Source organism: Podarcis pityusensis (genome assembly GCF_964106645.2).
Source record: "Podarcis pityusensis genome assembly, chromosome: 5".
Lineage (NCBI taxonomy): Eukaryota > Metazoa > Chordata > Lepidosauria > Squamata > Lacertidae > Podarcis > Podarcis pityusensis.
In genome coordinates, this window is record NC_138032.1 from 21,170,981 (window position 1) to 21,315,159 (window position 144,179).

At 44.3% G+C, this 144,179-nt stretch overlaps 1 protein-coding gene and 2 long non-coding RNA genes across 10 annotated transcripts; 2 read left to right on the forward strand and 1 right to left on the reverse strand.

Annotated features, from left to right (window-relative positions):
- The first annotated feature begins 901 nt into the window (after positions 1-901).
- Positions 902-3,045, forward strand: LOC308478538. The gene is made up of 2 exons (XR_013987120.1): positions 902-1,595; positions 2,123-3,045. It is a non-coding gene; the product is annotated as an uncharacterized lncRNA (long non-coding RNA).
- A 13,873-nt stretch (positions 3,046-16,918) lies between these two features.
- LEKR1 (leucine, glutamate and lysine rich 1) lies at positions 16,919-97,083 on the reverse strand. 8 transcript variants are annotated; one of them, XM_081007957.1, is made up of 15 exons: positions 96,953-97,072; positions 95,200-95,254; positions 94,775-94,868; positions 89,356-89,491; positions 85,049-85,263; positions 74,359-74,478; positions 72,493-72,668; positions 70,510-70,695; positions 58,617-58,698; positions 46,666-46,743; positions 45,988-46,191; positions 39,848-39,941; positions 36,260-36,415; positions 29,282-29,581; positions 16,919-18,021 (listed from the first exon to the last, which is right to left on the reverse strand). In XM_081007957.1, exons 4-15 carry the CDS (start codon positions 89,368-89,370, stop codon positions 17,623-17,625), a joined length of 2,025 nt encoding a protein of 674 aa, XP_080864083.1. In that variant the 5' UTR covers positions 89,371-89,491; positions 94,775-94,868; positions 95,200-95,254; positions 96,953-97,072; the 3' UTR covers positions 16,919-17,622. The 8 variants fall into 8 exon arrangements, with proteins under 8 accessions (XP_080864083.1, XP_080864082.1, XP_080864079.1 ...); XM_081007956.1 differs by lacking the exon at positions 89,356-89,491 and having other exon boundaries at positions 95,204-95,254; XM_081007953.1 differs by lacking the exon at positions 89,356-89,491.
- On the forward strand, positions 49,042-54,278 carry LOC308478582. Its single transcript, XR_013987177.1, has 2 exons — positions 49,042-49,091; positions 52,345-54,278. It is a non-coding gene; the product is annotated as an uncharacterized lncRNA (long non-coding RNA).
- Positions 97,084-144,179: the final 47,096 nt, after the last annotated feature.

Sequence of the window (144,179 nt, forward strand, 5' to 3'; positions counted from 1 at the left end):
ACTTTGGGGGGGGGGAGTTGTTGATGATTGCAAGGAAAAAATAAATATAGATATAAAAGAGAATTCCTGGATGCCAAGAACCAAGTTTGGGGCAAGTAGTCTTTGGTAACAGAACCCTAGCAGAGATTTTAAATCACGAAATATGTAGCAAAGCATGGAAATATAGGCTGCCAGACCTTTAAAATATGCCCTTGTGAGTTCCAAAATTTCCTTCTTCTCCTAGCATAGAAACCCCCCCCCCCACACACATTATGTATTTGCTAGGAGATGCCTGATCAGTTCTGTGTGTTGGCCAGGATATGTATGGCTAAACATCATTGTTGAGACACATCCCTGCAGAGGCAATATTGGGATAACATTAAAGGCCCACCTTACTTGGCCTGTAAATGCTCAAATATGTTAAATGTTTTGAGTGCGTAAGAAAAGCTGCATATCAGTGCGCATGATTGTGAACACAATTCAGCCAAAACTGAAATTAAACACTTTTATAGCAATTGGTGACAAATGTTGAATTATTTACTTTTTTAAACAATTCATGGTGAAAAATTCACGTCTAGATAATAGATTCTTGTTCATACCTCACTTCGCTTAGAGATAAACTGCTGAAAGTTTTTTTAAAAAGTGGGATATAATTTTTTTGAAATAAAAAAGTAGAAATGTTCGTGTATGCAACTTTCAGAACAAAGTAGTGAAATTGCGATGTCCAGTTCTCAAGTAAGTCAGCCAATACTGTTGCTATTGAAATAAATATGGCTCTTAGCAAACTCCTGGAATTTAGAATGCATTCACCATATGCCACCAAACCACATGTAATATAATGAAAAAAGCAGGTGATAATATAAACGTTTCCCTCCTTTGCTTCACTTCAGCCTGCATTCTGCCACTGGGAGGCACCTCTGACTTCTGGAAGAAGAACAGAGCATCACCAGAATTAACAGTTTGTTCCTTGGAAAGTCACAATAAAATGCTTTGACGGGATGGCTGCAGGAGCTTGCCAAGGGTAAGGAAGAAGCTGGTGAATTATGCCTTAGATGACTTTGGGTTTATGACTAGCTGATTCCTACAGTTCCCCGTGTGCTAAGCAGACCTCCCCATGGCTCTGCAAATATTGTTACAAGGTTTAGGTGCCCTTGCTTCCTCCCCAATGGCTTTCTATTCCTACTTCTGTTCATGTTCTCTGAGCTAAGACTGAGCTTGCCATCTATGACCTGGCTTATATAGGCAGCAGAACTAAGGGAGTGGGAAACAACAGGATGCTGTGGACGAGATAGGCTTTTAATCTTCTCCAGCAGGGCTTTTCTTGCTGTACCGCTTTGGACTGCATACAGGAAATCCAGTTCCCAGTTGCTTATTAATGTGAAAATTCCACGCCATTAGAAAAACAGCACACCGGGAAGAAAGGTTCCTAGCCCAGTTCTCTTCCTGCTGTGCTGTCCTCTTCTTACAAGGATTTTCATTTTTCTTTTTCTAATGTCAGGGAACAATGATGGGATTCACGCATCTGCAATCTCAAGTGGTATAGTCAACTCAACTTCTCAGAAATCTTCCAAGCAGTACAGCGAGGTGTGAATGGACTGCAACATTTCTGACTGCAGGTGGGATATACCATTTTTACATGTTTCCTCCACGCTCTTTCTTTAAAATTCCCAATACGCAGAAAATCAGCACAGCAGAAATATAGCTAGGCTAGCCTCTTATCTTCCCTGCTTTGCTGGCTTTACATTTGACTGGAGTTTCACATTAAGGAAGAATTGTGATTTCCTTCTCAGAACCCACTTTGCAACCTCAGCACTCACTTGCCTTGTTCTGCTGCAAGGCCTATGTTTTCTTTATTATCAATGGCATTTATATTAGTTTTAATTTCCACCTTTGCTAGCAGGACTCACCAACTCCCTTCTCCCTGCAGGAGCATCAGGAATCCATCTCAGAATACAAGGCCAACCTTTTGCATAAGCTATTTAAACCCTCCCTGACCCTCCCACCAAGTCTGTGATTTTTTTTTTTTTTAATTAATTTGGCCCGACCCTGAGAGATTTATTACCTCAGCCTTTCGGCAGACAGACATCCATAGAGCTTTGTTTCAGAAGAGCCCCCCAAATCGCGCCCTTTTGGTGTTTTTCAGAATTCCCCCCTCTGAGAAGCTTGACACGGAGGACGAGCCAGCAAGACCCTCTTTGCGCCTCCCGGTGACCCCCTCCATGGAGAAGGTCAACCTTCCTTTCATGAACAAGCACCAGCCACCCACCGAGCTATTTAGAAAAAAGAAGCTTAAAGGGCAGCTTGCTGCCGGCACTCACATCTCTCCAGGTTCCCTTTTGTCACTGAAACAACCCCTTGCCCTCCTTGCTTCTCTCGCCTCCCTTTCTCAGCTGTTTGCAAACTTTGCTAAAACGGCCCCAGATGAGTCAGGGTGATCAAGTTGCACTGGCGTAGATCTCTGGCTGATCCAGGAAGCTCCAGGCTCAGCCAGAGATCCTCTGCACCCTCAGCTGCTCAACCGGGCAGGTCTCACCATAGGATTGAGATTCCTGCATCGGTTGGGAATCCTGCATTGCAGGGGGTTGGACTGGATGACCCTCAGGGCTCCTTCCAACGTTGCGATTCTATGATGACGCCATGAAATCATCAGTGAGTGCATCACAATGCATTCGCTGTGGCCAATTGCAGCTGGGGGGAAGAATGTTACTGAATACATCATACCAACCATCAGAACGAATGCAAGTCGTACTAAAGAGGAAAATAAGCTGTTATCTCCAGAGGTGCTGCTGTTATGTGAACAGAAACGGCCCAAAAGCTCAGCATTTCCTTCGCTCTGCTGAGATTTCATTGTGAAACAAGATGGCTGCCTCCTCCCTGCTTGTGTCCTGGGAGAAATGGAAAACTGGGCAACTGGGCATGGGCAGGACAGCTCCCAGTCAAGGATCTTGTGTATGGGCTTGTGTGGATGGGCCTGGCTTAAAGGAGGAGAAGCCCAATGCCTAGGTTTCCCCCAAGATCTACGGATGAAGGGCGTCATACCAATTTAATAAATAATAACCAATGAGGAACTTGCTTGCTGGCAATGTTGCTGAGTTAATAGCGACTGACTTGACTATAAAGGAGGCAGGCAGGATTTTGTACAAGATTCTGGAGGGGCCCAGAAGTGTGGGGCCCAGGCAGCTGCCCTCCCTCTAAAGCCAGCACTGTAGGACCTTTTGTCAGGTCATCTCACCCCAACTCCATCGCCATTTTCAGAGTTGTTCGCCTTTCCCCCAATGAATGTTTGAAACCCGATATTCTTTCTGAATCAACGAAAGTGTATAATAACTAAACCCACATAGATTTCTTTTCTTTTGTAAGGCCCAAACAAGAGGTCGCCTGATGGGGCCCTAGTCTGCAAATATAACAAGGGTGGTCTCACTTTAACAGCCAGATGAGTGTTCAGGAGAGGGGCCTTTTTTCTCTCCCTCCATTGCTCCAGGCACTTTTCCTCCTTTCACTAGTGGAAAAACAAGCAGAAATCTTTTCTACGTCTTTCACACAGCGGCCCCTTTCACAAAGATTGCAGCTCTTCCACATCTTCCAAATTGTTTGAGAGCTGCAGCCTACTCCGGCCTTTACTTAGGCTGCAATCCTCTCCCTGTTTACCTGGGAGCAAGCCCCATTTCATTTACTGGAATTCACTCCTGAGTAGACATGTATAGAATTGCACCGTGAATGGCCCAGCCCAATACGACATGACTGCGCCTACTTCCAGACTCTGCTAGTGGGGCTCGTCTCGCAAAAGAGTTCTTCAGATCAAATAGTTCTGTGTGTGCATTTGGCATGTTGGCTTAAAACAGAGGTAGGCAGCCTAAGACCCAGGGGCAGATCCGGCCCAATGCCTTCTCAATCCGGCCCGCAGACGGTCCGGGAATCAACGTGTTTTTACATGAGTAGAATGTGTCCTTTTATTTAAAATGCATCTCTGGGTTTTTTGTGGGGCCTGCCTGAGTTGCTGACCCCTGGCTTAAAAACATAGAATCATAGAATTGTACAGTTGGAAGGGACCACAAGGGTCATCTAGTCCAACCCACTGTGATGCAGGAATCTTTTTCCCAGTGTGGTGCTTGAACCCATGACCCTGGGATTAAGAGTCTCATGCTCTACTGACTGAGCTCTCCAGCCTTGTCAGAACATAAGAAAAGCCTTCTGGGCCAAGCCAATAGCTTGCCCTGTCCTCACAGTTGTCAATCGGATGCCTGTGGAAAACTGGCAAGCAGGACCCGTGCAAGACTTGAGCACAAGAGTCCTTTCTCTGCCCTTGTATGGCTTCCAGCAACTGGCATTTAGAAGCATTACTCTCCAGCATAACCATCATGGCTAGGAGCAGTACTTTTTTTCTGGCGGTACTCAATGGTACGCAGTACCATTTCCGTCAACAGGTTGCACTGTTCCTCTTCGGCTGCCCCGCAATGCACACTCTCCCCCTGGACACACTGCTGTGCTGCTGCCTTGCTGCGCCACAAGTCCTCTGCCTCACTCTATGGTGCAATTATAGTGTCTGCAGGGCTGTCTTTACCCAGGGGTGCAAGGGGTGCGGGGCACCCGGGAGCCAAATTCTGGGGGGCGCCAGGCGTCTGCCACTGAAGCCGCCTAAGCTCTTAACTATCTACCTGTTATGAAATAATAAATAATGTTGATCAAGCTAGAAAAACAAAATACATATATACTTAGGTATTACCAAAATGTATACCTACTGTTTCATTAAAGGACTTTCGACTTTGTGCACTCATTTACCAAAGACACGCTGCGCCAGCGGTGGCGCTTGTCATTCACAACAGCGGCGCTTGTCAGACTCAACGGTGCTGTGCACGCGAAATTAACTCTTACATAAAAATATTATGTTACGTATTGTATTGAGCTGCTATGCGGCAGCGGGGTCAGCGGCACCTTTGACACGACTGATGTTTCTCCTAAGTAGGTGCCTAAACAATACTTATAAGTTTAAGTGTGGTGGTGTTGTACACTTAAGTATAAGTGTATTGTAAATAAATGAGCAAATAAAGAAGTTTGTTTCTTTTTCCTTCTTTCTTTCATAAACAAGAGATAATGTGTAAGCGTGGTGTCTGACATAAGCATAATAAAAGTTAATTTGGGGGCTAAATTAAATTTGGGGGCGCTGGGTGGATCTTTGCACTCCAATGGTACATATGCTAAAGACAGCGCTGAGTGTCTCAACTAATCCCCCCCCCCCCACATTGTGTGGAGATCTTGAGGGAACAGAGCTCCTAACTGGGTTGTTGAAATGCAAATATGCCTTCAATGTGGCAGTTGGAGGAATAGGCCTTCTCATATTTTCCTGGAAACAAAATGGCCAACGTTGAGCCCAGCGTTGGACGAACTGCCCTCCCTCACGAAAAGACCTGCGAAGTTTCCACACGACTAGCGACTGCAGACGTATAATAGGTTGTTTTTACTTATCAGATTTTCTGCTGTAAAGAGAACTGTGCATTACGTAACTGCAAAGGAGTGGGGGGGAAGCTTTCACAACAATGGCATTGTGTGGACAAAAAAACTTGTGCGCATAAGCTGCACCGACTCTACAATAAGCTGTTTATCTTGCAGTGATATTTGAGAATGCCTTTAGCAAGCAGCGGAACTGCATGCAAGAACTCAGTTTATCTCTGCAATTATTTTAATATATTTATTCAGCATTGCTTCTGCCTCAAGCTACAGTTTATTTTCATCACCTGAGTCTTGGTTACACTGAATACCACTTCCAGTTTTCATTTCTGTTACTGATCTGCTCAGATATTCACTGTACAGTGGTACCTCAGGTTAAGAACTTAATTCGTTCTGGAGGTCCATTCTTAACCTGAAACTGTTCTTAACCTGAGGTACTACCACTTTAGCTAATGGGGCCTCCAGCTGCCGCCGCACGATTTCTGTTCTCATCCTGAGGTAAAGTTCTTAACTTGAGGTACTATTTCTGGGTTAGTGGAGTCTGTAACCTGAAGCGTCTGTAACCTGAGGTACCACTGTATTGTTTCCTAGATACTTAAAAAAAAGAGGGGTGGTTTTGGTTCAGCTCCCCTCTCCTCTAATATCTTAGGGATCTGTTTGGTGCCTGGTGGGCCTGTTTGATGTCAGTCAGCTGAGTACATATTTGCAGTGGCTACACCTTAAGCACTGAGCAAGGTGCGAATGTTCCCCTGAACATTTTTAATGGGCTGTTAAGACCATAAAACGTGTCACCAAAACAGAGCGCTCCATTTAAGTAATTGAAATGCAGTAACACGGCGCAGCTGTTGGGCTGTATATTCAGCTGACCTAATGAACAGATTGAAAGACAAGGACATGAGGCCATTCTCCCCCTCCCTCTTTCTATAACTCAAAAGAAAAGCAGAGCGAGGCCCTTAAACAAACTTACCCTTTCATGGAATGTGTTCGGTCTGTAGGCATCATTTCAGGGAAGGGAAGACTGAGGTGTAGTTGGTCTTTGTAACAGCTGGGGTACATTGTAGGGTAAGCAGTTGGGTTGAACAAATCTACCAATTTTGGCTTCTCTCCGTTTCTCACTTTTCCAGCATTAAATTCAGTTGTGTACATTTCCACAGAAATTTGCAGTGTTAAAAAAATCCTTCTGAAAATTCATCGGTTTAGTGTGAATTTCCCCCAAACACACCTTTTTATTGTTGTTTTGACTAATCTACATATTTTGCAAGCATTTTTCCACAATACAAGGCGTTTTTGCATGTTATTTTAACAAATATAGGCAATACCCTGCTCCAAGGGCCTTCTGGCAGCTCCCCTCACTGTGAGAAGTAAAGTTACAGGGAACCAGGCAGAGGGCCTTCTCGGTAGTGGCACCCGCCCTGTGGAACGCTCTCCCATCAGATGTCAAGGAGATAAAGAACTACACAACTTTTACAAGGCATCCAAAGGCAGCCCTGTACTGGGAGTTTTAAATGTCTGATGTTTTATTATGTTTTTATATGTGTTGGAAGCCACCCAGAAGGGCTGAGGAAACACAGCCAGATGGGCGTGGTATAAATAATAAAATTATTATATTATTAATGCTTACTTATCCCTAAAAGATGCATTTGTGTCCACATTGTTTGGTTGGAGGCCCTTCTTTTAATCCTGCCACCATCACAGGCACGTTTGATGGCGACGTGGGAAAGGGCCTTCTCAGTGGTTGCTCCCAGACTTGGCACTCCCTTCTTAGAGAAGCTAGACCAGCTCCCTGCTTCTTGTTCTTCTACCGGCAGGTGAAGACTGTTTCATTCCTGCAGGCTTTTCGGAACTGACTGCTCTGAAGCAAAGAATAGTGCTGACAGTCGGGTGCCTGACTTAATAGAGATTGGTTGCCTCTGTATAATGAGCGAGATTACATACAGCCCAATCCACTGCGTTCAAACTCAGCAGTCTCCCTGTGTTTAACAGGTTTGCTCCCTAGTACTGTAAGTGTTTTTAGAACTCTAGCTTTGTGAATATGTTGGGCCCGGAGGTAACCCATGAAACTCAGTCCAGGACTGGTCCAGAATCTGAAGGTTCCGCTAGGAGTCAATCTGACAGGGCCAAGGCAGGACACAAGGCCAGGAAACCAGGCAAGGGCAGGTACAGGATCTCAGGCAGGATCTAGCATACAGCAATGTTGCTCCTGCAACTTGGGATGGGGTCCAACAGCCTTTTATCTTTGTTGGGGTAGCAGCCAGTCCCGATCCCCTGGCGACTCACCTCCCTGTTTTGCCTGAAGACGAGCACTCCTCCTGCAAGTACTCAGGTCTCTCCTTCTCTCAGACCTTAGTCTCTGCAGCTTGGGAGACGTTGGTGGGTTACTAGACCCAGAGGCCGCCTCAGCCTCCCCTGACCAAACCGGTAGTGGAGCAGCTGTAAGTGATGGCCCATCTGAAGGCAACGAGGTAATCCCCGCATCTGGAGCCAGGGCAGGCTCAGGCCCCTGACTCGGCCCAGCTGGTGTTTGTTGCAGGGGAACCTGTGCAGACTGGGACTCTTCAGGATCAGGCCCAGACTTGGTTCAGGTGATGCCTGAGGCAAAGGATCCAGTGCAGACTGAGTCTCCTCTGGTTCCGAGCCCGAGCCCAAGTCCTAGGCCATCACAGTGAAACAACCCTAAGCAAGCTTGCTTCCTTACTCAGAAGCGAGTCTTGCTGATTTTACTCCCATGTTCCATGGGTCTAGGTTCGTAGCCCAAACAAGTTTTGCAAGGATCACTAGTAAATGCACCCACCTAGTGTGAACAGAAACAGCTTTGTTTCAGAAGACAGAGAGTCCTTGGTTGAAGAGCCTCTGAGAAGGTAAGAAATGGCTGTTCAAACTCAATTGCAAAAATAAACACAAGAGCCCTCCTTCCTCTTAGAAGCTGCTCCACTCTACCATGAAAAGAAAAAGTGAGTGGCAAGGAGTGTCCAAGTAGGGCTTGAGAGTCCGTCAGAGCTGCTCCCCAATCTGTCATAACAGCCTGTGGTATTGCTTGGTAATGACTTGTCCAAGTCTCTCCAGCCCAATTCAGAATGGCATTGATCTATAGCGTAATCGCATCAATGCATCCGCCTATGACCCAGGTGGCAGAGATCTTCCAGTTCTGCGGTATGAAGGACGCAGTGCTGGAAACACAATCTCATCACTCCCTTCATACAGTTATGGGGTCTAGTGGGCAGTGGGCTTCTCATACTGTTCATGCATATTTCCCCGTCCCCCACCTTGCTGTAATAAGAAATATGCAAGTACTCAAAATGTTGATTGGGGATGCAACATTGCAAAATTGCATGTGCTGTGAAGTGGAAGGACATACTCTTCAACCTTTCTCCAATGAAAATTGGGAAGTCCTATTCCTTCTTCTTCTTCTTCTTCTTCTTCTTCTTCTTCTTCTTCTTCCACCCATTTATCTGGGTTGCCCCTGCGGCTTCCAGCATATATAAAAACATAATAAAACATTAAACATTAAACAAACTTCCCTATACAGGGCTGCCTTAAGATGCCTTCTAAAGGTTGTATAGTTACTTATCTTCTTGGCTCGGGGGTCACATAACTCCATACCTTCCAACATTTCTCCAATGAAAATAGGGACGTACTCAGGAAATGTGGGACATTCTGGGATCAAATCAGAAACCAGGACAGCTTCTGTAAATCCGGGACTGTCCCTGGAAAATAGGGACACTTGGAGGGTCTGTGAAGATCCAGTCCTGCACTGTGTTGCTTCCGGGGGAAGGAGGAGAGGCCCCAACTTTCTCCCACAAAGATACAGCTGCTTTTCATTGTTTCTCATTCTTCTCACTCACACCCGACTTTCCTTTCTGCCTGACGCCTCGCCCCTGACAGCCCCAGATGGCTCAACGCCATTCAACACGACCAGTTGTGATCAAGAGCTGTCTCAACCCAACTCGGATGAGACCCGGATCCCAAAAAAGGAACAATTTGTTTTAGGATATGGGCTTCAGCCAAATAGTAGCCCTAGTAGTTATCACTTGGACAGCAAACTAAGCAGGCTCCATAGGTCACCTGGTCTCAGTGTCCCCCTGCTCCGGTGACAGGTATTGTACTTATATTTAAATTTCTAAATTTGCATCTAAAAATATAAAGGTAATGCTTTGATTTAAAAGGACATGGCAGAGTGAAGCAGCTTCTAAGAGGAAGGTGGGCTCTTGTGTTTATTTTTGCAATTGGGCTTGAACAGCCATTTCTTCTCAGAGGCTCTCCAGCCAAGGGCTTTCTGTTATATTTACAGTGTAAAGATAAATTAGCATATGCTTTTCTTATGCAATGCTGCATCCTCTTCTTTGGCAATGTGTAAGCAGCCACAAGAGGCACCTTCACATTTTTATTGAGACACGAGCCCAATTTTGTGTTCGCAAGCATGGGTTAGTTTTTCCCCATTTTGCTTCATTACCTTTTAATATTTTAATGCTTTGATTAAAAACAACCACCATTTCCCCCCTGGAAATGTCTCTGTCTCCTTTAGGATGGAGCCTAGTAAATCATATGGAGGAACGCGATCGGTTGCCTTATATACTGAGTCAGACTTTTGGTCCCTTCAGCTCAGCATTGCGTACTCTGACTGGCAACAGCTCTCAAGGGCTTTAGACAAAGACTGTTTCCCAGCCCTACCTAGAGATACTGGGGATTAAAAAAGTACCTTTTGCATGCAAAGCGGATGTTCCACTGCTGAGCGATGGCCAAACTTGAGTGGTATATAAGCAGAGACTATAGAGATTTATGGCTTCCCAGTATGAGTTGTCTGGCAGAACATGGTGTCACTGCTTGCCCCAGGAAATGCTGGCTGATCTGCAATCCTAGACTTTATCTCAATGTTGCTGAGGATTTCCAGTGTCAGGCCTTGGTAATCCTTTGCATACAGATGCTTCTCTTCTTGCAGTTTCAACTCCCCCTTGTAAATGGCTCTGGGATTTTGCACAAGCATCAAGCATTTGTATAGGAGCACACTTGATTTGCACAGTAATGAAAGCAAACAAGATCCTGACCCCCATCTATGGGGTACCATTTGTTGACTGCAAACGGCCGCAGGTGCCAAAACCAGACCTCCAGAATGAGACAGTTGGGGACCTCTTTACAATCAAGGCTTTTATTTCACTCTGACTTTCATACACAATCCTCCTTTTGAAACTTTGTTACAGACACACACACACACACACACACACACACACGCAAAGAATCCGAGGAGAGGTTTAAAGACCTTTTCCTATCATGCTGTTCCCTGCAGCTGGCCTTTTGATTCGGAATGTGTTCAATGTAATCAAATGCCTATTTATGCTAAATTGTTCGTCAACTTTTTGCTGCAATTGAGATATTCAAAAGCTCCGAAATATCTCCAGCTGTAAACACGGACCCTGCCCCACACCTTGATGCCTGGAATCAATATAGGTCCCCCCCCTTTTTTATCGCATCTGCAAGAAATAAACAAGACATTTTGACAAGCATCTCCTACCCAGGTTGCCCAGGAAAATGCAGAGTGCATTGCATGTCCTTCCTTGAGCTACAGCCAATAACGACCTCTAAAGCCTTTCCTTTGACATTTTTATGGTTCCATTATGTCATCTTCATTATGCTCTCAGCAAGCTGATGTTTGGAATGGCCCCCAAGTAACTCATTCCTTTTAATTAGAAGACTTAACAACCTACATTGTCGTTAAAGCATCACACTGAAGGACTGCTTGCGAGGTAATCAAGGAGAACCCAACATACTGGCAGCTGTGCCATAACTTTGAGGGGGGAAATGCTCTTTCTCAAATTCTCTAACAAGAGCTGGACTCTGAATCGTGCACCAAATATAATACCTAGTCCTGTTTTCAAGAAGAGATTGCGAGGTACAAAGACGGACCGGTATATGTTATGCCAGAAAAGGAAAACACGTCAAACCTTCATCTTTCCAAATGAAGCAAGAAAGGTGTACTGGATGCTAAAGGGCCCTTTCAGTTCTTTAAGACATGGGAAACCTTTGGCGCTCCAGATGTTGCTGAACTGTAACTCCCAGCAGCCCCAGCAAGCATGGCTAAGCGCCAAGGATGTTGGGAGTTATAGTTCAGTGACAACTGGAGGGCCAAAGGGTCCTCACACCTGCTCTGAGGTGATCTCTGGGCCATTCCCTCTGCTGGCTTTTGTGGCATGTGTTGCCACAGACATTTTTTCCTCTGTTCAAAAGTCAAAAGCTAATAGGCACCTAACTTCCTCTGCACAAGATACAATCTGTCTATACAGTCATACCTTGTCGAACAGCTTAGTTCCCGAACGTTTTGGCTTCCGAATGCCACAAACCCGGAAGTGTCTGTTCCGGTTTGCAAACTATTTTTGGAAGCCAAATGTCTGACAGGGCTTCTGCAGCCAATCAGAAGCCGCACTTTGGTTTTCAAACGTTTTGGAAGTCGAATGGACTTCCAGAACGGATTCTGTTCGACTTCCAAGGTATGACTGTACTGCCCTTTACCGTACAACATATTGAAACACACTAATGAAAATTTCTAAAATCAATCAAAATAACAATACAAGTAAAACATAGCATTAAGCTAATAGAGGACAACATGGGGTAACGAGTAAGGTAAAAGGTAACAAGTACCAAATACTGAGCTTACTTAATTATATTTCCTCATTTCCTGGTGGAAGGGGTACCTCAGTTATGCAGACTAGGTATAAACATAGTATTGGGAAGCAGCCCAACTCAACACAGATTCAACTTCTCAACAGAGTCAGGGCCAGTCCAAGACATTTTGTTGCTTGAGGCAGAATCGCAAATGCTACCCGCTCCCACCAGCAGAAAGCACCCAAGGCCAGTTTGAGACAGAAAAATCCCACAAGCACCTCTCTCCTTTCCTAGACAATAATAAGAAATTGGGTCGTCCCCCCACCGCCCTTTCACGACACCCAAAATCATCCACCTGAGGTGCCAGCCTCTATCTACCTAATGTACTAGGACCGGCCTGGAGAGGTGATAGAGATTTTCACTTTGATGCAGCCCTGGAAATGCAAGAAGGAACACCTGAGATCAAGAACACTTCTTCATGTACTTAGGAGCCTCAGATGGGGAAAACGAGTTTTGGTAGCCAAGAATATAAGATAAAAAATGGAACACTCCATGCAGTGAATCCTCAAATGCTGGTATTTATTAACTTAAGAAGCAAATGAGGTCCAAGTTAATTGCCCTCCCAACCTCGCCGATGGGAACCCATCATTCAAAGAACACATTCAAGTTTCCAAAATGAGCAGGATTTAGAATGTAAAGGTTATTTAAACAATAATATGATGTGATGAAGGGACACGGGTGGCGCTGTGGGCAGTGGCGTAGCGTGGGTTGTCAGCACCCGGGGCAAGGCAAGTAATTTGTGCCCCCTAACCCGTGGATTTGCGCACCCTAACCCTAACCCCTAGATGTTGCGCCCGGTGTGGCTGGCCCCCCTGCACCCCCCACGCTACGCCACTGGCTGTGGGTTAAACCACAGAGCCTAGGACTTGCCAATCAGAAGGTCGGCGGTTTGAATACCCGCAACGGGGTGAGCTCCCGTTGCTCGGTCCCTGCTCCTGCCAACCTAGCAGTTCAAAAGCACATCAAAGTGCAAGTAGAAGGTAAACGGTGTTTCCGTGTGCTGCTCTAGTTCACCAGAAGCGGCTTAGTCATGCTGGCCACATGACCCGGAAGCTGTACGCCGGCTCCCTCGGCCAATAAAGCGAGATGAGCGCCGCAACCCCAGAGTCGGCCACGACTGGACCTAATGGTCAGGGGTCCCTTTACTTTTATGATGTGATGAACCTCTGGTAACAATATAATTTATGTCTAAGAAGGCAATGCTGTCGGTTCACGCTGTGTCAGTCTCCTGCAGCGTGAGATGGAAGAAGCCATGCAGAGCTGCCCCCCCCAAAAAAATTTTTGCTGCCTGAAGACACAAAATGGCAGCCACCATTCCCCGCCTCACAAGCCAACCAAACTGATGGGTGAATCTTGCTTCAACGCAGAGGGACTGTGTCATGACAGAAGGGTCCTTTGGAGGGCACCGGGCAGGGCACACCCAGCAGTTTTCCTGCAAAGGAAAATGGCTGGGGAGGAGTGAGGGAGAACGGCAGGACGGAAGGCACCACTACTGCTGCTTCTCACAAGCCCCAGCTCCTGCCACCAGAGGCATCTTGCTCATTTGGTCCACTGGTAGGGCTGGCCCTGGCAGAAACACCCCCACCCCTAATCTTTCCTCATTCCGAGCTGGACTTTGCAGCCAACTGCAGCCAGCATTTTTGCATGTGTGAAACCATTTGTGCCAATAACGCAGCACGCTGTGATCTTCGGGCTGATGCAGTCCAGAACTAGGTGTCTTTGGATAGGCTGTGCCGTATTACTAACCCTTTGGGGTCAAGAGTTTTGGGAGCCTATGAAAAAAACATTCTGTCCTGCGATAGGCACAGAGCGTTCACTAGTAACGTTGGGCTTTCATTCTGAGACTTGTGTTAGCGTCAGTCATCGTCCCTTAAGGAATTATGTGAAATATTTTTAACTCCTTGGTCCTGCTTGCTCTGCATTAACTAGAAAACGAACCTTTAACGGATGCTTGCTTACTAGACTTAAAGCAGTGGCAAAACATCAAACAGCATGAGTTCCTGTGCACGTCTCTCTACTTTCTGTTCTAATAATCGGGGAAATTTTGTTTCTCCCCCACTGCATATTCTAGTTTAAATAACGGCGTAACTCTGTAATAACAGGATATTTGCTGCCTTGTGGGTACAAAAAGAACCTCCTTTTATTTATTGAGAACGCAGGTCATTTATTATCCTGGTGCTAGTAGAAATTCATGACAAACACAGGGTTCTGGGAGGCAAGATTGTAATAACTCAATATTTGTAACCCTATGTTTGCTCAGTGGACAGAAGAGTCTCTCTTGAGGGCTGGGCAGAGATAATGTAAAAGGGCAGTGCCTTGTTGGAGAGATTTTGTGTCTTGTGTATTATCGAGTTGTGATTCTGGCATTGCAGGAGGTTAGACTAAATGACCCTGTGGGTGCCTTCCAACTCTACAATTCTATGGCCCAGGGAGGAGTTCACAATATGACATTGGGGGCTCAGGGTGTCCATTGCACAAATTGTACCTCCAGCAGAGAAACCTTTTGCCAAAAAAAGAAAAAGCCCCTTGGCAGAGAGCTGTTGAAACAACCTCTTTAAAAGATGGCGGTGATTATTATAATGTGCTTCAGAAAATGATGGATGCTGTTGAAGACTGAGCATAAATGAATACTCATTATTATTATTTGCTTCTGGAGCGTGTGCAACATACTAGGTACTTATGGGAGGAATAAATACCTTCCAGTTGCTGTAATCAAGAGCACACATTAGCAAAACAACAAGGCTTGTTGAAAGAAAACAGAATTCTGAGTTGGTAGAGTGAACTACACCGCTTCAGACTGTAGGAGGCTGGGGGATTTAAAATAAATAAATTAACATTTCCAGGCCTAGCATGAGCCCAAGGCATCCCCAGTCAGATGCCAGGGCCTCAGGACCCAACTGTTGCCCAAGGCCCGCTGTTGCCCAGCCCAGCCCAAGCCCCCTCTCCACTCCGGCACCAGGCAATCCACCGGCACAAGCCTGGGAGCCACATTTCAGATTTACTACGATGTCCCTGATGTGGGCATTTGGTCAGATCCCTCTTGGAAGGCAGGTGGAAGGAACTGTGCTCATCAGCCTGTCACTGAAGCCACTGATTTCGGAACAGGCCCATCCTCTCACCCCTATAGCCCCCCACATGAAAAGCTCCCTGCAGCTGTATTTATTAAAAAGTACTCTTCCCATCCATTTGCTGCTGCCTTTCCTGTTCCACCACTGCTCTCCTCACTCCTCAGTCACCTTCCACAGAATCCCCATTGTCCTTCCCTCCAAGTTTACCAGGCAGAAGCAGCAGTGGGGGTCCCCCCTCTCCCCCCCTTACATCTAGCCCAGGGCTGGCAAGGCTCCAGGCAGCCACCATTTTATTTTCCTAAGACTGCTTCTGGGCCCACCGGTCTGCCCCAGGACTGGAATTGAAATATTTTTTAAAAAAATTGCAGGAGCGAGGTGCCACTTTAGGGATGGTTGGACTAACATAAAATGGCACCATCCGTGCAACTACCAAAGCAGGAAACGCCTAATTAAAAATCTCAAGAGAGCCTTTTGCTGAATCGGGCTTGCTTCTGAGTAAATATTGTGGAAGGATATTTATTGGCTATGCTAGGGAGACAGGAATTGATGTAAAATATAGCACTGTATTAAGCGCTAATTCCACCTGCTAATTGCAGGAAAGCATCGCCTCAGCCGTAGAAGCAGCTCCATGGAGAATTCTTTCATAAAACATGCACTTAGGATAATATGACATGGCTTCTTTGCCTCCATCATAACTAATTAAATCCACTTAGTCCAGCCTAGCGGGTCCGAAGATCAGACTGATAAAAGGTTCTTATATTTCTGTCTAGTTAGAAGCTAGCGTCTTCCTGCATGCCCTGGAATAAAATATCCATCCTAATATAAAATACCTTGCAATATTTTCTGCCTCCTCCAGACATGCCTTGTTTTTTTTCCTCTCATTCACTGGATCCATTAGCCACGATTCCAGCTTCTTTTAGCTTCGGTCTTCAGGTAAAAGCAGAAAGGAATTTAAAGGTAACAATTCCCGTTTCATTCCGGCCTGAGATGGCACAAACTTGTTAGTGAAATCTAACTGCACCGCTGAGCAGAGCACTTAAAAGATACGATAGTTACAGAGGGAGCCTTTTTATTTTATTTTTAAAATGTGCCTTTACTAAAAGGAACATTCCAGAATAAAACCATGCTCCTTGTAATATGCTATTCTGCTGTCAAACAGTTTGTGCCACAAACAGTACCAAATTTGAAAGTGTCTTTGCTTAGTGAATAATATAACTGGCCACATGAAGAAGAAAACATTGTGATAAAGCTGGTTCTGGCTGATAGGATTCTTCATGTTTAATAGAATCTAGGTTTGATGGGGGCATCTCTGTAGGACACATATGGTTGGTGCAGAGCAGTGGAGGCGTTGAAAATAAACACACACACACACACACACACACACTTATTTGCTTGTAAGATGAACTTTTGAAACTATTGCTTCTGCTGCTTCCTGACACTCACTTAGCAAAAACTTCCAACAATTTTGCTGTTATTATACAACTTATGGCTGTTCAGCTCATCGCTGAGTCACCGCCAACATCTTCAGGTGATTTGGCTTCCGCTCAGTGCGATGTTTTTAAAATTTTGTGGTAGTTTCCTTTGCCCCACAAGCAGTTTGTTTATTCCTCAGGCAAATATTCTGCTACCTCTCTTCATTCTGCAGTGCTTGGCTATTTGCACATCTAACCTCGAAGTCAGAATGAGAAATACTGGTCCTTTACAAATACTATTTGTTTGAACAGAGCAATTCCACCACAGTACAATCATGCAAAGTAGGACAAAACCAGAGGTTGTGAGGTGGGGGAAAATTTTGCATGTTTTTATTAACTTTTTAACAACAGAGGCACGCAGTGTGAAAAATACCACTTCAGGATAGTGTAGGTGTGAAATACTTTAATCAATTTACTATATCCTCTACACCTGTTGTAGAGAGGCCTCATTCTCATCGACGTGCTATATCTGAGTCTGCATCGTACCACTTCAGACTGAATACATATCCTGTACACACACAAATGTTTTAGCCCAGTCTTCTCCTTGCCACACTAGTTTTCTACATGCAGGGACAAGGCTAGGCTTGACACCCCTGACATCTACTTTGCTGTAGGGAAATATTTCCACCCTGCTCTTCAGTTTATCCTTTACGTGAAGCCCCATCTGCAGGCAGAAGCCCATACACAAGATTGCTACTTTAGTCAGAACCAGACCTAAGTCACCAGCATTTACTAAGCAAAATGCCGATTCATGATTTCAGTATACAACATAAACATGTGTGAGATTAAAAACCACTGCTTAGCTTAATTTGATGTTGCTTGTATATAAAACAACACTCAGCGTTAGAAACATGCTAATTGCCCGACAGTAAAATCTGGTATTTTCCCCTGTGGGCCACACTGAGGTGGCCTAATGACCTATGCCACTGTTTTTTTTTCCCTGACTCTTCTCGATAAAAGAGAAAGAGAGAGAGAGAGAGAGCGCGCGCGCAGCCCTTGACTCATCACAGCTCACTCATCTGTCTTTTTAGAACTGCTGTGATTCTCTTCCTGGATTCATCTAGAGATGTTTTTCTACTTGGGGACTGCAGCGCAGGCAGAGCAGGCAAGCTTGCGTTCATGCCGCTTTTGTACCTATTCGAGAGTGGTGCTTTAGTGGCTCTTGAAATCCCACAGTGTCCCGAGAATGTTATTCCTTTCCCACAGTTTGGGCTCCTCTGCCTGTGATTGCTGACCAATGCAGCGGAGGTTAGGCTGCCCTGACTGAGAGAACACTGTGACAATTGGAAGTTTCCACCGAGTTTCTTTAGCTCCACGACTTGTTCTTTGGCTTGAGCCAAGGCTTCGGTGAGCTCATACCGTTCCTCACACTCCCTGCGCACTGTGTCCTGGAGAAGAGCATTCTGCGAGCATAAAGAAAGACATATTTCATAAGGCATTTGTCAGGGAAGACAAAAAGGAAAGGTATAAATATTGCGTGCTTTCTTCTTAAAACGTAGAGGACTCAAGGAACAGAGTGCACAGGCGACTACGCATTATGTGCTGAAACGCTTGAAAACAGATAAGCAACGTATTCATGTCAGTAAAAGTATTGGCTGCCGCGTTCTTCTGCCTTGGGTGTGGTGACAGAACATCTGTGCCTGGGATGCAGAGAGGTACTTTAGAGTTCAGATGCGCTCAGGGCTCTCTAAAACTGTCTTTCCTTTGAACAGTGCAGAGTGCCATGACGCATCACAAACTGCTTTTGAAACTCACCTCAGCTTCAAAAGATGTTTGCTTTTTTGGAAATGCTTGCTCCACTTGGTTCTTTGGCTAGACACAAAACTGTCCCTGGATACAACTTGATTAAAATACTATATACCACTGTTCATTTTTAAAAATACCAAATATACAAAAAAACCACATAGTCAAAAGGTAACTTAGGCAAGAAGAACCTGCTGCACAAATATAAGATTGGGGGGGGGGCGGACCTGGCTTTCCAGTAGTACATGTGGAAAGGATCTAGGGGTCTTAGTAGACCATAAACATAACAGGAGTCAACACTGTGATGCAGTAGCAAAAAAGCTAATGCTATTCTAACCGATGTATAGTGTCCCAATCAAGGGAAAGACAACAATTTTATTTATATGCCACCCATCTGAATGGGTTGCCTCAGCCCCTCTGAGTGGCTCCCAACAAAATACTTAAAATTCAATAAAACATCAAACATTAAAAGCTTCTCTATACAGGGCTGCCTTCAGATGTCTTCTAAAAATCAAATAGTTGTTTATTTCCTTGGCATCTGATGGGAGGGCGTTCCACAGGGTGGATGCCACTACCAAGAAGGCCCTCTGTCTGGTTCCCTGTACCTCCAGAAGGCCCTCAGAGCTAGACATCAGTGTCCGGGGTGAACGGTGGGGTTGGAGGCGGTCCTTCAGGTATACAGGACTGAGGCTGTTTAGGGCTTTAAAGGTTAATACCAACACTTTGAATTGTGCTCAGAAATGTACTGAGAGCAAATGCACCAGTGTTATATGGTCCTTGGCAGAATCCTTTGTATGCGAGTTGTGATATTGTTGAGTGTGAGTAGTTTATGTTTGAGTGGCTGGTCGATAAGACAAAATGTATGAGGCAGTGAAAGGTTCTGGTGGCCGTGTGGACTGCTGAGTGAGATTGGCAAGTTGCATGAATGTGTGCTATATTGCTTGAATAATCTTCATTATGCTGCCTTCTTAATGCTCTCTGGTTTTATCTATATGGATATTCTTTGTACATTTGTTCTCTTGTGTAAATTATTTGACATGGTTTTTATTGTACAGTGGTACCTTGGTTTAAGAACAGCTTAGTTTATGAACAACCTGGATTAAGAATGCTGCAAACCCGAAAGTAGGTGTTTTGATTTGTGAACTTTGCCTTGGAATAAAAACACGTTCCGCTTCCTGTTGAGTGTGTTCCATTTTTAAATTGAGTCCCCCGCTGCTATGGGAAAGCATGCCTTGTTTTAAGAATGCTTTGGTTTAAGAAAGGACTTACGGAATAGATCAAGTTCATAAACCAAGGTACCATTGTACTTATTATGTGTGTGTATATGTTTGTGTGTGTCATTCATACACACTCTCTCTCTAAATTGTCTGTAAATTAAATAAACAAAAAATAAACAAGACAAATTATGTCTATACCATTCATAATTTTATAAATCTGCCTTGAGTTGTCCATTTTATTTTCAACCACTTTTCTCAACAGAATTGCGGTTAAGGTTAAATGAGAAAAGGATGATAATGGTAGAGGAAAATATCCACAATGATACTAGATATTCAAGCTGCATTTAAGTTAATAAATGGAGCAAAACCCTTTTTCCTGAGTTATAGTGCGTAACCCAGCATTAAGAATTATACTGTGCAAGCCAAATTGAACTGAATGTCAGTTGGATGCCTTTTCCAGCAACTGTATAGCACTTAGATTTGCTGACAACAGAACTGCAAAGGCCATATATCCGCGCCCCCCCCCCCCAGGAAGATCACATGGTTCAGAAATTTCTTTGGCGATGTCTATGTGCCTCAAGCCCTTGGAAGGAGTGAGTTGGAATTTTTTTAACACACACGTCTACCTTCACCTTCATTGCAGCAAGACCGCTCATCTTTAAATGGATCCAAGGATGTGGCTTCTGTCCGATGCCTGGACGTGGGCTAGGACCATGCCATGACCCCTATGGGGACCCCTTGGGGTGCCCCCATTTGATGTAAGTTATAGGGCTCCTCTTATTGGTGGTTTACTCTTAGCTGGACTCCCTGCAGACAGGTGGGAGTCGAAATACAGCCTGGCATCACCCAGTGCCTAAGCCAAATCACTCACATCTGTAACCAATAAAATTGTGGCCTATTTGAACCCATAAGCCAAAATACTTGTGTACATGTGTTTATTATCTACTAGGGAAATGTGGGTCATGGGGCCTTGGCATGCAATAACCACTGAGAATTAAGGGCTGGAAAAGTGTTAGATGGTTTTGCATTTTATAAAGAATTAAAAGCAAACAAACCCCAACAGAGTCAAGGACATTGTGAAGGATCTGATTCTAAATTATGAGCTCAGTCTGATTTCATTAGCAGTCCTATTTCAATCTGAATCTGAATGAGGTCTTATTTTAGTATGAATCCAAAATAAGACCTTGTTGAGAGAGACGAAATCACATCAAGCAATTTAAAAATATTTAAAAGCAAAGGTGGTACTAAAATATTTAAAGGTGATATATTCACTCTTTCATCAATACCCCAAAATTGACTGGCTCCCACCCTGCAAGCAAGGTCAAGAAAGTTTGGGGCAAGAAATAAAACTTAACAGCCTCTGGTTACAAATGTCTATTTGAATGGCTCAACTTTTCCACCTTTCAGTGGGAGACGGGGGCATATGGTACAGTCTCAGAGATAAACATATTTATTTTAGTGGCAGAGTTTTATGATGACCTAAAAAACTACCCAAACTCACATGGTTCAGTACCATATGGCCTAGTTGTATCTGTTTATGTTTGCTCTCAATTTGATATTGTATTTAGCAAAATTTTGGTGTGTTTTTTTAAAGAGATGTGAATCAAGGACTTGCTCTCTTATTGACTGCAGAACATCATTAGGATGGTGTGATGGGATGATGAGCTGCTTGTGCGTAAAATCGTATCCCCTCAGAGTTTGTTCAAGTCCACAAACCTCTGTCTGTGACGGAGCCCCTCAGACATGGCTCCTCTAGTCACTAGCAGATTCTGACAGTGGTTGCTTTCGGAATCGCTTCCAACATAAAAGCTCCTTAACGGAAACACGTCTTCTGGACTCTCTGCGTGACAGTTTCCGGCGAGGAGTGGGTGTCCCTACAGGAGGTCCTGAAACCTCCCCACTGTTTTCGCTGGAAGTGTCTCTGAGCCATCCCTCCAGCTCACTTTCCCTCAGCTCACCTCCTCTCCCCCTACTGGTTCCCTCTTCAGCTGCTGAGTCTCTCCCAACCTGTGTGAGCCCTTTCACCTCCCTTCCTTCCGATGGCAGTTCCCTGACATCCACCTCCCCTCCAGGGCCCCCTTCACCCCCTCTCGCCCCCTCCTCTACGGGCGGTGAGGAGGCAAAACCCCGGAATGAACTTCCTTCATCTTCCGATGTCTCGAACACTTCTCTCCACCTGTTGCGGTTCCTGGTCTCGAAGTACTCCTCCTCCTCAGAGTCCATCTCCCCTTCCCCTTCCGAGTCCGGGAATCCTTCCAACTCCTCCTCCTCATCGGTGGTCCCAAAGTATTCCCTCCGGAACCTCTCCACAGGCTGAGGTTTCCTTGGGAACCTTTGATGGAACGTTTCTATCAATACCTCGTCATTGATATCTTCTGCCATTACCCAAGTGTTTTCTGACTCCGGTTCTCCTTCCCACGCTACCAAATACTCCACCTGATCCCCCTTCCACCTGGCGTCGAGGATTTCTGCCACATGGCTGCTGCATTCTCTTTCTTCTATGACCGGTCCCCAAGTGGCCATCCCTTCTCGTCCCCCCTCATACGGTGACAGTAACGACCTGTGAAATACTGGGTGTAGTTTCATGTGGTTGGGTAACCGGAGCCTGAAAGCCACTGGGTTGACCTGTTGAATGACCTCAAAGGGACCCAATCTCCTGGGTCTTAATTTCTTACAACCTCCTTTGAACGGCAACCCTTGGGTTGACAGCCACACCCTATCTCCCACCCTTATGGTTTCACCTTCCCTTCGGTTCTTGTCTGCCTGCCTCTTGTATTCTTCCTTCACCCTTTCTAAGTTGAGTTGGAGCTGACGATGGATTGCTTCCATTTCTTCTACAAAATGCTCGGCTGCCGGGACGCTCCATCTCTCCCCTTCTCCCCCTGGGAAAGCCCTGGGATGACACCCATAATTAGCCAAGAAGGGGCTCATCCCTGTGGACACATTCTCGGCATTGTTGTAGGCAAATTCCGCCAGCGCCAACTTTTCTACCCAGTCATTCTCTCTGTCATTGACATAACACCTCAGGTATTGCTGGAGGACACTGTTTGCTCTTTCCGTCTGCCCGTTGGTTTCAGGGTGCCGGGCAGTCGAAAAGTTGACCTCCACCTGCAGTAAGCTCATGAGCTTCCTCCAGAACCTGGAAGTAAATTGTTTTCCTCGGTCTGAGACCACCCTCAATGGCACCCCGTGCAACCTAAAAATGTGTTCTACAAATAACTTCGCTGTCTCTTCCGCCGTGACTGCATGCGAGCAGGCTACAAAGTGGCACATCTTTGTTAGTAGGTCTACCACCACCATGATGGCTGTTTTCCCCTTGGACTTCGGCAGATCAGTCATAAAATCTATCGACACTGCCTCCCAAGGTCGTTCTGGGGTTGGTAAGGGTTCTAATAGCCCCGCCGGCGCCCGCCTCTCCCCTTTGGCTCGCTGGCATTGCTCGCACCCTCTTACATACTCCCGTACATCTTCCCTCACCTTAGGCCACCAAAATTCCCTGGTGACCAACCACATGGTTTTGTGTTGTCCAAAATGCCCCGCCGTGGGGCTGTCGTGCAACTGCTTGAGTACCCTCCCCCTTAAGTCTCCTTCAGGGATATACAGTGCCCCTTTGTAATACAAAGCTCCATTTCTTTCCTCGAAACCCCCTGGTTCCTCTCCCGCACCCCTAAGACCTCTGAGCTTATTCTGGGCGTATTCATCATTCTCTGTTTCCTCTACCAGTTCTCTTTGTCCCACCAATGCCGCCCCACACACCCAGCGGTCCTCTGGAATGACATGTCTCTCTTTGGGTGCTCCCTCCCCCTCCAAATATTCAGGTTTGCGTGAGAGAGCGTCCGCCCTAATGTTCTCTGGGCCTGGCACGTAACAAATCTCAAAGTTAAATTTGGAGAACTCCTGGGCCCATCTCACTTGCCGTTGGTTGAGCACTCGTGCCGTCCTCCAATACTCTAGGTTCTTGTGGTCAGTGCACACTTGCACCTTATGTTGTGCGCCAATTAGCAGGTGCCTCCATCTCCGGAACGCCTCATGAATGGCTAGTAGTTCTCGGTCATACACCGTGTAGTTCCTCTCGGATTTGTTCAGCTTTCGCGAAAAAAAGGCACACGGTCTCCACTCTGACTCCTCCTTCCCTGGCTGCAGAAGCACCGCCCCAATCGCTCTGTCTGATGCGTCAGTTTCCACTCTCATCGGTTTTTGCAAATCCACATGCAGGAGTTGTTGTTCCGAGGCGAAGGCCCTTTTTAGTTCCTCAAATGCTCGCTCCGCCTCCTCAGTCCAAACGAACTTCTTCTTACTGCTGAGACAGTCCGTAATGGGCGCCGTCAGGTGGGCAAAGTTTCGGATGAACTTACGATAGAAGTTCCCAAATCCTAGGAACCTCTGCACATCCTTCCTTGTTTTGGGTGTTTTCCATTCCAGCACCGCCTGGACCTTGCCGGGATCCATGGCCAATCCCTTGTCTGACAGGCGATACCCCAGGAATTCCACCTCCTTGGTATGAAACTGACACTTCTCCAGTTTCACCCACAGCTGGTTGGCTTGCAGCCTGCTCAACACTTCTCTGACGTCTCTCACATGCTGCTCCTCATTCTCAGAATACACCAACACGTCGTCTAAGAAGGCCACACAATTCTTGTAAAGCAAAGGCCCCAGGACGTGGTTCATAAACGATTGAAAGCACGCGGAGCCTCCTTGTAGGCCGAAGGGCATAACGAGATATTCAAATGCCCCTAAAGGGGTGAACATGGTGGTTTTCCATTCATCCCCCTTCCTTATTCGTATCAGGTTGTACGCCCCCCTTAGGTCCAGCTTTGTGAAAATCTTTCCCTTCCGCACCCTTGTCAAAATGTCGTCAATCCTGGGCATAGGGAAGGCCACTGGTTCAGACACTGCGTTCAAGGCCCTGAAGTCACACACCAGCCTCGGCTTGTCCGTGTTTTTTTTATCCACAAAAAACACTGGGCTGCCCCCCACCGCCCTGGACTCTCTGATGAACCCTCTCTTCAGGTTCTTGTCAATGAACTCCCTTAGCTCCTGCATCTCTCTGTCTGACATGGCGTACAGCTTGCCTACAGGGAGCTGTGCCCCAGGGAGTAAATTGATTTGACAGTCAAAGGGTCTATGCGGGGGTAGTTGGTCAGCTTCCCTTTCGCTGAAGACGTCGCAGAGATCTGCGTATTGTCGTGGTACCTTCACGTTCTCCGTTACTTCAGTCCCTGCTAGGGTGGCTTGGGCCCCTGCCAAACCCTTTCCCTCTTTGCAGTGTTCTAAGCAATGTGCTGAACCAAAAGAAACCACTCTCTGATGCCAGCCCACCAGCGGATCATGTAACGCTAGCCAGCTCATCCCCAATATAATGGGAGCTCCTCCCAAGGTGGCCACATTAAACGCTATCAGTTCGGTGTGCCTTGCCACCTTCATTATCATTGGGACGGTGTGCAAGCTGACTTCTCCTCCCAACAGCTCCCTGCCATCGATCGTGGTCACCTGCAGGGGGTTGCTTAAAGGGATCGTCTGTATCTGGTGTTCAGCTGCAAACTCTTTGCTCATGAAATTGCAGGAGCTGCCTGAGTCCAACAGCGCCTTTATCTTTAGAGGGTGTCCGTTTGGCAGCTCTAGCGCCACTTCTATCACTAGGGCGGGTTTAGGAGGTTCTGGCGTGGGCACTTTCACTGCTCTTTGGCCTGGCTGCTGTGCCCCGACGGTGGCAGCCAGGCGTTGGCTTTTACTTGCTCCGGTATTTCTTTCTCTCTTCCCTCCACAGCTCCCACCATCCCTTGCCATTCCTTCCTCTGGGGGCAGACTCTGGCAAAGTGACCTGGCTGTTGGCAGAGATAGCATTTCCGGGCGCCTTTTCCCTCCTTCTTTCCCCCTTCACTGGGCTTTGAAACTGCGCGCGCGCGCGCTGTTCCGATTTCCATCGGCTCTGCCGGCGGGAAAGTTGGCTCTGGAATGTCTGGAATGCGGAACTCCTTCCAACGTTCCCCCTTCCCTTCCCGCCTCTCCAATGCTCTCGCCTCCTGGCGCGCTCCTATGGTCAGCGCAGATTTGGTCAGCTGGTCCATAGAATCCACCCTGGGGCCCCGGGAAAGTTCGTCTTTCACAGCCGAAGAAAGCCCTTCTTCAAATAGCATTTGAATGGGTTCCGCCGATAAGTCCCACCCCAATCTGTGAACCAGCATGGTGAACTCAGTCCAGTACTCACGGACAGATCGGCTCCCCTGTTTGCAAGCCATTAACTGTCTGCGCACCACTCCCTGTTCAATATCACTGGAAAACATCAGATCCATGGCGCGAAAGAACTTCATCGTGTCCTTTAGGACGTCACTATTCGCTGCCATCAGGGGTCTAACCCAGTCTCTCGCCCCCTTTTCAAGATGCCCAATCACGAAAGCCACTCGTGATTCCTCGTCAGGGAATTCATCAAACTGCAGATTGAGGGCATATTGCATCTCTGTCCGAAAACCATGATAGTCTTTGGGCTCCCCCCCAAACTTCTGCACCAATCCTGGTACCTTTCTGGCGAGCTGGGTGGCTTTCCCCTTTTTGTCTGCATCCTGAGCCCTCCTCTCCTCAAGCCTCGCCGTCTGCAGCGCTAGCTGGACCTCCAACACCCGGTACCTTTCTTCCAGGCTTGGACCCGCTCCAGCTCCTGCTTCTCCGGTTCCGGCTGGGTTGCTCATGATGCCTTCTCCTGCACAAGCTGCTTTCAAAGACTGTCGGAATGCTGTGATGGGATGATGAGCTGCTTGTGCGTAAAATCGTATCCCCTCAGAGTTTGTTCAAGTCCACAAACCTCTGTCTGTGACGGAGCCCCTCAGACATGGCTCCTCTAGTCACTAGCAGATTCCGACAGTGGTTGCTTTCGGAATCGCTTCCAACATAAAAGCTCCTTAACGGAAACACGTCTTCTGGACTCTCTGCGTGACAGTTTCCGGCGAGGAGTGGGTGTCCCTACAGGAGGTCCTGAAACCTCCCCACTGTTTTCGCTGGAAGTGTCTCTGAGCCATCCCTCCAGCTCACTTTCCCTCAGCTCACCTCCTCTCCCCCTACTGGTTCCCTCTTCAGCTGCTGAGTCTCTCCCAACCTGTGTGAGCCCTTTCACCTCCCTTCCTTCCGATGGCAGTTCCCTGACAGATGGTCTACACCATTAACAGTTATACAGAAGAGGAAATTTCAGCAGGTGTAGCTTGCACCTGTCTACCTTCGTTCTAATGCCACACAAAGGGAAATATTTGGACTGTGGAGATTTAGCAAAACATGCCATCATTTTACCAAAACAAAAGGACAAAACCTAACCCTCATGCTTGCATCTCTTTCCCCTAGGACAAGGAGGATGAAACTGTGGTCCTCCAGTTGTTGTTGGACTACAACTCCCATCCTGGCTGGCCATTGGCCATCCTAGCTGGGGCTGATGGGAGTTGGAGTCCAACAACATCTGTAGGGCCACAGGTTTCCCATACCTGATTTTTGTTTCTATCCATTGATCAGTACTGTGGCAGAGGATCTCACTACAGTCCCTATCTGAATTGCCCCTTTGCATCCATGCTGGCTATTCATGTTTTAGAAAAGGGCTTATTCACATAAGGGCTAAAGACATTAATATTGTCTTGTTTGGCCCTTAGGTTGCCTTATCTGCAGTACCCTTTCCAAAATATGGCATGAATTTGTAGAAAGGGATGTAATCACCCTGAGATGGCCTATGTCCCTGCATAGGCTTATCTTGCCTGATCTCAGATGGCTGCCATTTTCTGAACTCTTTTTGATTTTGGTGTTTGGCTTCTCAAATGTTTCATACTCTCAGGAATCTGAGCTATTTAAATCTTTTTTAAAGAAACCTCCCAGTTCTTAGCCTCTTTTTGGGTGTATTAGTGTTTTGATTTTTCCACTGTTTAATTATTTTATTATAAGCTACCTTGGGCATTTTTAAAAACCGAAAACTGGGGTACAAATTACTTTTAATAAGTAATCCAATCAGTTGTCACAAGGAAAATTAGCACGTCCCATTTGGATTGATAATTTTTGACATCTGGCTCGTAATTCCTACACGCAGCTGAGTCTTTGGGGTTTATTCTATTTTGGCATATTCTATTTCGGAATGTCTTGTTCTGGCCTATGTACTACTATTCCTCCTATATTTTGCAAGATTCAAGGTCACTACCACAGTCTGACTGAACTTGACAGCTACATTTCACAGGGCACTTTTATTGTGTCTGGGGCGCTTTGTCTGCTGCTAGCAGAGAACTCCCTGGAGACTTCAAAAGGATATGTGCTCTTTGTTGGAAGAGAAGCGGGAGCAGGGAGAAATGTGGACACAGCTTCTGTTGAGGGTCATGCACAGAGTGGGACAACCTTGGTCAATCTGCGGCCCTGACACTGCTACCACAAAGGATGCCTTCACCCTGGGGCCAGACTACACTCATTCAGGAATGATGTTGCCATGCATTTTCCTGCATCATTGTTGCTGTTTCTACGGGCTGATAAAATTCCATGAATATGTCCCAAGAGAAAGGTTTCCTTAGATCCTCATACTCTTGGGCTTGGTTCAATTCCCTATATTCCTGGTTGTATCTTGCAAACCAGACATGCTCGAGGGATGAGTTCACACACAATGGTTCATCACTTGATGGCAGCAACACTCAAATGTGTGAAAGTCACTGCAGCTCAAATGCTACACAAAGATGTACCTCTTCCAAAAATTTTGTTTCGTCTGACATGACACTTATCAGTGGAGCCAGTTCTGATCAGACAGCTATGGGTGCTTTCAAGTGATGAGCAATGATAACTTTTTGCATGTTGCTCTGAACATATGAAAGTCAGCAGCATTGTGCAGTGTCCCTGCTCTAGACTTCCCTGTGCCTGACTGTCTGCAAAGAACTTGGTTGGCATCCATCTGTCTTGGGAGATAATGGAGGAGTGCGCCTTTGTGGGTGAAAACAAACTGTTGGAAGGTTACAGTGTCTGCTGTGGCTGTAGAGACCAATATGGGAGAGACATGTTTTGTTGTAGCTAGGGCAGATGAAGGCATCCGGTTGTGCTGCTAGAGATGCACCATGGTATTTCTTCTCTCTGCGCTCCTCCCAGCAAATAACTTATGCATGTACTATGGTATACATGTAGGGCTTTCTGGGAAAGCGGGTTTCTTAAGTATTGGAGGACGCGGAGAGAACCCTACTACACTGATGCAGACAGTGAAATGAGCATGTAGAATTTGGGAGCTAGGTCAGTATGTGCAACCCCACAACCCTCTTCCACATGTTCAACATAATGGGCTTAACAATCCTAATGCAACAAACCACTGTTTGTTCAACCAGGAACAAGCTCTGTGCCTGATGATCCCTCCATCTCTTCCATTGTGTCTTAACTGAACACTTCCTTATTTCTTAACACAGTTTCCCATGATGTCCAAACCGGGAAACTGTGTTTTGAAAGATCCCTACATACCAGGACATCAAAACGCAAGTTGATCTTGGTTAGATATTCTAGTTTTTGGCTCTGATGTCATGGATGACCATGTACACATTAAGCAACCAGGAAGGTGCACAAGAGAGGAGGAAAAGGTTGGGAAAGAAAACCTGTGCAGATTCATGGCTTGCTCCCTAGTTTGTTGGACTAGGATGGTTAGGTCTCAACCAAGACAAGGCATGTAAAGGACTTAAGAGATGAGACATTCAATTGTGAACCCTGGTTGAATTCATACCTCCTCTTGAACCTGATTCATTTTCTGAATCAACTGCGTTTGCTCTTGAGTCAGTTTTTCCAGCTCATAAGTTTTCTTCTTTATTTCTTCTCTCATGTCTTCTGTCACTGAATGATGGGCGCTCTGTTCCTCCTGCAGCTGGAGCTCAAGCACGGCAACTTGTTTTTTTAAACTTTGCCATTCCTCCTCTCTCTCTCGGTGCTTCTCTGTAAGCTTGATCTGGGCTTCACAGAGCTTCTTTTCAAGGGTGCCCACTTCCATCTTCAGGCTATTCGTGGCACTTGATATCAATGCAGGTATCTGAAAGACAAATAATGACATTCATTGGTTTGCAAGGCGTGATGGCAAGGCACCCCTTTGGTTAAACACATTTTCAGTAGGGTTAAGTGAGGTTTCAAAAGACGGAGAAAGATGTGAAATCATCACTTCATAAATCAGCAGTGCTAACAATAATTCAGATAAAATGTGTAGCCCTTTTTTCTTTAAAAAGGGGTGGGTTTTTCCAGTTTATTGTGGACTTGATGCTTGCACATTTTACACTGTGGACCCACACAATATTGTCCTCCTTAAAATGCCATTAAGTATTATTTTCCCATTTAATCAGGATTTACCTTTTCAGGGGGGGAAAACTAGATGTTGAAAGGAAAAGCAGAATGGCATATCTGGTTTAAAGTGGGGGCACGGGACAGCATCTTGATGAGGATAATGTTTTGTGGAAGATGCAAAAAATGTGCATTATTATTATTATTATTATTATTATTGCCTCACCTTTTTCCTAATGGGACTCAAGATAAAGATAAAAACAAGAATTGCAAAAAACATAGAAAATAATAATAATTAAAAACAATTAAACCATGACAGAATTAAAACTATATACATATATAATATCTGTTTAAATCCAAGTCCACGATAAACAGCTGTGTGGGCATGCTTGTTCTTTATGTAAGTGTATTACTGCACTAGGACAAGAGAGAGAGCAAACTGCACTAGTTCAAGGACAGATCACAAATGAATGAACAAGGAATATTTATTATGTTGTATATTTTATTCATTAATTTACTTTGCTTTCCAATAAACGAATAAAATAAATGGCGAAGAACTAAAAAGATCCATAAATAATGTAGCAGAAAAGTTTTAAGTATCCAGAAGTCAGCACTGAGATAGAAAGTTTTGCTCATAGAAAGCCTTGCAGAACAAGCAAACAAACAAACAAACAAACAAGCCTTTGTGACATGTCTGAAGACTCTGTATGAAGTGGGGATGTTAGCTGCTGGATTTTCTCAGGGAGGCAATTCCATAACGGAGCCTGTCCAATGAAAAGGCCCTGTTCCCGGTGACTGCCAATCTGATCTTAACAAATGACAAGCTCTGCAAAACCGATACTGCTTCTCAAATCCAGAAATTCTGAGGTGATCCTTGCCAAGTGAGCTGCAGTGCTGCACAAAGGCATGGCGGGGGCTGTGAGAGAAGACAGTGCCTGTTCCCCTCTACAGAGGTGGCTGCCAATGGCTTCTCAACTTCCTTTACTTTTCTGGTCTTACTTGGGGTTGCTGTATTTCAAAAAATGAAAATTCAGACACAAAAGTTGTTGAGGGTTGGGTTTTTGGGGCAAAGTTGCTATATATGCTCAGGTTTCCCTGGACGTTTTTACCAATTTCTGCAAATTCCGCCCAGACGCTATTTCTGATGGGTGAATCCCGGCTATGACCGGGAAATTCTGGACATATGGCAGCCCTAATCCTATCTTCTTCCCAGCCAGCTTCTCTTTCATTGAAGAGGAAATGTCCTTTTTTGAGGGTGGCGGGTGTAGAAGGAAGAAACTCCTAGCCACCTTGCATACAAAAGGTAAGACACACCTCTTTCTCACAAAAATGTGAAGAATTTGCTTTCCCCCACCTCCAGCCAACTGGATTAGGGGGAGAGTTCATTCCCTCTCCAAAACATAAAAATCACTGGGAAGATACTTGGGTCCAGCACTATTGGAGATGGAACCTGGAACTTTCTGCATATTCTCCTCTATTGAACATTGATCACTTCCCCCTTCCCGGCCCCAAATATGATCTTTATGCATTTTCAAAACAGGAGAAGCCAGAGCAATAAAATAAAAATTGGGTTAGGAATTTTGGGCTTATACCAAAATGTAACACTGCATTAGATTGATTGCACATTCTTTTATCATTTGATAATCAGAATTTACTTCAAGCACATAGACATGTGAGAATTACCCTGTTTACATGATCAGTTTTCCTGGGACAGCCACCATAGAAGTCACTTTGGACTCTTCGAAGTATCAGCCTCAAGGGGCAGAGCTCAAGAAGTAAAATGAATGGAAAGAGGGTTCATTTCTTTTCTGAAGTGGGATAAATGTGTTTAGAGACAAGTTTCTGGAAGCACACGGAGAAGATCTTCACAAAGGACTTGGAGCACCAGGGCCCGAACCTTCAGGGGAGCCTGCGCCCTCGGACCCTCAAGGACCGGAGAACAAGGTACCACCCCAGCAAGAATAACCAGATTTATTCAGGATGTCTCTGCAGCTTCTGAGCTGGAATATAAATGGCTGCAACAGTCCGGAGAAAAGGAGAAAAATCTTTCACATTTTAAAAAAGGAACAATTGGACATTATTTGTTTACAAGAAACACATGTGACTAGGCTCCACAGAAAAGTGTTAATAAATAAAAGACTCGGCCAGGAATTTATATCTTCTGACACAGTTAAAAAGAGAGGCGTAGTGATTTATGCAAAAGAGAGCCTTTCACCTAAATTTCTGTTTAAAGATGAAAATGGAAGAATTTTGGCAATAGAAATACAACATCAAGGAGAAAAAATTTTGATATTAGGAATTTATGCCCCAAATGAAGGAAAATCGGATTTTTATAAGAAGTTGCATGAGACTATGCTGGATTATCTGGATTACAACAACATCATCATGATGGGAGACATGAATGGAGTCGTATCAACCAATATGGATAAGTCACAGAATCAAAATGTTACTAAAGAGGGAAGACTACCAAAGACCTTTTTTGAAATGACTGACAATATGGACTGGATTGATATTTGGAGAGTGAGAAACCCTCTGGGAAGAGAAGGAACATTCTTCTCTGAAGCCCAACTGACTTGGACAAGAATCGACCAAATATGGATAACTAGAAGTCTGGCACCTAAGATTAGAAAGGTGGAAATCTGCCCAAAGACATGCTCCGACCACAACGCACTGAGAATGGACATGACACTGATCCCAACCGGCTCCTTTAGATGGAAGATGAATGATGGCCTGTTTAGAGACCAAGAGATTGTAAAGAAGGCCCAAAAAACTCTAAAGGACTATTTTGAGGTTAATATGAACACCAGGGTGGAAAAAAGAACTATATGGGACGCAAGCAAGGCCGTGATGAGAGGGTTCCTGATACAACAGAACACCATAAAGAAAAGATCACAGAATGAAAGGAAGGACAAAATTTTGGAAAGAATTAAAGAGCTAGAGAAGAAGTTAAGATCTAACCCAAAGTCCCAGCCGATTCTACGAGAAATTAAACTTTATCAAGCACAATATTCTAAATTGATAAACCAGGAAATAGAATGGAAGATTAAAATAATGAAGCAAAAAACTTTTGAATCGGCTAACAAATGTGGAAAACTGCTAGCTTGGCAGTTGAAGAAGAGACAAAAACTAAATACGGTAACAAACCTAGAGATTGAAGGAAGAAGCATCCAGAACCCTGGAGAGATCAGAAAGTGTTTTCAGAAATATTTTAAAAAGTTATATACTCAAGGGCCACAAGATGAAATTGAGATTAAACAATTCTTGGAGAAAAATGGATTAGCAAAGCTGTCAGAAGAAAACAAAACAATTTTGAATGGTAAAATAACACGACAAGAGATTGAGCAGGCCATCCAGAACATGAAACAGGGCAAATCGCCAGGGCCAGATGGGCTGACCTCCATCTACTATAAGACATTGAAAGACTACCTGATACAACCATTGTTGGAGGTCAGCAATGAAATTATGGAGGGGAAGAGGGCGCCGGAATCATGGAAAGAAGCTTTTATCACATTGATACCAAAATCGGAAAGTGAAAAGACACAACTAAAGAACTACCGTCCCATTTCCCTTTTAAATGTGGATTACAAAATATTTGCAGATGTCTTGGCACGTAGATTCAAGAAAGTTCTAAATGAAGTAATTCATAAAGACCAGGCAGGCTTTCTCCCAGGTAGACATATGTATGCTAATACAAGGAACATTATAGATATACTGGAACTTTTGCAAACAAACATAAACACTAAAGCAGTTTTAATCTTTATAGACGCGGAGAAGGCCTTTGACAACATATCCTGGAAATTCATGAAAGGGAATTTAAAAGAAATGGGAGTGGGACGGGGGTTTGAGAATGGGATTGAGGCAATATACTCAGAACAAAAGGCTAAACTGATAGTTAATAATGTGGTTACAGAAGAGTTCAAAATTGAAAAAGGTACACGACAAGGCTGCCCGATTTCCCCACTACTATTTATCTCGGTTCTGGAAGTGCTCCTGAATATGATTAGAGGGGATCGGCTGGTGGAAGGGATCCAGGTCGGAGCGAAACAATATAAACTTAAAGCGTTTGCAGATGACCTAGTTCTGACATTACAGGAGCCGGAATCTAGTACGAAAAGAGTATTACAACTGATTCAAAACTTTGGTCGAGTGGCGGGATTTAAATTAAATAAACAAAAAACCAAGGTATTGGGGGAAAATTTGACAGATACTGAGTCGGAACGGTTTCAGAGGGAGACAGAGTTAACGGTGGTCAAGAAAGTGAAATACCTAGGGGTAAACATAACAGCAAAAAATCTGAGTTTATTTAAAGATAACTATGAAAAATGCTGGTTAGAAATTAAGAGAGACTTGGATAGTTGGTCAAGATTAAAACTTTCTTTGTTAGGCCGAATAGCTGCCATCAAGATGAATGTATTGCCAAAAATGTTATTTTTGTTTCAGACACTACAGATTGTAGACAAGACAGAGTGTTTCCGGAAGTGGCAGAAAGATATTTCCAAATTTGTCTGGCAGGGCAAAAAGCCCAGAATTAAGTTTAAGATATTAACGGATGCGAAAGAAAGAGGGGGCTTTGCCCTGCCAGACCTAAAGCTGTATTACGAAGCGGCAGCTTTCTGCTGGCTAAAAGATTGGCTACTTCTTGAAGATACGGATGTATTAGATTTAGAAGGTTTTAATAATGCATTTGGATGGCATGCATATTTATGGTATGACAAGGTTAAGACAAACAAGGCCTTTAAGAACCATATTGTCAGGAAAGCAGTATTTAATGTCTGGATAAGATACAAAGACTTATTGGAGAATAAAACTCCGAGGTGGCTGTCACCCCTAGAGGCTAAGGCCCGAAAAAGAGCCAATATGGAGGCCAATTGGCCAAAATATTGGGAGATATTAGAAAGAGATGGTAACAATTGGAAATTGCAGAGTTTAGAGAAAATGAAAGATAAAGTGCGAGACTGGTTACACTATGCTCAGATTAAAGAAGTATTTAAAAATGACAAAAAGTTAGGATTCCAGGTGGAGAAGTCAAAGTTGGAAACTGAACTGTTAGAACCTAAGACTAAAGTACTTTCAAAGATGTATAATTTGTTGCTGAAATGGAACACACAAGACGAAATGGTCAAATCGGTAATGATAAAATGGGCACAGGATATTGGGCATAATATTATGTTTGAAGACTGGGAAAGGTTATGGACCTCTGGGCTGAACTTCACTGCATGTAATGCTTTGAAGGAAAATGTAATGAAAATGATATATAGATGGTACATGACCCCAGTCAAATTGGCCAAAATATACCATTCGTCTGACAATAAATGTTGGAAATGTAAGGAAAATGAAGGAACTTTTTTTCACCTCTGGTGGACTTGCCCGAGAGTGAAGGCCTTTTGGGAGATGATATATAATGAGTTAAAAAAGGTGTTTAGGTACACCTTTACTAAGAAACCGGAGGCCTTCCTCTTGGGCATTGTCGGCCAGAGTGTGTTAAAGAAGGACAGAACATTTTTCATGTATGCAACAACGGCAGCAAGGATACTGATTGCTAAGAACTGGAAAACTCAAAATCTACCTACGCTGGAAGAATGGCAGATGCAGCTGATGGACTATATGCAATTAGCTGAGATGACCGGCAGAATTCGAGACTTGGGAGAAGAGAGGATGGAAGAAGACTGGAAGAAATTTAAGACTTATCTGCAAAAGTATTGTAATTTGGCCGAATGTTGATTGGGATGTCAGAGTAGAAGTAATTGTCTACCACTAAATTAGACTTAAGTTTAAACTATACGCTAATGATCAAATCCAAGATTATGAACAAAATGATAATTTGTTTGGAAATAATTCTTTAACGATGTAAGTGTGTGCGGGAGGCGTGGGGGAGTCCAAAGTAATGATGAAAAGATGTCAAATAATTAATGTTATTTGTTTAAATATGTTTATGTATTGAAAAACTTGAATAAATATATATTAAAAAAAAAAAAAAAGATAAATGTGTTTAACAGCAGAGCTGCTGCTTCTGATTGATGGATTTCACAGTCACACAGAAGAACATTGTGATCTGTAAAAGTCCGAAGGGAGTCGCAAAAGGGTGTGCCTGAGACTCCCAGGGATTCCTCAAATTTTGTAGACAGGATTACAACTCAGAAATGACAATCTGGGCGTCTTGACTCTATAAACAAGTCCAGTTTGAGCAACATGCTGTAACTAAAACACTCTTTTGCTGCTTGCCCATGTCAACAATAACTATTGATTCTGGGATTGTTTATTGATGTCAGCTCTAAATCTTCAAAACCTAGACTGTGACTCTGTCTGTGTCTAACACCCTGACTGTATCTAACCGCCCCATGGTATCATTTGATCTACATGATGAAATTAAGTGAATTCCCCCCTGCCCAGTGCATTTGTCAAAATCCCAAAGCAGTTTATTTCTAGTTGCTAAAACCTTAAGGTGTAGCTGGTCATCGTGATCTTTCTGATATTTTGCAATCAATTCTTGATGCTTTTGTTTCTCAATTTCTAGTTCCATTCTGGCTTCCTCTTTGAGGCTGAGAATCTCCTCTTTGTGATGAGCTTGTTCCTTTGCTCTATCAGCTTTGATCTAGAAAGCGAAAAACCTGGGTGTCAGTAAGTATCTGTTCAACTCGTGTCTTGTTTTACATTGAATGTACAGGCACCCAATTCAGAAAAAGGGGGTGGTAAAAAATTCTGTTAATCAAGATGAACAGCCTGTATGTATCTATTTATATCTATAACCTTTCATTGGTATGAAATATACAAAGCATGCAAAACCATAATATATATATAATGCTAATCACAGAGAAATATAAAAGCTATCAGCAATATTGTATGAATACACACAGATATAGACAGCTGTCGTTGCCATCTGAAGTGCCTGATGCACCACTGGTCTCTAAACTTCACACAGCCAGCTAATCTTATGCATGTTTACTTGGAAACAAGTACCTCCTTGCTTGATGATGCTCGGTTCCAGTTAGTGTGCAGATGATTGCAGTCTAAGCTCCATTCCAGTTGTTTTCAATAGAACTTAAGTGCATGCCAACATATTGTTTTGATGATCTGAATGTGGGTTGTATTGCTAAGAGTGAATCATTAACACAGTGATTTTGCCTAAAGAGTTGCCTAAATGGGTTCAGGGATTTGTTCCCCGATGACTCTCGCCTCCAAAATGCAACACCCCTCAAAGCTAGAAAGCAATGCACAGAAACAGCTTGAAGCCAGTCTGAAGAACGAATTTGGGGAGAGGGAATGGTGGGACATTTGTCTGTGGAAGGTGAAGTACGGGCTCTTTCTGGAAATCTTAAAAACTGTTAAACACCTCTCGTTGCTTCCATTTGCATAGGTGAAAATAGTCTCCACTATTCTTTCCCCCTCTCTCCCAACAGAATCTAAGCTCTGTAACGTAACCTCAGGAATTTCTCATTGCTCAAGGGAGTGAGAGCACACCCAGAACTTTTGCTTGCTCTGAAAAGCATTATTTCGATTATATCTCAAAGGCAAATTAGCAGAATGACTGGAGCCCACACAAAAGGATGGTCTCGTTATTGCAGCTTTCTAATCAGAGATTCACACCTTGGTGCACTCTCAAGCTCTCATTATGAGAACTTCATGAACATTTACGAGAAATGTCAACATTTTTTGGCACAGACAAGCAGTGGGGGAGCTCCAGCCTTTCAACCTGGCAGCTGTACAGATTTGGCCCACAAGGCAGTTTGGTGCAAGCCATACCCACGTTCCCCACACTTGATATAATGTCAAATGTGGAGCAAGCTGAAGACGCGGGAGAAAAGGAACATGGCGGCAAAGGACTATCAGGAGTCTTTAAATGCACCTTCAATAGTTCCTTGGCAGGCAGGGCTTATACTTGATGCCTTTTAAATGTGCCCTTGCCCTCTGCTATGCTCATTTTGCTGGGCTGATGCCCAACCTAGAAAGAACCCCAACCCCAGTCAAATTGAGTACTGCTGGACATCTCTTTGGGGAAAAAGGGGAGCACAGCCTCAACTCCCAGATCAGGCTTTTTAACCCTGTGAAATGTGTGGGCAGCACCCATTCTGTGTATACTTCTGCTTACAAATCAGGATAATTGTGTTTTTCCTATCAGGACATCACCTCTGTGCTGGTAAAGAAGTGGACCTCATCACTGCTGAAGTGCAGCACAAGGGTTTATTATATGTTGCATGTGCAGGTCAGGGAAGTGGCTGAAGTACACTTAAACATTACCAACGGGGGTCTGAAATGAAAGTTGACTGGCAGTATTGACACATCACTGGAAACTACTCTCAGGATGAAAATGTTTCCCATTTAGCAAACACCTGAAATCAGGGGAACTAATAACCATAATAATGAGGATTCTGAAAGACATTTCTCAATTATCTTGTTCAAGTTGCATAGCAACAATTGATTTCTTCTACTTGCAGAGCATTTTTATAACTCCGTGCATTAAATGCCAAAACACCACTTGAAGCAACTTAATTTTAAAAGAGATTTTTTCCCATTTAACAAAACATGTGGATTGATTTTTTTAAAAAATAAAGGGAACACATTATGCCTATGTAATGGCACAATGACCCAAGAAAAATGCAGCAACATCTCTTTGGTCTGATGAGAGCATTTTCAGAACACTTGACATTCAGCACATTTTAATACTGGTTAGCAAATCTAAGTGCTGTCTCTTATTTCTGTTAGTTCTTTATCCATTTTAAATGTCAAGCTGCACAACAAATTCTGATGGTGCAAACAGAGTGACCTCATGCTAAAATTATATCCTATATGTGAGAAATTAAGTTGTTTAGGACAGCTTGATATATTTATTAATAAAAGCCTGAAATGATGATGAATGTGTATAATCTGTGCCTACTGGGATAAAAGATGTGAACATTAAGAGCCTGGCATTGAAAGCTTGGGGTTTAATGACCAATCATGAGTAAAGAACATAAGTAGACTTTTGAGGAAGTTGTTTGAAACAAAAGATTGCAAATCCCTCAGCCCAGACACCCGAATAGAAGACAGAGAACAGCTGTCTAATATGGAACTTATTCACATTATCAAGTCTGTAGATGAGCCATTATATGTTTGTTATAATCATGAAAACGAGGCACCACAGAAAGAACCTGCAAAAAACCCCGATGGCATTCAGTGGAGTAAGTTCACACATTCAACTGCAAGTAACCAAGTGATGCATGTGTGAACTGCTCAAAGAGGGTTTTAAAAAGCAACATATCAGCATGTCTGAGGTTTATTGCATGAACAAGCAGTGTGGTTTGCAAGAAGTGGAGGAGACCAACAGCAGATTCTTCACTGTGAGAAAGAGTTCAAAAGGAGACTCGCCACTTCGATACTTCAGTAACTAAGCAATATATAAATACCTTAAACAAATAAACAAATTCTCAGGACTTTCCATAGCCAGTCAATAGGTGACACAGTTCTGCTTCTATTAGATTAGGAACTGGAGGAAAGTTGGGCACTAATATTTTCAGGAGGTCCCACGCTAGTGTATAGAGCTGTGTTTGCCTGTTGCCCTGCAGATTTTTTTGACTACAACCCCCACCACACCTGAGGGCACCAGGCTGGCAAAGGCTGATACAGAGGGTCTGAGACATGTTTTGTCTCAGCTGAGGGATCCTAGCTCACCTTCCCAGACAAATGTTGCCTTTTGCTTCAAATATGGTGATGAACACACAAAATGGCAGCTGAATATTTTGAGTCATGCGTTATATAGCATTGGGTCTTTAAGCAGAAATGCTAACCCTGCCTCTCCTGCTTTTACATTCACCATGTTTTTTAAAATGCCATAGGCTGCCCTGTGTTTCTGTGGAGTTGTATGTTGGAATAAACATTTTAAATAAATAAATCAGTATTTTTTTGTACAGTAAACCTTAATTTTGGATGAAAAAATATGAAAGAGTAGCTGAACAGAAGCTGTTAGGAAATGAGTGTCGGGCACATTTGCCTGACAACTGACTGAAGTTGGAGAAAACAAAAAAACGTGACACTGGAAATCCAGTATTACCTTTTCCTGCCAGTTCTTTTCCTTCAGCACCTTCTGCCTCAATGTTTCCTGCAGTTGCTCCATTCTGCTCCAATGGGAAATCAGCAGAGACTCCCTAAATATGACAAATATCCATGAACACCAGAGTTTCTATGGAAAGAGTGGGGGAAGCCAGCTCTAGCTTACGAGATTTACCTTCCCTCTCACCATTCAACTACAACACATGCTCTCTCTTTCTAATTAATTTTGTTTGCTATTACTGCAATGGGCTCAGAAATCTAGTTAGAGCCCATGTATGCTTCACACTATAATTAAAAATATTGATGTAGTTGACTCCAACTCTCTCATGTACTGCACTGTATTTGTAATATTACTGATGTGCAATCTTGTGAATACATTGATGTAAAATACTTCTCTGTGCCTGAAATAATTTTCAGTTCATACGACTGGATAAATATTGACACGTGTGGCATCAGATGTAGGCAAGGTGGGCATGGCTTTACAAAAACAGCCTCGTGGGCCACATGCAAAGGCCTCAGCCCTGATTTCAAGGCTCTCATCATTCTTCATTCCCAGTCCTCCTTGGGCACAGAGGTCAAAGCAAGTACTAACATGCCCAGCCCCAATTAGATGGGAGCTGGTGGTGGTATGGGTACAATTTATATTCCACTCAACTATCTCCCAGAAAAGCAGCTTCTACTATGGGAAGAAGGAAATGATTCTGATAGCCAGCTGATCCCCAGACTTAAAAGTGAGATCACTCTGTGACCTGCAGAGTATTCTGGGTGTGTTGCCCTGGAAAAGATTTTCCTTGATTTAAAGGAAGCTGGCAAGGGCTGGGAACACTTGTTCTAATTAAAATCTCATTGCTTGAAACGATGCCCGATAGATGCTCTGCAGGGTTCCTCTGAGTACACAGAGCTCTGTGCAAGAAGGTCTGTGAATTTTTGCAGTGTTAAGAGAAAGCACCAGCTTCTGCTTACATGAAGAACTGTGAATGTATCAGAGCCCTTGGTTGGTGCCACAGGGCAGAGGTGGGTATGTTGTGATTGCTGATAGATCTGGATTGCAATCTACTCCTATCTGTTCCTGTAAAATGCCTCTTTGTCAGAAGGAGTACTTTCAACATATATAGATGGAAAAATGAACGTTGCAGGGAGAAAGAACACTCCTAGCATTTCTGTCCCAGCCAGTGAAACTTTATTCAATTAACTATACAAATAAATGTTTGCTAGCTTATGAAGGTCTGCCGTGGAGAAGTTTAGCAAGTGCAGCTTCTCCTGTGAAGCAAGAACTTGCACTTGCTGGACTCCTAATTTCCGTTACTACTGCACTGTTCTGAAAGAAGCAAGAGCCCATTCATTCAAAGTTTCACCTGCAACTTTAATTTCTATGCGGTGACATTATTAGTCACCCGGTGGTGGGATTTATACATACATGAAACTTCCACTTGCTCAACTTCAACTGAACTGTGTGAATTAAGTGGGGCTACACGTTCCAACAAACAACAGAATGCAGGCACCATTTGGAAAGGCTACAAAATGACATCTGCTCAGTGACTGATGGGCTATGGAATCCAAAGTTTGTTGGGCCTCTTGACAGACCATGTATTTGGAAGTGAAAGACTAAGGGTCAAACTAGGTGATAAGACATTGTGGTGGTTTTAAAACAGCACGATTGGATTGGGGCCCTGACACTGAGAGAAGGGGTTAATTCTCTTCTCTGCACCATTCTTGTCCCCCCTACCAAAGGTATTTGCCCCACGGGAGAGAAAAAATGCATATCCCACACAAGTACAGTGGTACCTCAGGTTACATACGCTTCAGGTTACAGACTCCACTAACCAAGAAATAGTGCTTCAGGTTAAGAACTTTGCTTCAGGATGAGAACAGAAATCGTGCTCCGGCGGCATGGCTGCAGCAGGAGGCCCCATTAGCGAAAGTGGTGCTTCAGGTTAAGTACAGTTTCAGGTTAAGAACGGACCTCCGGAACGAATTAAGTACTTAACCTGAGGTACCACTGTAGCTGAATATTATCCCTAGGAAGCAAATGGGATGCCCAATATAGATTGGGAACATGACACAGAAGAAGGGTTAAGCCCCACTTCCCCAGCACTGCAGTTCCAGGCTGAAATCCTCCCCTCCTCACTGCTGCTTTTAAACTTTAAGAAACAATGGGAGATAATAATAATAATAATAATAATAATAATAATAATATTTATTATTTATACCCCGCCCATCTGGCTGGGCCTCCCCAGCCACTCTGGGCGGCTTCCATAGAAACCAAAAATACAGTAAAATATCACACGTTAAAAACTTCCCTGAACAGGGCTGCCTTAAGATGTCTTCTGAATGTCAGGTAGTTGTTTATCACTTTGACATCTGCTGGAAGGGCGTTCCACAGCGCGGGCGCCACTACCGAGAAGGCCCTCTGCCTGGTTCCCTGTAGCTTTGCTTCTCGCAATGAGGGAACCGCCAGAAGGCCCTCGGCGCTGGACCTCAGCGTCCGGGCAGAACGATGGGGGTGGAGACGCTCCTTCAGGTATACTGGACCGAGGCCGTTTAGGGCTTTAAAGGTCAGCACCAACACTTTGAATTGTGCTTGGAAACGTACTGAGAGCCAATGTAGGTCTTTCAAGACCGGTGTTATATGGTCTCGGCAGCCGCCCCCAGTCACCAGTCTAGCTGCCGCATTCTGGATTAGTTGTAGTTTCCGAGTCACCTTCAAAGGTAGCTCCACGTAGAGTGCATTGCAGTAGTCCAAGCGGGAGATAACCAGAGCATGCACCACTCTGGCGAGACAGTCCGCAGGCAGATAGGGTCTCAGCCTACGTACCAGATGGAGCTGGTAAACAGCTGCCCTGGATACAGATTTGACCTGTGCCTCCATGGACAGCTGTGAGTCCAAAATGACTCCCAGGCTGCGCACCTGGTCCTTCAGGGGCACAGTTACCCCATTCAGGACCAGGGAATCCTCCACACCTGCCCGCCTCCTGTCCCCCCAAAACAGTACTTCTGTCTTGTCAGGATTCAACCTCAATCTGTTAGCCGCCATCCATCCTCCAACTGCCTCCAGACACTCACACAGGACCTTCACTGGTTCTGATTAAAAGAGAGGTAGAGCTGATCAGCTCACATATCTCCAGACATCTTGTCTTGGCCAAATTTCAACCCTACTCCATGTCTAATGTAATCCACGTTGTGTTTCCACTTAGGGGCCCTTTACAGAGCAGAAACATGGTATTACTGGGGCTACTGTATTGAATAAATTGGTAATGTTACAGTATTTCACTGGGACACGGTTTGAAAATTTTATAAATCATGCAGAAGGTCCCAGGTTCAATCCCCAGCATCTCCAGGTAGAGCTGGGAGAGACTCACTGTCTGAAACCCTAGAGAGCCACTGCCAGTCAGTGTTGGCAGTACTGAGCTAGATGGACCAATGGTCTGACTCAGTATAGGGCGGCTATGGGGGAGCTTGGATTAAAGAACCTTTAAGAGCCTATCCAAAACCCATTGTCAGTAGATGTTGAATCAGTCTGCAGAATTCACATCTTAGGTAATGTAGTCAAATTAAACACCACCACTATGGGCCAATTTCACTGTTAATGGTTTCCCTCTGAAGAATGCATGCAGAGAACTATGTCGAAAGCTCTGCAAAATCCACACAGATGCTCCATGGGTGTTTTTTCATGAAGGAAATGAACCAATCTCAGCTTCAGTGGAAGGGTCTGCCTTAGAAGATGGTGGACTCTTCTTAGCTAGAGATTTTAAGCCAGGGGTGGTAAGCCATTTTAGCTCCAAAGACTACATTTTTTATCAGGATCTGACTTGGGGTCAAATTTGACAAGTGGGTGGCTTCACCTACTTGTCTAAATTCCATTTGCTCACCTCTCAAAAGTGGGAAGTGGTTTGTAAAAGTCTCCATCCTTCTTTTTTAAGCCCCCAACCTTTGATCTTTAATCTCCACTCATCAACTGATAAGAGGTGATTAAATCCTCTTGCCAAGGCTGCACAATCCTGTTCTATGCTGGGAAAAGGGCAGTGCAGCCAATGCATGATTAAATCCTGTCCTTCGACCTATCAGCTGACATTGCCAATGATGTCAGCTGATGGTCAGGTGGCTATTGCTTGGGGGAAACGGCATGGCAAACCAAACTGGACCCACTGGAGAGCCAGGATTGACTTGTGAGCTGGAGATTCTCCACCCCTGTTTTAACCAGAGCATGGATGACCAACGATCATGGATGTCATAGCGGCAGAATTCCTGCATCAGCAGGAGGTTGAAATAGTTGACCTTTGAGGTTGCTTTCAACTCTGTGGTTCAAATTCTACATGCATGTCCCCTGTATCCACACACATCCCATAGTATTGTAGATTGGGAGCAATAACTTGAAAACATGCAGCTCAGGGAGGGGAAAGGTTATCCCACGAGAGTTCGGCAGAAATGAGGTGTTCACTAGACAATTATAATTATTTGCTTGCACTCTTATGAAAATGAAAACACCTGCTGTATAAATGATGCTGCACTACTGAGGTTAATAGATTCAGGATTAGACAAATTAATGGAGGACATGGCTATCCCTAGCTACTAACCCTGGGGTTGTAGCCAATGCTAGCCCTACTCAGAGAAGACCCATTGAAATTAATGAAACTAAAGTCATGCTCATTCATTTCAAAGGGTCTGCTCTGAGTAGGACTAGCATTGACTACAGCTCTTGGTGGTTAAGTTCTTCATCACTTGCTGGGAATCTCAAGTGGAGAAAGTGCTCTTGCCCTCATGATTCACTTCAAACTTCCCATAGGCATCTCATTGGCCAGTGTGAGAAGAGGATGCTAAACTAGGTGGGTTCTTTGGTTTGATCTAGCAGGGCTCTCCTTATGTTCTTATGTCATTTCATTGCAAGCATTATTTGAAGATACCATTATTTGAAGAAGCACCAGAAAGATCGCTCAAAGGATAGCATGCTTAGAGAAACAGGCAGGGAACGATTTTACAAGCTTTTAAATATATATAGAGAGAGAGAGAGAGAGAGAGATGAACATAATTGTTATACGTGAATATCATCACTGAAACAGATATGTCGTAGCTGAGAACTGATCTGATGTGATGCCTGTGTCTGATGTGAACTACTGCATCATTCAAACATCAAGTTTGCCTTGAACTCACTAGGTTGCTTGAGATAAGCTACTAGGTCCCCATCAGCAACATGTGGACAATATTACTGAATCATCTCCCAGAGATGTCAGCAGTGATCATGGAGGGTGGTTGTGGAGGGCAGGAAATAGCCACTGCTGCTGAGCAGCTAGCAAATGAGGTGGTTGGGGCCCCACATCCTTAATTTCAGATGCTGGTGGAAGGCAGGGGGCAGTGCAGGCCTTCCAAGAAACATCCACTTATAGAACAATCGACTAATAGAATTGTAGAGTTGGAAGGGACCACGAGGATCATCTAGTCCAACCTCCTGCGATGCAGGAAACTTTCGGCCAATGCAGGGCTTGAACCCACGGTCCTGAGATTAAGTCTCATGCGCTACCAATTGAGCTATCTCTGAGGACACTTGTAAAGATGTGAATTCCCCCTCCACACAGATTGCTGCTAAGTGGTGGTCGTAGTATGTGGAGCATCTGAGACATTTTAAGTACTATATCTACTGCACCCAATCCAGAGGAAATCAGTCATGATTTGCCACTGGAAACCAATTAATTTATTTATAGTAAATGTGTATGCCGCCCTTCATTGGTAAATCTCAGGGCAGTTCACATCATGGAGATGGGGTTTGTTAGCTGTCACAAAGTTCTCTTGATGACTTAAGTGGGATTTAAACATGATTAATTTCTTTTAGATTGGGGTCAGCATTTCTGTTCTAATCCTATGCAGTTAAGGCTGAAATCCTAAACACACCCACTAGAGATTAAGCCTTACTGCGTTCAATGGGAATAGGCTTGTCCTAAAAATATTTTCCCCCCCCTTATTATTTAAAATATTATTAGTTCCGTGCACAGTTAATATGCTGTGCTCTGCAATGATTTATTTTGGGTGTGGAGGACTGTGAAGAGTCAACTTGTAGGGGACTTTCAGTTCGACGATATTCTCAGAAAGAAAATCTAGGCAGAACATCCTGTCCTGTAACGCTATGCATGGCAAGTCATTTCTGATTACCTTTCTTGCCTAAGCATTACCACTTCTTCCTCTCGCTGCTTGAGAAGACTCTTAATCGTTTCCAGTTCGCTCTCCAAATGGTCGGTGCGTTTTTTTAGCTCTCCTTCTTTCCTCTCTTTCTCAATCACTTCTTCCTGTAAACGTCCAGATGCTTGTTGGCAGGCAAGCAAAGACTCTTCTCGCTCTTTCAGGGTATTAGCAAACCTAAACGCAAAAAAAAGACCGCATGTAATAACCGAAGCAGTCGGTAAGCATATATAAAATGTATTCTGACATGGCCCTTACAGTAAATGCGAACACTATGCAAATAACTCTTCTGCATTATACCAGTGTAGTTAAGTCAGTGTGAACAGACTGTGTACTGATGAAATATATAAAACAGCACAAGAAAGAGAGCATGATACATTACTATTGTCATCATTTGTTATTAATAATTCTGTGCCTTAAAAATGTAAACATTTTACAGAAATTGATGAGGGGAAAGGGAGTTATCATAAAAGGGTTGGGGAAGAAGAGGAGATATGAGAATAAAAAACAGAAAATCAGCACAAAGCAAAAGAGGAGAAAAACTAAGATAAATGAAAAATGTCGGTAAAACCATCATGTGAATAGAATAATTTGATTTTCTATATTTCAGAGCAGCATCTGCATACAGTTGTAATAAATTCTGACTCATACTGAGATGTGGATGCTCCAATTTCAGATGTCAGTTTTTGGAGTTCACTTTGATAGTCTTCAACTTCTTTTGACTTCTTTCTAGAAAATAAAATGTAGTATTATAAATCTACTTGCCTTTAAAAAATCAACAGAATCCTTCTCATACAGTAGCCTTTATTTGTTAATGCTCTCAAGATGTTTTATTTTACCTTTTGGCAAAATACAAACAGGAGAGTGTTTTTGCACCTTTGCCCTGCTTGTGGGGAAAAAATGCTGGACCAAGTAGGTTTTCTGTCTGAGTCAGGCGAGCTCTTCTCGTGTTCTGAAAACAAACCGCAACTGAATTTTGTTTCAGTATATACTTACATTGACTATGTAGCTTTAGATGGGGGATTATTAAAACTGTTTTTAAAAAAATCTGCAACAAGAATGACTTTGAAGGCCATTGTAAACACACGCACACATCCCTTCTGTTTAAGCGGTGACTACATTTCCTTGCTGATGCTCCAAATTATTGGCACCCTGAATGAAATTACGAGCAATACTCTTCCATATCCAAAAATTCAGAAAAAGTATTAGGACAGAGTCAGGAGAGGTACTTATCATAGGAGTTGATGTTTTTTGCGTGGCTGTGGCCTGTTTCTGATAGATACCCTTTTGGCTAAAGGTTAGATGAGCATACAAAGGAAGTGTACTATGTCACTTGGTAGGAGCTGAAAAAAGGATGAGGAAATGAGAATCTGAAATAAAGGGCAAGCAGAAAGTGGGTAAAGATGGGTGGGGTATAAATAATAATGTATTAATTATTATTATCATTATTATTATTATTATTATTATTATTATTATTAAATTCTTGATAACAAATTCTTTATGATGCAGTAGTACAATGCCACACTGTCCATTCCCTATAATTCCAGCAGTTTTTCCAGGTTTTAAAAGACATGTCCCTTTGGATTGTTTTGCTCACAAGTGTTGTCTTTCCTTAAAATATATGGGTAGGCTAGGGAGTGAGGTGAAGGATCTGCATAGAGCTCTTCTTTGCCTGGACTGATTTAAATCAGGATGGCTCAGAATAACTAATACTTGACTTTTGTGACTTGATGTCACAAAAAACTATACCAGACCTGGCATCGTTTCTGACAGGTAAGGCAGAATGAGGACTCAAGGATTAATCCAATCAACCAGAAAGAGAGAGCAGTCACATCGTGGCATCGGAAAACTCTGCATTTGTATAAACATGTGGGGCTTGTACTTTGACTAATTTATTGTTTAGATTTTGTACTTAACAAATGTCTCATTAACTAAAAATCCAGGCGTATTGCAGGAGCATTACATCACTTTCAAACATAAGCCCAGTAGGAAACGCATAACTTGGACAAGGCAAATGCCTGCTGTGTATTGCTATAACCAATATTTGGAAACAGCTCAACTCATGCATAAGGAACCACTGTACACACCACTGACTAAGGCTGACCAAACTGAAACATGTCTGGCATTCCAGGTCCTCAAAGAACTCCACGGAAGAATATTTGGAACCTCTCATGTGTTGTGCTGAGTTTTTCTTTCATACGCATAACCCAGCCAGATGGGCGGGATAATATAAATATAAATATAAATATAAATATCAACAACAACAACAACATGCTGTGGATACATTATTGGGAAGTTTTGAATGCTTGATGTTTTAGTATGTTCTGATATACCGTATTTTTCGCTCTATAGGACGCACTTTTTCTCCTCCAAAAATGAAGGGGAAATGTGTGTGCGTCCTATGGGGCAAATGAAGGCTTTCGCTGAAGCCTGGAGAGCGAGGGGGGTTGGTGCGCACTGACCCCTCTCGCTCTCCAGGCTTCAGGAAGCTATCCGCTAGCCGTGGGAGACGCAGCACACCCCAAGCTTCGGGCTTTGCGCAGCGCTCCACTAGCCGTGGGAGAGTTGCGCGGCTCTCCCACGGCTAGCGGATAGCAGCCTGTTCTGGGGGCTGGGGTCGGGGGAAGCTCGGGCTTCCCCCACCCCAGCCCCGCACCTGGGGGGGAAATAATTTTTTTTTCTTTATTTCTCCCCCAAAAAACTAGGTGCGTCCTATGGGCCAGTGCATCCTATGGGGCGGAAAATACGGTATACTGTGAGCCACCCAGAGTGGCTGGGGGAACCCAGCCATATAGGTGGGGAATAATAATAATAATAATAATAATAATAATAATTAGTCATTTGAAGTCTCTGCATTAGACAGGTTTTGTTTAAAATTTCTATTTCCACGTTTTTTGTTTTTGTACTTTTCCTTTTCCTTTCCACATCCATGACAAAGTTCAACTTTTTTTTCTTATCTACTGTTTGTGATAAATAGTGCTAACACATTCGCTGACCGTTTCCTCATCCTGCTTTGTCAAAATATAGGTTGAAAGTAAGGCACAACAGTACCAGAAGTGTGGCTTCTACAGATTAAGGTAGGGCCTTCGGAGTATAAAGACGTACTCTTCCAACCTCAAACACTTGCTATGACTTCAAACCTTTCCAGTCTCCCACTGTTCTCCCACAGTACTGTCAGAACTCAGGATCTGGAGGCAAACTGGAAGCTCAGCCAAGAAGCAAATGGGGATGGTAGTCTACGAATGGTCAGGGCCAACCCTGCTACTTGGCAACAGGGTAAAAATGACATGCTTCAGGCAGCAACATGAACTGGGTCGGGACAGATAAAGGCAGGAGCTGATGTCTAAATGGTATAGCAATACTTTTCAAAAACTTGGCTCAGCACTGAGAGCAACTCAGACAAGAATCAGATGGAACCTTGCTATCACATTTGTGGCACCTGACCCTTGTCTGAGATGGTATGTGCAACAGCACTCTCTGCCTATCTGCAGGTGTCTGTTGCTTTCTTCTCAATTTTGAATAATTAACAGTACAAAAAAAGGGTTAAGCAGTCATTCTTGCCTACTGGACTCTAATGAAGGTATCAGCTTATTGTAGTTGCAATTTATTGCTGTATGTAAGATACCGGTTGTCAAATTAATTACTTTGGTGCTGATGTAGTGAACATAATTACATATATTCTGTAACTTTGTGTTTCTTTTTTAAAAAATGAAGACAGAATTTTGAACGCCTTTTCATTCATTCCTTTTATTCTACTTTCAGAAGTAAAAAAAGAATTAGCCAACTGTCCAATGATTCATATACCTAATTATTGTCAAATAACTGCTACATGAAAGTAAATACATTTGCTAAAGAATGTCAGAAGACCTTTAAGTCTAAAGAATTTCTTTTGAAATTTGTCAAGTCAATGATTTCCAGAGCAGGCTGTCACAATGATTTATGTAATTGCTGAATTCAAGCATTCAGTTCAAAAGAAAGTTCTACAGCCATTTCATGCGGCATGGAAAAATGATGTCTTGACTTAATATCATTATGTGTTAATGTTGCCAGTAGGTATTCCTTTGAAATGTATAGATATTCTTTGGCAACATGATTCAAATATTCAAAGATTATAGCTGTAAATCCATGACATAGACACCACAGATGCTAATTTAGTCTGAATGCTGCTAATTATATACTAAAAGCACCTAATTCTGAGTACCAAAACTAAAAGGAGGAAGTATAATGCATGATAAACTTTGGAATAAGGTCAAAACAGTGAACTCAGTACTGCTACTGCTGCTGCTACAACACACAAACAGGGAGAGAGAGAGAGAGAGACTTGTTTTTGTAGAATAAATATTTCAGGAACCTTGCTGCTGTTAGCCATGGGCAAGCTGCCATTCTTCCAAGCAACCTGGTTGCTTCAGATGTCACTGAAGTTGCCATTTGTGATATATATGTACAGGTGGGCAGCTGAGAATATAGATTTTGTGGGGGGAATAGAACTTTTTCTGTATGAACCTGCGAAGCTGCACAACTGATCATCCTTGTGCGGAAAGTGAGGAAAGTACGAGAAGGGGCACAAAGGACGTAGGATCCTAGAATCATAGAATTCAAGTTGGAAGAGAACCCCAAGGATCGTCTAGTTCTGTAATGTATCCTACTCAATACTGATCCAGAGTAGAACCTCAACGTATAGTTAGCAGAGTAAAAACTTAAACACGTTGCAGGATTCCTCCAAAATAGACCAGAGGCAATTAATATTTCATCCAGCAGAGCTTGACTGCTACTGAAGGCAAATGAGCATAATGGTCACAAATCCAATACATTCAGGATTGGCACTGTTCATAAGAAATCCAGTTGCAGCAGACTTACACTTACAATAACTTATAATAAGACTAAACCTTAATATTAAACATACTATATAAAAAACACCACACCACTTGGAAAGAGAGATAGAAAAGAGTGAAAACCCAGGCTCCTTCTGGCCTTACTATTATTGTCAGCATGACCTTGACAGAGATAACAGAAACAGTTTAAGCCAGCTGTACTCAGCTTCTCTGAAGGAATAACCCAAACATCACGAACCTTCTGCTTGTTTCTTTCACACAGAGAAGCTTCCAGAACCCTCTTGAATTACCGTATTTTTCGCTCTATAAGACGCACCAGACCACAAGACGCACCTAGTTTTTGGAGGAGGAAAACAAGAAAAAATATTCTGAATCTCAGAAGCCAGAACAGCAAGAGGGATCGCTGCACAGTGAAAGCAGCAATCCCTCTTGCTGTTCTGGCTTCTGGGATAGCTGTGCAGCCTGCATTCGCTCCATAAGACGCACACACATTTCCCCTTACTTTTTAGAAGGGAAAAAGTGAGTCTTATAGAGCAAAAAACACGGTAATTAGAATAGGAAAGACTTTCTGCACTAAGCACTCAACCCCTTGCAATGCAGGAATCTCAGCTAAAGCATCCCATGACAGATGGCCATCCAACGTCTGCTTAGCAACCTTCAAGGAAGGAGAGTCCACAACCTCCCAAGGGAGACTGTGCCACTGTTGAACAGCTTTCAACCGTCCACATTAGGTAAATGAAAGCCCATCCTCGCTATTCACACACCTTACCATAGATGAAAAGGGCCTCTGCTAGGCACATCAACTGGAAGTATATGAAAAGCAAGTAAAGAAACAAAGCATTTATGTGGTAAAGTTTAATCAATATGCCAAGGGTTCTAGTGTGAAAGATTTAGGAGGCCTGCCACATCCCCACAGCCTCAGAAGTTGCATCCATCTCCAGGCACCTGAGTCCCTGCCTACATAGAAACTCCAAGGATTTATCTTCTCACCAGACGTTTTCCTTGATCTCCTGTTTGCCCTAGTGATCCAGGTTCAGTGGGATTTATTTGAGCAGACAGGAGAAATTTGCTTGGCTCTTCTGCTGACAAGATCACCAGACCTCCCAATTCCCTTACCCTCCAATTGTTCCTGTAGCCTCAGGGGCATTTTGTAGCCCCCACCCCCAGGGCATGCGTCAAGATAGCGACCCCCTGCTGGCACCAACCCACTTCCTTCCTTGCTTTGATTAATCCTGGCCAGGTTGTTCTTGTTACAGAGCCGCTAACAGTGCGATCCACCATGTCTTTACATGAATGGCTAGCTTAAATGACTATTTACTGAATAACTACACAACACTTCAGAGGAAAAGCGTTTCTGCAGCGCCGCTGATGAAGTAACAAAGGGAACTGGGCATTCTCACCCCATGATTGAGCTGCAATTTCAAATTACAATCGCTTCCAGTTTTTGCTCTCTTCTATGGAAGTTCTGTAAAATGAAACTTTCTGTTCTATCTTGCAGATGGAAATCAAAAGGCATGAATGGAAGATGAGCTTTGGAAAATGAAGTAGGAGGAAAAGGGATATTTCTTATTGTACTCGGCAAGTATGCCGCCCAAATGGAGCCAGGCCCCTGGGTGATCATTCTTGCTGGAAATGTCTGCTGAAGAGTGATAATAACTGACGTCTACTAGACAGAGAAAGTCCCTCCAACATGTTCCAGATTCTGTGCACACAGAGCATGGACACATTGCTTAGTTATCTCTTTGTTAACCATCACTTGGTCTGACAGAACAACTGTTTTGCCAGGGCTGGTTGGACATGCACTTCTTTATTCAGATCAGAAAATTAACTGCTTTAAATATTTACTGTGGTTTTTGGGTTGAACTGTGAAAGGCCTTTTTCTATTGAGAAAAAAATGATATTGTTGTTTAAAATGTCTATGTGGGTTTAACATGGAGTGGTTTGTTGTTGTTTTTTTAAATAAATCTATGAGCCTACTCATTCATTCGTCGTCTCCTGAGAATCTGCCTAGGGTTAGACAGGGGTGGGGAGGGGATCTTGAACTTACACCACCAGCAGCCAAGTACCATTTTCTGGTCTACATCACCAGCCGCTGGGTGGGTCCTAAAGCCCAGCTCAACAGGCTCACTCCTGCTGTGGGAGATGGTTCATGGTGTCAGCAGCCCACACTGAGCACTGCTGGTCAGTCACTGAAGCTGTCTGATGGCTAGTTCTGACTGAATCATCTTTGCTTCTACAAATGTCACACAATCACCACCACAAGACTGCGGGGCTGCCTTCCCTTTGGTACCACTCAGAAGCTCATTTTCCCACTTTGCCTCACATATCACCAGCCGCCACCAGCTCACACTGCATGCTTCCTCCTCAGCTCTTCTCAGAGCAGGAGAAAGCTGGTGAGTGCATCATGCAAGGCTGCATCTATTGGAGCACAACACTTCCCTCTCACCTGGAGGAAACTAGAGGGAAGTAGGAAACAAGGGAGAAACCATGCTCAAGGCCTGCTCCTGGTCTCTGGCTGAATAGGCTAAATGTTTCATATGATGCCAGACTCAACACCACCAATATTTGATGCAAAAGTAGAGAAGACTATGAGAGCTCCACAGAAGAAGGCAGGCACACAGAAACGGATGCACTGCTAGTCTGCTGGTTAAGGTCAGCCAGAATGTTATTTCACTGCTCAGTTCTGAAATATAAATTAGGCACATATTTAGGAATATATTAATCTATCCTTAATTTTCTTGTCTTTTCTTATGGTAATTATAGGTGAAACAACAGGGAAGATTGGGACTTCAGATTGGGGGGAAAGTTGGCAGGCATGTATTACAAATGAGTGGTGTGCTGCCTGACACTTTAAATGCAGGCAGTGTATGTTCTCAATGTAATTTAAACCTAGTATGTGATCATTTACTGTAGCAACCACCAAACACTGAATTTGTGGTGCTGGTTTTTCAGTAAGTCAGGAATGAAAACAGGCAAGCAGCATAACAATTCAAACCCCACTAAAGCTGGAAACTTGGAGAAATTTATCATCATTATAACATTACTTCACCTATTAATAATTCTAGTTAATCTTTATATTTATACTTAAACTGAAATAGAATATACTACTTCGCTAAATTAGACCCAGACTCATTATGGAAACTCATTATGGTATATTTATGAATATGCAATCACTGTGTTTTTCATTTCAATTACTGTTAAAATATTTGGAACGCTTAGCAACAGGGTATTTGTAGATTTGATTTTCCATTCCCCCCCCAAAAAAATGTGAATGCAAGAACGTACATGTCATAAAGAAACCATATATATATTTCAAGGAAGGAAAGCCTGTTGAAAAGAATGCTGATTGCTGTTTTTTGAAATAACAATGCATGTACACTACCTCTGAATGTAAAATGCACCACAAATATAAAAAGGAATTTCACTCCTGAATTTGTTATGGTTAAAAGTCCACTTTTTATATAGCAAGGAAAAAAGTATTAAGGGCAAATATTACTAATCATGACTGTATCTAGTGAATGCCGGGAACTGTATGATAGTGGGAGAGCACATGCTATGCTTTCCATGCAAAAGGTCCAAATTTCAACCCCAGATATTTCCTGGATGGGCTGGAAAAGTCTCCTTTCTGAAACCTTAAAGAGCTATGACTAGTCAGTGTTAATAGTGTTGATGCAGATGAAGCAAAGACCAATGGTCTGACTCGGTACAGGTAGCTCTTATAAGACCTGTGCTTGTGTGCGTAGCCCATCCAGCAATGTGAAAAGGGATCTGACAATTTGTCCTTGTGAGGATTCTCTGGCCTTCACAAGCAGGGGTTGCAGGGAGCTGAAAAGCTCCCCTGGGAGCGTGATACACCACAAACAACCTCTTCCCTTGGATTTATTAGAACCAATGGAGGTTGTAGACAGGATACTAGGCTAGGTGGACCATTTGGTCTGACCCCGAAAGATGATTCTTGTGACGGTGCCAATGGATTTTATCATTTAACCGGAACTGGCTATTATGGGTAATGAACTTTTCACCATTCTTGCTAATAATGTTTCTTTCACTAAAGTCTGTTTATACCGGCTATATCATTTCCACATGCTCAGTGGCAGGCCTCCCTCTTGTAGGGCAAGTGTTTGGGCTTCTTCGTACAGGACTGTGTTGCGGTCTGAACAAGCCAAGCAGCCACTCGCTCGCAGTGCATTCTCCACCCATATTTTGCGGCAGGCTTTTCTGCACCTCTTATATAAGCATCTGCCTTGACTTTGGGTGCCTGCAGGTGTTTTTCACTTAGATCTCAGCCTCACTTGTTCCTTTTATGAGCTCTATACTCTGACTTGGCAGAATTTCCTGTTTTCTTTGTGGCTCTTGCATTCACTTTGTACAAATGGGTCCCACCACCACCACCACCTTGCTGCTGGAAATTGTACGTTGGAAGAGTGAGAGGGTTTGTGTGCCACTGTTCCTTATCACTGTAGTGCCAGATGCCATGTACTCAAAATCTGAAACAAAAATGGGCTTTTGTCCATACTGGTCACTTCCCACAAATCACATCAGCCTGACCCACAGGTGACATAATATGTGCCTTCAGATGTTGGGCAGGTAGAGACTTGGCTGCCACTGCAGAGTCAGGAGCCTTAAAGTGCCCAACCAATGGCTATGGAGTTCCATGTTTGCAGACAGTGGGCCTTTGGTTTCATCCAGCAGGGCTGCTACGTTCAACTTCCTTACAGTGTAAAAGATTCCCAGTATCTCCTGAATTGTTTTTCTAACTTCTCTACTCATTCAAAAATACACTATGCGTATAACCTCGTGAACTCTCTTGATCCCCAAATCTAGCAGTGGCAAGGATATTGAGTTGGAAGTTACAGGGTCACCAGCAGAGGAGGAGGACTGGGTTTCTGGCTCTAAGCATGATGCTGGTGTTCAGGAGTCCACTGAAGCTAAGACTGGCAGGCAGCACCAAGACCCATAGGACCACAGCCGGGAAACTCATAATAATAATAATAATAATAATAATAATAATAATAATAATATTTTATTTATATCCCACCCTCCCCAGCCAAAGCCGGGCTCAGAGCGGCTAACAACAGTAAAATGATACAATGATTGACTTTTTTCCAGGTCTGAGAAACTGAGTGTCCCCCACTCCTACAGTACAATGGTGCAGGGAGTACACCAAGTGGAAAATCCAGGAGCACAATAAGAGAGGTGTCTCTCTCTTTAAAAGACTATTGCTCTCCAAAATAAGAGGAAACATAGGAAATCAAAAGGGTTCATTTCATTTCCAGCTCTCCTTGGAACAAGTTGCTCACTAGGATGTCTATAGGTTGCTTCATGGGATCAGAAGAGGACAACAACCTACAACGTAATAAGGCACCACAAAGATAATAAAATAGTGTTATGAGTTTGTGGGTCCCAGACTCCCCTAAATTCCTGGGTCCAGTAGATGTTAAGATTTAATTAAGGCTTGGGGTGCTAAGCTGAGTGCTTGACACTTCTAATCCCCTGGAATCAGTTAAGTGTTAAAACTTAATTAAACTAGGCTAGTTTGTCGTGAGGTGATGGGCTATTAAGAGATAAAGCCATAGCTTAGGTTAGAGAAGTGATGTCACTGAGAAGGAACGCAGCAAGCTGGGGGCAGGGAGAGAGAGCAATGGTGTCTGTCTGAATCCAAGGCTGTGACTATGGGAGAAACAAGACCCTCATGAGGTGCTAATGCTGTGAACCCCTCCACTGTCGGCTCAGGTTGTATATATGTGTAAATAAACCCTGTATCTTAAAGACACTGCAGCCTCATTCTGAAAGGAAACATGAACCCTGGAACCCCTGGAATCTTGCACCACTCAGAGATTGGGGTGGTGTGAAAGGAGATTGAGGACTTCCGGGTTGGCGCCATCGCCGAATGGCGGACTCCCTCCGAGCTCCGGAGGGAGCCTGCTCGGCAGGGGCTGGGTCCTACCGCACCGGCGATGCGGGGACCCTTAAAAACCACGGCCACGGAGGCCGTGGACATGGAGACTCGGCTGGCACCGCTAGCGCCCTCCCGACTCGTGAAGGAGCCTTTTTAAAGGCTACGGATCGGGTGCCGGGGAGAAGCGTGGTGCTTTGAGTCCTCTGCTATCCCTGCCGAGCGAAGCCGCATGCCATCCGGCGGAGAGCGCTGACTTCTTCCATTGAAAATTCGGACTTCTTAACAACAACCCGTGAGTAATTTGGAAACCGGGTTCAAAAGGAGAAAAAAAAGAATTTTTTTTTCGGATTGGACACGAGCGGGGGGGGGATCCAAAAAGGAAGTCAGTCCCCCTCCCTACTGTAAACCTTCCAAAACAAGGATGGGGAAACCAAGGTCCAAAAAGATTTGTATTGCTGATAAAAACTAAGAATTCCACGATGGAGAACTACAAGAACTGTGCTGGAGGAAGAATTGAGGGAGAAGGGAAACGTAACCCCCCCCCCCTGGGAACCGGGGTGATTGAAGAGAGAGCCTGGTGAAAAGAGTCGGAGATTTTGACAGCTGTCAAAGTAGCTGTCAAAGTCGGAAAGCAGAGAGGATTTTATTATGAGAACTTTGCTGGTTAAATTTGTTACAATTTGCTATAACCCGTTAAAACTTGGATACAAAATGGCGAAAACATGGATAACAATCGGACTTTTGGACTAGAGAAAACAAAGTTACAACAATCCCCCTAGAGGAGTTTCGGGACATTACAAAGATGGTCGTAAGTGGAAAAATACCATTGGAATTTTACAGGACTGGTTATCTTCTGGGAAAGCTGCAAAACGGAAATAATATTTTGTCTACAGGATGTTCAGCTAAAGGAGACAATAGAATTTTCTATTGAAGAAAGGAAGGGACTGAACGCAAGTTTTTGTTCCTGAATAACAATAATCCCTGCAGAGTTACTAAACTTCTGAATTAGAACGTTTCAGCAGCGGAACAAGAGGAAATTGGACTACAACTTGGAAAGAACAATGGGGGGAGTTTTATTAAAGATTTGAAGTTAAATGTCTTAAAAAATAACTATAAAAAGAAAAAGCCAGCAAGGAGTTGGGGGAAATAGGTGATTTATGGACTTTAAGAATTCCAGGCAGATAACATGGTTTGGTGGTCAGGGGGAAATTAAACCGGGGACAGGGGGGGGAGAACTAAAATCCAAAGGCTTGTCAACTTTTTTTTTTGAATTGGCTCTTTTTCATCTATTATACTTTTTATTTCTTATTTCTTATATTTCTATTGTGTGGGGTGTCCTTATTATTAAAAAAAGGGAAATTGTGGAATGAAAATGGGGTGGGCCCTGGGGAGAGAACTTTTGTCTTTTATTAAGGGTATTGATGAGGAGTGTATAAATTTTAAATTTGAATAATGGTCTAAACAAATTAAGTTTCAATTAGAACTGAGAGCTTGTGGAGCCAACAATATGAAAGGGGAATATGGTAGGGGTGGGGGAAGGGGGGAGTCCCGGAAAGTGGATGTATGAAAATAAGGCTTTGAATGTACTTTAATCTTTACTTTCTGTATTTTTGAAAATCTTAATAAATATCATTTAAAAAAAATAAAAATGAAAGGAGATTGAGGCTGCATGCAACAATATGTTCCATGTCTTATATACCTTGAAAATCAAAATCAACACTACTCTCAGTCCTTAGCAGACTTCAGTAAACTAACCTAGTATTCATTATCTCTTACATTTTAGCACATAATTACAGGGGAATCAGGCAGAAAAAAAGATACCTGTTATGAATAAAATTTATACCTGATATGAATAAAATTAAGTGTCTTACACGAATAGTTCTTTATAATGGCTGATTTCGGCAGCTGCTTTCTGGAACTTGTGCTCAATTGTCTCTACTTGACTTGTTAAATCTGAAATAAGAAATTGTTAATATATATTATCATCATTTAACATTATTATTCTATCCTGCGTTATTCCTCGAAAGCCCATAGTAGGCTGCGCACATTACAGCAGATAGTCTTTTTTAATACTCTCATTTGCATGTCACTTTAAACCGCAGTTAAAGGAAGTGGAACATGGCCATTGAAGCTAGTAGCCATAAAGCCATCCAAATTGGTGGCCATCACTCTCTCCTGAGAGAGCTAGTGCAATAGTTTAATCGTGTCCTGCATGAATAACTTTCTCTTATATGTCCAGAATCTTCAAATGTTCAGCTTCAGCCATATCAGAGCTTAGCTCCCAGCAGTTCAGGAGCAGCAGGAACAAAGGAAGAACCAAGCGCCCATGATTTCAGCATCATACACCAGCATGCTGTACATTCACCTTACTTCATCTGTGATTTAAAGTGATACAAGAACAAGGCACCTTTCTACAATAATAATGTATAATAAACATCCTGTATATAAGCTTTTTGTAAAAAGAAGTCAAGCAGCGTCAACTTCTGAAACTGATAGGCACTGATAGGAATTGGTCTTTCAACAGATTTTGCATTACCGATATGAAGTAATTAGTATGTTTATTTTGTTTTCTTACTGTCTATTCTAGACCGATTTTAAACTTGCACATAATATTGTAATAACCAGTACTCTAAAAAATCATTCTGGAAATAAAAGCCACTGGTTTATACAACAGTCCAATAAATCCAATTTCAGAAAGGAGATTCTTAAAAAATTGTTTTTGTGCTGTCCTATCCTTAAGGTGCTATAAATTCTTATACACTATCATTAGCCTAGGGAACATTTCTAAAAATTCAAACAATTGATATTTTAGGCAGCTGGTATAGACAAGTGATGATACTATTAACTCAGAGAGGGCAAATTCACACTTTACAGTTGGTGAGATTTTTGCAGATGTAGGAGTCACTCCATCAGCATCCATGGGGCCAGTGTAATGCGCAAAGTGGCAGATCACAGACCTCAGCTGTGGAAACATCTTGCCAGGGACTGCTAGGCTACCTACGTACAATGAAGCTAGAAATGGGCAGCAAGAAGGGATAGTCATTTACTAAAGGTAAAAAGGTAAAGGTACCCCCTGGTCCAGTCGCAGACGACTCTGGGGTTGCGGCGCTCATCTTGCTCTATAGGCCGAGGGAGCCGGCGTTTGTCTGCAGACAGCTTCCGGGTCATGTGGCCAGCATGACTAAGCCACTTCTGGCGAACCAGAGCAGCGCACGGAAACGCCGTTTACCTTCCCGCTGGAGCGGTACCTATTTATCTACTTGAACCCTGGTGTGCTTTCGAACTGCTAGGTGGACAAGAGCTGGGACCGAACAACGGGAGCTCACCCCATCGTGGGGATTTGAACCGCCAACCTTCTGATCGGCAAGCCCTAGGCTCTAAGTGCCCCATAAATAACCTCACAACCAAACAGCATTTGATGATAATTGCTGCATTAATCTTGGTACCCCTTGAATTTGAAACTATTTCTACCCTGAAGTACTTCATATGCACATCACAGATAACTCTATCGTCCTTGTTGTCTAGCATATCCAGAGCACCTGGGTACTGCATGTACCTAAGGTGTGTAATCAAAATAAAAAGAAATGGAAAATGAATGACAACTTAGAACCTTCTTAAGATGATGTTCAAAAGAAGAGGACAAATGGTTTCCCCCAAACATTAATTTGCTTTGAACAATTACAGTGGGCCATACGGACAAATGATCACTGCAAATGATGGAGAAAATAAAGAAGTTTCACAGTCACTTCCCCCACCCCCAGGAGTTAATCTGTCAGCTTTTGTTAGCACACAGTGGCTGCCAACTTGCCTTGCTTCCTGCACCCTGCTGTGGGTATACTGAAGCACCTCAGATTGTATATCTCCCAAGCCTGCTGTTTTCCCCTCAGTGAAATCATTTAAGCCAACTGACTGGCAGTGGCAGGGAACAACAATAACAAAGCTTCAAAATGCCTGGACTAAATACAATCCCAGAGAAAGACACACACACACAAACACAAACACACACAGCCACAATAATGGGAAAATACCCAAGAGCTTAACATTCCAGAAAAGCAGCCATGTCAGCCTGTAAATACCTGGTTGAATATAGCCTTGGGTGCTTAGTTTATGAGTGGAAAGGTGACTCATAAATGTTTTACTTAATAAGAGCAGTAGGAAGACAACAGGTACCTTGGACTTAGTGACACATGACAGATTGAATTCTATTTCTTTAGTTCAGTGGTTCCCAACTGGTGGTCCATGGACCCCAGGAAGTGTGCGTAACCCATCCGAGGGGTCTGCAGCACCACTCATGTAACAAAAACTATCATAGATATATCAAAAAAGTAGGGGGTCCAGACTTCCGGGTTGGCGCCATCGGTAATGGCGGACTCCCTCTGAGTTTCTGAGGGACCAGCTCCGCGGGATTGGGTCTGACCGCTGCGGCGAAGCGGGGACCCTTTAAAAATCACAGGCGGGTGAAGCCTGTGAACGTGGGGACTCGGCGGGCACCTTTTGCGCCCCCCCAAACTGCGAAGGGACCCTTTTAAGGGCTCCGGAGCGAGACGGGGTGAGCGGCGTGGTGCTGAGAGTCGACTGCTTCTTCTGCGGAGTGAAGACGCATAGCCGTTATCGGAGAGCGCTGACTTTTTCCTGAGACAATCTGACTTTGAAAGCAACTACCCGTGAGTAGAATTAAATTGGATTTAAAGGGAAAAACAAGTTAATTCGGCACTGAAGCGGGAAGGTATAAACAGGAAGTCTGCCTTCCTTTCTTGTAAATAGATCAAAGCAAAGAGACTGTAAGCGGAAACTCCGAAAGACGTTTGAAAAAAGATTTAAATCTCAACATCAGGAAAGTGATCTCCCCTCCGGATTGCAGGAGAGGAGGGGGGAAAGGTTTGAACTGTATTTATCTGCAAAAAAAGGGGGGGGGGAGAGCTAAAATCCACCGCCTAAAACCTGGGAACAGACTGCCCCGAGATAAGAAATGCCGCTCTGTGGAAAGCCTATCGGTAAGCAGAGGACTTTTGACAGCTAACTCTGCAAAAGAGATACAGTGTTTCTGAACTTCTCCTGGCTTTAAAGTAACTGATTAAGTGCAACTGAAACTGTTGTTTTTATGTGAATTGGGGGACTTATAAGGATATTTTCTTTTCTTAAAGTTGCAAGCCTTGGCTGTTACTGTGTCCCTCTAGAGGAGGCTTGACATTGCTACAATAACAACTAGGCTAGAGGAATTTTCCATTTCAAAACAAATTCCAGCCGTGGGATCGACCTTGGACTCTCATGAGAGTGTTATGGCAGATGGAAGAGGAAAGTTAGAGTTGACGCAGGAAAAAACTACTAGGTCTGGCAGACCCTATCGGACAGATACTGCGTTGCAGCGAAGGGCTTCAACATCTGGTCCTTCTGGACCATCTGGAACACCAGGGGCTGCACCTCCACAAGTTAAACCAAAAGTTATGTCGTCCGAAGACGTTTTGGCTCAGGCACTTGGTAAAATTAATGAATCTTTGGAAAATTTAGCTAAACAAGTAGCTGAAACAAATAAACAAGTAGCCGAAGCATCAGTTAAAATTGACCAAAATACTACAAGCATCAATAATTTGGGACAGAAGGTGAATACCAACACAGAGTCTATTGAAAAATTACTACAGGAATCTGCTTCGACCCGAAAGACAGCTGAAGAAGCAAAAGATATAGCAACTGCTACTCAAGAGAAGATACCACCAATATATAGGCAATTGGAGGACCATGGTTTGACGTTGTCTATGATTGAATTGAAGGAGAAACAAAGAAATTTAAGAATCAGGGCTGTACCAGAACGTGAGAAAGATAATTTGGCTGATTTTCTTACGCAGGAATTTGCAGATTTCTGGCAACAGTATTTGGGGAAGGAAGAATTTAAGATAGTGAGTGCATTTAGACTTGGAAGAGGAGGAAGGAGGAACAAGGTGAGAGACTGCTTGATCACCCTTCGAACAAAAGAGGAGAGACAAAATCTTGAATCTGCCTTACCAAAAGACTCTAGAAATTTACGACTCAAGTGTGGAGATATTTAAGGATATTCCAAAACATCTTTTGGATTTAAGGCTTAATTACGGAGATCTGGTTGCCCTGTTGAGAAGTAACAGAATTATCTTTAGGTGGGAATTCCCTCAAGGCCTGTCCTTTAAATATAAAGGAAGAAAGATAAAAATAAGATCAGTCAATGACAAGGATAGGTTTTTGAAGGATCACGGAGAAGATCTACAGAAAGAAGTGGAATCTGGAGAAGAGCCAAAAGCACTGGAAAAAGGAATACTAGATATAGCAAACCTATCTTTTGGATTGCATGGTCCAGAGAAAGTGACACCACTGACAGAACAAGAACAGACACTTGGCGCAGTTGGGGGTAAAGCGAAGTAACCCCATCATGGCTTTGCAACTGTTAAGTTGGAATTGTAATGGTCTAAACTCTCCTCGGAAGAGAAAAAGTGTTTTTCATTTACTAAAAAAGGAACAATTGGACTTGATTTGTCTACAAGAAACACATGTAACAAGGTTACACAGGAAACTACTGATTAACAAGAGATTGGGACAGGAGTTTATTTCATCTGACAAAGTTAAAAAAAGAGGAGTTGTGATTTATGCAAAGGAGAGATTATCACCGAAATTTATTTTTAAAGACGACCAAGGAAGATTTCTGGCAATTGAAATTCAAGTTCAAGGACAGAAATTTTTGATAGTAGGAATTTATGCACCGAATGAGGGGAAATCTGAATTCTTTAAAAAGTTGCATGAGACCTTAATGGACTATTTGGATTACAATTTGATTTTGATGGGGGATATGAATGGAGTAGTATCTACAAACATGGATAAGGCACAAAGACAGGTAGTTACCAAGGATGGTAGACTACCGAAAACATTCTTCGAGATGACAGATAATTTGGACTTAGTTGATACTTGGAGAACAAAGAACCCCTTGGGAAGAGAGGGAACCTTCTTTTCTGAAGTATTGCAAAGTATTGGAAGACACAAGATCTACCCACCTTGGAAGAATGGCAGATGAAGCTGATGGACTATATGGAACTGGCAGAAATGACTGGCAGAATCCGAGACCAGGGAGAAGAGTCGGTGGAAGAAGATTGGAAGAAATTCAAAGACTATCTACAGAAATATTGTAAAATTAATGAATGTTAGAATGATGTTGGATAGAAATTAAGTGGTTTCCAGCTGTAATGCTTTAAGGGAATATGAAAAATGGGTTGTTAATAGGTAAAAATCTAACGTTACTATTTTAAAACCAAAGATTAGGATAAACAAAGAGGGTAAGGATTTGCTGAACCAACAAATTGAACTGGAATACAAAAAAGGGAGGTATGAGGAGGTCCGGGAAACAAGCTAAGGAAAAATAAGTAATGGAAAAATTGAGTGGTTTTTAATCATTTTTATTTTGTATTTTTTATTTTTTTTCCTTTTTTTTCATTTTTATATTGTAACATTTGGAAAATCTCAATAAATATCTTATATAAAAAAAGAAAAAAGTAGGGGGTCCATTGCTTGGCCTTTCAAAAACAGAGGGTCTGCATTTCTTAGCTAACCGGGAACCACTGCTTTACTTACTTGTGGCAAAAAAATTGGAATGCTTCATTTGTATTCAGAATATTTAGCTTACATTTTTCATAGAACAATGTTTTTAATGCTGCCCTTCAGATATAAGCATGTGAAAAATCTGACAAGGACAAAAACAGCCAACCCACATAACTGTAGATTATATCAAAAAGGTATTGTCAACAGCTATAACAGAAGCGGTCATGGTGACCCTTTCGTTCCAGCTCGAACATTCCAGAGATATTCAAGATGGCACACAATGACGCCAAATGTTGAGATAACAATAGGTGAACCTTTTACATAACCCCCCCCCCAACTCATCTTCTTAGTAAAACCTCATCTACCGAGAGGAAAACGAAAGTACACGCAACTGGAAGAGCTATTACGTAAAAATGTTTCAATAATTATTTCAATATAGCAATGGCAAACCTAGACAGCATCTTAAAAAGCAGAGACATCGCCTTGCCAACAAAGCTCCATATAGTTAAAGCTATGGTTTTCCCAGTAGTGACGTATGGAAGTGAGAGCAGGACCATAAAGAAGGCTGATCGCCGAAGAATTGATGCTTTTGAATTATGGTGCTGGAGGAGACTCTTGAGAGTCCCATGGACTGCAAGAAGATCAAACCTCTCCATTCTTAAGAAAATCAGCCCTGAGTGCTCACTGGAAGGACAGATCCTGAAGCTGAGGCTCCAATACTTTGGCCACCTCATGAGAAGAGAAGACTCCCTGGAAAAGACCCTGATGCTGGGAAAGATTGAGGGCACACGGAGAAGGGGACGGCAGAGGACAAGATGGTTGGACAGTGTTCTCGAAGCTACCAGCATGAGTTTGACCGAGTGCCTGGCGTGCTCTGGTCCATGGGGTCACGAAGAGTCGGACACGACTAAACGACTAAACAAGAACATGACAGCTAATCCAGTTGGAGAGATCAATGTCCTTGAGTAAGTTGCCTTATGCAGACCATTGGTCCATCCAGCTCAGTACTGTCTGCACCAGGAAACCTTTGACCCTCCAGATGTTGCTGAACTGCAATGCACATCAGCTCCTGCAAGCACAGCCAGCATCCAGGGAGGACGGGAGTTGTTGTTCAAGAACACGTGGAGGGCCAAAGGTTCCCCACACCTGGTCTACATTGACTGACTGCAGATATCCACGGTTTTAGATAGCAGACTTTCCCTGCCCTTTCTGGAGATGCTGGCAATTGAACCTGGGGCCTTTGTATGCAAAGAATGTGCTCCGCAAGGCTAAGCCACACCCCTTACCCAACAGGAGTTTGTCCTGAGATAGCTCAGTAGGCAGAGCATGAGACTTTTAATCTCAGGACTGTGAGTTCAAGCCCCAAGTTGGGTTAGATAACCCCTGTGGTCACTTCCAACTCTACAATTTGATGATTTTATGAAATATAAGAGAAATAAGTATGCTTTACATATCACTTACTCATTCTCTCACACACAAATTGTCAAGCCTCATCAAAATACATGAAAAAACAGAAAGTTCCTTAAGAAAATTGGAATATTGTAGGATTAATGTTACAAATAACCTAAAAGTTAAGCACCTGATGAGTCAGTCTAGTCTATAAAGGGTTATTTCATAATAAAATTTGTTAGGTCTTTAAAGATACCACAGAAAGGCAACAGAATACCAGGGCTGCATGGCTGACAACTAAAATCTGTCATAGACCTTACACTTTTTCCATTGGAAATGCTTACATTTGACGACAGCATGCATGCAGAAGCTGCAATGTGTGGAGGCCATTCCTGTCAAGGATCGGCCTCCACATTCATGCCAGCCATTACTAAAAACACATACTACACCAAGTATGTAAAGCCTCCAGGTAATAAGGCTGATTCGTGGGGTGAGCAGCCTTTGCACATTACAGCTTGTGCATACAGCCCCTTGCCACAAAGAGCATTAACAATGGTACCTCGGGTTACATACGCTTCAGGTTACAGACTCCGCTAACCCAGAAATATTACCTCGGGTTAAGAACTTTGCTTCAGGATGAGAACAGAAATCCTGCTCCGGCGGCACGGCGGCAGCAGCAGGAGGCCCCATTAGTTAAAGTGGTGCTTCAGGTTAAGAACAGTTTCAGGTTAAGAACGGACCTCCGGAACGAATTAAGTACTTAACCCGAGGTACCACTGTACTGCAGTTTCCTGTCGGGGTGTAGGGGGCATAACATGAGGATCAGCCTCAGGTTATTGATAGGACTGTTGCTGTTCTGAGCTCCTTGAAGGGAGGGAGGGAGGGAGGGAGGGAGGGATAAAAATGCAATAAATATGTTTACTGTGCTTGTTGACGTCATGGTGTTGAGGATCTTATTTTACAAGTAGCAAGAGAAAATTGACAATTATTTTGCATGCCTGTCTCTTTTAGGTTATGTTCTCTGCCAAAAGTTTTATTCCGGTTAGTACAATGAAACATTAAGCCCATGGGAAATTAAATTACAAATAATGGCTTTCTGCACACATTTTTTTTAGTCTTTCTGGCTCCCCTAGTGGGAATAGATTGTTTTGTTTAAAATGCTTCCATTTACAGCAAAGCAGAAACATAACTGATTAAAATATATTTTGGTTTGATTAGTTATTTCCTGGGAAAATAGTAATTCAGCCTATTAAGTTTTTATTTTTATTTTCCTTCATGACAGTCATGATGTTGTTGTCTGTTTGTTTGCTAAATACCTATACCACCCTTTATCCAAGGAACATAGGGAGGTTTACAATGTAAAATGTTTATTGAAAATAAGGGAACATTCACCCTCTTCTGGGGATAAACAGGAATTTAGTTTACTGATTTTCCGGTCATACTGACCTCTAAGAACAGAAAGGCAGATTAGAGAAAGAAATATGAATATTTAAAACTACTTCAGTGAGAACAAAATGTGCAATTATTAATATGTGGTTTTTATTTTTACTTGTCAGCTATAACTGCTCCATCACTGCCTGTTACTCAATGCATTTATCACTCTTAATAAAACAACTAGTTCTAGATAACTGCAGCTTCATTAAAACAAAGTAATTAGATGTTTGCGGTTTTCCCCCCAGCCCACTGCTTAAACTTTATCCAAGTGTGTTCGCTGTGTCAATGGAATATTACAAAAGGGGGAGGGAGGGGCATATCAGTCTGTGCCTGCTTTCCTATCTGTCCCTTACAGTGGTGATGTTGCAGCACATAGTAAAGAGGATCTTGATCTTATGCGGCAAGAAGAGCAACGGGACTAGAAATTTAAACTACTGCAATGTGTTATACGTGGGGCTGTCTTTAAAAATAACTCAGGAACAGCAATTGGCCCAGAACAGGATTGCAAGATTCTCAACTGGAACGGAGCAGTTTGATGTCTGTGTTTTGCAAGTTGCACAGGGCCCCCATCCATATTCATGTACAATTATTGTGCAGCTTTGACCTCTGAAGCCCCAGGCAGCTTGGGACCAGGTTATCTGAAAGGCTACCTTCTCCTTTAAGTATCCTAATAACTTCAAGGTCTTCTCTGGAGGCCCAGCTTCAATTTCCCTGTTGAATGATATGAGGTGGGTAGCCAGAAGGCTGTTTTGGAAGGAGTACCTCCATTATGGAACCACCCTACTAAAGTAGGTTTGCCTGATGCAATCCTTGTGGTCTTTTAAGTTCACCAAGGCTTTCTAAGTAATTTATCTAGGGTTTGCTGAAAGTTTTGGGTTTCTTGCTGTTATTTATGCATATTTTATGGTTTATGCCTTATTTTTTATTTAAATGTATACTTCTGGATTGAAGAGCACTCAGAGAACGTTATGCTGTGGGGAAGCAAACAAATATCAAAAAATAAATAGGCTGTGCAGGCTGTGTGTGTGTGTGTGTTTGCCACAGGAGCTTGTGAGGCTCAGGCAGGTGTTTTACATCTCCTTCATTGTCCCCAGATCCAGTGGATTCCTTGGCTTTACATGTCAAGGGCTCCTTCTGAAACAACAGCACATGCTAAAATAGCAAATTCCTCTGTTCACTGCTGTATCACCGTTACCATTGGCCCTGTAATGAAAGCCATTCTGTACCATAACTACCGCTGTTCAGGACTTGAAATCACATACTGTGAGAGCAGCAGCACTCTGCAATTACGCTGTCATTTTGATGAAGCAAAGCTACTTTTTGAATAGCACAACCTGTACACTTTTAGAATATTTTAGAATATTTTAGTTGCCGGTCAGGATCACAGACTGAATGATGGCGTTGGCTTTGAAATGAAGTTTTTGAATCAAAACAGAAAGGCAGCACACTTTTTTAAAAACAACACCTGTTAATGCCTGCATTGGACTTGTAAAATGAACAAGAGACTAACACAATGCGTCTTCAGTTTCAGAGAGGAGACTACAAGACACAATTAGGAGAGGTGCCAGATTGTGCCAAAACAGACAGGCGTTGGATGAGCCTAAGAACTCTGTGCCTGGCTCCATTCAAGCTTCACCAGGGATGCCAAAGGCCCTAAAATGATCAGCTAGAACAAAGGGTGCCTCTAAATGAATATTAAAAAGAGATTCACAATACTGAATGCTCTTTTGAGCTCTCGTTTTAATGCATTTATTTATTATTAAAAGTTGTATCCTGTCCACATGCTGTTGCAATGTATCCATGCATACAGCGTATTATCTAATCCATCAGTAGAATGTGCTTTTCTCCACCGGCAGGCTGCTCCATCACCGCCACCTCATCTCCCCTCTTTGACAAACAAAGAGCCCTACGGCTGAGTGCCTAAGATGGAAGCAGTACGACCTCCTCCTGTCTTTGGCAATCAGCTGCTAGGAGCTTTATGACACATAATGCAGACACAAAGCTGGTGTGTAGCACAGTACTTAAAAGAGACTCCTCAAATTTTGGTCACATCCATGCCATATGTTTAAAGCACATGGCTTCCCCCAAGGAATCCTAGAAACTATAGTTTCTTAAGGGTGCTGGGAATTGCAGTCCTGTGAGGGGTCAACAACAGTTCCCACAGTTATTGGGGGGAAGCTGGTATGTACAAAGCATTGTGAGATGCTTTAATATATCTCTGAACATATCACAAAATCTCTCTGTGACAGGGCAAGATGTTTGGAAGTAAACACTGATGCAAAAGTAAATGGCACAAGATTATGTAAGGCAACCTGAGAAGACTCTTCTCAGTTGGTGCAAAGTGTGAGCCACCAGAAACACGTAGTATCAGGTACAGTCATACCTCGGGTTGAAGTTGCTTCAGGTTGAGCGTTTTCAGGTTGCGCTCCGTGGTGACCTGGAAGTAACGGAACACGTTACTTCCGGGTTTTGCCACACGCACATGCGCAGACGCTCAAAATGATGTCACGCACATGCGCAGAAGCGGCAAATCGCAACCCGTGCACACGCAGACACGGGTTGCATTCTGCTCTGGATGCGAACGGGGCTCCAGAACGGATCCCGTTCACATCCAGAGGTACCACTGTACTCCAGGTTCTGCTCTGGCTTACTTTACGTCGGAGAAAAATGTTGTGGAGAGATTTGAAGGGGAGAAGTGGTAGATGGGAGAAATCCACCTTTCTCCAGCCTTCTGTGTTTCCTCAGAAACAAGTTTCTGGAGATTAGTAAGGCTATTAGAGGAGTCTGGCACATCTGGTCCAGCATCCTGTTCTCAGAGTGCACATGGGAAGCCCAGAAGTAGGAACTGAGTGCAACTGTACTCTCCCCCCAAAAACCAAAGTGGAATGAAATTGCTGTGGTAGTATGAATGCACTCTATGGGCTAGTTAGGATGTAATGAGGAATGATGGTTTCTCAGTACATTAATGAACAGTTGGTTCATGAGCAACCCTCTCCCTGTATGGCTGTAAGGAGATTGGGAACACTGCTCTTCTTTCAAAGTAGCCACAGTTCCTCGTTATGTCTGTAGTTGGGGAACTGTGGCTGATTTAAACAGTGGTTTCAAATTAGCTGGGATCTGAAAGTACATTTTGATCCTGGCTTTCTCTTTAACATACCACCGTTTAAAGAAACCACAGTTCTCTTAAACTAAAAAATAATAGGGAACTGTGGTTACTTTGAAAGCAGAAGTGAAATCCATAGAAACAGAGGTTGAAGCACATGTGAAATGATGGCGCATGGAGATTTGCACATGTACCTCTAAGAATGGCCGACTACAGCAGGATAGAAGTTTTAAACATGCTGCTTGTCAGTGAAGCCAGCTGCTTGTTCTAAAATTAACACCTACCTTGTGTTTTCTTCTGTAGTTCGTGACATCTGTTTTGTAATTCACTCTCTCGTAAGAGAGTCGCCTGGAGTTGCTCAGCTTGCTGCTCAGCTGCGTCTGATATCAACCTTAAACGCTGCACCTCCTCCTGGAGGAGAAGATTTTCCCTCTGGCATTCACCCAAGCCTCGGTTCAGACTGGATATTTCTGAAAGGTAATTGGATTTCTCATCAAAAAATAAAAAATAAAATTCCAGATACCATCACAATAAAAATGACTGTCCTCTGTTGTACAGAAACAACTCTTCAAGAAAGAAGAATGATTTTCAATTAATTTTTGCTGGCTGTTTAAGTACTACAGATTCAGTATATACACCTACGAAGATGCCATCACTGTGAAAATAAATTATAAATAAATAAATATGATTTTGATACCTTTGTCCCAGCTTCAATTTAATTGTCAATTTGTATAGCATTTCTGTATTTGACAAGTACCAAGCATATTTGCTGCTCCTTGTCCAGACTTCCTTTGGCTAAATATGCATAGTTATTGCCAGTCACTGCTGGAATATACATTAATTGTGACAAGTCAGGGCTGAAGAACCAAAAATCAGAGGTAATTGTAAGTGTGGTCTGTATTGCCAAGTGCATAAACAGTTACAGAATTTCAAAATGGCACTGCATGCAGAGAGGTACAATGTTCTCAGGTTCCTGAACCTTAATTTCCTGCCATCCAAACTCAACATTAACAAAAGAAGCACTTTTAGAATGATGTATTACAGAAAGAATGGGGAAAGCATGCACATATTTTTACATTTGCCTCATGTAAGATAATCAGAACATTTCTGCACCAACTACTCAGAAAAACCAGAGACAGTGTTGTATTCAGCAAGGAAAGCACATGTATCAAGTCAGCTGCTCTCAACATTTACAAAACCCTCCGTAGTTAACTGACCAAAATAACAACACATCTGAATAGGAGGAGCTGAGATTTCATGCAGATTACAAAAATAAAAAATGTGCATAAAAAAGAATCAGGGTCACGTATATCTAGGGCAAAACAACATTAAAATGGATTTTCTTATAACATATATTATCTAGTCAGATGTCTGACCAGGGCCCAATGTCAAAATAATTCACTCATATCCCTATATCCTGCTATTCTGTTCTGAAAAGCTGCAGTGAATTTAACACTTGCACAAGAACCTGAGATCACCTGGAAACAGAGAGAACAGCAGAGGCAGAGGCAGCATCCTGCCAATGTGCCTCCTTTGCCCTTTGCAAACGAGAGCACAGCGAGTTCTCCCATTGCCTACCCCTTGAGGCGCCTTTGGAGACTTCAGATTCCATGACCCTTCATTTCTATGACTTAAGGGGAAGGTTGACAGTTGTTTTTCCTGTGAGGCAGAAAATTCCCTGTGTTGGATTTTGTTCAAGTCATTTCAACGTGACCCATAAAAAACGGTCAACAGTCATAAGCTACTGCATGCAGCTAATTTTTGTGGGCAAAAGCTGGCAGGGAAGAGAGAGGACTGAGTTTCGATTTTAGAGACCTGGACCCAAATCAGAGCTCAGCTATGAAGCTCGAGGAAGCCATTCTCTCCGACGCCGAGGGAAGCCCTTGCTAAGGCTGTACCCATTTCAACTCACAGGTGGAAACTCACAAGACTAAATGCCCAGTGATAAATAAAAAACTTTCTTTAAAAAGCACCTTTGCATAGGAAAACAGATTTCAGTGAGGCTGGGGCACAAGGCTTCTCTCTGACATCTCGCTTTCTCTGTAGCATTATTATAATTAAAGATCCCATCATATCGCAGCCGACCATCTAAAGTAGTACGGGGCAGTGCACAGGTTTACTGCCTCAGCAATAACTAGTTTTTAGTCTGATATACTTTACAAGGGTGCTGCAAAGACAAAATAAATCAGAAGTGTAAATCACTATTAAAAGTCTGTAGAAATGACCAAGAATCAAATGCTGGGGAAAGTTGTAATCTGGTAATTTACCTGTCAATGCTGTTAAATTAATCTTTTTTATGTGTAAAAAAATCTCTCCTTTGAGTGCACTCCATTGGCTGAGAAAGTCAAATATTCCTCCTTTAACACTGTGTACCTCTCCTTTGATAAAGGGAAGGAGAACAAAGGCTTTCTTTAGGATGAATTTATGTTGTTCCAATGTTTTTCTGCCAAAAAGGAAAAGAAGAACTAATTGGTAAATGGTTTTTTAAAAACAAAATAGCACGTTGAAAAAGAAGCATTTAAAAAAAATATTGATTTATATCAATAAAAGAAGCTAATTGAGTTTTCTGCCTTGCAGTTGGATTCATCAATACTTGGAATATGTTTCAACATTTTCAACTAAGCTTCATATGGCAATTATGACTATCTTTACCAAATACCTCTCTATCTCGTGCAGCTGGCATACCTAGCACATGCACTTTTGAATTTAACTTGCATGATTTTTTAGAATTATATCATTGTTTGGACAAAATGGGTGCTCTACAAAAGATTACAGCTAATATTCAGACATAACTTTCATGGGTTATTTTTTTTTAATGCCAAACAATTTGTAGGCATCTTGCATTTTTGGATAATTTTCTGATTCGGAAAGACCTCAGTCTGTCAAAAATCTTGATTTGTGGTAGAGATGGCCAAACTTCGGCTCATGAAGTATAGGCTCCACACAGTTAAACAAATGAATGTGTATTAATGAAGACGCTTGTAGGGAATTCCTGTGTGAGGGCTTTCAGTTTGCTGAAACCATTCTCCTTTTTACTCCCAGCCACAAACTGGGATCAAGGGAGAAGATGGGGAAATACCATGGTGATTTGTTGTGGTCCAGTGCAGGAGGTTTCCAGGGATTATGTGCTAGACTAGGGAACTGAGAGAAGAAGTAAGCAGGCTGGTTAAGGGGGAGTTGGGTAGAGCAGCAAAAGCAGAGGCACACATAGGTAGACAAAGAGGCTTTCAGGAAGTTGGACAGTGATGACAGGAGCACAAAGCTCAATTTAGGATAGCAGTTGACAACAGAAGACTATGTATGCTTCACTTCTCAACTGCATCACTATTAGATAACTCTTGGGCACAGAAACTTTGGACGTTGCCAATATTTAGTCTATTTAGAAGGTTATAGAGCTAGAAATCATGAACACTGGAAAATACTGGACACAATTAAAAAAATACACTTTGGGGTCATGGATGGGGTGAAGTAAAGAATTCAGACCCACTATAACTCCAACCCAGAAATGCATGTGGAGTTATCTATGTATCTTTTTGCTTTCTTCCCCAAATTGCAGTCCCCCCTTCTTCCCCTATGACGAAGTTCTGAACCCAGGTTACAGCAAAATATACTTTCACTTGAACATGCAATCTGTTATTTGTGATTGCTTGCAAACCAGAATGCTACCTGCTTGTTTGACAGCATAACATCTGGATGCAACCTATGACATGGGTCACATGATTACCTACATTGTGGTTGACTGGGAAAAAGCCACAGTGAGCCTTTGGGTGTGTACTTCTTACCTTTACCTCTCCCTATGTGACAGAAGGTGAGTGAAAGGTTCCACATTCACTTTAGAAGCACAAACTCAGAGAATGGTGGTTTTTCTAATTAAAGTTTGTTAACAAACCAGAATCTGAAACCACCATTTAATCGTGATTTGTTTAAACTAACTTTGGTTGGAACAAGCCATAGTTCCCAAATACAAATATAACACACCTGATTTACTAATCATAGTTTACAGAAAATCATAGGAATGAAGCATTTCAATAAAAACATGTGGCAGCTAATGCTATGATTTTACCAGATATATCCTACTGCGTGCATCACAAAAAAGTTAGTTCTCCTACGTACTGCCTTCTGAAATTTCTTACCGCAACAGCTGTGTTTGTCTGCATGAAACTTCATTCTCTTTCTGGAGGCTCCTCATCTGTTCACTGAGATTTTGTATTGCTGCTTGCTTATTTTCAAGCTCCAGAGATAAAGTTTTTATCCTGCAAGAAGTTAAAAAAGAAGGAGGGTGTTAAAAAAAGGTAATACCACCATCTGCCTAATAAGAAATCAATGCCTTGGATCCAAAAGTACCCTTCCTTGAGGAGAAAAAAAAGCATATTCTGTTCATGGAAGGGCAGCTGCTGATGCAGTGGAAGAACGTTGCACTAGACATGTGAACTAAAGCGCTGAAAGGCTATTGTTAAAGACCTGATGATACAGTAAGGGATGGGGGGAACACCCCGGCATCCTGCTTGTAAATATTGTACTGACATATCTGCCTTTAACACCAGTTGTAAAGTCATGTTTTGCTCAGCATCTTCTACTCAGCAGATAGAATGCTCCAACATAAGTGCTTCTTTTCTTTTCTTTTGCTGGCACAGCAGATCTTTCCATTATCTTTTGATCACTGCACAGTTTTAAAGCAGAAGGATTTTCATCTTCATTTCCCTATATTCTTACAGCCGGAAACTGGCATGATTTTGCTTTGGCAGGAAGAATAAGGGGAGGGTGGCGGCGGCGGTGGTGGTGCAGAACTTAACAGCAAATTTAAAAACTAATTATTTGTAAGATATTTTACACCACTTTCAATAACCACAAAAGGCATTCGAGATTCGGATTACATACAGTTTATTTAAATTTAAGACTGTTTATCAATTAATTAAAAGCCTGGTGATTAAACTAAAAGTCTGGAGGTGGTTAACATTCTTAGACTACAATTCAAAGCCCTGGTAGGCAGCGGGGGGACAGTGACATAGCCACTGTCACATCTGTAGCCCCGCTGCTCATCCCTGCTACGGTGGGGCAGGGCAGCTACGGTAAGTCATACTTGCAGATGTAACTAATTTAAGTTCACTCATTTCAGCGGGTCTACTGTGGATATTCCTTTAGTAGAATACAACACATGGAATACTGAAGAACTGACCACTCAGTCATGCAAAGACAACCTGCCTTAGATTACTGGCTCGCTCATTCATTCATTCATTCATTCATTTCTGTTGGTAAATAAAGGTCTGCTAGACACTTTGTAAAGCCATCTCTTTGTGGTACCTTCATGACAACCAGAACTGGCTTTTTAAAGGCAGCTGAAGGTAGTTTGAAAATGATTCATGCTAGCCATTTTCATGCATTCAAAAGGGGGTTAATGTGCATGGGAGGGGGCAGCCACTGCCCCAAATCAACATATGTCCACTATGCACAGGGGTGTTTTGTGAACAGCTTGAATCTACACTAAGTTGATTTTAATGGTGACTTAGCCGTGATTTTTTACACGGATGTCAACGGGACCCTAGTTCAACTCATTTGGGGTTGTGGTCCACCTAAGTTCTACTCAGAGAAGATGTGCCAAAATAAACGGACAAGTTGGTTATGTCCATTAATTTCAATGAGTCTGCTGAGTATGATACATACTAGATACAACTCTTAGTCTGGATGCAAGCCAGTGTGTAGTTTGGGAGCGCAGCCTGCTATCAAGGTGTTCCACCATCATCACCATGTTCATCATCTCCAGCTCTGAATGGCTGAAAAAAGCTGGTGTGTTAATTTACCCCACTTTCAGCTCAGGTAAACCAATTTGCAAGTTTTCTGTACTCCAGAAACCTGCAAAACTGGTTTGACCTGAGGCAACAGTAGGACAAAAGGAAAATATGGGGAGGGTCCATATCAGTGGTACAGCATATGCTTTGTTTGCAGAAAGTTTCAGGTCTGATCACAAGCACCTTCTCCAGTTAAAAAGATCAGGTAGCAAGTGATGTGAAAAACCTCTGCCTGAAACCCTGGAGAGTCCCTAGCTGTCAGAGTAGGCAATACTAAACTGGATAGACAATAAGGGCTCTTTTCCTGATAAAAAACCAATTTCCTACGTGAATAATACAACATGAAAAGTGAAACCTCTTAAATCACATGCAAACCTTTAAAAAGCTATCTGTCCCTAGCCTTGGTGTTCCTTGTTAAACCCCTCACAATGGAGTACATTTCTTTACCCTATAAAACACATCCCACTGAAGCTGCAAACGTGCTGAAATACCAGACGCGATCAGCAGATCCAAAGGATGTAAGAACTATTGTGTGTGAATAGCACAGTCTTATGCTGTGCCCTTTTCTCTGGTGTCCAGCTTCTGCCAATTGGATGCCCTTAGATAGCTTATCAAGCAGTTTTCACTTTTTAAGAGAATCATAGAATCATAGAGTTATAGAGCTGGGAGGAATCCTGAGGATCATCTACTTCAATCCCCTGCAATGCTGGAATATGCAGCTGTCCCACACAGGGATCGAACCTGCAACACTGGCGTTATCAGCACCACACTCTAACTAACTGAGCTATCCAGGCTAGAAGTCAGGGGGTTGCATCCCATGAAGCTCTACTCAGAGCAGCCTCAATGAAATAAACAGAACTAATTAATGCTTTTGAATTATGGTGCTGGAGGAGACTCTTGAGAGTCCCATGGACTGTAAGAAGATCAAACCTATCCATTCTTAAGGAAATCAGCCCTGAGTGCTCACTGGAAGGACAGATCCTGAAGCTGAGGCTCCAATACTTTGGCCACCTCATGAGAAGAGAAGACTCCCTGGAAAAGACCCTGATGTTGGGAAAGATGGAGGGCACAAGGAGAAGGGGACAACAGAGGGCGAGATGGTTGGATAGTCTTCTCAAAGCTACCAGCATGAGTTTGACCAAACTGCAGGAGGCAGTGGAAGACAGAAGTGCCTGGCGTGCTCTGGTCCATGGGGTCACGAAAAGTCGGACACAACTAAACGACTAAACAACAACGTCATCGTGTCCATTAATTTCAGTGGGTCTACTCCAAGTAGGATTTAGTCGCCTAAAAACCACTTTATTTAATTCACAAATGTATGCATTTCTGTGTACTCATGCATCTCCAAAATATGGAGAAGCCCCTATGTTATTTTTCAGTAGCCTGACCTTGACCACTTGACTGGACCACAAAAAGATTTCACTTCAAAAAAACAGAATGGCCAATGAGAACAGTATGGAGCCAGCATGGTAGTGGTTAGGAGAGTCAGACCACCACTGAAGAAACCAGGATTCCATGATGAAGCTCGCAGTGATCTTGGACCAGTCATTCTGTCTACCTAACCTGACACACAGGGTTGTTGACGGGGGTGTGTATAACGTATGCTGTCTTTCGAAGAAGGATGGGATTAAGACATTAGTTTAATAAAACACATGCAATCTGTACACTGAAGACTTGCACCAGCTGGAGAGTTCTCCCTAAAATTTAATGTGTGTGAACAGGCTTTTGATGAAAATGACCGATGTTAGCAGGATCCTCTGAATAAGGTGTTAAACATTATTAAAGGCAGAACTGAATGTCCTTCTCCTTGGACATTTTAATCAAACATACTGAAAGTTTTTGAAATGAAACACATGTATCTAATCTTTATGCAAGGCAGTATAAAATATAATAAGGAAGTATAGGGTTACACCATTAATATGCACACCAGCAATTCCTTGCCTACAGAGGCCTTTAGCAACACCAGAGACTGGTAGCTTTTGAAAACTGAATTACTTAAGCTAATAAAACTTGCAGTGACACTTCTTGAACTGAGCTTATTGTTCCTTATAAAGTAATTATATTCATCAGCATTTTACTACAACGATTCAGGCTAACATTTGATACCCATAAATTACATACTGTGTCCCTTTTGAAAAATAAACAGGAAAATGAACCACCAACAATTTCGTCACATGTTCTTTTGCCAAAAAAAGAGCATTTTTTTTGTCTGATTCCCAGGATTGGGTGATAAATATCTCCCGGGAATGCCTTGAAAAGAACAGCCAGCTCTCCCAGTTTAGCTGAAAATTGTACATGACATAATTCTTACTGGGTGTGCAATAAAGAAGTGAGTATAATCAATTATTTTTAGATCAGCACTTCTGAAGTTGGCTGGTCCATTCCTTCTCCCAAGTAGGAACACACCTCTTTGAGGATTTCCCAGTGTGATTGAGAAAAAAAGAAAACAAACATGAGGTTTACATGACAGTGGCTGTTCTCAAGGCATAGTTGAATTTCCAAGAGGCAGTGTGGTGTAGACTAGAACTGGGGAACCCCCCCCCCCGAATTTTCAGGGAAACATACAGAATTGCAGAGTTGGAAGGGATTCCAAGGGTCATCTAGTCAAACCCTCTGCAATGCAGGAATCTCAACTAGATTGTACATGACAGGTGGCCTTGCAACCTCTGTTTGGGGGAAACCATTTGCAATGGGGTAAGAGTAAGGGCAAAGTAGTGGACACTCTCCCAAGCTTAGTGTCCAGGGAAGTGAAGGAAGTTTCCTTCACTTTCCGTTTGCAAGTTGCCTTCCTTCAGTGAAAGAGAGACAAACATGGCTTAAGATTGGGTGATACTGGTTTAATATTCTGTAACATCTTAGACCAGGGGTCAGCAAACTTTTTCAGCAGGGGGCCGGTCCACTGTCCCTCAGACCTTGTGGGGGGGCCAGACTATATTTTGGGGGGGGGGGAAAATGAACGAATTCCTATGCCCCACAAATAACCCAGAGGTGCATTTTAAATAAAAGCACACATTCTACTCATGTAAAAACACCCGGCAGGCCCCACAAATAACCCAGAGGTGTAAATAAAAGGACACATTCTACTCATGTAAAAACACGTTGATTCCCAGATCGTCCGCGGGCCGGATTTAGAAAGTGCTTGTGCTGGATCCGGCCCCCGGGCCTTAGGTTGCCTACCCAAGTCATGAGTAGGCAAACTAAGGCCTGGGGGTGGATCCAGCCCAATCGCCTTATAAATCCGGCCTGCGCACGGTCCGGGAATCAGTGTGTTTTTACATGAGTAGAATATGTATTTTTATTTAAAATGCATCTCTGGGTTATTTGTGGGACATAGGAATTCGTTCATTTTTTCTTTTCTCCCCCCCCAAAAAAAAATATAGTCCGGCCCCCCACAAGGTCTGAGGGACAGTGGACCGGCCCCCTGCTGAAAAAGTTTGCTGACCCCTGTCTTAGACTAATCATGCAGCTTACAAGGTGACTCTAGTCCACAAAAGCTTGTGCCATTAAATAGTCCATTGGGTTACAGTTAAGGGAAGCAGGGCCACTCTATAAGCTCTGCTGAGAAGCCAGCTTCAGCTGGCTTTTCCACTCCCTCAGTTATCACCTGGCAGCAGCCATTAAATCAGGCTGCAGGCAAAGGGAGGGAGGGAGGAGAAGGCCCACTCTATAAACTCAGTTGATAAGCCACCAACTTTGGCCTCCTTCTCCTTTCCTTGAACTGTTTCCTTTCCAGCTGCTCATCATAAGAACTTTGTAACTGAAAACTAGTGCCTGTGTTTGCTTTCCCCTCTCCTTCCTCCCAATCCGTGTTCTTCTTATGCTGTTATTGTTCAAAGTATTGTAAGCCTGAGAACTGTCCTATTTTTAATCGTTGTAAGTCAAACTGGGAGCCTTTGCAGATGAAGAACAGGGTAAAAATGCTTTAAATCAGTGGTTCTCAAAAGGTGTGGCAGGGGAGGATGGCAAGTGTGGCAGGAAGATTCAAAGACAATCAAAGAAGCATTTAAACATTTCAGTATAGTACAGTATAGTATGATTATTATTTTTTTGCACAATATGGATAGATCTTTTCAAAATGAGAGCAGGAGCATCACGTGATACTGAAGACAATCCTAGTTGAGATCTTTTTGTTCTCCAATGTATTTCTTAAAAATAAGAAATTTGGTGTGGTGCAAGAAAATTCCCCCCCTGAAAGTGTGGCCCAGAGAATAAAGTTTGAGAACCACTGCTTTAAATAAAACAAGCCTTTAAGGTGCTGCAGGACTTCTGGTTGTTTTGCTGTGAAGACCTAAATCAAGTACCTTCCAGAAGAGTTTTTTGTTTCTTAGGCTTCTGAGGAAGAAAGTCAGACTCCTCAAACTTCTATGAAGCTGCAGCTGCTGAATACTGAGACAAACCAACTCTGGTCCATTAGTCTGAGATGTTTTTAACTGGAGAGAAACCAAGGATTAAACATGGGACCTCCTGCATGTAAACATATGGTCAACTGCTGAGTCGTGATATGCTCCCCTCAAACTGCCCCTCACAGGCCTGTTCATAACAGGTGAGATTACTTCATTTTCTTAAGACCTGCCTGCTTTTCTCAGCAATATATTTATTTGACTCTATGAGAGTATGAAAATACTGGTAAGTCATGACAACTTGAACAGTGCATCTTGGTGTCAAGGGAAAGCACAGTGCTTTAATGACAAAGGTTGGTTATAATTTTTTTGGTTCAAATGTGCAACAAAACCATGTCCTCCTGGCTGTGTTTCCCACATCAAAAAGTCAAACTGGAGAAAGAAAACTCTTTGTCACTTTCCTAATTTTTAGCACATGAAACCATGAAAAGGATACTATGCTCCATGGATAATTAACTCTGGGCACTAAAGGGGGGGGGGATAACAACTAAGAACATGCTGATCTCCTCTGCACTTGCACAGTTCACATAAACTGTGAAACTGAACATCTTGCTATCACAGCCAGCATATGGTCATCTGATAAACACAGGATAAATGGGCACAAAGCGAGATATCTTGAGAACCAGTGCTGATAAGGAAAATAGAAGGCAGGAGAAAAGAGGTCAGCAGGCATCTAATCCAGGAAAAAATGACGGGTCCTTCCTCAAGGCTGTGTAAATGGTTAGCAAACACCATACAATCTTGCTAGGGGACCTTAGCGACCACATTCATTTTCAGTTTCATACACAGACTTGTATTTGCACACATAAAGAAACTGAAGGCCTGCTTCCAAAGGTAGATGAGAAGTGTAGTTGGGAACCATCTGTAGAGAAGCCTAGGCTGGCAGGATTTCTCTACCCAACACCTCCTGCTTTTGAACAGCATTCCTATGCAATGACAGTTTCAAAAGTTGATTTCCCTGCAGCATGGGCTGATCTTCCAGAAACACACCCCAAAGCTGCCCTGGGTGCACAGAGCTAATTGGCCAGGCCTATGTATTGTATGGACGTGGGTGGCGCTGTGGGTTAAACCAAAGAGCCTAGGACTTGCTGATCGGAAGGTTGGCGGTTCGAATTCCCACGACGGGGTGAGCTCCCATTGCTCGGTCCCTGCTCCTGCCAACCTAGCAGTTTGAAAGCACATCAAAGAGCAAGTAGATAAATAGGTACCGCTCCAGCGGGAAGGTAAATGGCATTTCCGTGCGCTGCTCCGGTTCGCCAGAAGCGGCTTAGTCATGCTGGCCACATGACCCGGAAGCTGTACACCGGCTCCCTCAGCCAATAAAGCGAGATGAGTGCTGCAACCCCAGAGTCGGTCACGACTGGACCTAATGGTCAGGGGTCCCTTTACCCCTTTACCTATGTATTGGATATCACAGGCAATGGCAAACTTGACTACTTCACATGCACACACAATCAGTGGAGAAATTGAAAGCTGGAAAGTGGCTACATTTTTAAAATAAATAAAATTAGTCTTAGATTAGCAAGTATACAGATATTTGATGTGCAAAATAAGTAGAATTCTGAATCATGATTTGTCAGTCATCTGAAACTGTGATTTGTATTGATATAATCTTATTCAACACAAAGCAATTCCTTCAATAATATTTTTGGAGGCATTGATTTATTAATATATGCAAACACTAAAATACAGTGCCTAGAAGAATAATACTGTTTAATCAGGGTTACTGTTGTATCTTATCAGGTTTTTCAGTGACATAAGGTGATAATTGTGTAAAAGAAATCCTTCTCAGAATCACAAATGTGTTTGGCTCTGAGCTTTGTAATTTTCCTGTCTGTGTGCAAGCCATCTTGTGCTAGGTTTGCCCGTTTCTTTCTAGAGTTTAAGTGACTCTGAGTTTTGCTTAGCAGTTGTTCAAAACAAGGAACATATTAAGTTTCTTGTGTCTGGAATTGGCTTTGGACTACAGTGGTACCTCGGATTACAAACACTTTGGGTTACAGACTCCACTAACCCGGAAGAAGTACCTCAAGTTAAGAACTTTACCTCAGGATGAGAACAGAAATTGCGCAGCTGCAGTGTGAGGCACCATTAGCTAAAGTGGTACCTCAGGTTAAGAACAGTTTCAGGTTAAGAACGGGCCTCCGGAACGAATTAAGGACGTAACCAGAGGTACCACTGTAGCAGCAAGTTTTCTCTTAAGGTAGTGCAAACCACTGGAAAAGAATAGCACAGTCTCACAGTCTAGGGTTGTCAGACACAACATTTCCTCCTTCAGGGAGGACATACATGCCGATAAGCACATTGACAAAGATATGGGTCAGATAAAGCTCAGTCAGCTAAATTTAAAACAATACATTGAAAAGGAAAACAATGATGTTTCTCATGCTTCTGGCACTAGATTATATCTATATATATGAAACACAAGTGACAGCTTTCAGATTACATATTAAAATTATACACAGGAGTTTGTAGGACAGAAATATCAGTAAATCCAATTATAGAATAACATCTACCCCTGACTAAATAACTATATTGAGAAGCATGTTCCCATGCAAAAAACCTGAGCTGTCTGCTGACCAGCAAGTTTGCATATTAGCTCGAAAGAGTAAAGAGACATCCATGCTTTGTGAAACACTAGTTTTAGGAGAATAGCTCTGTTTCCAAAAATGTACTTTCAAAACAATCAGAACTATTTCTATTTCCCACATGGTATGACCTGCTGAAACAGATAACACAGCCCACAGGATCCTGCGTGCTTGATAAAAACCTCCAGCTGCGCTATCTGCAAGCCTTTTCTGAGAATGAGTCACACTGAGGGTACCCAAGTCAGAGGTCACACGTTCATCAAATGTCATTCAAATATATGAAGAAGGGGTACAAATCCAGATCCACACTTCACAAAGATAGCACTCCTATATCCGGCTGGGCCCTGCTAGATCATAGCTCTACAGCTAGCAACTTTAAAATAATGTAAACACATATTCCATTCAATCAACATGAAACCAGCTTACCAAACTTCATAGACCAACAAGGCCAAATCAGTTAATGCTGGGGCTCTCAAACAGGAGTCCCCTGGTGATTAGCAAGGCTTATTACCCAATGAGATCCCCTCCACTCCTGCTTCAGGTGTTTCTTGCCTCAAGGACCTTTGCACTCTTCCTTTGTAAATTGGAGAAAAGTCCACAGCTCAATTGTCTGGCAACACCTGGGCTCCAAATGCAGTGCATTCAAGAGAAAAGATCAATAGCCCCTTATCTTTTGTACACAAGGCACTTCCTCAAATGTCCACCCAGGCCTCAAACCTATTCTTTTTAACCTTTTCCCCTCTGAGTTTTGATGTCCTGTTGTTCCTGCCTTAGTTATCATACAATGGATCCTGGCCCTGCACATTTACCCAATCCCACCCTTGTTTCCTCTAATAAGGCTTTCTGATGCTGTTATTTTTCAAGATTATGATGCCAAGAACTATCTTAATAAATGTGGAAGTAGAGGTGAGTGGCAGAAAAACAAAGAAACAACCACCTGTAACGGGAAACACAAGCCACTGCCAATCTAGACTAGAAAGCCATTCTAAGGAATCATTCATAATCATTCTTATCCTACCTTACAGAACTGTTTTACTAAGATAATGTATGAAGTGCTTCCAACTTTCCAATTCAAATGCTAGGTATTATTATTATTTGCTGAGATTGCTCATGTCATAACTAGTCTATCTGGTGCCACAAAAAGATTTTTAGAGACCAGTGTTGTGAGTGATAAAACTTTCGCATTTCAATACAATTAAACAAGTACAGGGGTATTTCTTTTTCAGCCAGGTGTGTTATCTGCATTAGGATTTGTAACCTAAAGCTACCAGTACTGGCCAAATGACATTAGTGTTCAGTGTAGATGTGACAATGGCTGCCTGCAAACCAGCTTTCTATGTTTCTGTGTAACATGGTTTAGAACTCAGAAGCTAGTCCATATGACGTGCACTCCTTTCCCCCCTCCCTCATCACCTCTCTCATACAATTCCCTTCTCCCCTTCTGGAGTCTCAAAGTTTGTAATTATATCAAATGCTTAACATTAACCAACTTCTCTGAGTTTGCAAATCTGTTTCAACCCTAGCTTCAAGTTCTGGTGAAGATTGCAATCCTGGTAAGCGGTTACCATCGTTGGTGTTAGTGCAGATGTAACACTAAACCATAGTTAAAGCCGACAAGGGAGGGAAAGGGGGTGTTTATATCAAAAAGGAAGTGGGGAAACTCTTGTCTATGTTGGCTCCTGATTCGCAAACCGACCCATGACTAAGTTCGAATTTCCCATGTTACAGCTGGAAGGGCAAAATCATATTCTCACCTGTCTTTTTCACAACAAACCTTTAGGTTGCTAAGAAAATTATTAAACTGGAGTTTCACCTCTGATGACAGCAGACTTTAAAATAACTTTCCTACTATGACGTTACTGACTGGTACTAAACAATTCAAGGAACAGACACTGACCTCTAAAGAATCAGTCAAACTATGGTTTAATGAACATGAATTCATCGGGATGCAAGCTGGGTCTGGCAAGACAGCCAAAGTTTGCTTTTCCTTGAATGACATTAATGAGTATGTTACTTTTTAAAAAACAAGGATGAATAGCACATTCCAACCTTTCTCTTTTTGATTTGCTAGCTGCTGCACACTGTTCAAAATCTTGATTTAGCTGCTGTAGTTTCTCTTGAAGTGTTTTCTCCCGTTCTATGCTTCCTTCATAAAACTTCACCTTCACTTCCATTGCTTTTACTTTCTCTTCCAGCAGCTTAAACTCATGGAGGATCAAATAACTGACTCCGCAATATTTACACACTGTCTCTTCCCGGGACATCTAGAAGGGAAATGGTAAACAATATATTTAGAGAACGGATTAAATGAAGTGAAGTAGCAAATCACATACAGTGGTGCCTCGCAAGACGAAATTAATTCGTTCCGCAAGTCTCTTCGTCTTGCGAGTTTTTCGTCTTGCGATGCACGGTTTCCCATAGGAATGCATTGAAAATCAATTAATGCGTTCCTAGGGAAAGGGCCTTCAGACCAGGTCCGGGGACAGTCTGTCCCCGGACCTCTTCTGAAGGCTGGGGGGGGGGCAAGGGCTTTTCTTCCCACCCCCAGCATTTTAAAAAACCCCGGGACAGCGGAGGACTTCTCCGCTGTCCGGGCGATCTTAAAATGCTGGCGGGCGGCATTTTAAAATCGCCCCGGGACAGCGGAGGACTTCTCCGCTGTCCGGGGCGATTTAAAAGCCCCTGGGAAGGCGGGCAGGGGGGACAAAGACTTTCGCCCCCCGCCCGCCTTCAGAAGGTGTTCCCGCCCCCCGCCCCGCTTCGGAGCAGCGTTCCGAAGCGGGGCGGCTGGGGCAGGTGTTCCCGCCCCCCCCCGCCCCGCTTCGGAACAGCGTTTCGAAGCGGGGCGGCTGGGGCAGGTGTTCCCGCCCCCCCGCCCCGCTTCGGAGCACCGGGAGAAGCGATCTCCCCGCAGCCCCTTGCTTCAAAAGAGGTCCGGGGGCAGCGGGGAAGAAGCGCTGCGCTTCCCGCTGCCCCCGGACCTCTTTTGAAGCAAGGGGCTGCGGGGAGATCGCTTCTCCCCGCAAACCCTTGCTTCAAAAGAGGTCCGGGGGCAGCGCGAAGCGCTTCCCGCTGCCCCCGGACCTCTTTTGAAGCAAGGGGCTGCGGGGAGATCGCTGTCCCCGGACCTCTTTTGAAGCAAGGGGCGGTGGGGAGAAGCGATCTCCCCGCAGCCCCTTGCTTCAAAAGAGGTCCGGGGGCAGCGGGAAGCGCTTCCCGCTGTCCCCGGACCTGGGGCTGCGGGGAGAAGATCGCTTCTCCCCGCCACCCCTTGCTTCAAAAGAGAAGACCCGCTGTCCCCGGGGCAAGCTTCGTTTTGCGAAGCAAGCCCATAGGGAAATTCGTCTTGCGAGGCAACTCGAAAACGAAAAAACCTTTCGTTTTGCGAGTTTTTCGTCTCGCGAGGCGTTCGTCTTGCGGGGTACCACTGTACAAAGCTGAGTTAGGCCACTGGAACATCAAGCCTCAATTGTTTACTTTGACGGGCAATGAATCTCTGGGATCTCTGACTAGAGTCATAGGTGGAATCTAGACACCTATAAAAAAACCGCTGTGAAAATGCCTTTTTTTAGCGTTTTGAAAAATGTATTGATTTGCCATAAGCTCATCATCACCATCTAGTGTCACATTTGTATAATGCACTTAAAACATTATATTTGCAGCTGTATAGCTGAGTCCATAGAATCATAGAATTGTAGAGTTGGAAGGGAACCTGAGGATCATCTGGTTCAACCCCCTGCAATGCAGGAATATGCAGCTGTCCCACACAGGGATCGAACCTGCAGCCTTGGCATTATCAGCACCATACTGTAACCAACTGAGCTATCCTGGGATCTTCTGCATACAAAGGATGTGCTCTAGCAGTGAGCTACATCCCTTTCCCAACTGGATATAGTAGCATTAAAAAAAAGTCTAGGGGGCAGCAGAACAAGAAATCACAGCTGCTTCCCCCATCAATTAAACTGTTTGCTATATTAGCCAATGAAGAAACAAAACAGAGATTAAGATCTGACCAAAAAGAAGAAGAGTCTTGCTACTTGTAAACAGCAAAGATCATCTGAGCCCCTGCGAGTGGGAATTTCTATTTGGGGAGGCTCTGCTGTTCCCTTTTCCTACTAGCTGTAGCAACATGTAGGTGGGTGTTGTTTCTGAACAGAATTACTGTAGAGACAGAGAAGCCATTTCTACAGTGGGAACAGTGTCTTCTGTCGGGAGTTGCTGTGTTCCAGTCTTCCAGCTCTGCCTTTGCCATCTGTTAGTTGCTGCAACCAGCGGGAGATGACAACAGACAAATAGAACATGGTGGCGCTCAGGCAACTGGGGCAGGGCCATATCTCCAACCCCTGGTTAAAAAATACTGCAAGTTGTGAAAGGTCTCCATCAGGTCTCCACATAACCTAACAAGGGGAGGAAGCATTTCTCGTAAGAAGAGCCCTGCTGGATCAGACCAAAGGTTCATCTAGTCCAGCATCCTGTTCTCATGGTGGCCAATCAGATGCCGGCAGGAAGACTGCAAGCAACAGCACTCTTTCTACTTGTGCTCTCTTTTGTTCTTTAAAAGGGTTTTTTTTATAAAAAAAAAATCAAGATACTGAGTTATTGACTCCTTTGGAGCACTTCAGACAAATGAATTATCATCTCTTGCCTGACAAAACCACATCTGCGGTCCACCAAAACCATGATTAGGGTAGTGTTCATAGAGAGCATCATGTGATGCACTGCACGTGTCACTTATGAGTCACACAGAAACTATGAAATCTGGCAGGTGTGGGATTATTAATCATCTACACAGGATGTATTTCAGCACACAATTACTTATTTGGGTGAAGCTGAGTTTCTTACAAAATATATATATATATATATAAGCCCTGCAGCATAACTTTGTTCCCCCTACACTTTCAGTTCAGTAATTCTCCCCTGCAAATCACAACCCAATTTAATTACTCCTGCTTGTGTGTATGTGCAGAAACAGAAGTACTGAAACAACATTACTCAAGCATGTAGGATTACTTTAGGTATATTAACGACATGCAAAATTTTACCTTGAGAAAAGAGGGCAAGAACCATAGAACTTCCATGTGAGCACACATGCTTCTATCTGTGCTCCTAGGGTACCCTTATCAAAAACATTTGAATTCTAAAGCTACCAGAATCTGCCAAATGATAATTTGGTATTAGAATCTGGTGCAGATGTAACAAAAGTTCTCAGCAAACTATGGTTTAGCACTCAGAAGCCAGTCCTGGTAACAGGTCTGGTGATGTCCTCCCTACACCCCCCCCCCAAACCAATTCACCACCTGGAGGACAACCCAAAAATAAAAATATGATACAGCATGAATCCCTCCTGCATGTGCACAGGCCACCGGACCATGTTACTTTTTAAACACCTAAGAAACCTTGCTATTGTGGAGACAATCATACAAACACCAGCACCAGACTTTAGCTTAAACAATGTTCTTGAAGGGAACATAACAACTGTATTGCAAGATTAGACCAACACAGGTAGGCAGCTCACAAGAAAAGCATGGCAGTGATAGCTTTCTCATTTGCTTGCCCCCAGTATCTTGTACTTAGAAGCATATGGCCTCTAAACATTGAGTGATCATACGTAATGTCATGCAGCCATTACAATAACCTCCAGCAACTCTGCAAACCCAGTCAGTGAAGGCAGTTTAGGGTTCTGAAGGGTAGGTAGGATAGAGCAATACGGAGTAGTGAAAGAAATGGCAATTTGAGACAAATAGGGGAGGCTAGTCATCAGATGAGCAAAGGCACATGGAAGGGAAACATAATGAATGGGGCAAGCAGAAGCAAGGAGCAACCTAAAGAGGCCTCCTATCAAGCAATGCAAGTTGAATCTGCCATATATTCATGACATTCTCTTCTAAGATCACCAATGGTCACCAAAGGGAATTGGCAATATGTATCCAGCCTAAATCACCACACAAACCAGTAAAGCATTTATAATGCTGAACTAATTGCATGATTATTTACCCAAAACCATGTTGGGACAGGACCTGTCATCAAATTATCAAATAGATTGTAAAAAAAAACCCCAAAAAACAAACAAACCACCCCACAGCATATATAACTCATCATATTTCCATGAATGAAGAAACACTTTGACTATACTACAATTATTTTAATTTTATATTCCACTCAAAGCCTTTGAGAGAAGAGGGATGACTGTTATCTGATAAGAAAGCTTCCTGTGAAGAAGGGGGAGGGAAAGAGATTCAAATGTAAGCAAAAGGGAAGAAAAGACAGTCAAGCTTTGCAGCAGTCAAAACAATGAACACTAATAAGATGTAATTATGAGACAAGCCATAACCAAATTAAGCATTCCAATGCCATACCTCAGTGCTATGCATTTTAACTATTCTTTGATAAAACTATGCGTCTGAGATGTTGGCTCCAGGACTACTATGCCAGCCTTTATTTATCCTAATTCTTCTTTTTGCCTCATGAAGCCTGATCATAGCTACAGTGGCTCTGAAGGAAATGAAAAATTAATTCTGTTTTTCCTGGCAGTTACAACCTGTGCTTGGAAATATGAAACTGTTATTCAGAATAAATACCATAAGGTTCCAAAGTACTTAAATTACTTATTGAAAGGGGACAAACTGAGCTGTAATGTGAAGGGAAGGGAGGGACTGTTATCCCAAAAAGAACATTGTGATTTCTTGCAGCATCACTGCTTCTGTCTTTCAAAATAAACAGTTTTAGACATTCCACTTCATGTCTCCAGTATGAGCAGGGCAGTGGAGAGGGAGTGGGGCGGGGGCGGGGGCGGGGGGAATCCTGCTTGAGGTCTATCTGGAAATGTCACAGAAGTGTTAATTACATTATAGTTCCTAAAATGAACAAGATGCTTTTAGCATTGCTAACGAAACTGGTTGTATTTAGTTGAGAATTATCACAGGCTCATCTTCCTTGCTGTTCGAGAACTTGATTGTACCTTTCACTGTATATCCCTAATCTCTCATGGGGGTGGGTGGGCAGGGGGTGGGCATCTTGGGACTCACTCTGACACTTGTCAAGATTTTAGTTCTCCATATACATGCTTCAAGCACAAGTAACTTAACTGCTCTCTGATTAAAGTATGATTAAAAGTGCCAATAATACATTTTAAGCATAGGCAACATAATGGATCAATTTGATCACAACTTAACATGCATTTGAGCCGCATCTGCCAGGTCTGTGCCTATGATTTCTGAAGTGACAAAGGACCCTACTCTTGTCCAGATTGCACATTATACAGCAACAATTCCAATTTGTTATGTTACACATAATGGGAATATAGGGGAGGCTGGGATAACATGACATCAGGCGTGCGTGTGTTTAAGCCTTTTATTTGTATATCCCCACCATTCACAAATATGTTGCCCTGCCCATGGAGGATCCATTAGGCTAGAATGCCGAGTTAAGGTGGGGAGGGACCTGGGGACAGAAGGACACGGAACAGAAAATGCTAAGGGTTGTCCATAAAAAGCAGGAGAGTTTTGAGAAATCAAAGGAATTTACTTGCAGGGTTCCCTTAGACATCTAATTGGCCATTGTGAGAAAAGGATGCTGGACCGGATGGGCCTTTGACCTGATCCACCAGGACCCTTCTTAAGTTTTTCTTCTATTGGCACCAAGTAATGATGTACAAAATCAAGGCTGTGAAACCTTTGGCCCACGAAGGGCTGATGATTCACAGGAAAAATCAAGAGAGGCAGGAACTTTGCAGCCTTTCAGGATTTCATCGCTCTTTCTAAACCTCTCTGCCATCCCATCTCTCTCTTCCTTTCTACGCCACGCCATGTCTGTCGGCCGTAGGTTCCCTACCCCAGTACTAACTGAAAGCACTCGGAGAAACAAACTCAGTATTGTTTTATCACAATCCAATCAAGAATCCATCCCTTGGGTTAAATGGAGATAAGTATAACTGTGTTATAAACAGAAGTTTACTTCCTTATAGACATTGCTTCAAACCAGGGATTGAGTCAGAGGTCAGCATCGTGGAGACCTGCCAAGGCTCATCAAGCCCCAGTAGGGGGCCTGATTCCAATCCCTGGAGACTCCTGGCTCTGGTGATGTTCCTCATCTTCCTGCTGCTGCCTGTTCACCTGTCTTCGCCAAGCAAGCAGAGAAAAGAATGAGAAGCAGCAGTGACCACAGCACAACTTAACATCTCCCTTTCTCTTTCTCTGGAGGTTGGTGAGGATTTGGCCCGAGGTGGGGAGAGGGAAGCAAATGGATATAGCAACAGTGGGGAGGAGAAGGAGATGGGTACAGCATGAGTGGAGGATCAGATATCTTGCCCAAGGGCCCCCTGGAACTGGCACTACTTCACACAGAAACACAGGAGTAAATATTGTTTAAAAGGTTAAAGGAATCAGTACTTGTAGCAAAGTACTGCACTGCCTGTACTACATGTGAAAAGGATCATGGGGTCTTAGTAAGTAGAACATAAGCTTAACATGAGCCAACAGTGTGATGCAGCAGCAGCACACACACAAAAAAGTTGCTAATGCTATTCTAGGTTGTATCAGCAGAAATATAATGTCCAGCTGAAGGGAAGTCATAGTCCTGTCTTATTCTGCCTTGGCCAGACTACACTATGTCCAGTTCTGGGTGCTACAATTTAAGGAGGATATTGACAAACTGGATTATGTGCAGAGGAGGGTGACCAAGATGATCAAGGGTTTTCTCCTGCTCTGGAGGCAAGAACGCGAACAGTGGCTTCAAGTTACAAGAAAGGAGATTCCATCTAAACATCAGGAAGAACTTTCTGACAGCAAGAGCTGTTTGACAGTAGAACAGACTCCCATGAGACCTTGGAGGTTTTCAAGCAGAGGCTGAAAAGCTATCTGTCACTTAGGATCTAGCTGAGATTCCTGCATTGCAGGAGGTTGGCCTAGATGACCCTTTGGATCCCTTCCAACGCTACAATTCTATGACTCACAATTTTAGTATAGCTCTTATTCCACTCCCCGCAATGCATTATGAAAGACCCTCCTACCCCTCTAGGTAATTTGTGCTGTCAGGTTTAATAGGACCAATTACCTGCTCATAACTCTGCAAGTGCAGTCCCTGATCTAACAACAGGTAGTAAATATTTTCTGAATGCACATGCAGATCCTCTTCCAGCAAGGGAATCTATGAGTGGAAGCTTGCACAAATCTCCCTTGTTCAATTAAGAATTATTATATATGGCAGAAAACTGGAATACTAATCCCTCTTTAATAATGAAAGTATTACTTCTTCAATCTTGCATTTAAAAAAATGAAATGCCAACAGGCTTGTGACACATTATGCGTTACACAAATCTCTCATGTGCCACTGTATCCTGTTCCCATCCCCACATCTGTTTTTAAAATGTGTACTCTGGTATCCATAGTCATATTTAAAGACAGCTCATACTGAAAGATAGTTGCAAAATATTTACATGTAAAGCCTTTTCATTTTAACTTTCAGAATTATAATTCCTGTTTTATAAGGCTGCTGAAAAATGTGCAGTGTGATCATATATGATACCCATGTCAGAAGTGAATCCCACTGGGATTTATCCAAAAGGTATAGGATCACAGGCTTAGACATAACTGTATTACCGATACAATGAAATAGATAAGTTACACATCAAGAACATTATAACTGAATACTGTTATTACACAGTGCAAGCAGATACAGTTACCCAGTTTGTGGGTACATACTAACAGAGCTTTGTGCAAACAAGCAGGCTCCCAGACAGATCATGGCTTGTGTTTTGACTGGAATAAGATGAATCACAGGCCTGGATTGGGCATAATGCTAAAACAGTTCACAGAAGCACCACAGTAACAAGACCAGAGGTGGAGCAAAGCGGCTGTGATCTTCTCCATAGGAACCTGCATGTTTGCTCATTAATGCTAAACCATTGAATGAAGCCCTTAGATATATAATGTTTTCTTGAAATGGCTGCAGAAAATCCAGCAATGGGAAGCACAAAAAAACTTGATATAAAATCAATATAAATCAAAGTGTCCTCACTTTCCAGGCTACTGTTATTTTTCTTTATTTCTTACTCCTCAGCCCGCTTTCATCTATTTTGCAGAATTACTGTACTTCAAAGTCCTGTCCCACTCTCGTTCAATCCCTCCTAAGTATCAGTCTCTAGTAGGCATGATAAAATGGTAATTTGGCTTCTCTCTGCCAGGGCTTAAAAGGGGAAACGAAGTGTCATTTTTAATTATTTGGTATTTGTTCAAAAACAGCCATATGAAAACACTACAATTTCTGTTGAAATACAGTCAATTATCTTTCCAAAAACACTGGCTTGTACAGAGTACTTTATCTCATTGCATGATTTACATTTAAAAACTGAACTGAAACAAAGGAATTCTTCTATAACTAGCATATTCAGGTTTCACTCAATTTCCATTTTTTATTTTTATTTTTTGGTCATTTTTCTCACTGCCCTGGAATAATTGCAAAATGCTGCCTCATTAACAACTTCTATCTGCAGTTCTTGTTATACAGCTACTAAGGGCTTCAAAACCAACATAAATAGTGCTTCTTAAATTGACATGGCACAAACAGCATGCCATTACAAATATGACTTTATTTCTTAACATCTTCTCCAAACAGTATGGCTTATGAAAGTATACTAGTAAGAAAAGCCATATACGTATCACGTGCAGGTCTTCACAGAAATGCATTCTATATATTTTAATTAGTAAGTGGTTTTTGTGTGTCTACTGTTGTTCTTTCACTAATTTATAATTATTTTTATTCTATCGCTCGAGATAATTTATACTTTTGATCTCTGGATCTTTTGCGCCAGTCCCTCCTCCATGTTCAGTAATGCATGCGCATCACACATTACTGAGAATGTGGAAAAAGGCTGTCAAATGGAATCTCTTTAAGTGCACAGAGGTTTGCTATTGAGGGAATGGGTTGAGAGAGAAATATAAAATCATTCCCTATGCTGCTATTACATGTCAGTCACTTTTGAGTATTTTAAACATGAGGAAGAAAATATTTATATCTGTCTAAAGCAAGATTCTTCTCTTCTAATGGTGTATTAGTCATATTTTGCACAATCGGGATACCAGCAATCCTAAAAGAGCACAGTCTGCACTGCATTCAATGATCTAGTACTATTTATGTTATACTTTTAAAATTCTCACGGGCTGGATTCTAGACACATCAAAGAAGTTGCAAAGTTTGCATGAGAAATCAGGTTAGCAAAAACAGAACTCCACAGCGCCATCTGGTGTCAGAGTGTTAGAATGCATAAACAACAAATATACTGTAAAGCATTTTTTCTTTCCCAATGGAGCTGAGCCCCTGTTGAAACCTGTGACTCATTAAAGAGAAAAAAACCTTTCTGTAATTCAGAGGACATAAGACCCATATCATCCTTCTGCCTGGCCAACTTTCTAGTCTTCCTCCTTCGTTATCAAACCCTTTCATTTCCAAATAGCTTTTAGTTGGCAGAAGCTAAATCTGGCTGCTTTACAAACCCTCCCATCTCAAGGTTCCTTTTTTCTCCAACTGATTCCACAATCTGTCAAATTTTGGGTGTGTGTGCATGGGTTTATTTGCGCAATATAATTTCTTCAAAAATCCCAGCCGCACAATTCCAAGACACAGCACGCATGTGCAAATATTAATATATATTGAGGAGCAACAGACATAATGGAACTATGGCAATAGTTCTGTTATGGACATGACAACAAACCGCAGACAAATAAAATAAATAAAATATACCAGAAAGCAAAACTGCCAAGTCTGCTCACTGTAGCATACCTTTCGTATTTCCTCAGGTAGCGGATGCACAGGAATATGTCGGTCCATATTCTTCTATGGTTTAAATACAGATTTGCAAGACTGGCACACAAAACTGTTAAAAAGATTATAAACAGACAAAACTGATTATAAGTTTGAGATGAAAATTCCCCAGTATGACCTGCCTTGCTTGTGTTTTGCTTTGGCAGCTCAAATGGCAGGTGTACAATATTCCAACCCAACAGCACAATCTGACAACAGCATTTGCACATGGAAAGACATTCAAAAGCAATCAGCTATAACATGGACACAAAAAAATCAGCTGTTTGTGGGACAGAGTCTGACACCTGACCCACAAGGATGCTGCTAGTGCACTGATGTGGGCAGAAGATAGAAGGTGGCTGCTGCAGGAGTTTTGAAGCATATACACTCACAATGATGGTTACCTACTACATTGATTGGGCTGAGTCCAAGGCACCAACAGATACTACCTCTCCTGTCCTACATATCAAGAAAAAGAGGTGCTTTAGAAGATTTACTCTGAATTTTTCAGAAACACCAAGCTTTGGGGATAATATATGGGGGAAGGAAGACTCCATCTACAGTATACTATAGCCACTCCCACCAGCTCCCCTCATGCTGTAAAACACGGACACGGGATACTACAGTAAAAAGGGAACCAATCCTCATTTTCATAAAGCTCATTGGACTAAAAACAGATTACCTCACCTGTGCATATTAGTCACCGGTCACAATAGAAAGGACTATGCCAGATGGAAGCACAGTGTGACTCTGCAAGGGTCCTGCGGCCCGCCAGATATTGTTGGACTCCAATTCCCATGAGCCCCTGCCAGGATGGACCATGGTCAGGGATGATGGGAGTTGTAGCCCAACATCTGGAGGGCCACCGTTTCCTCATCCCTGGTGTAAGGCAAGTTCCTATGTACTGTAAGCAGGGGAGGAAAGTATCCAGTAGTAGCAGCAGCTGGTAGCTGCCTCACCTATCTCACCTCCCATCTTATAAACATGGTGTAGAGTTTAGTGTGTTAAGCAAGGAGATCCAGGTTCAACTCCCCTCTCAGCCATGAAACTCATGGCCCAGTCTCTCTCTCTCTCTCTCACCCTATCTCAGGGTTTATGTGAGGATTAATAATAATAATAATAATAATACTCAAGGCGGCTTCCAACAGAGTAAAACACAATACAACATCAAACATTAAAACCCTCCCTGAACTTCAGATGTCTTCTAAAAGTCAGATAGTTGTTTATTTCCTTGACATCTGATGGCAGGGCGTTCCACAGGGCAGGCGCCACTACTGAGAAGGCCCTCTGTCTAGTTCCCTGCAACTTCACTTCTCACAGTGAGGAAACCGCCAGAAGGCCCTTGGAGCTGGACCTCAGTGTCCGGGCTGGACGAGGGGGGTGGAGATGCTCCTTCAAGTACAGTGGTACCTTGGGTTAAGTACTTAATTCGTTCCGGAGGTCCATTCTTAACCTGAAACTGTTCTTAACCTGAAGCACCACTTTAGCTAATGGGGCCTCTTGCTGCTGCTGCGCCGCCAGAGCACGATTTCTGTTCTCATCCTGAAGCAAAGTTCTTAACCTGAAGCACTATTTCTGGGTTAGTGGAGTCTGTAACCTGAAGCGTATATAACTTGAAACGTCTGTAACCCGAGGTATCACTGTGTACAGGGCCGAAAAAAGGGGAGGGATAACTATGCACACAGAGCTTCCTGAAGGAAGAGTGTGGCAAAAGTGTAATCACAAATGCACAAAAAAATATGAATATTTTGCAAGTTACAGGTGAGAAAAAGCACTGCCCCTGCCCCAATCCACTCCCTTCTTCACATAACCATTAAAATACAAGGCCCCATGTTCATCTCATTTGCCTCTGGTTCTCCCAGGGAGGCGAAATAAATGAAAATAAACTTCAGCAGCCCGGCTGGAATCTGCTAAGCCAAAGCAACGGGGCTTTACTTTTGTGGCAAAAAGCAGGCCATCGCTGAGCCAAGCGCCTTGCTTGCCTCAGAGAGCGAAACGCAGGGACCCGTGGAACTGCCTCATGCCAAGACCCACTGCGCTATCTAGGTCAGTAGTGCCGACACTGACAGGCAGCTGCTCTGCCCCAGGGTTTCAGGCGTAAGAAGTAAGCCCTCGCCGAGTAAGGCTTACTCCCCGGTAACTGAGGCGCTCACTCACCCAAGCAGGAGGTGAGCAGAGCAGCGCGGAGACGGAGGGAGCGGTAAGCCCTGCGGACACACCGGAGTAGGCCGCGCCGCTTCCTCGTTGCCCCGGCAACCAGCTTGCCCGCCAGGCAAGGAAACCAGAAGTAGGGCAGGCGCTAAGGGCGGAAGTCTCTCCTCTGGCTTCGCGTCCTCCCACCGGGCGTGCGCCGTTGCTGCCGAGCGTTCCGCGGCGTTCAGTCAGCACGTGCCGCTTATAGCCCCGGTCCTGCGCGCGTTTGATGGGAAGCAAGCACCCCTTGAGCGCAATTTCATGGATTTAAATGTATATACCGCCCTTCATTGAAAGTTCACAGGGCTGTTTACGTACAAGATAAGACCAGATCAGTTCTAGGAACACAAGTAGAATAAGAAGGGGGAAAATACATCATAAAAAAACAAAACAAAACAGATCTGGAGGAAAACTCTTGGTAATGGCGTTTATGCACTGAAAATCAATAAAACTTGTTTCAAAAAAACAAAAAAGGATAATAATAATAATAACAATGGTATAAACATTATTCCCTCGTAAATCACACAGTTACTCATGGGAGCAAATTATGTTCACCGCAATGAGACTGGCCCCTCAAGTCCGCATGGAGTTTTGGAGCGCAGCTCTTTACATATCTGCTGAGTGGTAACATCCACACAGTAGCAGTTCCAATGAGAGCAACTTCTTCTCCCATTTTCCTTTCAAACTGAACCTGTTACCTTAATTCCCCCTGCCCAAAATACCTGACAGTTTCTTCCGTCCCTCTCCCCTGATTCTTTTACATTAGCGTCTTCCTCCTACAACAGCTTTCCTCTTATGCCTTTCCTTTCTACTCCCTCTTTTGTTTATTAATAACATTAGAAATATGAAACCTTCATTTCTCTATTATTTCCTTCAACACCTCCTCCTCTGGCCCTTTCCCCTCCGAAGATGGAGACATAGGAAGCTGCCTTATACAAAGTCTCAGACCACTGGTCCATCTATCTTGGTACTGCCTACTCTGACAGCAGCTCTGCAGGCTTGCAGAGCAGGTTCTCTACCAGCTCTTCCCCTTCCCTCCTCGCCACCTGACCTTTACTCAGCATGCAAGGAGTATGCAGCTGCTGGCATTGCTCCAGACAGCAGGCACAGCTAGGGGGCAGGACAGGCAAGTGAAAGGACACCTGGCAAGCTGTGGCCTTGCCTGAGAATGACTCAAGGGTGACCTTCTGTCGGAAAAACACAGACCCATGCAAATTTATCTCATAGGCCTGTGCACCGGATCCTTCAAGCCCCTAGTGACAGCACTGGTCGCCACAATGCCCTTGTTGTTGAACTCTGGTGTTATGTACTGAGTTGAATAGGATCCAAAATGCAGCAGTCTGGTTGGTCCTAGAACAATAGGATCCAGAATGCAGCAGTCTGATTGGTCCGCAGGAGCCACCCAATCCAGCTCCAGGTGGAAGTGAATCCACAACCTGATTGGCCAACAGGAGAATCCTGGAATTAGCCAATCACGTGGGGCCCATTGTGTAAATAATGTATATAAAGCAGACATTCTGGGGGAACTTCCATTCCTCCTCACCACTATGAGCTGAATAAAGAGCATGAAATCCACTCTTGAGTATATTTCATCTGGGATGGGGGGAAATGACCATGGCGGTTGACCCAATTGCCCCCAAGCATCCTATCCTTGTTGGTGGATAGGATGGTTTTCGAAGTTAGCTGGAGAAGATGAAACTGTGAGAGTGAACCCTAGAGCTACAATGGAGGGGGGGAAATGGGGAGTGAGCAGGGCTGACCACAAGCCAGATTGTATGGCAGGACCTCCTCTGTAGTGCTAATTGTGGCCAGAAATATATACAGCAAACCCACTGCTTACACGCTTTTAACTTGTGTGCATTCAGTTTTATGTGCTTGGCCAAAAAGAGAAATAAATAATAGAAAGGGGTCTGGCGCCTGGAGAAAATACTTTTGACAATCCTACCCACCACTGAGCTCAATGCATTTAACCGTACGTGATTTTGGCTTTAAGCACAAGCCCCAGAACGTAACCCCCCCATGTAAGTTATGGGCTTACTGTATCATAATACCACCACCATTCTATCTTTGCAGAGCCATTCAGAGGAGCCGATTTGAATATTTTGGAATAGATGTATATCCTATCAAGAACTCTCTGTTATTGGAGAAGTACAGTGGTACCTTGGGTTACAGACGCTTCAGGTTACAGACTCCGCTAACCCAGAAATAGTACCTCGGGTTAAGAACTTTGCTTCAGGATGAGAACAGAAATTGTGCAGCAGCAGCAGGAGGCCCCATTAGCTAAAGTGGTACCTCAGGTTAAGAACAGTTTCAGGTTAAGAACAGACCTCCCGAAAGAATTAAGTTCTTAAACAGAGGTACCACTGTATACTTGAAGGCCCAATTTCCACCATTTCCCCCTAGTTCCTTTCATCCACCTGGTGGTGTCAACAGCTGACCTGGTAGCTATGACAACTATGTGACTTTACGGCCGAAACGTGTGTGTATCCATGCAGATGGACACACATCACATCAGAAAGGCAAAAGCAGATCACATCACCCTCTTATCAGCATCTGGCAAATACATTTTTTTTAAAATAGTGCCAGGTTTACATGTGTTTTAAGATGCTGCTGTTTATGTTGCTTTCTTTTGATTCCTCTCCCTCCTCTTACCTTGTTCTGCAAAACTGTCCTGGAAGGTTTGCTACCATATAGGAATCATTAATATAAATAAGCGAAAGCCTTTCTCACGAAGTACTCAGCTTTCTGAGAGAAAACCTGGAAATGGAGCTCTGTTGGGAGTGGGGGGTCTCCAGAACTATAATAATAATAATAATAATAATAATAATAATAATAATTTATTATTTATACCCCGCCCATCTGGCTGGGCTTCCCCAGCCACTCTGGGCGGCTTCCCAAAAAAATTAAAATACTGTAATACATCAAACATTAAAAGCTTCCCTAAACAGGACTGCCTTCAGATGTCTTCTAAAAGTCTGGTAGTTGTTGTTCTCTTTGACATCTGGTGGGAGGGCGTTCCACAGGGCGGGCGCCACTACCGAGAAGGCCCTCTGCCTGGTTCCCTGTAACTTGGCTTCTCGCAGTGAGGGAACCGCCAGAAGACCCTCGGTGCTGGACCTCAGTGTCCGGGTAGAACGATGGGGGTGGAGATATTGGCACTGCCGTGCATTTGGTGCAATCCTGCGTACAATGGTACCTCTAGTTACAGACGCTTCAGGTTAGACTCCGCTAACCCAGAAATAGTACCTCGGGTTAAGAACTTTGCTTCAGGACAGAACAGAAATCGTGCTCCAGCGGCACAGCAGCAGGAGGCCCCATTAGCTAAAGTGGTGCTTCAGGTTAAGAACAGTTTCAGGTTAAGAACGGACCTGAACGAATTAAGTACTTAACCCGAGGTACCACTGTATATTCGCTCAGAAGCAAGCCCCAGGAAAATCGATGGGGCTTGCTCCCAAGTATGTTTCCCTGTCTGTGATCTTGTAAGCCTCCACTCTGCAGCAGCTGTTCCAGGTCTGTTCTGCTGGCGGAGCAACACTCATTTTCCTCTTAGCCTTTTTCTAGTAACGTAATGCCAAAGCTGCTGCCACTCAGCCGCTGTGCAACTGCTGAACTCCAGTGAACCCGAGAGCAACGGAACGGGACTTAAGCCTAATTGTAGCGTTTTGCCTCTGCTCCCATGAACTCTTGGCCTGGGCACGCTGTCATCTCTTACCGGCTTACTACCGCTGCTGCATGACAGACTGCAATGTCCTTGCATGCACTCTTGTGATGCCGCAGCCCGGTCGGTGCCCCCAGCTAAAATTAGCGGCCAGCACTTTGGACGGGCACAGCACATCCAGGCACAATAGGAAGGAAGGAAGCCAGGAAAACAGGGACCTCCTGACCATTTTAATGTTAACGGAACCTGATTTCACTAGAACTCTCTGTGAACCCTGAGCCGTCCCTTCAACCCAGGTCATTCCCCCTAAACTGGGACATCTGTTTACCCTGTACTTGAACTGCCTTTGCTCTGCCAGCCCTGGAGGAAAGCTCTTTCAGAGCAGCGTGCAAGCAAAGGGAAACAAACTAATAAGGGAGATGATCCTCAGGAGTGGGCAGCATTTCTATTAGGGCTCCATCGCAGTGGAGTTAATTCCACTCATATCTTTAGACCTTTCCCTTCATTCTCAGTGATTAGTCCTTCTAAACCTACCAAGGTCAAGCCTTCTGAGATGCCTTAGCAGGGCTTGATGTCCACATCCCAGCTGAGTTGTTTTGTTTCCAGACCGCTGCTATCTGTCTGAGGTGTTGAGATTGATTTTAAGATTGGCTCAGAGGTTTTCATTCCACCAGCTTGTTTGCAGAACGAATTGGATGCATGGTTGTTTCGGACATGACTTGTACATCACTTGGTTACTGAGACCTTGAGGACTGGAAGCCGAATGTGTGAACTCATTTGGTGGCTCGTTTGCACAATGTTTGAGATTGCAATCATGATAAAACGTGTGGGTGAACCAATGATAAAAGACCCTCATAGTCGTTTCCCATACACCAGGCATGGCCAAACTTGGCCCTTCAGCTGTTTTGGGACTACAGCTCCCATCATCCCTAGCTAACAGGACCAGTAGGAATTGTAGTCCCAAAGCAGCTGGAGGGCCAAGTATGGTCACCACTGCCACACACTGAGATTTGCACACCCACTCACAGCTTGTCCACACTAACAGAAGCTACTGTGAGGGCTTTCATTAGAAGCCACAACCAACATTTCATAGCTCGTGCTATGAGAAGTTTTATGCAGCTAGTTTTGTGCAGCTAGTTTCTTAAGTATCTGGAAGGAGTTTGCCTGCCATCTAGGCCTGGTCTACATCACAGAATGACATCCTGTCTTTGTGGGGCCTGTTAACATACTCTGCTTCTACAGACCCCACCAAACTATGACCCTCAGCCTTAGGGAAGAATAAGGAGACAAACTGAAGCCTTAGTGGAATGCTCTAATGATCACGTAGGGTACTCCAAAAGGGCAGGGAGGTTTTTTGAGTGACAGATATGCAGCCAGGGTGGTGTAGTGGTTAAGAGTGGTAGACCCGTAATCGGGTGAACCAGGTTCGCGTCTCCGTTCCTCCACATGCAGCTGCTGGGTGACCTTGGGCCAGTCACACTTCTCTGCAGTCTCTCAGCCCCACTCACCTCACAGAGTGTTTGCTGTGGGGGAGGAAGGGAAAGGAGATTGTAAGCCACTTTGAGACTCCTTCAGGTAGTGATAAAGCAGGATATCAAATCCAAACTCTTCTTCTTCTTCCCCAAAATACGCCTGGAGACTGTGCCGATCCCTTTATTGATTGCTGCTAGCCCACAAGCAGACAAGGAGGTTTTGGGGGAGAGCTATAGCTGGTAAAGTGGTCGATTGAATGCAGAACCTCAACCCCAGGGGCTTAATTCTGCACACCAGGTATCTCCAGTCCAGCTTACTTTCCAGGTCACAGCCCTTGCCTCCCCTCCTGTGTGCCCTCTTTGGAATGCTTTTGTCTGACTGAAATGTGTCCTTGAACTGTGATGGCATCTCTTGCTTGCTTAGATGGAAGAAAGAGAGAGGTCTATGCATATAACACCTTTGACTTTTGTGTCACACCTGTGTTTGCTTGTGGTCCTGCCCACGACTGGCGTGAGGTCCCTGGAAGCCCCAGGTACGTCTGGGACAAACTTCTCCAAAACCCCTTCATTGCTACCAGTCAACGAAGACAGCACTGAGCTCAGTCGAGTGATAAGTTCCTATATTCCCGTAGCTCTCTGAACCTTTAAAATAATTCATACAGTAGAGGATATAATTTTTTAAAACTTTCTTAGGGGTGCCATAAGCCCTTTTTTTCCAGGACAGGTCCTCTTTTTCATGGGTATGGAAAATGAGTCGTCATAGCGATCCATAGTTAAAAGTAGAAGTCGGCAAATGTGTCCTCTGTTTTGCTCTTCAAAATATGGCAACCCTAAATTGAGACCAAGTGTGTTACTGATTTCCTTACTTGTGACTGTTTGATTATGTAACACAACTCTTGATCAAGCATCTGCTACCATTCAGAATTATAAAGGGCTTTCAGCAAACACGAAGGAAGGGAAATAAAGCAGCATTATTGTGGTGCCATTCGTCAAGCAGATTTTCACTCCTGGAGGGCCAATTCAACCAACTGTTACTTCTAAAACAAAGAGGATGTGGCTGATACGATATCAACAGCTAATCCAGTGTATTTCTACCCATCAAGTTCAAGGGGACTTACTCCCATGCAAGTGTACATAGGATCACAGGCTGCAATTTGGTGCACAGTTGTAAGTCCTGTTGAATGAAGTAGCACCTACTTTTGAGTAAATATGCAACAGGCTGTAGAGTTATTATTACAACTCTTCTCATGCCAAACCCCAACAAGCTCTGCTGCTGGTTAGTACCAAACCGGATAAGGGCCTTTCCCCCACATACTGCTAAGCACATCTGCCTCCCAGTGAGTTGCACAGTGAGACGAGGGCTTGCTCAGATGTAGTTCTATCTACATCTACATAGCTCCTTATTTCAGACATAGTGAAAAATCAATATACAGTGGTACCTCTGGTTACGTACTTAATTCGTTCCAGAGGTCCGTTCTTAACCTGAAACTGTTCTTAACCTGAAGCACCACTTTAGCTAATGGGGCCTCCTGCTGCCACCGCAACGCTGGAGCATGATTTATGTTCTCATCCTGAAGCAAAGTTCTTAACCCGAGGTACTATTTCTGGGTTAGCGGAGTCTGTAACCTGAAGCGTATGTAACCTGAAGCGTTTGTAACCCGAGGTACCACTGTATCACGATGTTTAGCTGGTGATATATCACGAAGCTGAAAACTAGATATTGCCCACTGCTACTGTTCACCTCTGCAAAGTTCCATCCTTATTTCAGACATTGTGATATATCGGTAAATCATGATGTTTAGCTGGTGATATATTGCAATGTTGAAAACCAGACTGGTAGCAATGGCCCAGCAGTATTGGCTACATGGAAGTTTAACCTGTTTAAACACACACACACACACGGTTAACCTGCTTTAAAAAAAAAACACGGAAGGTTAACCTGTGGGGAAATGCTGCTTTGAAAAAAAATGTCTGGTGTATTTTAAGGGCATATGTTGTGAATTGGGAAGTTTTATGTACTTTTCCGTAACTATAGCAATGTCAACAATACAAAACAAGCAAGCATCATTGGGTGTGGGCCAGAGAAGCAGAAACATATATGCCTTGGGCACGCATGCTTTATATTCAACAGGCCCATTTAATTCTTGGTAACAAGTCACTCCATGTGTAGAAACAGGCGCTCCTGAATAATAATCATGTGCGATCTCAAACATGCCTCCACCTCTCTAAATGGTGTCCCTGCTGCAAATACTTATCAACATAAGAAGATCCCTTGCTGGGTGGATAGGCTCAAAGGTTCATCTTGTTCAGCATCCTTTGAGGTTCATCTTGTTCAGCATCCCACAGTGGCCAATCAGATGCCGCCAGGAAGCCCGACATGCAGGGCGTGGAGGCAGGAACTGGAACACTCAGCCTCACCATGTCATGATGAACAGCAATCGATAAGCTTATTATACTTGACTAATCTAGCCCAAAGCATGTCTGTGAGGAAATGCTGACTCTTCAAGCACTTGATCCTGCCAGGTACAATAAGAAAAGCCAACCTGGCTGGAACAAATGTTTACTTATTATTGCCAAGCTGCCACAATGTTCTCCTCCCACGCTTGACAAGGGTAACCTGGCTCCCAAGCAAGAGCATACTGGAGAGCAGAGGTAAGGAGTGTTCTGGCGTGGGGTGTGTGTCTCTCTGTGTGTAAATGAGACACAGAGAAGAGGATGATGCTCCTATACATGCAAAGTAGAACGGAACACAAGCATCTGAACAAGTAGAGACTGTGCAGGGATACCAAGGGCAAAGATGATAACAAGTTCCTAACCGGAACAGCTCACACCCAAATTAAAGTCTAGGCTTGCTGAAACTCCTGGCGTGTCTTCCAGCTATTGAGAATAATTTGGGATACAACCATACACCATTCAGAGCTCCACTAGCATAGCCAAGAGATGATGGGAACAAAGTGGATTCAGTAAATATTTTGCAAAAGGAAAAATGCAAGAATGACCCTACACTACAGTCTAAGGACTTTAAGTTGTGCTTCATAAAGTGTGTACTGTACTGTACTTAGGTTCAAAATGTTTATTATCTTAGCGCAGGCAGACACAACTTCAAAGGTTTCTTTCCTTTGTAGAAAGGTCTACTATAATTTTAACTGGCAAACATGAACAGCCACCCAAGCCTCCATTTGTTTCGTTTTCCCTCTTCTGCACAGGGAACGCATGTTTACATTTAAACTGCTTCAAAGCAAGAGTTATAACACTGGAGGGAATGTGGGGGAGGGTCTCCCCGCCCCCTCCATCTGAATGACGGCATTAAAAAGGGCCTCGCTCTCTTCAAAACTTCTTTCACCAGCTGGAGAGGCGTGGGAAATGTTTAATCTCTCAACGCAGGAGCCTCCCTTCCTCCGTCCTGGGAAAAGTTCTGTTGAGAAGTTGGGGGAACACCCTCGGGTTGAGGCCCTATGCAGGCTTACCTAGCAGCAAGTCCAGTGGAACTTGCATCGACACGCACAGGAATATTGCAGAGTAAACATGCATAGGAGTATTGCTGGGTAAACATGCGCAGGATCTGGCTGCCAACCAGCCGAGGAGGGGATAAGAGGGGGCGACGGCTGCTTGCAAGCAATCGTTTTTCTCTAGATAAGAGAGAGGACGTCGCGTTCCCGTTCTCGCCGCGCTCCCAGGACGAACGCCCCCTGCTCGTCCCCGGCGCTCGCGTGACTGGCTCCCCGGGCCGGGCGCGTTGGGCAAGCGGGAGTCACAACGGCTTAGCGCTTAAGCGGCTCCTCCCCGCCGCGGCACCTGCACGCCAGCCCGGCGGTAGCAGCAGGAAGAGGGCGCCGGGGTCACTGGGGCGGGAGGGGAAAGCGAGTGCGTGCGCGCTCTGCCGCCAGCCCGCTGATCCCGTCGCAGCACGCAAGCCTGGAGCCCAGAAGGCAGCGGCAGCTGGCCTTGCGTGCCAGCGCCGCACGCAAGGCACTGCACACGACGGCGCCCGGCACGGAAAGCGCCGCCGCGCGCACTGGACTCGGCCGCGCCCTCCCCGCGCACGCAAGCAAGCCCGGGTCGAGGAGATCGCCCTCCCCCCAGGGGAGGAGGGGGGCGTGGGAGGGAGTCCCCAGCGCAGCGCTGCAGGGCAGGATCCGGCCGGCCCGGGGAAGCGTCTGGCGCTGCAACAGATCGCAGCCGCAGTAGCAGTCACGCTCTGCTTCGCCGAGACACGCAGCCTGGGCGCAGAGCGGCGCCCGGGGAGCAAAGGAGCCAGATGGCACTGCAGGGCACGACTCGGCACACCGGGGAGAGGGGAGGGAGGGCGGGGAGAGGGAGACCCCCGTCGCCTCACTGCATGTCACGATCGGAGGAGGGGCGGGGGAGCTGGCACTGCATAGCACGGGAGATCTCAACTTGGAAGCCCGTTTCTCAGTATCTTGAGTATTTTATAATATAAAAGGAAACAGCAGGGACAGAGCACGATCTGTTTCCCTGGCTATACAGCACTGCTGAGATCCAGAAAAGAGGGCGATCACCCTGGTGGGAGGGGGGGGGTACCCGCTGTGCGCCATTTCCATCCTTCAAGTAACGTGTGAAAGGTTCACCACCTGCCCTCGCAGAGGGGTTGCTACCTACCCCCAGTCCCTATGCCTCTTAGCAACGACAAGGCAGGCGAAAATTCAACCTGTGCGTGACGACGCTTTCTTTCCCTACACTTTGCAGAGGGCCCCCGCCTATGTTTGGGCTTTTCTACTATCACGGCCCTTTGAAAAAGATACACAAGCGCCCTTTCAGAATGTAAAGCTGGCAATCGCGCGAATACAAAGGGGGTGCGATCTGTTCACTTGGCGAGGATTTCTACACGTGGCGAGAGGCACTCTCCCCTTTATTCGAGCTCTGAGCCCTTAGTTAAATTAATTAAATCCGGCCCTTGGATGTGTGTGAACGCAGAAGCGGTGGCCAGCAACACACACGCCCACCCTCCCCAGGGACCCTTCTGACATGTCAAGGCAGGATCAATACCACTGACGACCAGGCCCAGTGGGGAGAAGGAGGTGCGGAGTTATTCGTTGATTTTTAAAAAACCTTTTCTCTTCCTCCAAGAAGCGCACATGGTTCTCTTCTTCCATTTTACCCTCACAACAACCCTGCAGATTAGTGGAACGACTGGCTCGTGAGTTGGAGATTTCTCATTCTAGGCCAACCGCTTAAAACTACTGCGCCCTGCCTCTTACTCGATCGGTGCGGATGAAAGCAGGACGGGGCGTGTGGTTCGAGGGATTGCAACCTCTGACCCACTAAGGCTCATAGAACTGGTGTCACGCCCGCCACTCCAGGCGCCCCAGGGCTCAGCCCCGCAGCCAGTTTCGAAGATCCGGCGGTGGCATGACGAGAGTGCCTCTGCGCACGCACAGAGAGGCACGCGCCCCTCCCAATATTGAGCCTTGGCCCATTCCCTGCTCCTTTGGGGATGGAAGGAAGGGCTTCTCGCTCAGGCCCCTCTCTCGGTTTAATCGCTCGTGTTGCAGCTGCGCTGGGCAACAACCACCCCAGGAGGAGCTCCTCCCTTTCCCACCCGCTCCGGGCGACCCGACGACTTCTAGCCAAAGTCTCCTCCTCCTCCTGGCGCGTCCTCGCTTCTATTTCTTTTTCAGCTGCGCTTCGCGTGTCGAGCCGCCTTCGAAGGCTGCAACTCCCTCCGGGCTGGGCTTGAAGACGCGCTGCTGGGAGCTTTGCGTGCCGACTCGAAAGCTGGCTTGACTCGCTTAATCCGGAGCTTGGCAATAGCAACAACAGCAGCGCCGTCGGCCGGGCCTCTTTGATCCCTTCCAGCGGGACAGGTTGGCTGGAGGAGGAGGCCGTGGGGGTCCTGCTTTCACCCCTCCTACCCACCCCCAAGCCCTGGCCTTGCCACGGGAGGCGACCCGAGCGCCCAAACAGCGTGGTTCTTGACGTAGGGACGCGCGACACGCGTCCGCTGCCGCCGCCCCCCTCCTCTCTCGTTAACCCAATTGCAGCCCGGAAGCGGCCATTGTCAACACCCGAGAGCGCAGCCATCGCCGGAGATGAGGCAATTACCTCGTCTGCCTACTCGGCGGAGCTATTTTGAGATACAAAGGCGGCAGAGCACGCGCGCGGGCCCCCCTGCTGGCCTCGGGGAATGCGAACGCGGGGGAGGATCCGGCGCGGAGTTCCAGTCCCGGAAGGGTGCTCAGCCCCCGCACCTGTTCCAGGAACTCCCCCCGCCGCCGCGGTTTCGTCCCCCTGACCCGGCGACGCAGCTAGGCGAATGGCGGTGCCCTCGAGCATGTGCAAAGTGCCCTTCGCAAGTGTAGACACATTATGACTGCAGTATTATTACTAAGCATTAGTGTAACTAGAGTAAGCCAGTAGAGGTACCACCTGTTTTGGGTGGAAACTGGACACGGGTGCAGGAAGTATGTTACAGGTCGCGTTACCTACTGTTACTAAAACATTGCTAAGTTTCGTAATATTTTTTTTCCATCATGGCATCATTAAATCAACGAACAGAGCTAAACATCATACAAAAATGAACCTCTGAGTCAATCTGACCTTACATGGACACTGTTTGTTGATTTACCTGGTGTCCTTCCTCCCTAGCCATTTCCTTATGCTATATTTGTTTTTATTATACCTGTGATCTCCTGGGAACAGTCAGCTATGGCATAGGTCCCAGTCTCTTTACCTAGGCACATGGGCATAGCTGTGAACTTTCAGATTTGAAAATAAGGGATCAGTGGTCTCACCTGTCCCGGGGACAGTCTACGGGATATCTAACCGGGATAGCAGCAGGATACGGCGCTGGAATAACAGAATTTCCCGCAAAAAAGGGAAGGTTGACAGCTATGCACATGGGTGTAGCCAAGTGGGGGGGCAGGGAGGGGCAACTGCCCTCCTCCAAATCAATAAAAATCAGTAAAAATACATAGCTAACGGAAGTTCTGCCATCCCTCTAACAAAAGCCCTGCCCCCCCAACAAACTGAGCAAGTCCATTTTCCACCCAGCAGATAAGAATAGGCACTATTCCTTCAGAATACCCCCCCCCCCCCATTTTGCGCAAACTGCCATGAGATTAAAATGATAGGTTTTGAAAAATCGCACACAAGAAGTCCTGAGACAGCCAGTATGGTGTAGTGGTTAGAGCATGGGTAGGCAAACTTAGGCCCGGGGGCCGGATCCGGCCCAATTGCCTTCTAAATCCGGCCCGGGGACGGTCCAGGAATCATTCTGTTTTTACATGAGTAGAATGTGTCCTTTTATTTAAAATGCATCTCTGGGTTATTTGTGGGGCATAGGAATTCGTTAATTTTTATTCCCCCCCCCAACGTAGTCTGGCCCCCCACAAGGTCTGAGGGAAGGTGGACTGGCCCCCTGCTGAGAACGTCTGCTGACCCCTGGGTTAGAGTTAGACTAGGAGCCCGGTTTTGAATCTTAGCCCAGCCATGAAGCTCACTGGGTGACCTTAGGCCAGTCGCAGTCCCTCAGCCATAACCTACCTCACAGGCTTGTTACGGTGTTTAAATGAAGAGGGAGAGAACCATGTATTGCCACCTTGAGCTTGGAGAAAAATGGTGTGGTATTAAATGCAATATATAGACTAAACCTAGGGTCTACTTAAGATTCAGCAGCCGTTCCAACAGGCCTGCGAGAAATATTTAAACTAACATTCCACAAGTGTTGTAAAAGTGTCCTGCAAGCAAGTCTTGGGATGCTGAGGTTGCATGCTATGTAAGCAATAGAGGCATGAAGACATGAACTCTGGAAGAGAGAAATTGAACAGCACAGTCCTGTGCATATTTACTTGGAAGTAACTTCCCCGGTTTTCAGACCTGGGTGCGTGGAATTGCAGCGTTAACTTTGGAAGCATGGTGCTGGTTCGCATATGCATATTAATTCTTTGATAGTTGCTGTATTGAGTGACTTTGCTTGAATGGACAGATCAATTGTTTATGCTTGTGTTTTGGATGTGAAACAAAAGGAGGCACCATGTTTGGGTGAGTGAGAGTGGGCATTTGTTCAGCCTGCTTTTGGGTAGCCCATTCTTAGGGAATTTCTCATGGATCGGATCTGTCTTTCCCTCAACTGTGTTGGGGCCACCTCACCTTGCCTTAATGGGAGGCTGACCTGCGTTTACATTCTAATTTGGGGCCCAAGTCAGATAAAGGATTCTTATGCAAGATTTCCGTATGCAATGCCTACTCAAGTACAGTCTTATGTGTTCTTTACTCAGAAGTATGTTCCATTGAGTTCAATGGCACTTCTCAGTAAGTGGGTTGTTTAGTCGTGTCCGACTTCATGACCCCATGGACCAGAGCACGCCAGGCACTCCTGTCTTCCACTGCCTCCCGCAGTTTGGTCAAACTCATGCTGGTAGCTTCGAGAACACTGTCCAACCCTCTCGTCCTCTGTTGTCCCCTTCTCCTTGTGCCCTCCATCTTTCCCAACATCAGGGTCTTTTCCAGGGAGTCTTCTCTTCTCATGAGGTGGCCAAAGTATTGGAGCCTCAGCTTCAGGATCTGCCCTTCCAGTGAGCACTCAGGGCTGATTTCCTTCAGAATGGATAGGTTTGATCTTCTTGCAGTCCATGGGACTCTCAAGAGTCTCCTCCAGCTCCATAATTCAAAAGCATCAATTCTTCGGTGTCTCCGTAAGTGGGAACCTTGCAATTCCAAACTCACCTGGAAGTAAAGCCCTTTGTGTACCCAGTGGGACTTGAGGTTGTATCCAGAAAAGTCCACCCATTAGTGCAAGGACTTCTGCTTGCACAATGCAAATCTCCCTTCTCTCCTCCCCGACACCCTGCTGCCACACCCCACCCTATCTGCTCTCCGGAGGAACATGGGGAGAGAAGAGAGGGGGGAAGTCCTTGTGCAAACAGGACCATTTTGCTGGATGCAGCCTTTACTTCTCAGTAGACATGAATAGCACTGCACATTACCCATCTCTTTAAATCCACCACTGGGGTGGCTAAAGCCTAGTGAAAGCTGCAGTGGGTTTCCCCTGGTTCTTTCAATGCATATCAAGTTATCAGTGTGTGGGGTGGTGACCCCAAGTCGCCTTTGGAGTTACCAGATGCAGAATCGTGGTGGTCCAGGATGAAAGTGTGGTCCTGTGTGAGAGCACCCAGAGAGAGAGGAAGGCTTTGATCTGATCGTGCAGATGCTTTTTTTTTTTATTATGGCTGCATTAATTTTAGCCCAAGGAAATTGCCATCTGTCCCTGTTGTACCAGAAATAGTCTCTTTCTTCTCTCATCTCTGTCACACACACTTTCCTTTCCTTTATTATATCTGTGGATTGACTTGCACAGCAACCAGAGGGTAAAAAGGGAGTGCAGTGTGTGTTCTTAGTGTGTTTGCACACCTGCTCCTTTTGTATGAGATAGGGAGATATGTACTGGAAGCAGCACATACTGAGAAACGCTACAGGTAGGTCAATCTAAGGACTATACCACTTCAAACTGCAGACTGGAGATCATGTGTAACATTTCCCTCCATATAAAAAAGTAGAACATTTGGAGACGGTGCAATCCTTCTCTCTGGCATGCTTCTTTTCTACAGGCAAGGATTTTTATTTTTACAGGGAGAAGCATTTGAACACACAACGCTCCCACCTGCAACCTGAAGGCTACACATGCATTGTAGAACCTGAAGTTCTCTGCATTGTGTAGTTTGCCCGGGGTTTCTGAGCAAACATGAATAGAAAGGCTGTAAATTCCCTCTGTACAGCCCTAGATAACGCAGTCAGATTATCCCGCATTTCCAGACGCCCTTTCTCCTTCCCTGTTTGCAAATCCTTTTAATAAATCATCACTTTAGCGCACTGCTTAGCACTCGTATGGCGCTTTACAAGGTGAAAGCTCCTTACAAACATTAACAAATCGTGAACTGTCACGTAGGAGGCCATATGTTCAAAGGTCAAAATTGACTGCTTAAAGCTCCATCTTTTAACACTAACTAAAACACCTACCCACCCTGGGATTTCTCTCTCCAACATCCTTGGACTTCCCCCTTTGGCTATTTAGTCCTAAATCAACCGTGGATAAGCCCACTGACATCAGTTGCCAAAGGAATCCGAAATGGTTCAGATGATGCCTTATATTGGACTAACAGGTTGTTTCTCACATACATGAGCATTTAAGTGTAGGAAACATGCGTTTATCTCCATTTCTGAAATGTATTTTTTTCTCACTGTCTCGTTTAATTGCAGCAAAATACTCACTAATTGCATTTTCAAAAATGGCAAGTACACCCCCCTCTACCACCGCATTTATTTATTTAAGGTATTTCTAGCTTAGCTCTTCAGAGTGGGGTACAATGTAAGGCGCATAATGCAATAAAATAAAACAAAACAAAATCACATTATTTATAATGATAAAACCACATTTTAAAACCGACAAAACAGTAGCAACAAATAAGCCTTGTGCAGCAGTGGCAAAGCCCATCTCACAACCAGGCCTAACTATCCATTAGAGGCCTGTTATCTCCCCTGCAGGTTTATGCAGTAATTTGCACTAAGAGACTTGCGGCAGGAGCAGGGAAATGCTGGATGTGATGTGATGACGTCATGTCACACGCGTATCCATTAACTATACAAGTAGACATTTCGAACAAGACTTGTGGGGGAGAACACAGGTTGGTAGCAATCAACCTAATGGCTAGTTAGGAACAACATGGGGGTGCTTTGGCCCGCTAGACCAATTTCAACTTCCATCCCCAGTCACATGGGCATAGCCAAGATTTTTGTGTGCAGTAGGTTCAGGGGTCAATCCTTAGCATCTTCAGGTAGGGCTGAGAATTGCCTGGATCTGAAACCCTGCACAACAGCAGCTGCCGCCAATTAAGGTAGGCTACAATTCTCACTCATGCGTCTTTGTCTATACATGTCTGCCAACTGGAGGTAAACTGCAGTTCACTATCCCGATGTAACTTGAGGGCAAAAAAATGCAAGGCAGTTTTGCACAGGTAGCGGTAGAACATCCTAACTGCAATGGCCCTCTCTCTGCCTCCCCTGCTTTTAAATGCTGTTGGCCAGGATGCGTGCAAAGAAAAGAGGCCACAAATGGAACCTTCCCCCTTACTCTTAATTCTTATCACCACTGGAGATATTTAATTCCTAGCCTTGAATGTATCCGAGAGAAAAGCCAGTGCCTTTGATCAGCGCTCGAAAACAAAGGCGCGCCTTCCTCTCTGCGTTTGATTTTGCCCTTTGAACATATGTTCCTCCTGCGTGAGCCTCGCACGGTAATTTGCTTCGGTGGGGAGCGTTTCGGAGAAGGGGGGGGGCATCGGGGCTGCGGGCGGAGGGCATGGGGAGAGGAAGGAGGAGCTGGGGACAGTTGCCTGCGAGCAGCCTTCGCTCTTCTCACGCTATCGCTGTGCAGATTTCAGGCGAAGGGTGTCGTCGTGCACATCGGCAGCGAAATCAGTTTAAATAACCACAGTGTTGTGGTGGTGAAATGGAGTAGTCACGCAGCAGCCTGCCGGGAAATCTGGGGAGGGGATGGGAGGCCTGGGGACCACCCCCCCCTTCCCCACGTGCAATCCTGGCTGGCTGCCTATTCTTCGCGCTGCCTGATTTGGAGAGGGCGGAAGGGGGGCGCTTGCCAATTGCGCACGCGAACGACGCTCCGGCCCCAGCTCTCCCTTTTGCAAAATTGAAAAGCTCAGCGGCTGGGAACAGCTGACTCACACGGCCGGCAGATCGGTATAGAGCAGAGTTTAAAGCGTGAGAGGCCGGGAGCTGCGGGGGCCGGGAGAGGAGGGCGCGCGAGGAGAGGCAAGGCGCGCGCGGGACCTGCCCGCCCGCCCCGCGCCCGCTGCCCCAGGCGGTGGCGGCAACAACAATGGGGAGAGCCACTGCTGCCTTTCCTCCACCTTTTTCGTTCCTTCCTGCTCTAAAATAAATGAGGTTTATTTTCTTCCTTTCGCTCTCTCTCTCCACCTTCCTCTCAGATCAGGCAACGTGGAAAGCTTACTAAACTAGAAACCAGCCCCAGAAATAGCTGTGGCTCCTGTTGTTACCGTGGGTTGGACTAGATGACCCTTTCCAGCTCCACAATTCTGTGATTCTGTGAAGAGAAGCTGCTCAACTTAATTTAGAAATATTTTTTTCTTCAAAGCCCGGAGATCCTTTGTGTGCAATAGGATGCAAGCAGACTCGAGAGATTTCACCACCTAAAAGTGCAAAGCCTTCAGGCGAGAAACGTGCTTGCCAACATGTCTGGCATACAAGCACAGTCATCAGGGAGTAGCCATTGGCCACACCTTGTTGAGTGTACACAATGTGCGTATTATCAGAGTTCGAGGACACATTCCAGCCAGGCAAAAACACCTGAGGAGGGCAGAGACTGGAGAGAGTCCCGAGGTCCAGACAGAGAGGTGTGGAGGCCACATTCTGCTCTGGGCCTGAAGTTCCCCACTCCTGGCCTAAAGGAACAACTCACACATTGTATGACAGAAAACGTCTCCTTGAGCCACCAAGTGCCAGGGAGCCACAACCAGTAGCAGACAGTGTGCTGGGACAGCGGTGCTTACCAGACCTCCTGATAGCTGTGTTGCAACTTCTAACCAGGAGGCATGAGATGGCAGGGAGCTCTGCTGTGCCAATGCACCAGCCCATTGCTTTGGCTCCATTGGTGGATCTACCTGGGTGGTTTTCAAAACTCTCTTCTCTGAGCCACCCTTTCAGAATAGAAAATTGCTCACTCCACACCGATTTTTATTTTTCCTGATAAGAAATACACTGGAAAACAAAGAAATAACTAGCAGTTGTTTGCAAGATAGAACATAGCTACTTTATGATATGATTATATGAGAAAGTATAAAACAATGCAGGAAACATGATGGTAAGATGGGCGCAAGACCTAGGTTACAACATTCTTACGGAACAATGGGAGAAACTATGGCAAGAAGACATTAAGTTTACAGCCTGTTATTGTTATGTACTGAGTTGAATAGGATCCAAACTGCAGCAGTCTGATTGGTCCTAGAACAATAGGATCCAAATTGCAGCAGTCTGATTGGTCCTAGAACAATAGGATTCAGAATGCAGCAGTCTGATTAGTTCTAGAACAATGCAGCAGTATGATTGGTTGGCAGGAACCACCCAATCATGCTCCAGATAAAAGTGAATCCACAACCTGATTGGCTTACAGTAGAATTCCAGAATTAGCTAATCATGTGCAGCCCATTGTGTAAATAATGTATATAAAGCAGATACTTTGAGGGGACTTTCATTCATTCCTCCTCACCACTATGAGCTGAATAAAGAGCATGAAATCACTCTGCGACTCTGAGTATATTTCAGTTATAATCTTAGGGGAAATACTATGAAGATGATGTGCAGGTGGCATCAAACACCAGTACAACTTGCCAAAATGTATAAAAATAGGTCATCCATATGTTGGAGATGCAATAAAGAAAATGGGTGTTATTTACACATGTGGTGGAACTGTGTGGAAATTCGAGAATTTTGGAATAATGTATATGACGAATTAAAAAACCCATTTAAAATAAAGACCAGAAATATTTATTTTAAGTATATTGCCAACTGAAATAGGATTTTTATCATGTACAGCTGTTTAGATGTACACCCAAAAACATTTTACATTTAGACTTGGGAAGGGGAAGTCATGCATGAGCCGCTCTGAGATCAAGAGAAGGGACAATAAATATGTGAATATGGAAAGGTCTTCACCCACTCCATTGTTTTCCTGTAAGGGAAGCTTCCTACTGGCTCAGCATTAAAACACACAAGCAGGGCTTCCCACAGTGCTTTCAGGAACCACGATACAGAGGAACAGCGCGTGTACTTTTGTGTGTACATCTAGGAATCAAGCTAATGCTAGGTCCAGGCTTAGGTGCTAAGAGGTCTCATTCTGAACCGTTTCACATCTTCTGCAAGGTGTTCTTTCTCTCATCATAATGGGAATGCGAACACGAAACCGTCATCTAACAACTAGGCTTTTTCTCTTGTCTGGTATGAAATGGTTAGTAGCAGAGAAAAAAGAGAAGAAAAGCCAATAAGAGGAGAGCTCCCTGCCTTAAAGAAAAATAAAAATCAAACCAATCTTATGGGAAGCTTTTGAGCTACACAAAGAAGGTGCTGGTTTTTCCCCCCAACTTGATTTTTTTTTTTAAACAACCCTCAATGTTTAGGAAAGAAGAGATTTGCCGCATTGTTCCAAATACAGTCTGTTATGTGGATTGGTAAAGTTTAGCACAGGCAATGCAGGACTGCTGTTATACTGTTAGTTCTACATATTTTTGGTACGTTGCAAAAGTTGTCATGTACAAAGTCTAGTACAAAGGCAACTTGTGTTGGTGGGTTGGGACTCACACCTTGGCCTCAGCCTGGCCAAATTCAGCACCATCGCACACGTGGAGATGGAGGAGCAAGAAAGGTTCTTGAAATTTGAGCTGAAGAGGGGTCCTGTGTTTGAAGAGATTGAAGACCACTGATGCTCAAAACAACAAAGGAAGAGCTTATTGGAACATAGAGTCAGGCCATTGGTCCATCTAACTCAGTATTGTCTCCACCACACTTAGCCCATGGTGCTGCCCGCCTGATGTTACTGGGCTACAGTTCCCATCATCTGCCACCCCTGGGTATGCTGGTGAGGCTGATGGGAGTTGTAGTACACCATGTTAGTCACCAGTGATCAGTAGTAGTAGTAGTAGTAGTAATAGTAATAGTAATAGTAATAGTAATAGTAATATATTTATACCCTGCCCATCTGGCTGGGTTTCCCCAGCCACTCCAGGCAGCTCCCAACAGAATATTAAAAACAGGATAAAACATCAAACATTAAAAACTTCCCTAAACAGGGCTGCCTTCAGATGTCTTTAGAAAGTCAGATAGTTGTTTATTTTCTTGACATCTGGTGGGAGGGCATTCCACAGGGCAGGTGCCACTACCAAGAAGGCCCTCTGCCTGGTTCCCTGTAACCTCATGACTGGGTTATCATGCTATCTCTGCTATGATCTTAGCTGAGACCATGAGAAAATTAAGGCCGGTTTGTCCAAAGTGAGTCTTGAGAAATGGAGGTCTGCACAGAATGCTCAGTTGTATTTGTTCTCTCTCTGTGCGTAGACAAAGGTGGCTGTGGTGGGGGAATGCAGGAGGACTCAAAAGAGATCCAGCAGAGAAAGTCAGTTAACACAGCATGGGGAAGGAGGCGGCAGAAACTGAGCTGGAGGAGGTCTCTGGGAGCAAAGGCAAGGGCATTGCATTTAATGCATGAGGTGCTTCAGTGCCAGCTAAGTGGCTCTGAGGAGAGGGGCACACGGTCAGGATAAGAGATGGTTTTGGCAGCAGTTTGGACGGGCTCAGAAGGGGGCAAAGGCAGGCATCTCGTAAAAAAGGCCAGAGGGAAGGTGATCCAGGCAGAAGGAGGCACAAACACTGGGAGCTTTTTGGAAGAGATGGTGGGAGGGGCTTGTTGGTGCTATGGAGGTGGAACAAAAAAAGATTAATATTGTTATGAGTTTGGGAGTGGGTAGGCTGCATGCCTGGAATATTCCTGGAATAACCGGGCTAGCTTCCTGGTGAGAGGATAGCCTAGGTAATGGGCCATTAAGGGAACAAAGAAAGTGTTGGCAGACACCAAATTGGTGGGGCCCCTTCCCTCAACTGGCTGGTAGTTATAAAGACAAAGGCTGGAGTTGAGAGTTGAGTGATGTGAGCTAGAAGTCAGAGAGAGAGAGAGAGAGAGAGAGAGAGAGAGAGAGAGAGAGAGAGAGAGATGTTTGATTTCTGTTTGAATCCAAGGCTGAGGCTATGGGAGAAGCAAGGTGCTTTTGGGGTGTTGCTGCTGTGAACCCCTCAAATGTAGACTCAGGATATGTGTGTCTGTGGTGTGTGTATGTTATATATATGTGTGTGTTTGTTTGTGTGTCTCTGTGTGTATATAAATAAACCATATATCATAAAGACACCACAGTCTTCGCTGTGCCTCATTCCGAACCCTGGGTAAGCGCCTGGAACCCTCGCAGTCTCACACACTTGGAGATGGGGGTGACATGATGCAACATTATCTAGAGCTGTCAAGGAAAAGGCTAAGAACACACAGGAACTCTGTGTGTGTGTGTGTGTGTGTGTGTGTGTGTGTTTGGGTCGATATATTGCATTATACTAGGAAAGCTTTAAATGGAGCTTTTGTTTTCACAATTTTTAGACATGGGCTGATTCCTGGGCCTCCTATATACTCACAGAAGTTGTGCTGTGCTGAGAATTGTTGGGATACCCCCTATTCCCCTCACAGAGCTACAATTCCCAGAATTCCCTGGGGAGAGGGATTGGTTGTTAAACCACTCTGAGAATTATAGCTCTGTGAGGGGGAACACGGTGTCTCCCAACCACTCTTCTGAACACTCTTAAGAAACCACAGCTCCCAGGAGACTGTTTAAAGTGGTATGACACTGCTTTAAATGTATAATGCAGACGGGGCCTCGTGCAGTGTCTGTTGTAGTCATTGAACCTGGCAAGGGAACTGTGGGTTCATTCCCTGCCTAGTCACAAAACCTACTGGACGGCCTAACCTACCTCACTGGGTTGTTCTGAGGATAAAATTGCATACTGCAGCCTTTTAGCTCATTGGGGGAAGCAGGGTTTACCATTGCAATGATAATAAATTAATAATAATAAATTTATTAGTCTTCAGGAGTGCTACTTTTATTCAGTAGTAAATGTGCATCCTGCTTTTCTTCCAAAGTGGTCTCTATAGGATGATTCTCTGCTTGGCAGTTTCCCACATGACCTTGCCAAGTGTCCTCAGACGACAACTTGCCCCAGATGTTTTAGACTACAGTTCCCATCAGCTAGGGTTGCCATATTTTGAAGAGCAAAAAAGAGGACGCTATGACGACTCTCATTTTAAATACTCCTAATATATGTAGGCTATAGAAGCTGTGATAGGGGCAGGAGAAGTGAAGAGGAAAGCAAGTCTTCAACCATTAGTTATGTCTATCTCTTATCCAGAAACTATAGCCGAAGACGTTTCGGCAAATTTCTAAAAATCCACCAGCACAGAAATGTTACCCCTGAAAAAGACGACGTGTCCTGGAAAAAGAGGACACATGGCAACCCTACATCAGCTGAAGCTGATGAGAGTTGTAGTCCAAAATGCACTAAGAACACCAGGTGGGCAAAGCCTGTCTTGAAGTTTGAAATAGCTGTCCTTGTCTTTTCCATTTGCTGTTCTGGGCTTCCAGCCGCGCCCTGTGGTTCTAGATGGGCTAAGTCAGCCTCTCCCGAGTTTGCTGTTGCTGTACTCTATTTCTTCTTGTGACATTCCGTCCATGGTGACTCAAAGTCGCCTTCATGATAGCCAAAATGATAATACTGCAGTGTTATGGTGTGACCAGACAAATCAAAACAGGTGGCAACCCCGCAGGACAAGACAGGGTGTGCTTTTTATGATGTGCTCTTCCCGTAATTGTGACCTTCTGCTTCACAGCTGGAAATAAATATCGCCTAATAAAAAATGGGCCTGTTGCAATTTGGCTGCCTTTTACCTTCGTGGCAAAACTCCCACTGACTTCGAATGAGAGCAGTGGCACAATCTAGTGTATAATTTGCTTCCATTCTGATTTAACTGGGAACATCAGCAATCAAATGCTAATAAATCTGGCTATAATTTTGCAAAACGGAAATATAGCCAGAGACCTGGGAGGATATGAAAATGAAAGATAAATATTCAGCACGACCACTGACCACACTACATTAATCACAGCTTGAACAAGAAATCCTGTTTATTGGATTTATGGTAATTTCCATGTTTGGTAACATGCCATTCACCCCTTGCACTCACACATAAGACAATAATAGCAAGTGGTAACTTACCTTTTGCTGTGTCGCTTGAAACAAATGACCATAAACAACTTTTTAGCCAGGAAAATGGTGAGTGCTAGATGATTTCTCAGCTAGATGATCATTTAATTTCCAACTCTTTGATTCAGTGGGGCTTACTCCCATGTAAGTAGGGTGCGGATTACAGTCTCAAACATTAAAATACAAAATCAATCAACACACAATGAAACAGAAACAGGGGACCTGTGGACCTCCAGATGTTGTTGACTCCAACTCTCATCAGCCCCAGCTATCATGGCCAGTGGTTGGAGATGATGGGAGTTGTAGTCTAACAACACCTGTAGGGTTTTTAAAAGCTTGGGGAAATTAAAAGGTTTTAAAACTCTTGCCAAGAAAGTTATAAGCAAAGTGCTTGGTGAACCTATCTGTAGAGGGCATTCCATGGCCTAGCCACCACCACTAAAAAGGCCCTGTTCCCCTGTACAGTGGTACCTTGGGTTAAGTACTTAATTTGTTCCGGAGGTCCGTACTTAACCTGAAACTGTTCTTAACCTGAAGCACCACTTTAGCTAATGGGGCCTCCTGCTGCCGCCGCGCCGCTGGAGCCCAATTTCTGTTCTCATCCTGAAGCAAAGTTCTTAACCTGAAGCACTATTTCTGGGTTAGCGGAGTCTGTAACCTGAAGCGTATGTAACCCGAGGTACCACTGTATCTGCCCTTCATATCACTGTTGGGAGATACACAGACACAGACAAGGGTCCCAAGGATGATTTCATGGTTTGGTTAGGTATACGTGGGAGGAGGTGTTTCTGGAAGCATGCAGTAATTTAAATTTCTCATCCCAGAAAGCTGAATTGTGCTCACCTCTTTCTCCTTGCATGGTTCCTGGCAGCTTCTGGAAGGGGGAATTATTTAAATAAGGGAAATGGGGTTGTTGTTGTTTTTGAAAACCTCTCCCTACAGTGCCACAGACTTATCCAGTTCTCTCCTTGTAGATGCCTTTACCTGCAAAAATAAATAAATAACAAAATAAAATTAGGAGTTGTGATCACGAAACTCCCACATCCTGCATGGTTTAGTGCTGTGGAACACTCACGAAAGAAACATTTTGTGGAGTGTGTGCTTACCTGGCACACCCTCTTGATTGTTCCCACATTTCTGTGATTCAGCCATGAACAGTGTTCTGCAATTTTATTTTGTAAGGCACCCTTTAGTGCAACATGTGAACTTTCCCATTTTCAGAACCTTCAGTCCATGCCTTATTGTTACCGATACTTTGCAGGGTATGAGTGTTCAAAATAGAAAATGGTTTAATTATTTCCAGTGCTCAATTTGTGTAGCAATTCATCTGTGGGCAAAAGTCCTGCTGTTACTGCTGTAATTTTTCTTACTTCCTCCAAAAAGTCCAAGGTGCCTTAAATTGTTTGGGCCAAGAAGTCGTCCTTTACCTGCAAGGCTTAGCATCCATTTAAGATGCCCATGGGTCTTACTTTACAGAGGACTGCTAAAGGTTAGTCATCTCTCTGAAGGAGTCTCCCATTTCAGGGTTACCCTGGAGTAGACACACATATTCTATCTCCCAATCCACACTGTGGCTGGGTTTGAGAGACTGATTGGTGCTGGGCCAAGGAGACAGAATGAGGATGTTGTTAGTGCACTGTTGTTGTTGTTTTGTTGTTTAGTCATGTCCGACTCTTCGCGACCCCATGGACCAGAGCATGCCTGTCTTCCACTGCCACCCGCAGTTTGGTCAAACTCATGCTGGTAGCTTCGAGAACACTGTCCAAACTTCTCGTCCTCTGTCGTCCCCTTCTCCTTGTGCCCTCCATCTTTCCCAACATCAGGGTCTTTTCCAGGGAATCTTCTCTTCTCATGAGGTGGCCAAAGTAGTTAGTTAGTGCACTACAACCTCCCTAAGCGAGCTAGCAGGGGCAGTCTCGGATGTGGTCTTGAAGAACTTCTTCGAGGTAGTGTTGAGAGACTTAAATATCCCTGCTTGAGGCTACCTCAAATGCACAAGACTGCAGAGCCCCTCTGTACCTTTGACACCTAAGATGTGTGTCAATCATAATATATCACCTAGTCAAAGTTTTTCCCAATAGGATGTACAGTCATACCTCGGGTTACAGATGCTTCAGGTTGCGGTTTTTTGGGTTGCGGACTGCTGAAACCCAGAAGTACCGGAATGGGTTACTTCCAGGTTTCGGTGGTTGCGCATGCATAGAAGCACTAAATTGCACTTGGTGCATGCGCAGACGCGCCACTGCGGGTTGCGGATGCTGCAGCTTGCAAATGTGCATCCCGCACAGATCATGTTCGCAACCTAAGCGTCCACTGTATTTATATTTAAATCATACTGATTCTTTCTGAATTTGCATTTATACATATAAATTAGCACATGCAAATTTCATGCAAATCACATCATTTTGGGTGATGCATTTCTATCTTCTTCTTGTGGGGGGCGTGCATAAGTGACCAGCCTACTTTCATGGGTTTTTTAACAGCACACAATACCACATTGCTCTTAAATTCATCACTATAGCCAGCATCAATTCAGAATCAAAATCAGCGAGATGCTTTGCATTATTCCTGTTTATCTGCCAGTCAAATTTTGTACTGTTTGCTTTCATTTTAGAATAGTAAGTACTGTAGTGTCTACAGTCGTACCAGTCTGAGAAAGAGGCTTGCAGCACTGTGCTGTCACTTAGGATTAATCATAGCCATAGCCACAAGAAAACTGTGGGGACAAGCCATCTCACATTTGACTGTCTATAAGGTCTTTTTATAGTTGGTGCTTCTCTCTTCCCATACGGAATATAAGCTTACTTAAAACAAAACAAAACATCACGACCTTCCTGACGTCCTTTCGCATGCAATGTAGAAGGACATGTTGCCTTTCTGCTCTGCAAGCTGATCTGAATAACACCCTTAGCTCAAAACAGACTAATATTTTAGATTTAAACATAGGACAAAGTTATTCAGTTCATTTCCTGGGCACGCCAGATCTCTAGTCTGACCTGTTATAACCCATGATAACCATCATCTCCCCTATGCACTGCCAGCAGACTCCCTACCCTCCACAGCCCACTGCCAAGTCTTGGTCCTTCTTGGCTGACGTCTGTCTTCTTCCAGTGTTGCATGTACACCAATATGTGTGCATGCCCAATACAAACAAGAAACTCTGGTAGACCCTGCAGAGAAAGATACACAGGCAATGGTGACAGATGGGAAAGCGGCAAAGGTTGAGAAGGGATTAGCTGGAGAAACTAAGCAGGCCTGACACTGATCCACCGTGAACTCGTTGAGGAAGAGGTGTCTATTGTTTTGGAAACAGGAAAGCAACTCATATAGAACTAAGTAATTATCAGAGTGACAAAAGAAAGTCCATCTCCACACAGAATGATCATTCATTTATGGAATTTGCTGCCACTAGTTAGGAACATAAGAAGCTACCTTATACTGAATCAGACCATTGGCCTATCGAGCTCAGGACTGTATACACTGACCGGCAGCAGTTCTCCAGAGTTTCAAGTGGGAATCTCTCCTGGTCCTCCCTGGAGTCACCAGGGATTGAACCCGGGACCTTCTGCATGCAAAGCAGATGCTCTACCACTGAGCTATGGCCCTTCCCTTAAATTGTGGGGATGGCAATTGACTTAGATGACACCAAAAGTGGATTAGACGCCTCACTGGAGGCTGTGCCTATGCCAGGCTATTTTGCTCCTTAGGCAAGGCGAACTACTTGCACACAAACCTCACCCCAAAATTGCTAATTTCAATTTTCAAAAGCGTAAGGGGGGGATGTAAAACACAAAACTGCTCAATTTGTTTTAAATTTCAGGAAAAAGCAATGCAACCATCTCAAATACAAAAAATAAAATAAAAAATGCATTGGCACATAAATCACTTTGAATAATCTTGCCATTTGGGATGTTAAAATTCCAGCCACATTGAAATCTCACTTTGTGCGTCTCTTCTTTTGCAGATTTTGTTACCAATTCCTTCGAGTTGAGTGCTGATACTAGGGCATGTTGAACTGATCTAGCTGCCAAGCCAACTAGTTTCTTTTGCAACACTGTTGAATGCATGCAAGTTTGTGTAAGTTTGAGCTTTGAGAGGCTGTGTTCAAAATCTGAAATAAAACTCAGATAATACCAGAAATTTATAAGATGTAACAAAAAACCAATCTGTTTAAAACTGTGCCCCTCAGAGGTCTGTACTGCACCCCTCAAAGGTCTGTGCCCTGGGCAGCTGCCCATGTGGTCTAATGATAGCACCAACCCTGCTTGGAGGATAATTTTGCCCATTAGCCGTGATGGCTATGCAGAATCTCCAGGTTCAGTGGTTGTGGTTGAGAGCAACAAGAGGAAAGAGTTAGTGCCTTTGTGTCCTCATGGACTTCTCCATAGGTATCTAGTTGGCACCGGCCACTGGTATTTCCAGATGGAGGCTTTTACTTCAGGTCCTGTATACCTGAAGGAGCATCTCCACCCCCATCATTCAGCCTGGACACTGAGATCCAGCGCCGAGGGTCTTCTGGCGGTTCCCTCATTGCGAGAAGTGAGGTTACAGGGAACCAGACAGAGGGCCTTCTTTGTAGTGGCGCCAGCCCTGTGGAACACCCTCCCTTCAGATGTGAAGGAAATGAGCAGCTATCTTCTCTTTAAAAGACTTCTGACGAGATCGGGCGTGTTCAGGGTAGTATGGCCGTAGACCTCTTTAAAAGACTTCTGAAGGCAGCCCTGTTTAGGGAAGTTTTTAATATTTAATGCTGTATTGTTTTGGAAGCTGCCCAGAGTGGCTGGGAAAACTCAGCCAGATGGGCGGGGTATAAATAACTTATTATTAATTATTATTATTATTATTATTATTATTATTATTATTATTATCACTGAATCGGTTAACTCGAGACACTCTCAAGCCATATTGCTCTGGTCTCTGTGCTTGAGCTCAAACTCTAGTTTCCAGTGAGTCGATTCCTGAGCTAGGCTCTTGTCTACAAAATGCAGCTCCCATGGAGGTCTTAATCCATGTGGCATGTTCTGAAATTAACTCCAGAGATTCTTAAAGGACTGCAGTCAACATGTTTTGTTAAGGCAAGAAGTTTGTAGGCTTCAGGTCAGATGTAGGACCTTCATTAAAGTTCTGTGTGGGCTCACATCCCAGTCTGCTGTTGGCAAGCTGGGACCCTCTCCCCAACTTCCTGTTTGTGCTCTAGGTCTTGAGCATCTCCACTTAGTTCTGTACCTCATGAGACATTAGCTTCAGCACAGATGGCACAAATTAGTGAGACACGATAGTTTTTGGGACGCCATGTTCTTAATACCTTTTATGTTATGGTTTATTTCCGTGTCACCTTAGGGCCAAAAAGGCTCAACTAAAGTGGCTCACAAAGGGTAAGAAAAATCCAAAAGTCAAGTGGTTCAACAGAATACAACTGATAACAAATTTAAAATAGTAGTACATCAAAAACACATTTCGGGTGTTGCTGGATTAAAATTACCAACATACCTGGCCATTGGCCATGCTGGCTTAGGCTGAGGGGAGTTGGAATCCAACAAGATCTGTGGCTCAGGATTACAATACCTCAAGGTTGTCTCTCTCCATAGGAACCTACTCGGACCCTGAAATCATCCTCTGAGGCCCTTCTTCCCTTTGCCTCCCCCATGAGAGGTCCGGCAGGCAGAAACGTTCCTGTTTAATCAGGCCTTTGGCTGATTGGCATCCAAAGCCCTTTTAAAATGTGTTGGGAGAGGGGGAGTGAAATATACTTAAGAGTCGAGAGTGGATTTCATGCTCTTTATTCAGCTCATAGTGGTGAGAAGGAATGGAAGTTCCCCCAGAATGTCTGCTTTATATACCATTATTTACACAATGGGCCCCACATGATTGGCTAATTCCAGGATTCTCCTATAGGCCAATCAGGTTGCAGATTCACTTCCACCTGGAGCTGGATTGGGTGGCTCCTGTGGACCAATCAGACTGCTGCATTCTGGATCCTATTGTTCTAGGACCAATCAGACTGCTGCATTTTGGATCTTATTCAACTCAGTACATAACAGGGAGATTATTGGTTTGTTTTTGTTCTTATTTTTATTATGCATTTTGCATTTTTTTTATGTTGTAATTCTATGTTGTGAAGTGCCCGGAGGTCTACGAAAGAAGAGCTGTACACAAATTTTAATAATAATAATAATAATAATAATAATAGAAGGGCCTCAAGTTCCCCACCTCTGGTTTAGCGGGAAGCAGTGTTGGGTCACCCAAGCTGCACCCAAACCTGGCCCTGCTTATGGCAGTCAATAGCCTTAATGGCACAGAGGAAGGCTGCTGCTGTTAGGCTGCAAACAGAGCTGAGTTTAAGAATGCAGACGTGTCTCAGTTCAGCGCATTAACGACAGCACGTTCTGCTGTTGGCACATTTCTAGCTTTGAACGTCCCCCCCCCCTTTCCCCTTTAACCTTTTTATTTGCAAGTATTCCCATCATCTGCAAAATAAGTGCTGAGGGAAAGAATGCTCAGGCGTGGGTGCCAGCATAATCGACGTGATTTCTTTAACCTCTAGGGAACCTGTTTGTCAAGTGGTGGATTTAGATCTCTTTAAAACCGCTTTTTCTGGCTGGCGTCTGACTGCGGCATGTGTACTATTGCCAGGGGTACATGTGAAGATGCACGATTTTTGCTTGGTGTTGGAGCTGCCTGTGGTCTAGTTACTCAAGTGCTTGCCAGGCCCGATTCTCACAACCATCGTGGGAATAACCTATACATTGTGACTGATGACTGGTGACTGAGGTTTCCTCATACGTTATCTCATTGCATTATCACCTTCCACACTCATGTCTCAAGGCAGTGTAGAAGATACTATAACATATCCTCCAACATTTCTCTGATGAAAACAGGAGCATCTTATTCCATAACAAAAACAACAACAACTATAATATTTAGGGAAAAAAGGTAAAAGGTTTATACCCCACCCAACCGACTGGCTTGTCCCAGCCACTCTGGGCAGCTTCCAGCATATATGTTGTTGTTTAGTCGTTTAAGGTAAAGGGACCCCTGACCATTAGGTCCGGTCGTGGCCAACTCTGGGGTTGCGGCGCTCATCTTGCTTTATTGGCCGAGGGAGCCGGTGTACAGCTTCCGGGTCATGTGGCCAGCATGACTAAGCTGCTTCTGGTGAACCAGAGCAGCGCATGGAAATGCTGTTTACCTTCCCGCCAGAGCGGTACCTATTTATCTACTTGCACTTTAATGTGTTTTCAAACTGCTAGGTTGGCAGGAGCAGGGACCGAGCAACGGGAGCTCACCCAGTTGCGGGGATTCGAACCGCCGACCTTCTGATCGGCAAGTCCTAAGCTCTGTGGTTTAACCCACAGCGCCACCCACGTCCCTACAGATTCTGACTTAGAGGCGTTTAGTCAAAATCCCACAGATGGTAGCTTTGCCCCATTGGCTCCTCAGCCAAGCACATACACCAAAGGTCTGAACCTGTGGTTCCTCTCGTACTGAGCAGGATTACAATCGCAACAACACATCATCAGTAGGGTAAAACTAACCTGTCGTGTCCAACTCTTTGTGACCCCATGGACCATCCAACATATATAAAAGCATAATAAAACACTGAACATTTTTAAAAAAACAAAAACACTTCCCTATACAGGGCTGCCTTCAGATGTCTTCTAAAGGTTGTAGAGTTACTTATTTCTTTGGCTCAAGGGTCGCATAAATCCATACCCTCCAACATTTCTCCTAAGGAAAAGTGGGACATTCCAGGATCAAATCAGAAACCGGGATGGCTTCTGTACATCTGGGAAATAGGGCCACTTGGAGGGTCTGTAATAAAAACAGCTAAAAAACAAACAGCTAAAACAGGGGGAAACAACACAGGAAACAACAGACAGACAGATAGACTAGGGATTGCTGCCACACTTGTTCTGCTCACCAACCCCACCTATCTACCTACTTTTTGGCCAACCCTACTTTTCCCCCCACCTGCCCAACCCCTCCACCCTTTACACCTGACTATCCCCCCTACCTTTACACTTCAACCACCTGGTGTCTATCCCCTCTCAACTCTTCCCCCCCACACACATCCCAGCTCGCCCTAAAACACATGTCTTTCACTCAGAGCTCACGCTATCCCCAACCCTCTTAAGGTCTTGGAAGCAGTTTGAGCGCTAAGAAATAAGTTTTTCCCCCCTGTTGGTTAAATGTTTGACATAGTATTATATGGACGTCTGGTTGTCTTGCATTTGTCCGGAGCTGCTGCTTGTTTTATCTGTGCCGCCCAAGGTCTTGGTTGTTTCTCTTGCAGCCAGGCAACCACGCGAAAAATCTGCAACACTGCTTGTCGAAACACTTCCCCAAAGTTGACCTTGGTTGCCACTTCCCCTAAAAACAGTCCTCTTAATACCTGCATATACAGCTGCTTCAGGATGCCAACCTGTATACAAAGGCCTTGCTGAAAGAAATGCTCCCTAGTGCCCCATAAACATGCCTACAACACAAGTGTCCGAGAAACACCCACTCTGCCATGGACTGGATGAAATGATCCCTTGGTAATGGGTCATGGCACCAGATCTTGTTTCAACTACAACTCCCAGCAGCCTCTGCAAGCGTGGCCAATGGCCAGGAATAATGGGAGCTGTGGTTAAGCAACATCTGGGGGTGCAAAGGCTCCCCGCCGCTGGCTTACAGGCGTCCAACACTGGCACAGCATGAGCGAGTCTATGCTAGCCTTTTTCTCCATTAGCTCTCCAAAATGCTGCAGTTGGAGAAGGAAAACAGCTGGAATGGGCCTCCTTTTGTAGGATGTTGTGTGGGAGGAAAGGGGCAGTGATTTGCAGCCTCCCAAATGCTACACCAACTGTGGATTGTTTAGGTCCACTGAGCTGGATGCCGGAGAACGTTGTTTGGCGTCATAGTTGGCAGCACCTAAACAATTGCCTAGCAATAAGAACATAGAACAGCTGTGCTACAGCAGATCAATGTAGTCCAGCATGTTATTTCCACAATCAGACACCCCATGAAGTTAATTGAGTTAATAGTCTGTTGTTCTTCACTCCCAACTGGTATTTAGAGACATCACGCCTCTCAACCTGGCAGGAGCATATAGCTATCATGGTCAGTAGCCATAGCAGTCTATGAATTTGCCTAACTCCCTTTTAAATCCAAAGATTTGTATAAAATAGTGTTGCCATACATCTGGAATTTCCCGGACATAGCTGGTATTCAGCTGGTATTCATAAGCAGCGTCTGGGCAGAAATGTCTGGGAAAATCCGAACGTATGGCAGCTCATGTTGGTAGTGTAGACTTTGAGGAATTTCATTACAAATAGCTCAGAAACTCTCTCTCTCTCTTTAAACTGTTGGCAATTTTTTTTAAAAAAAGCTCAACAGCTTTGTCCCTCCCTCCCCCCCCAAAAACCCCCCTTTTGTGTCTGGATTTTCACTTTTTGAAATATGGTAGCCCTATAGAAAGGCATGATGCTATTGGCAGCTTTGTTTTCTATACCTGTTTCATTTTCAATATCTGCTCTCCCCCAACCTCCCCTATACTCTGATAAATCAGGGGTGTGGAATTTTTCTCATCCTGACGGCAACATGCCCTCTGGGGCAACCTTCCAGGGGTCAGCAGTGGGCGGAGAAAAATAGAACAGTGAATGTAACTTTTAATCTTTGTACCATAAGCTAGTTTCCACACACACCTACCTGACTTTATACAGCCTTTTCTTTAGACAGGCCAGTGAAAGGCAGTATCAGAGTTCAAAGACTCATTGCAGGCAGGCAAGAATTGAGAGAGGCGCGAATCAGGGCCAGGGAGGGGTATGGCCTGGGAAGAGTCCCAAGGTCCAGAAAGAGAGTCCTGGGGGCCACATTCTGCCACCAGTCTAAGGTTCTCCCCCCCTCAAAGAGATATGTTCTTCTCACAGCTCTAAAAAGGTTTGAGGTTTGTGTGGCTTCACTGATTTTATGGAAAGAAATCGGTGGTCAGTGACAGCTCGCGGGGAGAATTTGGGATGCTGGCTGTCTCCTGGCCTATATACATTAATTAGGGAGTAGCAGTCCCTTAGCAGAAAAAATAAATAGATGGCGCATGGAAAAGAGGCTTCTGGAACATGTTTGTGTACATGACACAGCCTTGTTTATGTAATCTCTCCTTCCTGTGCACACTGCCCTGTAATAGATGTACATTGTACACCCTGTTTGTGTACAATTATATGCTCTAGGTCACCTTTCCAGCCCTCTCCTCCAGCCCCTACAGGATACAAGCCTTGTGTCTCCCAAAGGGTCCAGTCCAAAGATGCTGTACTGTGTGTTTAAAGCGTCTCACGAAATCGCTATATAATCACTGTCTTATGCCAAGTCGTGCTTAATCCCAGTCATCAGCAAACAATGCCTTTCTTGGCTTCTCCCATGGCCAATAAGACACAGCTGCAAGTCAATGTGCCGAGCCAATTTCATGCTTAGTATAATTCTATTGTTTTAGTCTCCTTCGGAGGAACACCCAAAGGGCAGATCTGACCCATTGCTTCTTTCATGTCGATGACACATTACGTGGCGTGTGAACTGACTGAGGCAGCTGGCCTGACGTGTCATTACTACGCAAGGAAATTAAGGCCAATGAAATTTATGAAGTGCAGAGCCCGTCTAGAGACAAACTCCCTGGCTCAGGCTGCTCGCGCAGTCGTGCATAGTCTGAAAGCTGGCTGTAAGCTATTAATGGGGAAGTCAAAAATGACACCGTGCAAGAAATTCCCGAGAAATGTAGCCTCAGACCATGGTGCAAATGCAACAGAGCCAGACCCTATCACTGAGAATGCACTCTCTCTCTCTCTCTGTGTGCTCTTGTGCTTCTTCCGTCTGCTTATTTTTTGTTTGTTTTTACAATGGTGGTTGGCTTTTTCCAAAAATTGCTCAGCTGCCTTGAATCTCATTTTGCGGAATGGTGGCATACAAATCTTCCAGTCGAATCTTCCAGGGTTCCCAAATTGTGGTCCACAAGGGTTCATTGTCTGTGAATTTGTGGTTGAAGACAGGAGATGACACAGGTTGGTTGGTTGGTTGGTTGGTTGGTTGATTGGTTGGTTGGTTGGTTGGCATCCTTCCGTCTGTCTCAGGAGGCAATGGAGGAGTAGCGTCTTTGAGGGTGAAGTCAAACTGTTGAAAGGTCGCTGTAGAGACTGATGTGGGAGAGACATGTTTTGTTGCAGCTGAGGCAGATGAGGGCATCCAGTTGTGCTGCTGCAGATGCACAATGGTGTTTCTTCTCTCTGCACTTCTTCCAGCAGGTTATTCCTGCTTTGGATGCATGGCCTGACTACAGTGTTACCTTGGGTGACATACGCTTCAGGTTACATACACTTCAGGTTACAGACTCTGCTAACCCAGAAATAGTACCTTGGGTTAAGAACTTTGCTTCAGGATGAGAACAGAAATCATGCTCTGGCGGCATGGTGACAGCAGGAGGCCCCATTAGCTAAAGTGGTACCTCAGGTTAAGAACAGTTTCAGGTTAAGAACGGACCTCCAGAACGAATTAAGTTCTTAACCCAAGGTACCACTGTATCTGTCTCCAGGCACTGCGGTCATCTGCAAGGGATTCCCACACAGCGGGGTTGATATTTGCCAGCCTTTATGTCATGTTTGCAGACATGTTTGTAACACAGAGTTGGTCTGCCACCGGGCCTGGTGCCTCAAGCCAGCTCGTCACAGAGCACATCCTTGGGGTTCCTGCCATTCTGCAGACATGACCAAGCCAGTGTTGACATTGCTGAGACAGGAATACAAACATGGTGGGAATGCGGGCTTGGGAGAGCTCACCTTTGTTTAAGACTGTCCTGCCATGTGATGCCCCAAATTTTCCTGATGCAGCACATGTGGAAGGCGTCGAGGCATCGCTCCGGGCGGTTGTGAGCTGCTCAAAACTCACTTCCACAAAACAGCATGCTCGACACGCAAGCCTGGTAGGCCTTCATCTCGGTATTGAACATCACATTCTCCAATACCCTTTTGGAGAGGCAAGCCATTGCTGTAGCGCCCTTGCCAGTACAGTGGTACCTCGGGTTACAGACGCTTCAGGTTACAGGCGCTTCAGGTTACAGACTCCACTAACCCAGAAATAGTACCTCGAGTTAAGAACTTTGCTTCAGGATGAGAACAGAAACCGCTCATCAATACTTGTTAATTGAATAGAATTAAAGACTGTTATGCACATATGACATTTACGTAGGTTAATTAACTCTTCACATGCTAATTGCTGATGCTCAGAACACTAATTAAATACCTCGAACCCTTTGCATAACCCCTTTTCTAATACACCATATTATATCCTAATAGACCAGTAATAACATACAAGTTTTAATTAAAACTTAATGTTTACTAAACCTAGACATTTAGCACCACAGATCCATTGCGATATTGATTTTTAATTGCATTTTTATTGCTTCTTTGATTTCTTGTGTTTTCTTGTGCTACGATTTGAATTCTACGGAATTCACATTGTAATACATTAAATTACCAGTATATGGAATTCAAACTGTAATCCAAGAAAATACAATATATAAGAAATAAAAGAATCAATAGAAATACAACTTTAAAAAAACATACAGCATTTAGCAAAGCAAATTACCTACAATTGCTACAACAGGACAATAAATAAATAAATCATTAAGTACTCCACCAAGGCACTCAGCAATTTTTAAGTAGTCTATGTTTGGGAACCACTACTTTAAATAAATAAAATCAATAAAGAATAAGTAACTATGCAACTGCTAACGAACAAGTTCAAACAAATATAGAACACCTCCCCACACATACAAACAGAAAGGGACAGAGCTTAGTAAAAATAGCTCAGTACGAAGTTATGCATGGCAGATGTGTACAGGGATTTGGGGTTTTAAATATAGGAGAAAAATTCGGTTTCCCCGCATCCCCGCCCTCTCAGAAAATACCTGTGTGTTATAACAGGAGAGAACTGAATTGACTGCCTGGAATATGATTCAAAGGTGACAAACGGGGAAGCAAAGTCACCTTTGTGGGCTGGCATGATGTGGGCGGGTGCCATTTTCATACTGAAAGCACAGAAGATCAAATCTATATTGGGAAACCAACAACTCAGAAAGAGAAGGGTGGGTGGCAAAGCCTGCTGAAGCTCCTGTCCCACCCACCTCTTTCTGGCTGCTTATTCCTCACCATCCTCATGTTCATTGACAAATTTAGAGCCTGGTGATGATGAAAATCATGCCAGCCCACGCTGGCTGATAACTGAATGGGTGTTGGGAGCAGAACTGAATGACAGCTCTGACATAAGGAAGGAACGACTCCTCTGCTTTTCTTTTCGAGTCCGTTGCACATTCTCCTTTATGACCTGTTTGCGTTGGAAGGCGATATAGAATCGTAGAGTTGGAAGGGACCCCAAGGGTAGGGTTACCAGACGTCCCCGGTCCTGGGGACAGTCCCCGGATTTGCAAATCTGTCCCTGGACAAATTCCGTCCCCGGAATGTCCCCAGATTTGCAAATCTGCCCCCGGGAAATGTGGCAGCGGCATCCTCAGCAGCCCGGAGCCAGCCTGGTAGTGCAGTTGGCTCTGGCTGGCTTAAGGAGCTGCTCGCTGCCTGCTGCCGTGGCGCCCGCCATTTTTCCTCACCAGAAGTCCCCATATGATGTGCGTAACACATCATGTGGGGACTTCCGGCGAGGAAAAATGGCGGGCGCCATGGCAGCGAGCAGCTCCTGAATCCAGCCAGAGCCAACTGCGCTACCAGCCTGGCTCCGGGCTGCTGACTGCTGCTGCTGCTGCCGAAGGGGAACCAGGGACGTCTGGAGGCACAGATCTCCTGCCCCCTTTGTTTTGACTTATCAGGGGAGGCTCGGGAGTTACAGGTGGGTGGCCGTTGCCCAGTTTTTTAAAAACTCGGTGCATTTATGTTTCATGAAAGAAGGGCTTTGCACCTTTATACAACATGCATGTTTGCTTGGGCCCAAGGTCTTTTGCCTCACCATCCCCACTACTGACTTCCTGTTGCTACGCAGCTATATATATATAAAAAGTGTCCCCGGATTTATTGAAAAAAATCTGGTAACCATACCCAAGGGTCATCTAGTCCAACCCCCTGCAATGCAGAAATCTCAGCTAAAGCATCCATGACAGATGGCCATCCAACCTCTGTTTAAAAACCTCCAAGGAAGGAGAGTCCACCACCTCTCATGGGAGTCTGTTCCACTGCTGAACAGCTCTTACTGTCAGAAAGTTCTTACTGATGTTTAGCTGAAATCTCCTTTATTGTAAGTTGAAGCCATTGGTTTGAGTCCTACCCTCCAGAGCAGGAGAAAACAAGCATGCTCCCTCTTCCATGTGACAGCCCTTAAGATATCTGAAGATGGCTATCATATCTCCTCTCAATCTCCTCGTTTCTAGGCTAAACAAACCCAGCTCCTTCAAGCGTGCCTCGCAAGGCTTAGTTTCCAGACCCTTCATCATCTTGGCTGCCCTCCTCTTCACATGTCCCAGCTTGTCAACATCCTCCTTAAACTGTGGCGCCCAGAATTGGTCACAGTATTCCAAGTGTGGTCTGACCAAGGCAGAATAGAGTGGTACTATTACTTCCCTTGATCTGGACACTATACTACTTCTGTTGATGCATAGTCTCCAGATATAATTTGTTAACAAGTTACCCCAGATCCATTTAGGAGCTTCTTGTGTTGGGCAAATCTAGCTGAATTCTGTGATGTCTGAAGATAGTTTTGGAGACCAGGAAAGATGTGGTGATAATAAATGAGTTTCTTGTAACCTGTTTAATCTAATTGAAAGATAGTCCAACCCCCCGCCCCCCAGCCCTAAATAGTCCTATTCATGCATTTCAGTAGTTATGGATGTATTGGAACCTGCAGCGGCAGATTTAAGTGTAGTGAAATATTCCACAAAAGAAGACAACAGAGGAGAGATTTCTCCTAAAATTGCTCTTTCAAGAAAGAAGAAAAGAAGAGGGTTGCTTAATAGAGCAGAAGATGCTGAATTACAGATAAATCTATTACTTACAGTCTCTCGGGTAATGCATTAACCAAATAGGTTTTATGCATGTTAAAAGCAAGGAATTAGAAGGGTCAAATCCTGCCCTAGTTATGCATAGGCCCCCTTTGCTTTGTGTCAGTGGGTATTTTGTTTAGGTGGCTGATCTGTTATGGAGAGGTTAACATTTGTCTTTCCTCCAGGGCAGGACTTGCAAGTGCTCAGCTCCTGAAACTGGGGCGTGATTTTAAAAAGCTCTGCTTCTGAAGCTTTAGGCATCAATCCCACCCCCCAAAAAACCCCCAATGTCCAGCTTTTCCAAATAGATTTCCTACATAATCAAATCCTGTATACAACGTGGCTCATACTTCACTTTCCCATGCGGGGAGAATTTCCTTGGGTAGTACTACTTGGTTTTGGTTTGAAAGCGCGTTTGGGTCACCATTTGCTTGATTTACAAGAAGAAAGAGGAAAGGTAGAGGCAACAGTAGACATTCCGATAAGGCAGTCAATATTATGCTGCACGGTAGTAGATTCTCAGAGTATCACACAAAGCGGACTCCAGGAGCGGAGATTGTAGCTGCATTGCAATTTCTCTGCTTGCTATGGTGCACTGAGTTAAATTATGGCTTGGCCATAATAATCTGAATCTGGTTTTTGCTCTGTCCAGGCTAACCATGAACTGTAACCAAGGCTTGGCCTTAGTGCTCATGGTTTGCCCTGGAGAGCTAGACCGCGAGCCCAGGTTTGAATGATATGCTAACCAGAGCTTTTCCCCCCAGCCAGAACTCATCAGAACTCAGTTCCGGCACCTCTCAGGTGGGCACCATTGCCAATTCAAGAGAACGAGGGAGGTGTTCATGGTGAATTCCAGCACCTTTCTAGAAAAATAGCCCTGGTGCTAACCCAAACCATGGCTCAGGGCAGTACATAGTTTTGTCCCCATCCTCCTCCCTGCCAAGTTCTACAAGCGCAAAACTGAGACTAAGTGGAAGCTGACAGGCAGTGCTGGCTGTGACTCAAAAGGCAGACAGGTGGGGGCTGACGGAGGGCAGGTCGAGGTTAGTGGGACAGTTTCTCGTTGACCCAAATGGACCGGCCTCTTCTGGCAACAGCAGAATGGTAAGAGGAGGAGCAAAGCGGCTGCGATCTCTTTTCTGGGAGCCCGCACACTTGCACATTCATGCTAAACCATGGTTTGGCTTAGTGTGCCACACAAACTAGGCCCACAAGACGTCCTGTGCCCCCAAAGTGTCTGCAGTCAGTTCACTGCTTCCTCGTTTTGTCACTGTCTGCACTGCAAAACTCGCACCCTTTGCATCAGCTCCGCTCTTTTAGGGGCAGGCGATGTCATCATCTTCAAACTCTGATGTGTATCTCATTCACAGACACTAGAGAGACTCCCAGCTATTTCCTAACCATTAGTCAACGGGTCTCGGCTTTTAACCAGAAATCTGCTGAACAAACAGATGGTTGGCCAATCGCTGCAATAATAGAAAGGCATTAAAAGGCAGCACGGCAGCATAATAACGACAATGAACATCCAGCATACTTGTACTGAGCAGCAGAAGCTGTACCGCCCTGAAGGGGCAGCTCTGGAAACCTAGGAATGTGCTTGGCAAGAGCACAGAGCTGGGATTGCCAGAGCGCTCTCTGTCACTGTTGACTCCTGCAGAGGCTGCATTTGCTCAACCACAGGGAACACTCAGCAGCGCTTGGGCTGAGAAGCAGTGTCTCCCTGTTTGCCCCCTTGCCAGTTCCAGGTTGACACCTCCAGGGCTCCACCTCCTGCCCTCTCTGTTGCTTTTGCAGCTGAAAACCAGGGAAGGTGGGAAACCTCTGCTCCTCAGGGCGAGAACTTACATCAGGGATAGGGAACCTCAGGTCCAGGGGCCAGATTAGACCCTCCAAGACAGGACTCCACACCACACCACAAGCCACGCCCCTTCTCCCCAGGCCACAGCCTTCACTGGCCTGGCCTCGCAGCCTCCTTGGGTGTTTCTGCCTGGCTGGAATGTGCCTGTGTAGCGTATGTGGGTTTCTACGAGCTGAGATGCAATCATAACAGCAAGAGCTGATGTCAAACAGAACAGTCAAACAGGGGCAAAGCAACTGCTTATATGTATTTCTGAAGGCTGGGCGACTCCAACTCTCAATGTGATTGGCTGTCTAAACCCCCAAGCTGTGAATCGTAACCGAGAGCTTAAGAGCCAATGGAAGTAGCCCAAATCCTGATAATATGTCGGGATTGGGTATCATGTATCAAATCAAAACACAGGGCTCAGGATCGTAGTCCATGTGGGAATGTTTAGGGAGGCAGGAGAGGATATATTGTTTAATAATATTCTTCCTAACTTGTGTTAACAAGTTCTATATCTTAGCAGAGTTTAAACATTCCCCTTGAAATGCACAGCAGTTTGCTTGTTGCAGGTTCGTTTGAACCTCTCTATATAAGATTCCTGGTAAGATCCCTTCTTGTCCCTCTTAAAAAGAATAGACACGACAATCTTATTAAAGTCTATATAAAATTTACTCACGTTCATTCAGTTCACAGTTGGATCCCTGAAGGCAGACTTAGGTTACAAAAGTATATATACATGTGGAACTATCCCATAAGGGAGTTAGTCCCAAGTGACTGCAGACTGGCAGTCACTTCTGCTCACACACAGAGAAAAACAAAATGGAGAAGAGAGGAGCAAAAGAAGATGGTGTGCTCCTCTTCCCCAGATTAGGCCACACACACCCTCTAGTCACATGCAGAGGAAGTTTGTCCTAGCTCAGGAGGAAACAGGAAGTTTTCTCCTGGCTGGTACAAAGCATCTCCTAGCGTGTTCATTCTAGGAATGTTGTACTTGACTGCCATGTGTTTCACATCCCACAGTCCAGACTCAAGCTCAGGCGAACACAGGCCACTGTATACATAACTGCATACATCTGTCACTCTGCCCACTTTTGCCTTTGCTCTCATCGAGCACTTGCATGTGGCCCTTAGAAGGTTGTTCTGAATGGAACGTGGCCAGCTTGATGTGGGTGGGTGGGACTGCATTGCAGACCTAGTGTTATGTACTGAAGTTCTCACCCTGGGCCAGCAGGGGGATACTGTAGATAGTTTTCACTCAGGTCCGCATATGCTAATAAGGAATTGAAAGTGATGTGCAGTGATTGGATAGTTACATAAAGTTGTTACTGTTGCATTGTAGTGGAGCTCTATATAAGCAGGCTGGCTGAACCCTTCAGTTCAGTTCTGTTCTGGGTCTGTGAATAAACAAGAGCTGTTTGAATAATCGCTGTGTCGTCTGATATGTTCACCAACAACTTAACACCTAGCTTCCCAACACCTCTGCTGGTTACCAAGAGGAGGAGGAGCTTTGTGTGGTGCAGTCACTGCAGTGGGGCCAATCTGATGCTGCCAATGCTGTGCTCTCACACCATGCTGAGCTCCCTGCTGCTCTTCTTTGCTCTTGGTAACCGATCAGGGATCACAAGCAACACTCTTTCACCTGTGCTGCTGTGCCGACCACTACCAGCCCCTGGGTTGGAAAAGGTTCTCCACTATGGACATAGGTGAAAGGGAGGCTGGCCAACTCTCCAAGCAGACAGAGCAAAATCTGGCAATCAGGAAGAGTGGAAGTGGTGGTGATAACAAAGCCCACGCCCTCCAACATTTCTCTGATGGATAATAATAATAATAAATCATTATTTCTCTGATGGATAATAATAATAAAAATCATTATTTATACCCCACCCATCTGCTTGGGTTGCGCAGGCCACTCTGGGCGGCTTCCAACATATATAAAAGCATACTATAACATTAAAAAACTTCCCTATACAAGCCTGCCTTCAGGTGTCTTCTAAAGGCTGTATAATTACCGTACTTATCTCCTTGGCGCGGGGGTCACATGACTCCAAACGCTCCAACATTTCTTTGATGAAAATAGGGACATCCTAAGGAAAAGCGGGACATTCCAGGATCAAATCAGAAACAGGGATGGCTTCTGTAAATCTGGGACTGTCCCTGGAAAATATGGGCACTTGGAGGGTCTGAAAGCCCTCTAGGTCAAACAACTGGGCCAAGAATGGGTCAAGTGATGCATTTAGGGGAGCACTCAGCATTTTTAAAAGGTCCAGTGATAGAACCTGGCATGAAAGTGCAGCACAGGTTAGTGAACAAGGCTGATGGGGTGAGATTCAACCCCCACCCCGTTCCAGCCTTGTGTTTCCAGCAATTGACTCCAGAACAGAGCATCACCCTCATTGCCAGGTGTGTCTCTGTGTCTGTGCGGTTGTGCTTTCTCAGCAGGTTGCGTACCAACGAATAGACCTAGACTAGGGAGCAGATTAAGGGGAAGAGTTTCAGCCTGGTGGTTTCTGAATTAAGCAGGAAACACCATTTGTTTATTACTTTCAGTACCGTCGTCACGTTGCAGTGGATCTTATGTGCCGTTCTGTAGTAAATATGGTTTAAACAGGTGTCTGTTGATGTTTCCAGTTTCAGTTCTGGTTGAAATCTTTTGTTTTTGTAAGAACACCGTGTTTTCAAACGTACTTCAAACATTGATTATTGCCAGTAAAATGGAGCCTGGTCCAATCCTTTCCATGCTGCTTTAAAAACATATATTAAAACACTTTTTTTTTTTCAATTTGAGGATGCACTTTTCTATTTTACAAGTGCCTCCGTGAAGACAGAAAATGGGTAAGGATGAACAACAGAAAGAAACCCTAACTGGAATATCCCCCCCTCCCCTGGAATTAAGAAAAAGAGTTCTAGTGTTATAAGAGAGGGAGAAAAAAAATTCTCTGTCCACTTTCTGCAATCCATTCATGATGTTATGAGTTTGTGGGGTTGGGGGCAATTATCCCAAAAAGCTTAAATTAGTAAATGTTATAATTCAGCAAATATTTGGAGTATTAAGGAAAGATGCCAGGCGCACTGTAAAAATACAAGCTATACCGGTATCCCTGTTCAGAGGATCAGCCTACATTAAGTGACAAGGGAACAGAGCATTTGGCCATTAAGAGCGATTGAGAGTGCAAATACTTAGTAGTGGAAGGAAGGAAGGGGAGGTTGCCATAGGTATTGGGGGGGGGTGATGTCACTTTTGCAGGAGGATTTTGAAACAGAGGTTGCCAGGGTGACAGGGTGGATGAGGGAAGCTGTGTGTTAACGGAAGAGGGAGTTGCATCTGGCAAGGGTTTCTGGGAAGAAGGAGCAGGAAGTAGAGAGAGAATTCCATGTGCGTTGGCTGGGAGATGCTGCACTGAGAGACCGGGGAGCATGGCTGGCTTCCACTGTGGACCCAAACTTGCTGAAGTTACGGGAGAAGCAGCAAGAGATGCCCTTGAGATGGAATGTCCAGTACCCCTTCAACCGAAGGCTTCAGGTTGTAAATATGTGTAAATAAAGTATATTTCATGCAGACACTACAGCCTCTGTGGTGCCTTAATTTCCCAAAGGAAACACAAACTTTAAGTGCCAAGATTCTTGGAATCTTGTGCGCCACGCAGCAGGGATTGAGGGATTATTATAACAATAATTTTATAAATTTCCATTATGTTACCTGTTACTTGCCTTTTTCCAGCGGTTCTCAACCTGTGGGTCCCCAGATGTTGTTGGACTACAACTCCCATCATCCCTGACCACTGGTCCTGCTGGCTAGGAATGATGGGAGTTGTAGTCCAACAACATCTGGGGACCCACAGGTTGAGAAACACTGCATCTAAACTAAAAAGTCCCATGTGACCCTGTTCTGAAAACTCCAGACATCCCATGTCAATCACTGTAGACAATGCTGATGGACTAATGGTCTTACTTGATATAAGGCAGGTCCCTGTCTTTATTTTGTGCCCCTGTGCTTATTGCAACTGCTTCTGGCCTCTTCTTTTTTGCTTTAATGTTTTTGTTTAAGTTATGGCCCGGCACCACAAAGAGAAGTTCTGGGCTTGAGGGAACTGTGGTCATCGCTAACTTCCTTATTCTCAGCGCCTCAGAGCTCTGCCCCCAAGGAATTGGGAAGAAGGGGATGGTGGCAGCAGTGGCTTTTGGCTGCTGTGCCCTGTACTGGAAGGAAATGTTTTGGGTGTGAGGCAGCCTCAGGCATTGCTAATGCCCTTGTTCTCACTGCTTCTGGGCCTTACCCCTGATGTGGGCTCAAGGAACAAGGAAGTTAGCTGCATCTGTGGCCGCCTCTCGCTCCGCCTCTGTCATAGATGCTTTAGCTGAGATTCCTGCCTTGCAGATTTTGGACCATATGACACTTGGGTTCCCTTCAAACTCTGCAATGCTATGATTCTATTATTCTAAGGCACAGGCACAAATTTGCAAGTGCATTTTCCTCTGTATAGATGCAAATGTATATGAGTCTCTGAGCAAATTAAGCTGGTGAGCGGCTGGAATCTCACTGGCACTTTGCAGAATGCCCTGCAGGCTTTTAAGCAAAGTAATTTTGTTTAAAATTAAAAAGTGGAGGAGAGTGGGAGAAGACCCACAGAGCCCAGCACATGATTCAGCCTTGGGGCCCTTGGGGCATGTTCGAACAGCCCCCCCTGATCAAACTCATGCTTAACTCTCCAACAAAAATGATTAGAAATAGCCTAAGATTACACAGAACAATGCTTCCTTTATGATGCTGCCGGCCTGCATCTTATCATTACCACTGGCTATCTGTTTCGGTCATCTTTTGAAGAGACACACCTTTTCCCCTCCAGGCTTCCCCTGCTCATTAAAGCTGGACCTTGTCTCCTGTATGTTATAATTCCTTATTGCATTTCTGTAACCTTTTGCATTTCTATAACCTTTTATGGTGCTGGAGGAGACTCTTGAGAGTCACATGGACTGCAAGAAGATCAAACCTATCCATTCTTAGGGAAATCAGCCCTGAGCGCTCACTGGAAGGACAGATCGTGAAGCTGAGGCTCCAATACTTTGGCCACCTCATGAGAAGAGAAGGCTCCCTGGAAAAGACCCTGATGTTGGGAAAGATGGAGGGCACAAGGAGAAGGGGACAACAGAGGACGAGATGGTTGGATAGTGTTCTCAAAGCTACCAGCATGAGTTTGACCAAACTGTGGGAGGCAGTGGAAGACAGGAGTGCCTGGTGTGCTCTGGTCCATGGGGTCACAAAGAGTCCGACACGACTAAACGACTAAACAACAACAACAAACCTTTTGCTGCTGCTTGTAGTAGTTTGTATTTATTTTGTATTTGTGTGTGTGTTTTTCTAAATTTGCTGTACTACATCCAGCAGTTTGTTAATTTATTTATGCAATAAGATTTTTGAACTTAAAGTTAGCTGGATGGCGTCTTGCATTTGCCTGACTTGCGAATGAGGGCAGGGGTGAATGAGGTCTATGGGGAAAGGGCATATGTTGACTTATATTTCCTGCTGAGCAGGAGGAAACTTTAACGATTCCATCCAACGCAGGAGGGTTCCTTTCCATTCTTCTTTTTAAGATTAGGAAACACAGCCCATTCTTCGGTTGGCAAGTGTCGCTTTCAGAATGACATAATTCATCCATGCATAACTAAACTGCACGTCTGGGGCTCCAGAAGCGCTTCCTGTTTGCTGAAACAGCCTGTTTTCTGCTTTTGCTTCCCCACTTCCTAGGAAACAGCATTTAGCGAGAACACGTCTCAAAATGAGCCACAGCTATGGTGTGTTTAGAACCATGACCGTGCACAAAACACAAGTTCAAAACTAAACTAAACCATTTCCTGGCTGTAAACCAAACCCAAGTACTGGAGGTTTGGCATTTGCTACTGATTACGTCAGATGACCCCCCCCCCCGGGGGGGGGGTTGAACTCTGAAGGCTGCGTGAAGGATGTGCTTCAGAAAGCATAGTCAAACTCCCACATGATGTAGTGATGGCCACCAACCTGGATGACTTAAAAAGAAGATTAGAGGATAAGGCTCTGCTTGGAGAATAAGGTTTTACTAGCCACAATGACTGAGGGACGCGGGTGGCGCTGTGGGTTAAACCACAGAACCTAGGGCTTGCCAATCAGAAGGTCGGTGGTTCGAATCCCTACAACGGAGTGAGCTCCTGTTGCTCGGTCCCTGCTCCTGCCAACCTAGCAGTTCGAAAGCACTTCAAAGTGCAAGTAGATAAATAGGTACCGCTCTGGCGGGAAGGTAAACGGCGTTTCTGTGCACTGCTCTGGTTCGCCAGAAGCGGCTTAGTCATGCTGGCCACATGACCCGGAAGCTGTACGCCGGCTCCCTCGGCCAATAAAGTGAGATGAGCGCCACAACCCCAGAGTCGGTCACGACTGGACCTAATGGTCAGGGGTCCCTTTACCTTTACTAGCCACAATGACTATGTTCTGCCACCAGTGCTGGAGGTGGTATGTCTCTTAAGACCAGTGTCTGGGAATTTCAGGTGGGGTAAAGCTGTTGTGCTCAGGTCCTGCTTTTGGGATTCTGGTTGGCCACTGTGAGAACAGGATGGTGGACTAAATGGGAAGGCTAGACTAGGCTGACAGAACATGCCTGGGTGGCTGGCTGATGATTACTCTATCAAGAAGTGACCTTCACGATGGAGCAGAATCTGGGTACCATTATTATTTTACCAGCTGTCCTTCCACTGTTCATGGAGAGGGTCAAGGAGCACGGAACAAATGTCTAAGTTTTGATTTAATTCCAGGCCAAGTCTAGCATTCTTCCTACTGCACCATATTGACACCTTGCTTATTTTCCATCTTTGCTGATGCTAGATTGGGGTGGAGCCCCATTCAATTCAGTGCTCCAAAATCCCCTCTGGGCTTTCGCTCTCAAGGTCTGAACAGAGAAACTTGGGAGGCAAAAATCTCATTTGGTGTATCCCAAATGAGTATGTTATTGCAACATCAGGGAACTGCGAGAAAGTAATTCATATGCACACACACACACACACACACACACACACAAAGAACTTTCCAGGTGACCTGGCAGAATTACTCAGAGGAAGTACTGTTTGCTGTGCAAGCCAAGATATTATGGAGTGACTGTACAAACCCTATACCTGTACTTATGTCTCAGTTTATGTTATTACTCATTATTGCAGGTGAAGATGAACAAGGTAGCCTAAGGCTGCAATTTCCCGCCTTCTTACCTGGGAGTATTGGGGCCGCCTTCTGAACAGACAGTCCTTGCACTAGGCTGCACATCAGCTGCAATCTTGAACCCAGTTAGACCCACTCTTCTTACTACCAAATCCACATCACAGCTGCTTCCTTGCGGCAATCTTCTGTTCCCACA

Excerpts from the sequence above, each read along its gene's own strand:
- LEKR1 (XM_081007954.1), bottom strand. The coding sequence starts at position 94,822 with ATGGACCGACATATTCCTGTGCATCCGCTACCTGAGGAAATACGAAAG. Across the intron at positions 74,479-85,048 it reads AGCAAATCAAAAAGAGAAAG|GATAAAAACTTTATCTCTGG; the intron begins GTTGGAATGTGC and ends AACTTCTTGCAG. Across the intron at positions 70,696-72,492 it reads TAATTTAACAGCATTGACAG|AAATATCCAGTCTGAACCGA; the intron begins GTAAATTACCAG and ends ATTACCTTTCAG.